Raw genomic sequence first — 144,179 nt, 5'->3', positions numbered from 1 at the left:
ATGTACGGAATATAAGGAACCATTTCATTGATTACGAGAAAGCGTTTGATTCAGTCTAATCATCAGCAGTCATGCAGGCATTGCGGAATCAGGGTGTACAAGAACCATGCCTAAAAATAATGAGAGAGAGAGTCTGGATAAGAGACATCCATAGCATCTCCGGAGCGACCGTAATCCTCCATAAAGCTAGCAACACAATCCCAATAAACAGGGGCGTCAGGGAGGGAGATATGATCTCTTCAATGCCATTCATTTGCAGGAGGTATTCAGAGACCACGATTGGGAAGAATTGGGGATAAGACGTAAAGGAGAATACCTTCGTAACTTGCGATTCGCTGATGATATTGCCTTGCTTAGTAACTCAGGGGACCAATTGAAATGCATGCTCACTGACCTGGACAGGCAAAGCAGAAGGATGGGTCTAAAAATTAATCTGCAGAAAACTAATGTTTAACAGTCTCGGAAGAGAAAAGCAGTTTTTGATAGGTAGTGAGGCACTGGAAGTGGTAAGGGAATACATCTACTTAGGACAGGTAGTGACAGCGGATCCGGATCATGAGACTGAAATAATCAGAAAAATTAGAATGGGCTGGGGTATGTTTGGCAGGCATTCTCAGACAATAAACAACATGCTGCCATCATCCCTCAAGAGAAACGTGTATAGCAGCTGTGTCCTACTTGTCCTTACCTATGCAGCGGAAACCTGGAGGCTTACAGAAAGGGTTCTACTTAAATTGAGGAGGACACAACGAGCTATGAAAAGAAGAAAGATGGGTGTAACGTTAAGGGATAAGAAGAGAGCAGATTGGGTAAGGGAACAAACTCGAGTTAATGACATCTTAGTTGAAATGAAGAAAAAAAATCGGCATGAGGTAGGCATGTAATGAGGAGGGAAGATAACCGGTTGTCATTAAGGGGTACGGACTGGATTGCAAGAGAATGGAAGCTTAGCAGGGGGCGGCAGAAAGTTAGGTGGACTGATGAGATTACGAAATTTACAGGTACAACATGGCCACAATTAGCACATGAAGGGGGTAGTTGGGGAAGTATGGGAGAGGCCTTTGTCTTGTAGCAGGCGCAGTCAGGCTGCTGTTGCTGCTGCTGCTGCTGCTGCTGCTGCTGCTGCTGCTGCTGCTGCTGCTGCTGCTGCTGCTGCTGCTGCTGATGATGATGATGATGACGATGATCTTTGTAAAAAGTCGTGATACCTTGGAATGTAACAAGATAGCTGCCTTCGGATTCCAGTTACCCATGGTCTAACTGGGACGCCCTGTATATGAGTGCTCGGGCCACCGTGTTCGCAGCTTCATTCTCTGCTAGGCTGTAGTGGCTCGGAGTCCAGACCAGGCAATGTGGGGTAGGATTCGTTCCGCTAGCGGGGTGACCCAACCAGCTTCACAATTTCGACAAGCCCCGCGCGAGTCGGTTGTGATATATTGAGACCGGAAGTCAGAGGCAGCTAGGGCAATAGTTACTTCTGCATGTGTTGAGCCCGAGGCTTTGAAAGTGAGACCATCTAGTTGTATTTCCTCGGGGATGAACGCTGCCGTATACCGCCCCCGCGGCATCGACCGGCCACATCCACGCAGAAGATTCTGCGTTTGTTTGCATAGTTGCGTTGTAAGGCATCCGCCCTCGCCAGGCGATTACCACTGTGGCCTTCACTGTTCATATTTGTAGGAAGGGGTCGAACTCTGGTGGGGCGTCTCCAGAGTTTGGGCATTCGGACACGCTCGTTAATGGTAAAGCTGTGTTTCAAGTGGAGCCGGTGCAGCAAATGCTGTCCCAACTTTGTCCGAGTTAGACGTGTGTATTGGCTCGTAAGGTGGGCTTCCTTGAACTCCTGAAAAGTGTTTACTACTCCCAAAGCGATAAGGTTCGTGTTTGAAGTTGCGACAGTGAGGTCAAGGGCCCTCTTCATCACTTTGCGGATGATTACCTCGAGATTCGCTTCATCATGCTTCCGCTGACGGAGATAGGGGATGGAATATAAAATTCGACTGGTTGCAAAAGCATAAGCTAGCCGCATGGCGTCCCTGCTTCGTAATCCCCCCCTCTTGTTGCTGACGCGCCGGACCATTCGGCCTACTTGGTCCCCAACATTGCAGAGCTTTTCTAGTGTTGTGTCGCCTCTTCTTTGAATTTGGATAAAGAGTGCGAGAATTCTGAGCTCCTTGGCCTCGTGTATGGGACCACTAGCCAAAGAGCGACGTATTTGTGTAGTGTCCTTAGGTGTCGATCTAAGGTGCATACATTCTGATTTGTTTGGTGGACACTGGAGTCCACAGCGCTCTGCGTAGTGATCCACTACGTGGGCGGCTGCTTGCACGCTTTCCTTCATATGCCCTATGTTTCCCTTTGTGGCCCAAATGGTGATATCGTTGGCGTACAGTGTATACCGCATGCCTTCAGTACCCTTTAGCTGGGCCGGGAGATGCACCTACGCAAGGTTAAATAGCAGTGGGGAGAGCACAGCCGCCTTGTTGGGTACACCTAGTACCCATTTCGTAAGGTCCATATTCAGTGTCTTGTATTCTGACGAGTTCGGCTCGATCCGTGAAGAATTCCTTGATATATGTGAATGTCTTTGGGCCACAGAGGGACTGACTGAGATGTGCTAAGGTAGTGCTGTGTATAATGTTGTCGAATGCTCCTTTTAGGTCTAAGGCCAGGACACATTTTTCGCTGTGAGGGTGCCCCGTTGGCTATAGTATGTCATGATTGAGTTGTAATAATATGTCTTGTGACGATTTGTGTGGTTGTTTTAGCTTGGGCGGACAATATATGTAAAGGACATGTACTTGTGGTTGAGAGCGTCGCAGAGGTAACACTGTGACCATGGTGTACGAATAAGTGTTGTGTAGGTCGAGGTCTACCTCTTGTGCGGTCTACGCTTTGTGTACAAGGAATCAAGTAGATAAATGTCGCTGAAATGCATTGTACCTTGAAATTTTAGCTTAGGCCCCTGGTTTCTGTATTGCCACGATGGCTGCTAGAGGTTGCAATGTTTCTAAATAGAGACGAAAATCGGCGCACTTAGTCAGATCCTTGAAGCCCCTACAATCCCACTGTATGATTGGCAGTGGTACCTCTCTAGATTTAGCTCGCCTTTTTCTAGATTCCTGCGCCACGATTAGCACTAGTAGACTCTGGCTAGCTATCAATACCGTGACGGCACTCTGTACGGTATCCAGTGAGTCAGCAATTCTTCGTGTTCCTCGTCCTCCGTTACGCGGAGAAATTTGCTCGGACGCCCAGTCCCTCTAATGGGACGGATGCGGCGGAAGAATCTTGGGTCAGTTTGGATCCATGTTTTTACATTTTGAGTCACCTGTTGTGTGGGTAATACCCCCGATACGTTTTTTGGCTTCGTTGTCTCTTTACCTTATATGATTATGATTAACAAAAATTGAGCCTCTCAGTTTCACTTCTTCTCTCGTTCATTCAGAGCGAGGGCCACGAATCTGGCAACTTCGATGTCACTAGGTAGCAGACGGTGGTTTTTTGCCATGTGCCTTCTCTCCTAAGTCAACGTGGTATGTGACGCCACGGGGCTGGACAAAACGATGCTCTACGTCCGCCCACCATGGCTCTGATTAGCTCTATCTAACAATTCCTGTGCTCTATCGAATTTACATAAATACCCAAGTTAGTGGATAGATTGGTAGCAGTTGCCGTAGCACTAGTGGTAGTCAAAGGCACCCATTATACGGAGCTTGTGAGTTTGGTTCTCTCCCGTGGCAACTTAACTTTTTATCAAATTTCATTTCCATGTGCTTTGGTATTTTTTTCCTTTTTAATTTCAACGACAGCTAATTTCACCGCTGGTTTCCTAGGATTCATTTCTCTTGGCCATATGTCATCCTGGTTAACAAAATCGAGCACCTCGGTTTCCCTTCTTCACCCCTTTGTACGTTGTGGGAGCGGCGCGGTCCCTCAGCCTACGCCAGAAGGCCCCAGTCCTGGCCGGCCGCAAGCCACAGCACCCAGCCAAGCCTCGAAGCACCGCTCAAGCTCACGTGTCCATTTGTTGACCACTTCTTTGACTGCTGGCTCCGATGCCGGAGTTCCCATACTGCCCCTCCCTCTGCGAAGGCGACGATGGGACTGGCCCACTGCGCCTTGCAGCGACGGCACCACACCCCCGGCGGCGGGCAAACCTTGCAGACTACCGTACCGAACGAGGGTCGGTGGAGAAGGCAGAGTCCCAGTCACCAAGGTCTTGCAGAAACATGCTGGCCCTAAACCTGGCTGACTTCCCGCACTTATGCTTCGCGAAGATGCGAAGTTGTCCAGGCCATACAGGAACAAGATGGCCCTAAACAATTCCCGGGATCACACATGGGGCCCCTAGAACGTAACACTATTCCAATATGTTTTATTCCAATCTCCTGACGTCAAATTTGCGTAACCGCCCACGCAAGCACCGGGCGGTCACCCCCAGGGTTGTCTGAACAGACCAATCAAACGCTCTCCTCCTTCATAGGAGGTCACTTTTGTTTGCTTGAAAAAAGAATAACATTGCCTACACTGAGTGGCTTGTCTTATCTAATTGACTGATGAGAGGCGCGGAGCACGCTCAAGTGGAGAGGGATTTGATAGGGCCGAGCCACTGCACTGAAAGTCGATAACCGGATGAAGAAGGTGGCGCCGGCGTCTGCCATAGGTGCGTGTTCGCTTACTTTCCTTGCAGTGGCTGGTGAAAAATCGCGACGGCATGCAACAGAAGCCTAAGAATGACGCTAAAACGGATCCTCATGAAAGACTAGTTGACAGAATGAGGTCGTAAACTTGCCGAAAGTGCTCGAAAACGTTACACGGCCACGCAAGAAAATTTATTGTATGCCAGTAAACCCGTGCTCTCCGGCAGGTGCGAGTAGCCAGCACCTGAGCGATCGGCGGCAGCCATCTTTTATTCCTTTCGCAATTGAGCAGCCTGCGGCTATTCAGAAGAAAATTCAGTTTTGTTCAGCATATTAATGCATTTTTAATGTGTACACGTCACTTTGACGCAGTGAGCTTTTGCGGTTTTGTGAAGTCGCGTGACAGGCAGGTGAAGTGGATGCAGCCCGAAAACTTTTGACGAATAGCCAGTGGGCAATGGGGAAATGGCATCGAATCAGCGATTACTATTTTTCGTTTTTCGGTCAAATCATGCATAATCAGTGTGTACACGTAATATCAAATGGGGAGCTATTGCGGTTTTCGGGACGTCGTGTGATGGGCAGGTGAGTGGAGGTGGTCCAAAAAGTTTTTCGCCAATCGCAGAGTGCTGATTGCAGAATTGAAATAGAAAAGTTTGGAATAGTTTTACGTTATAGCGCCCCACTGCTCCGGTCTTCCTCCTCTAGCTACCACATTCTACGAGTACACGCAGCAGGTCACCGGAAGTAGCAGCAGCTGCCCGTTCACTAATGTTGTGCCACAGGAGACTACATGGCACCGCACCAAGCAATTAACAGGAGGGGAAAAATAGCAGATAATGATGATGGTCGCTCAAACGGTGCTGCTTCCACTAGTGTTGGCAACTCACATAAAATGCCCATGAGGTACTCGTCATAGCCGTCGTTGAACTCCTTTTCGGAATCCTCGTCACCGCCGCCAGAGTGAGCGGCTTTGCCCTTCTCGGGCTCGGGCGAGGACTATGCGCCGCTCTTGTTCTTGGCATCCCTACCTGACGAGTGGTTCTTCCGGGCCGTTTTTTTCGACAGCTTGCCTTCGCGTGTCTTGGCGGCTCCTATACCGCCAACGGCCCAGTCATCGTCACTTTCCGACGTGTGCGAGTAGCTCGACGGGGCCACGCTGCTGGGTTTGGAGCCAAGCGTGGTCTTTGTGCTTCGACAACTTGTCGCGTTGATGCAGTAACCGCGCCGGCAGGACCCTTCTCTAACGGTGGCGCCGGGAGTTTCAGCACCGCTTAGGAAACCACTCAGCCATCGTGTCCACTGCCAGGCGCGATGATGTTGTCAGCGGAGAAGCCGGCGGAATTCTTCTCAGCGAACGTCAGCGCTGTTGCCCTTACAACGGTGATGGTCACGCACCAGGCCAGGCATGCGTGGCTACTGGCCGTGGAACGGGCGACGCCTATCCCGCGTATCCCACGAGTATGGTCTCTCCCAGTTCGGAGCCGGGACTTAAGTTACGGATGTCCATGTAGGAGCGGCGCAGTCCCAGAGTCCGCCAAGTTCGCCCAGCCGAGCCCTGAACCACCGCTCGCGTTCACGAATCCCCTTGCCTACCAGTTCTTCGACTGCTGGCTCCGATGGCGGAGTGTCGAATATATATATATATATATATATATATATATATATATATATATATATATATATGTATACATATATTCCTTTGTTACGAGAGCGCACTAGAATAGCCAGCACGCAGAAGCCTTCCAGTGGAACTCCAGTTCATACGCATACATTTAGCACCGAATTAGTTCACATTAGGAGTCTCGTGCTGTTTTTTACGCCTTATGTGGAGCACTCTACTCTTAACAAACGCTTCAAGCTTGCATCTTACTATGTTTCATGCGCTTTTATATAATAATACATAAATGATGTCTGGCTGACTACAAATAGGGAAATAATACTGGGCAAGAACATCAAACGCAGAATAAATAATCATTTGCAGCTGCGGCCAGCCTTACTGTTAGTAGCTTCGTTTTTAACTCTCCAGACAAACTAGAATTGTCCAAGAAGTTGGCCAAAAATGCTGCAATAGGACGCAGCATGAGGATTAAAATTTAGCTGCACATATAATATATCATTCAGTGATACGACAACGTATACGCCTGCAGACTTTCAGGTGGCATTATATTATTCAATGGGAAGACGACATGATGTTTACTTACTGCACCAACCAGCCTCCTGCATGCGTGATTTGGCAGTATGACTGTAATAGCGTTACTGTTCTTTTTACAATTTCGTGTTCTTTGCGGGATGCTGTTTTGTTCCGGGTTTGAATATTGGCTTCACACAATATGCTTCACATTGTATGTCTGCTGTGGGGATGCGTGACTCTCGCGCGTCCCCTGATATCTTGTTTAGCCACAAAGCTCCCTTCTCCTGCAGTGCGGCTTCGCCGCGCGGCCTGGGGCCCGCGGCGGTCGGTGTGGTTGAAGCGCAGTACGAGACATGGCGCAAGTGTTGCACTGCTAATGCCGCCTACCGGCGGCGTTACTTGGGCGCTAAAAGTAGAACGCTCTTCCTCTGTGGTTGGGGAACGGCAAGCAGCGCAGACGTGCCGTGCGTGCGCCAATCCATATTTCTGCGAGACCGTCTCCCGTGGCCTCCTTCGAACGCGCCACCGTTCGCGTGACCGCACGCGCGAACGACCAGGCGTTAGGATCCAGCATGGGGCGAACATATTCGCTCGCTATCTGGTCGCGGTGAGTCGGACTTCCTAGATTTGTCGCGCGCCCATTGGCACGTTTTGTGGATAGCAACTCCGCTAGCAGGCCTTGATGTATGGAAGGTGCAATAAATGCCCTTGTGATTGTTTGCACTACTGTGTTGTCGTTCCTTTGTCCCAAGAGTACGGGTGAGAGAATCCCGCACTGCATATGACGATATGCTGGAAAAATAGATTCGCGGCACGCGAATAGATGCGTTTGCATTGCGGGATAGATATGGGCGCACCACTGCGGGTACTTGTATGTCTCTTTCGCATGCGGATCTGCGCGAAGTTTCGTTGCTGCTGGGAGGAGGGGAGGGGGGAGGAGGGCAAGAGCTTCTCCGGGTCCTCCTTTGAATACGTGCCTGGCTTCTTTAAGTAGAGTTCAGATAAATGAATCATGACCTACAAAAAGCATGTTGACAACCTCCAGCCCTTGTCCTGGTTTCTGCCGCTACAACTCTGTACTACATGTACTTAAGACGAAAACACCTATCCCCGTGAAACGACGCGGAGGTGAACTGCTACGCTCATCCCCGCTGCAGACATGCTTTTAAAAAGTATTTATCATTCAAAAATTGACCCGGTGAAACTAAAACACATTTTTTATCGACCTAGGCATGTGAAGTGTGCGTGCTTCATGCTCGATGATGATTTCGGTTAAACACCATAGGTACACCTATTCCTCAGTGGACTCCCGTTGGACAACGAAATTAAAAACGGCGTTATGTGATGACTGCATTTTTCAACTTATGCCAGCAGGGCACTACAAAAATGCAGGACAAGTCTCAGTTATGATTCCACCCACAAAGTTTCCTTTGGCGATCAGCAGGGTTTTGTTCCCGCAGACGGCTGACCTTGTGATGTGGATGACTTCGATTGATTTGGACCTGAACAACGAGACTGCGCTACAGAGCGTCAACCGAAAAGACATGATGGTGCGCTGCTCACTCGATTTCGGAGTCTACGCAATCATTTCCATCAGACTTCTCGGAGTTTCCTTCTTCAAGAATAAGAGGGGACTTGTGGTGAGTCTACTTTGCTCCTATTCTTACAGACTCTCCGGAAATCAGAGCAATATTACGGTGTATGTTTGCATTATACTTCGGGATCATTGTGATAATTTCTCCTCAATGAAATTCACAGTACACATCTCTCCTTTGTGGTAGTGACGGTAGCAATGAAACGCGATATCGGCAAGCATGCGGCTGAGATATAGCAGTTAAGAATGTTTAGCATGCTCTTATCACGCGTTTGTTTTGCACTGTTCTGCGGAACGCTTTCAACAATTACTTGAATTGGGCGTGCAAAACTTCACATGCTATGTGTGGGCGCTGAATAATTTTTCAACGGGTGGATGTGTATGAATGGAATGTCTGGTATATTTAATTATCGTTATATTAAGGCACAAGTTGAATGCAGTGACACTCTTTTTAGTACACAGCAATAAATTTACAGAAGTACACAAGTTAAGCACAAGTACACATGTAATTATATTAGGGCAGTAGTATATTTTGCACTCTGCCGACTGAGAAATCATGCTCAATTCTTCCTGATGCTCCATCAGAACCACACGCTGTTAATAATTGCAGAGAGTGTATTTTCTATCATGAATTTGTAAATTTGCTATGTATGCTGTGTAGACGGACGAGCTTATATGTTCATGGATAATATAAAGATCCATAGTTGTGGACAAAACTGTACCAGCTGCAGGCTTTCATTCCGCAAGAAGCTGCGCAGGAAAAATTATTCCGAGCTTATCGATTGCTCATCAACTTTCACGTTTGCTTTAGGTGTCCACCGCATCCAAATTCTTTCGAAATAAATAATGACAGGAGTAGCTCTCCCTGCTCTATGGTACGTTTCTGTGTTTGCTACTGGTGGGCTATGCCGTGTTGAGCAGTATGCCGTGGTATGATGCCATATATGTACAACGGCTGTTTCACATACTGCTACATTAACGACCAAATTTGATGGAGCGCCACACATCATAGTAAAATTCACCGAAGTATGGTTGTAATTCGTGGCAGCTCTTCTATTTCAGTCGTTCAGATAGCGAAAATCCCTTGCTGCTCCAAGAGTGATCGGTGCTGTTCATCATCCAAAAAAGAAATGCCGTGCGTGTATGCTTTATAAATATATTTTGAACTTGTTAGAAACGCACGCTGCGTCAGCCCAGTAGCTTTGGCGTTGCGCTACTGACCTAGATGTGGCAGGTTCAAATTGGGCCGTGGCAGCTGCATTTTGATAGAAATAAAGTGCAATAAGCCTCTTGTACTTCGATTCAGGCACAAGTTAAACAGCCCCACGTGCTCAACATTTTTCCGGATCCCTCTACAACGTGCATTATAGTCATACTGTAGTTTTGGTGCGTAAATGTTCAATGTTGAATTACCACGAACGATATATAATGATTTCCTAGAGAAACGAAATGTTCTCAGGGACCTTGAGCGTGCAGATGCTGTTATTACCTGTCACAATGTGGGTCTTGTGCAAGCATATAAAGGCCGAAGTTATTTAGGTATAACAATAAAGAGGTCAAAAGAATATAAAGACAAGGCTCTTCGCAGCTTCGATGAATATCACTTCAACGGTTATGTCATTTCATTCGTGACAAAGAAAGTCGCTGTTACATACTGACACGGGTACTTGTTTATCTGTTTCGGGTGACCGCTTTTCATCGTCTCAAAAATGTTATCGCTCAGCGCGGAAAGCGTCCGCATCTATCAAAATTTCCCCAATGTTATCGATGTTTGTTGTCTCTTGCCAGAGAAGCTTCCGTAACCTGACTGAATATGCGACGCGAATTGTGTAGAACTTTTTGGGGACACGGGGGCACCAGCGATTACTCTGGAACCTTCGATGACCTATGTGCAATAACCGACGTGCTAGACCGGCAGAGCAGATTTCGACAATCGCTGTCCGCGTTCAGCGCTATCGCTGTGCTTTGAGCGTAACTTGCTTTCATGGTCACAAGTTCGCCCAATAAAAAGTTAGTTTCGTCATTCACAGTTTTGCCGCTGTATTATTGACCGTCACCACTACGTGACAATACAATGCTTCTGTAACAGCTTGCTAAATAAACAGCAGCAAAGCCACGTCCCCCGTTCCTCATCCGGGGTCCCATTTCATGCAATGGCCTCACGCACGCACGGCCGCGTCCTTCTAGTTTGTTTGCGAGAACGCAATAGCAGCAATCGTAATTGCTAATTCACCGTGCGTCCGACTTCGCGGAACCAATCTGCAGAGCTTTTGCGAAGGCAGCGGCAATCGGAAGGCGGCAGACACTACACAGTCACAGAATATAGATGACATTATGTGAACCACTTATTTAAGTAATTCTGCTGTGATATGGGAGTGCAGCATGGAACTGTTAACACCATGAAGATTCCCTGTTCTCTTGCAGCTGTCTTACAGCGAAAGAGACTCTAAGTGGCAGGCTTCAGTCAGGACTGTTTCGCAAGAGGCGAAGTTGGATAAGTACGTCCGAATTCTCAGCTGGTACGGCTTGCACTTAAATGAAACTGAGAGACTCGCTTCCCTCATCAGGAAACACGAGTCAAAACGTGAGACATCTTCAATTTTTAAAGCACTGCTTACATAAGAACAAAGCAATTTATTCAAATCTGGTTGAGCTCCAAAAGTTTTTCCCAATCGTGAACCATGGAGAGCATGTATTCGCAATGAACTTGGTACGCTAAAGGACTTTCTAAGAATAAACGCAGAATAAACGTTATTTCCATTTTCATATTAGGCGGTGCAGTTGGTCGAATTAAAGACATTGTTACAAAGAAAATCCTGTTTGTGAGTTCCGAGCCAGAAGCTATTTCTTTCCTCAGAAGAGTTACATCTGCCTAATGCTTTGCTATAAAACGCTATTGGTATTTTGAGCAACATATTTAAACGTCTCGTTCGAAGAAGGTGAAATGAGAAGCGAGTGGCGACATATTTGTTTCGGAATTGATTCTGCATGCATTCCTGCAATTATGTTTTCCCTATATTTTTTCGACAAAGATGGAAATTTCGCGCCAATTACCTTTTTATACCGCACAATTCAAGAAAAAATAATTAACAGTTAATCAATACAAAGTTTTTAAACTATGAATTCTTTTTTTCAAATTTTTCTCTCTTGCTCATTTCAGTTGACAACATCGTCGTGAATGAATATGTGTCGCAAGCCAACATCTTGGAAGGCAGTATTCGTTCTATGGGGATGAAGACACGACCATACGTAAAGGGAGGTACGTATATTTTTAATAATTAATTTATTTATTCATTTTAGATCTCATAGCGTGTCCCACGTAACATGAGGCAAACTTGACCACTATGCAAATGCGACGTAGCAGAAAAGAACGAAGCTAATTTTGTTTCCAGTCGCTTCGAGACACTCAGACTGCTCTTTTCGAATACACGTAATTAAAAATTTGAATTGTTAATTCAACTCGTCAAATATTATAATTAGATGACAGGCATCAATCAGAAAATTGCAGAGGAATAATAAAAACACATAAAAAACTTTTTTTCAATGCGTACAACATAAAATCGTTTTTTCAAGCATGCAAATAGCCCGAGAATACACGCAATATTATCGAGCGACTAGCTGCCACAGACACTTTGTGTGCATTGGTGGGCTTTTTGTATACCGTGTATACGCGGATATGGGTCCACTGTCTTACGAAAGAGGACGACGTCGAAGAGCGGCAAACACGAGGACACGCGGAGCGAGTAAAAAGAAAAAATCTGCGGATCCCACACAGTGTGCAAATGGATGTATGCGAAGCTTTCTATGCTCCTTGCTTTGATCGAGAATAATTAGCCGCAACGTTGGCGGCGAATATCTAATTTCTTCAACGCTTAGTGCAGTACGAGTGTGGTGAGTTGAAAGTAAACATAACCTTGAGTGCACCATTGCTTTTTGTCAGCGTAGGGCACAGTACACACAGGGAGGCGCGTTCGCTTGAGCCGTTGTTGTGTGTCATTGTTCATAATCACTGAGAGGGTTGGGCATTATCCTAGCCTCACATAGCACATCGCGTCGTGGCAGAAGTGTTGAGCTTTATCGGAATACGGGAGTGTACGTAATTCAAAAAGGTAATAAAATTGTATGTATACATCGTATACATACATTCGCGGTTGGCACTACGTTTCGCTGCGCAGCGAAGGCGCTCCTGTTCAGCGCGACTCATCTTCAGGACTTGCGTCTTCTCGATGCTGAGTGCACGCTTTGGTGCCATTTTTCTGGCGCGTCTTTGCGTGCTCCTTATGTATACGTGGCCATCCCGCTGTTCAGAGGCCACTTCTAAGCGCACTCTTCAGGCTTGCTTCATTCAGACTCAGGGTATAAGACGGAGTCCTCTCCCCTGACGTTCCTCGCCATCTGGAGCTCGGTCGCAGGCGCTGCTCCACCGACGACTACCTTTCGGAATCGAAGCAGCGCGACTGGTGTATCTTCGGCTACGCCTTGCTGCTTGCTCTTGTTTTCTTGGGAGGGGGGGATGGTAAGGGGCGCTTTCAGTCGTTTCTTACATTGTCTGTACACGATGAAATGGCTTCCGCCACACGCCGCAAGCTTGGTGACCCATTCATGTCTTTGCGTTGGCTCTCAGTGACACGCTTGTGGCACACTATAGCGTTCGGTATTGGGCCCATATCCGTATGATGCCCGGTTTAGTGGCTAATCTTGCACACTTGGCTCCTTGGTTTGAAGCTTGAGCAAATGAAATAAAAGCAATACTGGCGGAACACCACCAGTGATAACGATAATGGCTGTTTTGAATAGACCAAGCATTCTTACACGCTTGATCACCAGCCCAGGTTGCGTACCAGGAGGTTGGCCATGAGTTACTCCGGCGTGGTATTGGGCGCGATCATGTGCATAATAATTTCCCCCCATCGACCCACTCCTGCTGCTTTTGCTAAGTAGCGCCAACCTTTGATGTGCGCCGCTGTTGCCTGATTCCTTCCTCAATACACTTCCGCTTCCTAGGTTTTCGTTTCCGGTGATACCACTTCCGAGATTTCCCGCTCCTGAATTTACCTTGGTGCATGCTCGCATCTCTGATCAGGAGTGATGTTGCCTCCGCTTAAAGCCAGACGCTTCGACTGCGTAAGATCTGCTTGAGGCGAAAAGCTGAGGGGAGGGAGGAGTGAGGGAGGCGCTTGGAAGAGCACGTTTTAAGCACGTAAAAGTCAGTGTATTACTCACCGCTTCGACCCACTTTCCAATACGGCTGCCACATCCTCATGCGAAGGTGTCTCCACACGACGTGAAACGCCAGCTCCAGAAAACGTAACGAACATCTTCCGTCGAAAACTCAAACCCATTATATCCATTGTCCATATGATGCTATGGTTCGGTGGGAGGTCGAGAATATGGGCATTTTAACCGCCTTTCATAACGGTAGCGCTGCTTGTAACCCGGTCTTCCCAATCGTAGCTGCTGCCTACACCGAACACAACCTTCACGCCACGTTCTAGAAATCTAACCGAATAGCGCACGCCAGATGATTGGTTCTATTTCACATGCCCCAGGATTGGACGCATCGCCCACCATTGCCGCCACCGCTGGCCTCCGTCATACTGACACATGCGTTACACTCAGTGGCGCCTGGAACTTGCACTATATGCTCCCTCGTTCCGTCGTGAGGCCTCAAGTGTTGAACGGCTTCCTACTGAAAACCAGACCAGGCGCCTCACCATCGCCCCAGCGCCGTCAGTTCCACTCACCCGAAACTCACCGCTCCCTGTCTCCCTTCGGCTGCATCACGGAAAACTAGCCAGTACAGACCGAAAAGGCCACGCTTTGTATACGACCTTGCTTGAATATCCTGATTTTCCTTCATAGACAATGCCAACCTTTTTGAAGTTCTGGTTGATTACGTTGCAGTTACTTCAGTTGTTGATACCTGCGCACAATACTATGTAATTAGCTCGAACCCGGGCCGCTGACGCCTTGGCTTCACCTACGTTCAGAGTAGCTGACGGGAGTACACCTGCCGTGCTTGGAATGGGCACTGCACACAACGCGATTTCTGGTCACCATACGTCTCATTTTCTTCTTGTGCTAGTACACGGCCCCTTGACCTCATCCTTCGAATGGACTTGCTCTCCAAACATGCGGCCCTGATCAACTTCTCCCTGGGACTTGTCTGCCTAGAAATTCCTTCGTACTCCGACAATCTTCGACAATCTCATTCTCCTGAACATCATGCTTGTTGCTTTTCGCCGTGGTTGCCTTCAGCCTAACTATTTGAAATGTCAATATGAGCACTGCAAAATCTGCATACCCGGCCATCTTGTAGACGCTGCAGGCGTGCGACCAGACTCTCATAAAATTTGCTTGATTAATCAGTTTTCTACGCTATGGTAGGGAAAGGGCGTGCGCAGTTTTCTTGGCCTATGCTCGTACAACTGTCGTTTTATCAAGAAGTTCGCGGATGTAGCCCGCCCTCTCACTGATCAACTCAAGAAGAATGCAATTTTCAATTTGAGTCCTCAAGAAGCGGACAACTTGACATGGCTCGTTGCCATCCTAATGAAAAGTCACCTGTTCTAGCACATGTTTAACCGTCAGCCAGCCCGAGCATGCGTATTGATGCCAGTAGCCAGTGTGTGGTCGCCGTCCTCGCAAAACAGCAGCACGGCATACAGGCGTGGTCGCCTATGCAAACCGCCTTCTGTTGCTGTCGTAGCAAGATTACTCGATCACTGAACGCGAGTACTGAGCTCTCGTCTTAACCATCAAATAATCAGATCGTACGTGTATGGCAGGGACTTCTCAGTAATTCTCAGACCGCCATGCAGTTTGCTGGCTTTCCTGAGCCCAGTGGTCACCTTTGCCGTTGGACACTACACTTGCAAGATTACACATTTTCTGTGTTCTACGAATTTGGACGGCGACATCGAGACGCCGACGGCTTACCGCGTTACGCAGTCGATCGCCCTGATACATTAGAAGATGATTCTGAATCCTTTGTCCTCGTCATTACAGACTTCGCGCACATAGCTCCCGAACAGCGCCCTGACTCATCGTTGTGGCGTATTACAGTCTCAACTCTCCACCCGAATGCGCAAGAAAGGGTCCACCTGGACCCTTTCTTGCGGATGTTTGTCATTCAGAACCACACCTTACACCCCTATAACGCCTGCCCATACGACGCTTAGCGCTTGTTTGTTGTTCCCGCGCACCTGAGCTGTGCTGCTGTGGGCCAAATTCAAGATGCGCATACCACCGTACGCCTAGGTGTATCACGCACGTATGATCACATCCATATGCACCTGTTTCGGCCTGGTCTGTTACGTTCTGTGCGACGGTACGTTGCAGCTTGCGACTGCTGACAGAGACGCAAGATGTGTGCTCTACTGCCTGTTGGCAGCCTTGAGCCCCTTAATATCCTTGAGGTACCACATTTCCGAGTAACACTCATTCTCCCAGGGCCTTTCCCCATGTGAATACCTGCCAATAGACTGCTTGTAGTCGTTACCGACTACTCAGCGCGGTACACTATGACACAAGCACTTGCCGCCAGCTGTTCTGCTAGGGTAGCCCATTTCATTATTTACAACGTCGTCCTGCGCCACAATGCTCCTCGTTCGTTACCGGCCGCTGTTTCGGCTCTTAAAATTGTCCACGACATTCTTCGTTCCTGCTCGATCATCCCAAGATCACCATTGTGCACCATCTACAGACAAATTGCCTTACTGAACTCCCCTATACTTGCTGTGTACGTGTCTGATGACCACCGGGACTAGGAGATCAAGCTGGCTTTTGCGATCTTCGCTTACAACTATTCCCGTCATGCGAAAGATGGCTACTTGCATTTTTACCCACCATTGCCATGTACCCCATGCTCAATTGTAAAGCAGGCGCATCCAGTGCCTATGCTGGTGAGGCTCTTGCCCATGTTCACATCTCCGTGAGTTTGTCCGTGATCGTTTATCAGTTTCAAAGAATAATCAAAACGTGTTTAGGATCGCCGACAAGGGGAGGTGAGTTCCGTACAGCCTGTTCACCTGTTATCTTGGCTCTTAGGGCGTCATACGCAAATCACAAATGTGACCTTTCAGGACGCTCTACTAAATCCTACACCAACATCTGCAACAATGACCAGTCACACAGCCTGTGTGACTCCTTAATTTGTAGTACTAATCACACGAACACTAATTGCACCGGGGCAGTGCTTCTGCCAGCGAATGGAAATTTCATTGGCGGCCACTTGTGGCTTGTGCTTAGACGATGACGATGACGATGGTGTGGTTATTTGTTGTGTACGCGCTAGCCGTACCGCTGCTGCGGCGTCGTGTGATTTGCCTTGTAACTATATCCTTTGAATACAGATTCTTCTCGTACCAATATTAACAGTCAACAGACTCCAAAATTGCTGTTAGCTGCAAAGTGTGACAGTTCTGGCGTAAGTGTGGATAACGTAAAGGGAGCTTGCTGTATACACACTGTTTGCTCAACATGTGAATTCGAATTGCACTTGTGAACCCGCCATAATGAAGTTTTATGCAGGCAAGCGTACTTATGTGCTCGTCACTGCTGTAGCCCTTCATAAATCGGTACGCTGCGGTAAATGTATAGCAAGACGTGATATCGAGAACCCAATTTAGATTTTGTCATTACCTTCGTCATTTTACCACAGGGCTGCGAACCACTCATACTTGGAAGGGACTCGTTTCAGGAATATTGCGCCGTCAGCTGCGAAATGTCACAGTTCTGGCATAAATGTACCTAACGGTAATAAGAGCACGCAATATGCGCACTGGCTGCCCACCATTTGAGACCGAATTACATTTACCAAGCCGAAATGCGAAAGGGCTATGCAGGCCAAATATGTCACGCTTAACTAAATCACTAGGTTGTCAGTGGTGGAACGGGCAGTGCTGTGCGCGAAGCTAGAGCCCCGACCTTTGCTTCGGCCAAACGTGGCTGCACACGCCACCAGTGACGAGTACTATTCTTTATTGAACCAGAAATTAACAGCGCGGTTTTGACGCGACAAGCAGGGAGAAAATCAATTCGTCTCTTGCAAAGAGGGAGTTGTCTACGCCATTCCGTTGTCATATGGCATGCTTTATGTCGGTCAAACGGGAGATGCTTTAATGAACGCCTGAAGCAGTACAACAACAATGTGCATAATACAGTAAAAGGGCATCTGGGCATCCACTGTAGAGTCTGCAACACTACGGCCTGCCAACCTGACCACGCTAGAACACAAATTTTAAGTACACATAGTAACCAACTAATGCGTGAAATCATCGAAGCAGCGCACATCGCCTAGTCAAAAGACGCATGCGTCAGTAGCCCCTTTTTATCCATTACGCCCAAAGAACTAGAATTTTTAGCGGGGGGGATATGATGATTACAGTTATCTCCCCTGTTCAGTGCAGCGTGTATGATAGCTTGAGATGTCTGTTTTTTGTTTTTTCTGTTGGTTTGAGCTGTTATATATTCTTCGTTCCAAGCAATAAACTTCAGTTCCAAGTCAGCGCTCCTCCATGCCGTTTCTCCCTGCTTGTCCCCGTGAAAAATGCGCTGTTCTATTTCAAAATGTCTTACCAACTCGCCCAAACGTCTGTTTTAACGAGTTCTATTCTTTACGTGCACCTGCTACCTACCAAGCAAATGACGGCTGTCTCAAACAATGGCGGCGTGGTTAGCTTGAGGTTAGATTTAAGCGGAGTCATACCTTTAGGGATTCTGAATTGTTGCCTAAAGACGAAAAATTGCAGCCGAAGCATTCTCAAGATGACGGTCAAAGGTATTGCGTTTGCATTGAATCAGTGCAGTCACACAACGTGTCGCCGCCATCGAAACGAGTTAAGGAAAGTTGACAGTCACTATAGCGTAAGCTAAAGAGGACGAAGGGGAAAGCATGTGCACTCACGAGGCGCTCGGTAAATTACATGACATTCACATTCGAATGCGTTGTTACTTCCAATAGCTTGTTTTCTCGCGCCAAAGGTCGCAGTGTCGACTGCCTTCTTTTCAGTGTGTCCTAATCGGTATCCCTTAATTAACTTCGCCTTAACACCGAAGCTTATGGGTCCGACTCCCACCAAAGCTCTTGGGTTCGAGTACCTTATCTCTATCTCAACCGTGCCCTAATGTGCGTTCTACTAGTACAAAAAAAGTTGAATGTCTTAATCTAACTGTCCCTTAATTACCCATGTATTATTCATCCGTTACAGTAGTACGACTCGCATCAATTTCAGTGAAGTTCACTTTTGATGCATAACACCGGACTGCCAATTTTTCAATAAGGCTTCTTCACCTCATTAAATGCCTGTGCTGCAGCCGGAGTTGATCCGATGGTTGGGATCGAACCGTGCAACATCGGCGCAGCGCGATGCGCCAACGCTGACAACCCATGGACCCAGGGAGGCAGGAAAGAGGTTTAGTTACAAACATACAAAGATACCTAAGTAGATAGCCGCCGGAAAATTCCTAGAATGCCCAAAAAATAGTAGGCACGATTTCCACCAATAACCGAAAGTAATGCTGATGCCCCGATCCTAGCTTTGGTGAAACTCGAGCCCAGTCCCTCGGCCAACCTGGGGTACACATGCCACCGGTGCAGAGTGCTATTCCTTCTTTAGCCGCCGCTACTTGCCGAGCCAACGGCGGCTGCTTTATGCACGCGGCCACGGCTCGGCTGAGTGAGTTTAGGTTTAGCGGGGTTATATCTTTACGGGTTTCATCACCCAGTGCTGCGATGCAGTGAACGTCTTGAATGCAACCTTAGTCACTGGGTTTTACAAGGACAATAGTGTACTGGTGTAAAAACGAGTAATAATGTGCACGCTTGATACTCACCGACGTGCTAAAATATGACGCTTAATCGCTATAAAAAAGCACAAACGGAGGCCACAGCTTGGAATAAATTACAAAAATTATTATTCGGGTTAAATTATATTCCAAATACCAGGGTGTGCTTTTTTGCTTTAACTTAGTTGCATTTGTGTCCCACACATTGTTTCCACAAGCTGATGCCGGCTTGCTTTTTTCTCGGGCTGCGAACGTTTTGACATTATGTGTGTCTCGATGTAGCAGAATCAAACATATACCTTCAACTGCTTCTCGATGTTCAGGTAACGCAGCTTAATAAAAGCGGCACCAGCTTAAGCCCTGAAGATTCACTACCTCGTCCTCTTATATTTGCATGGCCATCAGAGGAATGGTCCACGGCTATTTCCAAATACACCAATAACACCTACAAAGGCGATTACCTCATATTGTATAAGATTGACATACTCAACATTGTCGCTGCACTCTTCAAGTCTGTGAAACGGCGGTGGATTAGCTACCTCATCGCTTGGAGCGTCTACAGGCAGCTGCTGCCGTTCACAGATCGGAGGTTTTTAGCGAACACGGAAGAACCAAGCCAAGCCTGCTATTATTTTGTCAAAAAGGTGATGAAGCTGGCAATTGCGGCTCCATACCTGCTCTCCGGTACGTCGGCCCCCTGTAACATTTCTACTATACTATTTGTCACTTTGCTGTTATCGCCTACTCGTTAAACTAAAATGCCAGCAGGAGACGCTAAAAAACAGAAGCCCTCCATTCAGAAAGCATTGAAGAGGTATGCACTACCAAACTGAATTGGTAGCCATGTTTTGCGCATATCTCAACGCGGTAGCGTAAGGACAAGGGCGAATATAACTTACCTTTGTTGGAAAACACCACCTTAGTATGATAATTTTGATTACCACCCACGTTCCATGACATAACCACAGTGAAGGCTACAATATAAACATGTAGTTAGCTAGAGACATCAATCATATCGGACAAATTTGTTCGAAAAAAAAAGGTATTTAAAAGGTATTCACGTGTCACCGTTTCGATAATTAAAAAGTACGCTTTGGCAGCTTATGTGACAGGGCTATTTTGACGTTCCGAGTGTCTTGGTACAAGGGGAGCCCCTGTTTTATTTGCCAATTGCCTTTACATTCGTATTATTTTCAGTGCGCATATTTTTGTTTATTTGCTGAAGCAATACAGTCGTTTTGTCTCATATGTCACAGGCATGTATCATTGACAAAAAGTTCGCACAATTTTGGCTGCAGAACCTCGTGATTTGCCAGTGTCTGACGAATATCAGCCCTACAGAGCAGGTGAACGATTGTTACCATAGACTTTGCAGTAACTGGTTTTGCACTCAAGTAACGATGATTTACCCAGTAGAAGCAACTGTAATATAGTTACTGACACGAGGTAACTAACTCGTTGGAACAAGTATTGCTAAATATTTAGCGACGTAATGCCAGTTACTACAAAGGCAATTTAAATAATAATTTCCGCCAACTTCGATGCTTAACCATCTGATTTGCTAGTAATACTCAGTGCTTGTATTTGACGCAATGTTTCATATGCTAGACAACTAATCAGACATATGTACACGAGACTGGGCATATATCATCCCAGTATGTAATTACAATACGTCAGTACAGCAGCACGCGAGACAGCGACGTTACAGCACTGCGAGATGGTGCGAGATCCACGTATCGCTTATTTCAGCCGTCGCTTCTGGGACACAACCCTTAGCACCGGTTTGCACTCGTCAGTGTCAAGATACATGATGGTACGGTTTTATTGCTCAAACCAATTATTAAAGCGTTGCTTCGGCATAGCTGCAAATGACTGTCAACTCGGCATCACGCAAGAACTTCGACTCCATAGCAAATAATAACAATAAATAAGACCGCTGCAGCATGTAAGTCTTTGCCTACAATCTTAAATTCAAACACTCCTATCTCGCATCAGCAGCCTGCGTCATAGGCTTGCGAATTTCGTAATTTCATTCTATCAGATTTTTTTTTCTAAAATTTCTGACCGTTTCCTGTCCTCTAGAGCCCATCCACTTCTTTTAACCCTAAGCATACTATTTTACGTTCCACTGCCCATTCAGTTGTCCATAGGTAATTTTCAAGCTTCTTCTTACATTCCGTGTTCTAGTCTAATAATGTGCTGCGGATGGAATGGTTGTGCAATGATCGTTTCAAGGACAGCGGTAAGCTCTCGATCATGCAAATGTAATGGGTACTGTATGTTCTCCAATCTTTTGCATTCTTCGGCTGATTTCAATTTGGTGATCCCCATCCACTGAAATCGATTGACCCAGATAAGCACATATTCTAGAAACCAAATTCTCGTTCTCTTACCAGCATAGGTCGGCAAACTCACTAATGAGCCACCTTAGTCAAACTCAGACTCACCTGACCCGTGAGTCTGAAGGAGTCCATCTGAATAGATGTTTGGTGAATCCGGGTTCCACTGAGCAGAGCTAAATTGAATTTTGGTTTGTTTGAGTCTGAGTGAGCCCGTATGAGTATAATTTCGGTGTTTCTGAGTGTGGTGCGAGAGACCCTTGCTAATTAGAATTTTTGTGAGTTATAAGTGAACCGGAGATGCGAGAGTTTTTGCGCTTTTTCTTCTTGCCTTGTTAGAAAAAGGGCAGAAATACCCCTCATGCGATGGCAAAGCACGCATTCTTTTCCCATTAAAGTGATCTGTAAAAAAAAAAAACGGTTTAAAGCCAGCCAACAAATACTTCCGGTAATAAGTTAATGAGATGACTTGGACCAGCTCGCTATGTCATTATATATTACTGTCAGTGATTTCGCTTCTAAATATAGGACACCGCTCTCAAACACAAGACCAGTGCCTGTTGTTTCTGGTATTTTATATTCATGATATTTACCACGAGAACCCGAAACGTGGGCAAGCTAAATTCCGATTTATACCCAGTTTTACTCTTTAGTAAAAACATCCCTACTATTCCCCCCCCCCCCCGAACTTTAAAAATATCAGAACGAAATGCGAAAGCGCCTATGAATATTTCATCGATATCTGCCCAAACTCTGCTTTCTCTGTTTTTGAATTTCAACTCTTGATTGATCAATGTTTTTTTAGATAATCTCACTTGCAATTAGTTAATTCGAAGCGTGCTTTTTTATGTCCATTTATGGCAACCAGTGACCAACCAAAAGTCGCTGAATGAGACAGCATCAATGGTTGACAATATTCGAAGAGCCTTCCGGACAGCCTTCGAGACATCAAGCTGGGTCATAGGTGGTGTACGACAAGTGGCCGTCCAGAAACTCACAAACATGAAGTACTACGTGGGAAGTCCTGGACAGCGGCTAGACCCAGCCGCCATTGAGAAGTATTACGGTCAGAAGGTCTCACAAAATAATTACCCAACACAGCGCGTGACAGAACATCGCAAATATATATTGCCTTACTGTATTAAGTTATTATTTGTTAAGCAGTGCCGAAGTAAGGTGACGCAATGGCTTCTGGTTAGAAAACAATCACGGTAACCTGGTAGTTTAAAGGGGTCCTGAGCCACCCTCGGGCTTGGTCTAAAAACAGAGTTTATGGATAGCATAAGCTGCTGTGAGTGTCTAATTCAAATTTTGCAGACGTGCGTGAGGCATGAAGCTGGCAAGCGAAGTGCGAAATGACCTTTTTCTCAAGCAGTCTCCTCACTTAAAAGATTTCTGACTCTTTCCCGGTGATATATTTCGCCAATTACCTATGTGGCTGGTACTGGCCAATAGCTGACATATATCAAGAAGGGTGTTCAGAGCAGTGCGCTTCTTCATACTGTTACAGCGTGCATGAGCAGGCTGAAGTAAACGAAAATCCGCCTTCGAATTTCGATCATAATTAAGTACTTTGATATTACGTACTTGCGATATCTTGTCTATGCTAGAAGGCATACGTTCATCCCAGGAAACCATACTAAACGAAATGTAATCCATTCGTTCTTAGCTGTGCCAATACGAAAAAACTTTCGACGACGTCGTTTCAAGGTTACAAAAATAGAGGGTGGCTGTTCCGCTATGGTCTCGCTAAAAAGCTAGGTTGAGGATCTTCAGACGCTCACCGAGCGAAACTCCAGTACTATTGAAACATTCGCCGACAGCATTGACAATTCTGAGGACCACGCCCGCCGGTCACACCTTCTATTTTTTTGCTGCGATAATGACGTCAAGGAAACATGGGCACAATCCAAAGAATTAGTACTAAAACTCTGCAACAAAACACTCCAGGTATCCCTTGACTCAAGAAGCGTCGAGGGGGCTCACAGAATAGACCGGTTCCGACCAAGCAAAACGCGTCCAAGCGTCGTGCCTTTCGCGCACTACAATGGCAACTAAATCGTTCTTTTAAATAAAAGGAAGCTGATAGATTCCGAATATAGAATTCGGTAGGACATTGGGTAGGAAACACCCGCCTTGCGGAAAAACGCCTTTTCCAGTTCAGCAAGTCTCAGCACAAAACTTACAAACTCCGTCATGACAAAATTTTGATTGAAAAAAACCACTTACATCTTCGATAACCGTGCACAAAAGGTAGTCCCTTGACCCCCTGTAGCCGCAAGTTCACAAATCTTCTGAAGGAAGCTCAATCTGAAAACCATCATTAATACACACTAATATTCAGAGCCTTCTGCCTAAACGCGAAGATCTTCGTTTCCTCATTGATAACACTGAACAGGCCTAATAGTACTTACAGAAACATGGCTGCAGTCTTCAATTTCCGATGCAGAACTCTTGTATTGCTTCCGACATCAGGATATCTTCCGACTTGACCGCGTGACCAAACAAGGAGGCGGTATTTTAAAAGCAGCTCCCCAGCGACTTCAGTGCAGTCCTCTAAATCTCCTTTCGCACCCTAGAGCTACTATTTATAATGTTCAATCATTCTTCTCCTCGCATAATTACTTGTGCATGTTACCGCCCCCCTGACGCTCATCCTTCATCCATAACAGAATTCCACAGCGCCATAAATCTACTTCCCATATCTAATTCCAGTGCTCGCAAGCTAATACTCGGCGACTTTCATTTCCCAGCGACAACTTGCTCTGACCTCGCCCTAACATCAAAATGTATCGTAGAAAGTAATTTCGTCGACACGTGTTTAACTTTTGGCTTGTCACAACTTGTTTCTGCGCCAACTCGAGAATTCAATAATTCCTCGAACATACTGGACGTTATCCTAACTTCGCATGCGGATAGCGCATCGCCACTTACACATTTACCAGGGATAAGTGATCATGCAATAATCCGCACCACAGTCAATCGCAAGTTATCACATCACAAAAAAAAAGAAAAATATCACGCTCTACGAAAAAGACATTGCGATGCAATCAGTGAAGAACTAACAAAATTCTGCGATTGGTTCCTCATAGACTTTTCGCGGCGCTTTGCTGAGTCCTTCTTGGTCCTTCTTTAAAAACAAAATGGAAGACTTAGTTGCGAAGCGCATTCCCACCATTACTATTCTGCAAAATCGTCGCCTCCCTGGATCAACGCTTCACTCAAACGCCTCAGTAACAAGAACAAAATATTATTCCGGTCAGTGAAAGAGTCAAACAACCCATTCGCACGGGCCAAATATTGTGCTGCAGATAACACGTTCGCAGCGCTATTTTCAAAAACTAAACGTGTTTTCTTTTGAACATTGCCAGATACGTTAACAAATAATCCAAAGCGATTCTGGAAGACCCATAACCTTAGTAATCCTAAATTCTTGTCGTTAACTGATGAACATAACCCCCTGTTGCAGAAGGTGATGTCACCCAAATATTTAACAACTTTTTTTGCTCCGTGATTAACCACTGAACCTGAAAACGAATTACCTGACACCCCATTATTCAACCACGACATCATGCCATCATGCACGTTTCAACCTAATGGAATTTTGAAAGTTATTGAGTCATTGTGACTAACTTCTACATCTGGCATTGATGGAATCAATTGAAAAATAATCAGAAACACAAAACATATCCCAAGCACAATTTTAGCGCCCATTTTTTTTTCAATATACTCTATCTGGAGTGGTGCCGCTGGACTAGAAGATGGGCAGAATAATGCCAGTTGCAAAAACGGGACCTCAAATTACAATCCCAACTACCGTCCAAGTTCTTTACCTTGTGTTTGTTCAAAAGTTTCGGAGCATACCATCGATTCACACGGAGTAAAATTCCGTAGAAGCTAACCAATTCTTTCATTCTAACGCGGCATCCAGAAAGGGCTATCTTGTGACACACAGCTTGCGCTATTCTTGAATGACGTTAGCTCTAGCATATATCTACTAACACACCAGTAGATGCCCTCTTTTTAGATTTCGAAAAAGCATTAGGTAAAGTTCCGCACAAACGCTTGTTTTTAAAACTAGCGTGTCTAAATTTAAGCTACCGATTTTGTATTGGATGTGTGATTTCTTGACTAACCGCAAACAGTTTTTTTTATGCTAACAACGCTTCTTACCGTGTGTAGCCCCTACGTTCTGGCATAGCACAGGGCACTAAACTTGGTCCTTTACTTTCCTTGATCCACGTGAATTACCCTCCTACTTTAATGATCTTCCTCTTCAGTCTAACGTCCAGCTATTCGCCGATGATTGCGTTCTTTTCCACCCTGTGCTTAATGCCTCTGATTCTTCCATTGCTCAGTTAGATCTTAACTGCATTCAAGCATGGTGCGAAAAATTGTTGATTAGCTTGAATAATAAAAAAACCGTCCTATTTTCATTTCATTGGAGAACGGCATACCAAACTTTTAAGTACACTATTTCTGGATCCGAAATTCTCCTTGTAAGCACTTATAAATACCTGGGCATAAAATTAACTTCCGATCTTTCTTGGTCCTCACAGATATTACATGTTACTAACGACGCAGACCGTGCACTTTTCTACTTACCATGAAATTTAAAACTTCCTCCTTCATTACTAAGGATCCTAGCATACTTAACACTAGTTCGGCCTAAGCTGGAATACGCATGTGCGGTGTGGGAGCACTTTCAATCTAACCATCCACATACACTCGAAGCTGTCCAAAACACTGCGATAAGGTTTGTTTATTCGGATTATTCATATTACACCAGCGTATCTACCTTAGATACCGCGCCAATATTAAAACGTTAGCCTGCCGACTCAATATTTCTCTCATTTGCCCTTTTTATAATTTCTATCGCGCATCACCTTCCTCATCTGCTATCGCTCCCGCCGACCAGTCTTCATAACGCACAAGCCATGGAAAGGCAGTTTATCGATCAGTTGCACGTTCTTCGGTCCACATGCATTCATATTTTTGTACAAAGAGCCGAAGACTGGAATACCCTGCCCATTGACTCTATCCACCACTCCGACCCCAGCAAATTCAAGGAATTCATCGATCGCCTTGTCTACTGATGTAACAGCCCACTCATGTAATACCATTCAACGGGAGATTTGAGGTATAATAAACAACTAAATAAATATATAAATAAGCCGACTGTCCACTGCTCTGCTAGGCCGTGGTTGCCCCATAGAAACTAAACTTCAGACAGGCTACTCATTGGTATGCAAATGTGGGGTCTCACTAACTTCGATTAGGTTTCAAGAATCGACAAGCCTTGAGCCACGCCAGACAGGAGTCTTTGAGCGCGAACGCATATCCAAGCCCTGTCTTGCACTAAGCAAATCCTGCGCATACCCACTACAGTTGCATGTAGTTACGATCTGCGATATAACGTAGACACTACGACCGCCGCGGGTTACACGAGGAGTTCGCTCGGTGACCGCACTGAGGCTCGCTGAGAACATCCTTGTTGGTCCGTCGTCGGCGCCAAATTCGGAATTAGTCAAGTCTACGCGAACATCCTGCATCAAATTTGAAACTGCGCGCAATGGTGACGTTTAGTAAGCGGCGCCTTGTGGCTTCGCCCAGCGTCTCCTAAACAGCACAAGGCCTGTGCACTTCATTCAATGACGTCATGCTTACTTGCCCGACTACAATAGAATCCAATGGAGATTCTCCTGAGTAAGCCACGATGATTTTCACGTTACTGCTTTCGTCAAGCCGTGCTTGATAGTGGAAATCTCAGTCCATGTAGCACGACGTCACAAAGCAGAGTGCACGCGCCTTCTTTCCAGGAGGCGCTGGCTCGTCCCGCTGCGCCTCAGGTTTCGCAGTGCAAGGCACTCAAGAACGAGTGGCAGCACCACGAAGGGGATCATAGGCGATAACCCCACTTCTTCTCAATGCATGAAAGTACATTTTGGTAAAGTATTTAGCATGTGTAGCATTTCAACTTTAAATGCATTTCGGGAATTTGATAAACAGTGGCTCAGGCACCTTTAAATGAAGTTGCATGCTTCGAGAATAAATACCATACGCAGGATCAATACCAGTGCCCTTTCGTGTGATAACCATGTCTGTTTTTTTGATGACTACGTTTTTGTTGTACTGTTTCCGGTAACGAGGCTACGCGCAGTTTTCTCATTGAGTCACGCAGTATGGTAGTAAAAATGATACCAGCTTTATGTTCACACCATTATATTTTGGCATGTGAAGAAAATGTAAGCAATGAGAATATTTCTTCGGAGTAACTGCACAAAATTCCAACGCGTAAGCACTGCATAGTTGATTTTGAAGCCTAGAGCAATTTTAAGCTTAATTTGTTGATTCAGAACATGGACACTCTTAGAATTTCATTCGCACCGCGGAACATATAATTCAAATCCTTGTCGTTTTAAACAAGTTGGCGCTTGAATTCGTTCCAATTGTACATGTGAAGGTGTAGCTTGTGGGCTTATTCGGAAAGCTGCAGTACAACTGCAGTTAGGCCGATTTACTCAGTACACACAAATACCACACTTTAGGAAGGAAGCATCCTGTCATCAGTGCTGGCTGGTAACTGAAGTCCTACTAAGAGCATCACTTAGGACACTCGCAGGAACAGCACAGCTAAAAAAAGTGAAATTTTGAAAAAAGATAGGCGCAACTTCCGCATTCCAATGGCACCTGCACGGGGACACGCAACATCCTTCAGATCAAAATGATAGAAGAAGAAAAAAAGGCGATATACAGACTTAAGCGTCGCCGGGGGTCGTTCGCAGGACTTGGGCGTGTTGGGCAGGCCTTAGGCGTCATAGAAGGCATGCGAAATTTGCAGTTGTACACATAATCACGTGGTGCAACACGTGCTTCGTGTATTTCGATTCGTTGTTTGGAAATTTGCGATCTACTCTAATCTCACACCAAGGGGCTAGGTAATGGCCTCGGGCAGTTTGTTCCGTTGCTGGTTAAGCGCTTTGCCGCTGAACCAATTCTAGGTGTAGTGGAGCTCCTACTCCCCCGTCATGACAATATGTCGCTTCACTGCAACGTTTAACCCGCCGTGGTTGCTCAGTGGCTATGGTGTTGGGCTGCTCAGCACGAGGTCGCGGGTTCGTATCCCGGCCACGGCGGTCGCATTTCGATGGAGGCGAATTGCGGAAACGCCCGTGTACTTAGATTTAGGTGCATGTTCAAAAACCCCAGGTGGTGCAAATTTCCGGAGTCCTCCACTACGGCGGGCCTTATAATCAGAAAGTGGTTTTGGCACGTAAAACCCGATAATTTATTTTAACTGCTACGTTCAAGACAACGACAACCAAAGTTCACAAAGGTTTTATTGGGTGTCCACTAATTGCGTGTAAGTTCGTTAACAGGGAGCAATGTGACCAATTAAGCCTACACTGCTTCATCACATGTTAGATTCAGTGCCGGACGTGACTACGGACAAATTTTTCGACGCATGGAGGAAGGCACGATCGGTTTCGTGTCATCACACTTGGGCTGACCAGAAGACCTGGATCTTCGATGAAACTCAAGTGAACGCCTATTATATTACTAATACCAATACTGTGGTTATTCCAACCGCAATTCTCCAGCTCCCCTTCTTTTATACCGGAACTCCTCCTGCTATCAACTATGGCGGCATTGGCATGGTAAGTACATGTAATTTTAAATGCCATTTTATATATTAGGATGGTTTCAGAAACCTGAAATAGGGATTAGTGCAAGTAGAGAGAGAGAGAGAGAAGGGAAGACGGAAAGGCAGGGAGGTTAACCAGACTGAGTCCAGTTTGCTACCCTACGCGTGGGGAGGGGAATGGGGAGTGAAAGAGAAACAGAGAGAACTTAAGTGTAGGTTGTCTATAGTCGGGCACTCAAGTCCGTTGCCTTCAGGTAGCGAGAAAGCGCTCTAACTGCTTTCTGGGCCAATGAGCTGTGAGGCCAGGCTCCCAAGATCTTCGCTTCCGTGAATGGCCTGTCATCCAGTCTATTTAATGCACACTGGAGAGTCTCATGTTGATTATCGAAGCGAGAACAGTGGCACAGAAGGTGACTGATGGTCTCTTCACACTTGCACTTAGCGCACATTGGTGAATCCGCCATTCCAATGCGGTAGCTGTAGGAGTTGGTGAATGCTACTCCTACCCACAGCCGACACAGCAGTGTTGCGTCACGTCGTGGAATGTTCGCTGGTAATGTAAGTTTTAGTGATGGGTGGAGACTGTGTAAACGACACTTAGAGTTCTGTGGTGTATGCCAGCAACCTAACGTGATTGCACGAGCAAGACTGCGAAGCTCTCTTGCAGCGTCGACTCTGGATAAAGGTATAAGGACTGTCGGTGAGCCAGCCTGGGCACGTCGGGCAGCGTCATCGGCGAGGTGATTACCAACGATGCCACAGTGTCCTGGCAGCCACTGAAATATGATGTCATGTCCTCGTTCAGATGCGCAATGGCAGGTTTCGTTGATTTGTGACACCAGCTGTTCATAATTGCCACGTCGTAAGCTTCGCAAGCTCTGGAGGGCTGCTTTCGAGTCACAAAATATTGCCCATTTGTTGGGCGGTTCTTTTTCAATGTATTCGACAGCAGCGCGAAGAGCGGCCAGTTCAGAACCTGTAGATGTCGTTACGTGAGAAGTTTTGAACTTGATGACGACCGATTGAGATGGTAGAACAACGGCGCCCGTAGAATTTTCGGACACGGAACCATCCGTGTAAACATGAATTCGGTTAGCATATGAAAAATGCAGAAGTTCCAATGTGATCTGCTTGAGAGCCGCGGTGGTCAGGCTAGCTTTCTTCACTATTCCTGGAACAGCAAGGTACACAGGAGGCTTCTTCAAGCACCACATAGGGGATGGCGTTCGTGTTGCGGGTGAGTGCCTCAAAGACAAAGAGTGCCGGTTAGCCGCAATCGATCTGGAGAACGCTGCCTTGGGTCTTTTCTCAGGCAAGTGAGCGAGATGGTGGTCAGGGACTCTGGATATATGGCGAACATGCGCCCGGAGTGTGTCGATATCTATATAGGTCCTTATTAGGTTGTCTCTCGCGAGGGCAATTGTTGCCACGGTTGAAGCATTTCGAGGTAGCCCCAGACATGTTCGAAGGGCTTGGCCTTGAATGCTCTGTAGGACATGGATGCTAGTTTTGTTAGCATTGGACAGCACTGGTGTGCTGTATCGCAAGTATCCTAGGAAGAGCGTCCTGTATAGTTGAAGCATAGATGCCACGGATGTGCTCCACGTTTTACCGGCAAGAAACCTTAGTATATGGGAGATAGAAGTAAGCCTCTTCTTCAAGTATGAGATGTGGGGGCTCCATGAAAGGTCTCTGTCTATAATAACGCCTAGGAATCGGTGAGTTTTTGCGTACGAAATTGGTTGGTGGTCAATAGAAATGGGGTACCAGGTCATGGGCTTGTGGGTAAAGGCGACTAAGGCGCACTTCTCGGTCGAAATGCTTAGGCCTTGCGCACGCAGGTACGATGATGTTAGAGTCACTGCTTTTTGGAGCCCTGCACGCACCTGGAGACGTGTAACTGCCGAGGCCCATATGCATACGTCGTCAGCATATATTGAGAGGTTTACTGTATGCGGTAGAACGCCGGCAAGGCCAAGGATTGCAAGGTTGAACAAAGTGGGGCTAAGAACCCCACCCTGAGGGACGCCACGATAAGTGTAATGGTCAGTAGTTCGGCCATCTGCACTGTGCACAAAGAAGGACCTTTTGAATAGATAGCTCCGAATCCACCGAAACATGCGTCCACCAATTCCATTATTTTCCAGGGCATCAAGGATGGCTTCATGCGTTACATTGTCATAGGCGCTTTTCACGTCGAGGAGTAGTGCAACCGGTATACGCTTGTGGTGTTTTTCTTGTTGTACAGACGTGACTAGATCGATGACGTTGTCAATAGAGGAACGGCCTCTTCTAAAACCAGCCATGGCATCGGGGTATACGTTGTGGCGCTCAAGATACCATTCTAGGCGGGTGAGAATCATTCTTTCCATGACCTTCCCAACACAGCTGGACAGCGCAATGGGTCGGTAGGACGCTAGGTCAAGTGGAGACTTTCCAGGCTTCAGGAGTGGTATCAAGCGGCTGGACTTCCACCGCTCAGGAACGACGCCATCAGTCCATGACTGGTTATAACATTCCAGAAGTCTGCTTAGGCCATCTTCACCTAGGTGGCATAAAGCAGCGTAGGTGATGCCGTCTGGTCCTGGCGACGATGAGCGCCTGCATGAGGCCAGGGCAGCGTCCAATTCCTCAAGTGAGAAGGACACATTCAATTCCGGGAAGCGTGTCGCAGGAACCTCACCCAGAATTTCGCCACTGATGGTGACCACACTGCCCGCAGTCTTCACACAGAAGTCTTCGGCTATATCGACCTGTGAGCGGCCTTGATAGAGGGCTAGGGATGAGAATGGGTGTCGTTGCTGTGGAGACGAGCCAAGGCCGCGCACCGTCCTCCATATGATAGACAGTGGCTTGCGGGGGTCAAGTGATTCGCAGAACGTCTTCCACCGTTGTTCCTCCAGCCTGTCCATACGACGTTGGATTTTCTTCTGTATACGTCGAGCGACTCTATGGTCATGAATTGACTTCGTGCGCCTGTATCGCCTCTCGGCTCTTCTGCGAATGGTTCGAAGTCGCTCAAGCTCCATGTCAAAATCCGTACGTTTTTAGCGGATGTAAATGTGTACTTAGAAGATTCCAGTACACTTGTAATAAGATTCTCAATGGTGCCGGTAAATCCTTCTTTGCATGCCTCTTCCACCTTTGTCTTATACGTTGACCACCTTATATATACTTGTCGGGAAGTACAAGAGGAGAAGCTTCCGAATCCAGTGATACTTAAGTAGGTGGGAATATGGTCACTACCATGAGTCTCGATGTCAGAGAACCATCGAACATTTTGATCAAGTTGCCGTGACACCAAGGTCAAGTCTAAGCAACTGCTGTAGTTCGAACCACGCAAGTACGTCGGACTGCCATCGTTCATAATGCTAAGTTCATGGTCGGAAGCAAATTCCACAAGTTTCCGGCCCCTCGAATCTATTCTGGAGCTTCCCCAAGCCAAGTGATGAGCATTAAAGTCTCCCGTGATAATCCAGGGTCCAGTAGTCGCCGTCAGGATGTCTCGCAATCGGTCGCCGTCGAACCGACTATATGGGGATATGTAGGCGCCGATAAGGGTGAAGGCCACTTTATTCTTTGTAAGGCGGAGACACACGTATTGGTTTCCATCATGAGGCTGCACGGAGTGGGGAATGTAAGTCAGTTCTGTACGGATCTAAACAATTACTTTGCTGGATTGCCCGCACGTCGACGCCATAAAGGCTTCGTATCCAGAGAGTCTTAGCGCTTTGGACACGTTCGGTTCACATATTACCACTACAGGAAATTGGTGCGTGAAAACGTATTGGCGGAAACATGAAATCCGTGATTTAAGTCCTCTGGAATTCCACTGGAAAATCGTCGCGCTACGCACTTCATCACGGAATGAAGGCAGTGGAAGAGCCATTGTGCTTATGCAAGATTTGCAAGCACTGGGCTCAGGGCATCCAACACTTGCACTGCGCTTCGAGCTGTTGGCGTATTCGAGTTGCCCACAAGCGTGCGAATCGCATGTATCAAAGACTTGAGTATTGTAACAATTCGGCGGTCATGCTCTGTCAGCTCATCTGGGTGAGGGGTGGAGCATTGTGGCGCCTTTCCTTGTTGGGGTTTTTCCACAGGGCTTATCCTTGGCAGTGGTGGCCATTCCTCATCCACGGCATTCTTTTGAGATGCTCCGTTATCTATACACGGTTTGGAAACATTCTGCACTGAGGTTGGAGCAGATTCAACAGCAAGAGGCTGTGCGGCACGCGTATTCTTTGTGCGGAGAGCAGAATTCCTTGATGAGCGTCTGCGACGAGAACGACGTCGCCTGACGTCAGCAGCTGCTTCACGATGAGTCGACCGATCCCTCACCATTTTCTTCAAGATGGAGAGTTCTCGCTTAACTTTAGGACATTCCTTTGATGAGGCATCGTGGGGCCCTTGACAGTTCGGACACTTAAAAGTTTTTGCCTGGCAGTTGCCTGCAGAGTGTTGCGCTGCACAGCGGGAACATACAGCAGACTTTCCACATACGGCGCTGACGTGACCGAATTTCTGACAGTTTCTACACTGAAGCGGCTTCGGAACAAAGGGCCGGAAAGCATGTCGAAAATGACCTACCTTCACATGCGATGGAAGGCAGTCACCTTTAAAGACAATTTTCACGCATCTGGAAGTTCCGAGACGGGCCACCTGTAGTATCTGGATCCCATGATTGGCAGGCTTTATCAATAGGGGTAAATCCTCGCCTGAGATGGCCGCATCAATGTCATATATGACGCCTGTAGTAGTCTCTTTTCCCATCGGGATGATGGTACGGACGTTCATGCCACCGAGAACAGTGACGGCTCGCAGAGAATCTAACGCCGACGCTTGGGCGACGTCTACCGCGACAATATTCTTCCGAGGGTTGACTCGTACGTCCTCAATGCTATTCGGCAACAGTCTCTCGAGTTCAACCGATGCAACTTGCCTGTTGAGGAACCTCATGTTGTCGGAGGGTAGCACAGGTAAGAAAAGGATGGTGTACTTCGGCGAACTCTGCAGAGTCCTCATAGTTAATGTGTCCACAGAGGCCCTAAGCATCCGCCGCTTTGCTTTCTGGCTCAGGACAGTCACGTAGTCGTCGTCGGAGCTGTCGTCGCTCTCGGTCGAGTCTATCAGGGTAGCCTCGCTGTCGCTCGAGAGGCTGTTCCGCTTCCTTGAGGCTGCCGACGCGGGCGCCGCTACATCAGGTGGGAGTGCGGGTGGCTCCACTTCCATTCCCGTCGGGCAGGGAACAGTGATGCCCGGAAGAAAGCGAGAATTACCACAAATTACTGGTGACGGAGAACAAGCACTCAGCAATAGAATCACTTCTTCTTCTTCTTCCTCTAGTGCAAGTAGTTCATTATTCATGCTGGCATGCTAGTACGCACGTTGTAAACAAAGTTCCAGGCGTCCAAAAAGCATTCACAGCATTTGCTTCCGCCGTTGATGAGTTGTTTTAACAGGCTCCACAGATGATACTGTAGTGTCGCTAAGAAGGTTCGTGCATATTGTTTCTAAATGCGTCACGGAATTTCGCTTACGTTGTAGGCACTGTACATGCTGTATAGTTTACTACTACTTTTGTTGAAAAATTCTGTACTCTTGTTACTATTCCTGCGCTTTTGCAATGCTACTGAAAACTTGCGGCATGGGAAAATAGTCTCTTTGCGTTTTCTTCATTTAGACGGTTAATTTCACAAGCCCCGGAGTGACTGTTCGGCACCAAACAGAGCGAGCACTATGAAAGCAGCGGGCACTGCATTCCCTTGTGCCACCTACATGGGAGCAGCCGGCCTACAGATGACGCGACAATTGTACATGCGGTTACATAAACGAATAGTGAATCTTGTCATTCTATGAAATACTTCAGCGTCGTAGAAAGTGTTCCCAGTGGAATTTAAGGTATATTCGCCTGCATCACATTAAAAACGCATGCCTCCGGTTTAGGCTACATTGCGAAAGTAGCAACCTCAATTACGCAGTGGTTGGGGCAGCACGGCTTGGTGAATTATGATTCACGATAACTTCTTCCGATTAACCATTGCAATCACGCTACGTTTACTATATGGTTAAATGATCTTACTCTAGTATGCACTCTGATCAAACATTATTTTTCTTGGAAATAAGCGGCCAGTATATTTCTTTATGGAGACTACTATTTGTCCATGAAAAAATAATCAAGCACATTTGTTTGCGGCATGACACTTTTGTACACTTTTGGAAAAGAACAAATCTTAGAAGTGAAACTACTGCTGGCATTGGATGGTTTGCTCTGCCATAAATTCGGGCATATTTTAACCGAGTGATCCTTAGGATGTTAGAATCCCTGATGATGTATATTGGTACCAGCGGCCAGTTTGCACATTTATTTAATAATGTTTACGCTCCTGCTTGCAGGGGTAGTATGCACCGGGACAAAGACGGTGGCAATAGGGTCTAAAATGGGGCTTAGTAAGGATCCGTGATAAATAGTGCAAAGACGTGTGTTTTAAATAATACTTAGCAACCTCAAATGCCAAACGCGCCGTTTACAGGCTTAGAGTGTACGAGGAATTCAGAATAGGTTGCTGGGCGTAAGTAAATATCATTCTTATTTTGTCTGCTTTCTGGTACATTATCTTCTTCGACAGTATTTCCCTGATGCCGCTTTATATCGAAGACAGTGGCTTGTCACTGCAATAATTTATTAGAAATGTTGGTGCACAGCCATAAGGTGCCCATTCCAGCGTTAAGCATCAGAGTGTCTTGGCGTCCCTCGTAACCGAACGAACGAGCGCAGCGAAGCATCGGAGCAAAGAGCTGCCCGGTGCTCTTGTGTGTTTTTGGCGCTGTTTAAAATGAACGAAACAGCGAACATGGAGGCCAGCGGGAGATGAAAGACGGCGATAGCGAGGAGAGCGCGAGTATTTAAGCGGATGAGAAAGGCGCAGCGAAACCACGAGGCCGAAATCGGAGGAAGAGAGTATGGCGAAAGCGTGAGAAAAAGAGCGTAAGTTCCGTGCAAGACGGGCACTGCGGCGAGGATGGACACAAGATGGCGCCAGAGTGGCGCGCGTCGGACATATGAAAGCAGAGCGCTGCATGAGCGCATGTCTGTCTGCGGCGACGACTGTGAATCGCGCCCACGCCTCACCCACGCGCTGCGTCTCGCGATATCCCAATTATCGAGGCGGTCGCGCAGCACTTCGCTCCGTTTGCAACATGCTACACGAGACGTATTCTCCGCGCACACCAATATACAGCGAAATGAAAACAAGCATAGAGCTAGGCTCAAGATCCGCATTTCGGAGTATTGTAATGGCCGGTGATCTTTTTCACGACTTAGCGGACGTGAATGGAGCTTAGTAATCATATCTACCAATTAAAACAAATATAGAGCACTGCGTATTCGTAAAGTCTACAGCTACCTGTATTATGCAACAAGAAGCATATTGAAGAACATTTTTGTCCAAGACGTAAAAGTGCCCATGAATTGCAAGCTGCAAGGAAATTACCAGTTATTTCAGGCGATTAACCTTAATTAGGAATACAGGGTAAATAAGAGATTTGGATAACCTACCCTTTGGAATTTTAGTGCGAACTTCAGGCTGTTCATCTATCTATCTATCTATCTATCTATCTATCTATCTATCTATCTATCTATCTATCTATCTATCTATCTATCTATCTATCTATCTATCTATCTATCTATCTATCTATCTATCTATCTATCTATCTATCTATCTATCTATCTATCTACGTATCTATCTATCTATCTATCTATCTATCTATCTATCTATCTATCTATCTATCTATCTATCTATCTATCTATCTATCTATCTATCTATCTATCTATCTATCTATCTATCTATCCACCTACGTCTTGGTTCTCTGAGGATCGCTTCGTTTACTTGGTATCTACCAAAATTGGCATAGTGTGAAAAGAGTGTACGACAAACATTAATGGTTGGTCATGCCACGAATATTGTGATATGTGCGCCATGTACGTCATGAAACAGCCGCCTGGGTCTTGGTGCTCTTACGAAGGTTTCGTTCGTGAGAGGACGAACGAAACTCCAGTGGAGATTCTCCATTCTTTTTTCTTAACTAGTACAAATGTAGTTTGAAGATTTATATGCTCAGACCAATGTGAAGCTTTAGTGAAAATGTAAATGGAAGATCTTTTAAATGTCTAAGGCGTGTTTAGATTTCGTTATATTGCGATGACCTGTTGAACTGCTTTCCTATCGCTGCTGCCTTTTACGAAGAGTATGGCTTTCATAATCATTGGCTCCCTGACGATGACTTGTTTAAGCGGGAGGAAACAGTTTATACGATTGCTCACTTCGAAAGCACTTCACAGTGAGGCCAGTCTGGTGCAGCAGTTATGAGAATTTTCTATCCATATTCAACACCCAGTGTTGTTGCTGAATTATTTCCAGCAAGGAGAAAGTTACTTGTGAATTTCAAGAACTAAGTAAATTGCAATTACCACAAATGCGCGCGAAGACGGTCGCGCATCTCATATACAATAGTGAAATTCACTTTAACGAGAAATCTCTTACACTGTCACGGCAGTGAATACCTTCATGTTCTGTCGAAGTGTTTGATGAAGGAAGCCATCACTAACCTGATTCTAAAGTTTTACAACCGAATCGATAAATAGATAAGTACACTCAGATTAGTGTGTCCCCTTACTACGTTGGTATAGCACCCAGAAAGTGAAAAAAAGACAAGCCAATAAAGCATGTGTTAGCTGGCGGATGAGAAGACTTTAAACAAAAATCCAAGCCGGTGATAAAGTTATCAGGGTAGACAACATTTCTGAAGCATGAAATGGGTCAGTTCGGAATCCCTTCAGGCCAGTGACGATACTAAACTGTCAGAATCGATAATTTTTTTCCATGTGCGCGATCAAATGCAATACAGTGAACTGCTACACAGTCGCTTAAATGCCATTATATCGCTTTTGCCATGTTTATTGTGTGGTCTCTCGGATACCGCAATTAGGTTACTCGATCTTCTGTTGTGTTAAAACGCACGTGTAATTAGCAATTTTCAAATTAATCCCTAGTTTTCAAATCAAACTGCGTGTTATTATTATGCGCGGATTTGGTTCTGCTTTTTTGCTCCATTGCAGGTAGTTGGTCACGAGATTATGCATGGTTACGACGTAAATGGGACCATGTACGACGCTTCCGGGACGCACCGTCCCTGGGCAACGCCTGAGTTCCTAGGGAACTACACAGAGAAGGCTCTCTGCTTGCGAGAATCTCACAAAGCTGCCGTGAGTGCATGCTTTATCACTTTGCTGACAAACTTTGCAGGCCATTGACAGGCGCTCCCGGGAAGCAAGGCATTGCGCATAAACAAGTAATATGTTGAAGTTGTGTACGTTTGGGAGCAGCTATAATAGCGACACAAAAGCCAAGATGCGAAGAGAAATGCTATGCCACAGTGAACAGTAGCCAACAGTTACTCCTGCAGTTCTCCGTGCCGGGAACGAGAGCACTCCGCACGCGAAGACATGCCGCGCGTTCTCCGGTAGAAGCGTGGAAGGAGTAAAGCGTGGAGTTGGCGGCCTTTTCAAGGCAGAGCGCGAGCGTGAAGCTTAGTACTGGCGCAATGTCCGGCGTGTCATCTAGAAAAATAAGGGGTTCCTCTTGAAGGCATCAAATACGGATAAAACACTTCGAGCTCCATGCGGAAAGCTCTCCGCTCACAAATATTCGCGCTAGCCTCCTGATCAGTGCCTTTCAACATATTTCGCAGAAGAAAATGAAAGCCCGGCAGGCTCTGCTTGACGACACACTCGACTCGGAAAACCTCGCTGACTTCGCGGGCACCGCGACTGCTTACGCAGCCTACGCTTCGTTGCCCGCCCTCCAGCGGAATCTGAAGCTTCCGGGCCTCAACTTGAGGGCCGATCATCTCTTCTTCGTTGCCCACTGCGCCAAGTGGTGCGAGAACGTGGACGACGCTTCAGCACGCTATGCCGCTGGCCGCTCGCGCTGCATTGTGCCACTTTCGAACATGGTCGAGTTCTCGGACGCGTTCGGCTGTGCGCCAGGGACTCCCATGAATCCGCCCAAGAAGTGCGTCTTCTGGTTGTGACCGCGGTTCGTGGGCCTTGTGTAGTTTCACGCTCGACCTCCATTGTGCCTTTATTGTCATTGGCATTGGTGCTTAAGTTTTTGGTGAGAACAACCGGAGTAGCGCCACACAAAAGACTTTCCTTGCCCCTGTGTTTTGTCGTATTGAAGCCTAATATATGTGTGCGATCGTAATGTCCGCGGGAATAATTGTCGCGACGTGCATTAGTGAAATTGTTGTTTGAAACAGAACACGCTCAATGCGCTAGGTATAATTCTTGAACAAAACCTTTATTGGCTAACCACTATACAACCTAATTGGTTGAATAAATCCATTTCCCGGCATGTATTTCCCAACATTTCCTGGTCTTCTAAGCCCCTGGCTTTGAAACTGCTTTCATCAGAAAGCTTTGGCTTTATTAATCTTTGCTCGGTATTGTCTCTTTATCAGCTTCTCTTCCAACCTACTAGGCTATCGCACAATACGGCAAGTACGCTTGACTTCATACTAACGAACTATCCTGTTATGGTCTCTGATTTATCGTATCTGCCAGGTATTAGCGATCATTTAACGCTCTGTTTTGAACTAAAATATTGTCAGTCAAAAATCCTGAGAGTCAAAACGTCCCTTCGTAATTACAGTAAAGCCAACTTTGAAGCTATTAATAACGAACTGTCTGCGTTTCTCAACGTCTTCTTAGATGATATTGAAAGCCGTACAACCAAATCTAACTGGAAAATGTTTAGAACAAAAGTACATAAACTAATCGACAAGCACGTACCTATGCGCACTATTTCATTGCATTCAAAAGCACTTTGGTATAACTCGAATTTAAAACGACTCCGTAACAAAAAAAAAGAAAGCCGCTCTATCGCTCTGCCAAGCATTCTCCCTCCGAGCAGTGGTGAGATGCATATGTGAAAGAGAATAATGCTTATGTGTCCGCACTGAGATGTTCTCGTAATAATTTCCTACAAAATACTCTGCCAGCTATGCTCAGTAATGATCCAAAAAGTTTCGCGAACTATTCTCCCTGACCGTAATAGCGAAATCATGTTACCTGACTCTTCTGGCGATGCGATTCAAGTTGCCGACTGCTCTGTGGTATTAAATGGTGCATTTTGCCGCAATTTTCTTACAACCTCATCTACAACACTTCCCAACGTGCAGCCTTTTGATTCTCTAACAATGGATCCAGGAATTATTCAACCCCTTGGCATCGAAAAAATTATCGAATCATTGAAAGTGTCCTCAAGCCCACGAATTGACCTTATCAATGCTAAATTATTAAAAAGTACAAAAATATATTCCAGTATTATGCTATCCAAAATGTTCCAACAATCAATTGATGAATCCACACTGCCATCCGACTGGAAAGTCGGAAAGGTGGTTCCAGTTCATAAACCTGAAAGTAAAAATTCACCCCTACACTACCGCCCGATTTCACTAACTAGTATCCCGTGTAAAATCCTAGAGGATGTTCTTTACACAAACATTGTTAATTTCCTTGATGCCAACTCGTTCTTTTCGAAGGCTCAACATGGTTTCTGCCGATCTCTTTACAGCGAAACTCAGTTGGCTTCCTTTACACACAAGCTACATACAATTCTTGATCGTTGTTCTATAGCTGACTGTGTCTTCCTAGATTTCGCAAAAGCTTTCTAAAATGTTTCCCACAGTTTACTTCTCCTTAAATTAAGCAAATTGAACATTGATAGGAAACTTCTTGCCTGGATCGAATAGTTTCGAAGCGGACGCTCACAATTCGTGTCTACTAAGACTTATAATTCCCCGTTGAGGCCAGTTCATTCTGGCATGCCCCAAGATTCAGTGCTCGGCCCTCTCCTGCTTCTCATTTATATTAATGACTTGCCGCAACGCGTGCCCTCTAACATTCACTTATTCGCCGACTATTGCGTGGTCTTCCGAGAAATTATTCACCAAAATTATGTTACGATCCTTCAAAACGATATCAACTGTATTTCTAACTGGTGTAAAGTCTGGCTGATGTAACTCTACACAACAAAATGTAAGGTAATACACATCTCCCGTGCAGCTTCATGCCCCATTTCCTACTTGCTCGAGAGTTACGCTCTTGATTCCGTAACATCCTATTGCTACTTAGGTGTCCACATAACTTCCTCTCTGTCTTGGGCTCTTCATATTAGCAAAATAATTAGCAATGCAAACCGCTCGTTAGGTTACCTCCGGCGCAATTTTTCATCTGCTCCTGTTTCTTTAAAACTCCTCCTTTACAAATCGTTAGTCCGAAGCAAACTCGAATATGCCTCTTCAATCTGGAACCCCATCACTGCTATATTAACCTCTGCCCCCGAGCTTGTCCAAAATAACTCTGTCCGCTTCATTCTAGGAAACTACAGTCGTACTGCCAGTATCATTTTAATGAAAGAGTCCCTACAGCTTGCGTTACTCGCCTGTCACCGCAAGTTTTCTCGCCTACGTCTCTTCCACAAGATATACTACAGTCCCGCCCTACGCAGTGACCTTATTCTTCCTCCATCATACATTTCCCCTCATTTCGATCATGCACAAAATGTGGGAATAATGTCGTGCTTAACGCAAACATGTCATCAATCATTTGTACCCCGCACCTCACAGGACTGGAACCACCTTCCTGGAGCAGTCACGTCCACTGTTCACTATTCCCAGTTTAATAATGTTCTAAACACAAGTGTATTGCAGTGTAACTAACCAACTATGTAATTATATTTCTTATCGGTCGATTGCGTGAATTTTTGTTGTTTCACGCAAATAACTCACAGTTTTAGCTAACATTGTATTAGCAGAAGAAAAACCTGTATAGTGTCTCTTTTCCCGTATGTTCCACTCTCCTTTGTAATTGTTCTCGCCCTGAGGGTAATACTAATAAATAAATAAATAAATAAATTTCATAGCAGCTAGTTCTTTCTTTGCTTACGCTTTAGCTCCATCGCAGTGTTGATGCATTCAGACTTACCATGGACACTGTATGTTTGTACCCCATCTTTCTTTGTCATTATTACAATCTGTACTATTGAACGTACCCCGTGATGGTCTCACCATTCGGAATACTTTACAGAACATTTCTTCTGGGAACTGCACACTACGGCACTCCAGGAGAATTACTGTAGGATGATGTTCCTACCATAGACTAAGGATACCTATTTGCAGCGGCCTGGCCTGTTACCATCGTTTGGAAGAGAGGTTGAGGGTTAAGCATATCATACCTGGACGTTCATTTCGGTATTAGCAGCAACGCATTGAAAGTAATGCGCCCTAACCACAATGAGGCGGTCATTTTATACCCTGAGCTTAAAGTTATGTTGGAAGAAGCTGTACTTATATGCGCAAGAACCATTCATTTGTTTTTGTTTACGTATGTGCTTTATTGTACAATGTATAATAATGTATAATATTCCAACTCCTGCTGTAGCCCTCTATTGAACTGCAGTATATGCAACAAAATAAAAACAGCGCCGAGAAAATGCACATGCCTTTGATTCTGTTGTGTATTAAAATGCAGATGAAAGGATTGTGCAGGAAAAAGCTACCGTTGTACGGATTATTGCGGTTCTACAACGCCTCAACTACAAGAAAGCACATGGGACAGGACGCGCACTTATTTACTTGCTAATTTATCCTTCAGTATATATTGATCTTTTAGGTTAATTTAGAATACAAAAGTAAGAACTTCAGCTAACGCCCTGTTCATAGAATTCTTTCTTGTTTTTCGTCGCGTGCGAGGAGCAATCTCCCCACGTGATTTACATGCGCAGACTTATGGGCGTGTCCGTGACGTAACGACGTAACGGTTTTCAACCGTCGCCGAATGATAGACTACTCAGTACAGCGACAGCCTACTCATGTGAAGCGACATGAGCCGGTGAAGTACAAGCGCGCACTGTTGGACCATTCTCGTTCGGTCAGTCCGTATTTTGAGTAGTGCTCAAAACCAAACTACAGCTCCTCTACAGTGAAGGAGAGCAGCGCCAGGGCGTCGTCTTCATTCCGGCGCTGTGCTCTGAGAATTCAGGCCAGAGAGCACGGGTTTTCGCATTGGCGCTTCGGAACTTGTCCTAAATAATATTTAGCCCTTTGTTGCATGCTGTGCACTACAGTGGGCAAATTTGGGTCATTCTTAGAGCAAGTATAGTGCTTTCGAGAAGCTATTGTGTGTTCTGCCATCTTCAGTGGACAGCAGAAGTTTTGTACAGCTGCCCTAGAAGGCGCCACACACCACCGATTTTAGCCAACTCTGCTCCAAAGATAGCGTCCTATAGTTGCCGCGGGTAAGTCACGCGCGTCCGCACAGCTTCACTTATAACTCTGGAGACAGTGCGGTTTCGTACATATAAATGCCCAAAAGGAATAGCAGAACCCTTCGGAGGCAAGATCTGCCAAGAGTGGAGGCAATTGTTTTCTGCCAACACATATTCTAAAACGCCCACTCTAGTCCACATCATCCATCACAGGAACCACAAAACGTGTTTGGAAGAACATTCTATGCAGTGTTGTCCTGGCTGCTTTCACTTTCAATTTCGTTGTAGTTATTTCTCTTATGTTTTCAAGTAGTAACACTTTGTGAATTATATTAACCAGCGAGCTATAGGAAGAAACAATTGGGCAAGTTACTTGCAGCTCCTGCCGCAGCAAAATGAAATCCACCTGCCTAAGCAAGTTGCCGTCGCGTGCGTTTATTCCTGCGTCAATCATTATAAATGCATAAGCATTTATACGCCCGCCCAATGAAGAAACCCACCTGTTCTTCCGTCCGTCCGTCACGTAAGGCAATCGCTTTCTAGTTAGGCCGCACAGCAGCGAGAGAATTGACATTCGTGCTGCCTCTCGCTTCGACGCGAGCTAAGCGGCCGCGTCATACGCAGCAGCCACCGCCTGAGTGTGGCTGATTACGGTTGATAATGGTTCACATTGAGAGGAGGCAGCCTCTTCAACCGCGTCTACGTTTGAGGTCTGCCAAACGTGACACTGTTTAATTACGAAACGGATGCATCGGCCAGTGCTCATCTGCTGAGAAGCAGCGGTGGCGTACAAATGCACTTTCATGTAACATGAGTGTTAATTGCGTCTTCTTCGTTGTCTCATCCTGGTCTAGTTAACCTTTCGGCATTGGACAACGCTTCTCCGACTCACACTTATTTTGCGGTGTTTCTCGGGACTGTAGCAAACACATCAACAGATCACGAAACAGCAGGTGATTAGTATCAAATGCTTGCGCTTCAATGAGATAATTCTCACAGGAAGTTCTGCGCCTAAATTTTCCTGTCAAAAATAATTTACCGCACAAATATACAAAATATCGCTGCCCAAGTGCCAAGTGGTATATAATTTCGCGAAATTCAAGGTACGGGCACGTGAACCTCTTTCCTCCTCACACCAGAATTTCTGCGAATCAGGAAGGATACGTGGCCTAGAGCTACTTGTGACAACGCTCTCTGCTCAGTCACACTCCACCCCGTACGAAGTTGGTCCCCCCTGCCCGCAAAATAAATTCCTGGAAACGCCACTGCTAGGTATACTTGCACATTACTGGCAAAAGTGACTGTGCTTTATTTAAGATTCTATAACGTAGAGTAACACGCACCGCATCTAAACTCCTCACATTTTTCAATGCGGTTGGTAAGAACTTTGCCTGTTGGGCCCATAGCAGACTGTCGACGCGCACACTCAGTGGAGGTGGTGTGCCAGTTGTCCACTGTGGACATTCTGTATCTTTTGAAACCAACATTTTTTTTAAGCAAGTATAGAGAAGGAGGTCCCAGAGCATGTGGCTGAAAGGGGACCTCCTGTTGGAAAATATATACACTAGAGGAATTACAAAGCATAAAACAGTAATGCAGTTATCACTAGGAGGAAGATTATACAAAGTAAATGTAGTACAAACTGTAAAGTAATATAAAATCAATAGGTCGTCGTAGAATTAAAACAACAGTTTACGGCATTCGCAACAGAACAAACCAAAATACTTATAAAGGCTATAAATGAGATAATAAGACTAAAGAAAAAGGACAAATGGAAAGGGAATGAGCTTAGAAAGAGCGCTTGGCATCTAGTGGGAGGCTGTTCCAAGTGTATAGTGGTGCGAAATATCCAGATTTTTTTTCCATAATTAGTATGTATTAGGAGCAATAAGAAAATGATGTTAGCTGCAAACCTTATTCGGTTCAAGTTAACCAATGTAGCCGCAGAAAGTATATTTACTGGAGGAGGATTACGTATTACCCTAAAGAACATTACGGCTAATTTATAGTTACCAAGACTTTTTACTGAAAGTATTCTGTGGTTGAGAAGCATATCAGAAGCACTGCCGTAGAATGGTCTGAACGACAATATCCGTATGGCTTGATTCTGCAAATGCTGCAGTGGTGCTATATGAGTTGGATATGTGTTACCCCATGCTGAAATGCAATAATTGAGATGGCTGTGAATAAAGGAACTATACAAGTTAATCAATATTGGTTTGCTAAAATAATATCTAGATTTAGGTAAATATCTCATACCGGGAGAAATTTTTCGCTTCAAATAGGCGATATGCTTCGTAAATTTTAAGTTTGAGTCAAGAATTATTCCAAGAAATGAGCATTCGTTAACCGCACTAATGTTAAGAGAGTTTAGTTTAACAGTGGGAATAAATTCTCGTATCCTATGATTCGACTGAAAAAGTATTAAAGACGTTTTGGTAGGATTTAGGCTTAGCGAGTTAAGGAAGCACCACGTTAATGTATTCTTCACACCAATGTTTAGTTTAGTAGTCAGAATAGCTAGTGAACGATCGGGTGCAAGTAATGTAGTGTCGTCAGCGTAAAGAAAGGCCTCAGTTTCTGTTAAACAACCAGGTAAATCATTTATATAAAGCAGGAATAGTAGTGGGCCAAGTACAGACCCTTCTATTGGTTATTCTGAAAATAGAAAGCGAAATAAAATACGCAGCTTGTTGTCTATCTGTTAGGTAACTTTTTACAAGTGCTAATGCTGGGCCATCGACGCCTACTGCTCGTACTTCAGCAGAAAAGAAAAGAAAATAACAGAAAAAAATTCTTATCTCGACCTGCATGTGCAATTTTTCCTAATGCGAAAAGTAGGGTTAGTGTTACTTTAATATATATATATATATATATATATATATATATATATATATATATATATATAATTTCACAGGATGTTCTTGTAAGTCCGCAGGCCGCTGGACAGCATTCGAGAGCACACTACTAGTTCGTCGTCTTAGTCGTCCACACTTCATCGTGCCAGACCCTATAATCTTCAGTGCAATCACTCCCAGCGCAGAAAGGAGCCATCCTGGCGACTTAGAAAAAAACAGCGTCGGCGGGTCGTAGCATGCTTGAAACCATGCTACGTGAACTATTCCGCACCTTTGCGATGGTGACGAGAAGACGACTCGGGCTGCTCGATATCAGTTTACGGGTGACGTTTGCTGCAGTACGCGGTAGGGGCCATGACAGTTAATAGAAATTTCATTGGTAGGCCGAGAGGAATGACCAGTACCCGATGCCAAACAAGGGCTCCGTGGGAATAGCAGGCAGTAGGAGCGAATACGTCAGGGCGAGATTTTGGCGCCACTGAGCTTGGGCGCTCAACGAGCGAGTGATTTGGCGACATTTTTCAGCATAGCAGCAGCTTCTGAAACAAGTGTCTCTACAGAAGTGCAGGGACGGCAGGGGAGAAAGGTTCTCGTCCTTAGAGAAGAAAGAAAGGAGAAGCCTGTTGTTATGACTGCTACCGGGTAGGTACGGCATCACGCCGGACGCCCCGGAGCATAACGCTACCACAAGAACAGGAACACTGCAACCGTTTATTCAGAGACAGCCCTTTTCCCAGGCATTCTGACGCAGCTGTGAACATGTACACGGCCTACGCGTTGTTTTTTTTTTGTCTTCGCGGTCGCGTTCAATTTGCAGCACTCTTCCCTCCTTAAGGAGGGTACCGCGGTGCGGATTTTCATATACGGGTCGACTTACGAAGCACAGCTGGTGGAGCCTCTTCTGATAGCGTCGGCACACCAGCTGGTTGATGTTGCGTAGGTTGTGCTGGCACAGGTCTGTATCGAGGACGGACTTGATCCAGGTGACGCCGAAGCTCACCTACTGCCGTTTCAACTGCGATGGTTCGGCATCCTCTTGTTTCTTTCACTGTGGCTGGCAGCTACCTTTCTCCCTCTCCGATGTTGCGACCCCAAACAGGAGTTCCCGGGTTCAGCTTGCTTCCTTGATCTGCCTGTGGACAGATCTGAAACGGTACCGGCGGTGGAAGGCACGTGTCTAACCAAGAATGGATCTGATAACCCTAAAGACGTTTAGACGGTGATCGTACATCATTTAGGGGCGTTCTATGGTAGCTAAAGAGAAGATTAGCTAATCGCTCAGCCTAGTCACCTGACCGAACCTTCCTGAGGTCATCCTTGAGCGTCTGCACGGCGCGTTCATCAAGCCCGTTGGATTCGGGGTAACATGATGCCGTACGAAAATGCTTTATTTTCGGTCAGAAACTTCGTGAAAGCCTCTGACGTGAACTGAGTTCCGTTGTCTGTCACAATCGTTCTTTGTATGCCCAGCCTACAGAAGATTTCACGCAAGGATGTAACTGTCGATTGCGCTGTGGTATGACGAATTGGAATTGATTCGACCCATTTCTGATCTATTGCCACTAGGATCATGGTGTTATTCACTGGACCACCATAATCTCCACACGATCGTACGGGCCAATGCCTTCATTGCAGCCTTCATTGCCTTCACTGATACATCTTGTGCGGGAGTTGCAGCATGTCCCCGCGAGTAGCCTCGGGAATCACGCCTTTGTGACCCCAGTAAATGAGACCTTCGTAAACAATTAGCTCACTCTTTCGTGCGATGTAGGTTTCAACCGCGTTTCGGGTGATTTGCGCTCCTTTGGCCAACCATAGGGCACGTAGGACTTGACATTTCCAAGTACTTGATCTTTCTCAGTCAACTGTCTCATTGCTTGCGAAGAAAGGGGCGTGTCATCCAGCTGCTGCAGTGAGTGCATGTACTACTCGTGTAGCTCCTCTGATGTGTCCTCGGTGGTTTCTAGACGAATCCGACTGAGTGCGTCTGCATTCACGTTGTCCGAGCCAGGTTTGTACTCTATCTTGTACTGGTATGCTCCGAGCAGCAAGGACCAATGCCGAATCCTTGTGGCAGCCATGATGGGCGCGGGACGATCTTCGGGAAATGGACCCACCGGCGGCTTGTGATGTGTGTTCAAGGTGAATGTTCTTCCCAGTAGCTAGTCCCGAAACAATGATACCCTGAACAATAGGGCCAACGCTTCCCGCTCAAGTTGTGAATACTTACTTTCCGCTTTGGCAAGTCCTTGAGAGCGAAAACCTATAGGCTTGTCAACATTGCCAATCCGATGGGGCAGTACTGCTCCGATACCGTTCAGGGACACATCGCACTCCAAGCGCCGCGGCAGTGAGGGACCGAAGTGAGTAAGCATTTAGGTTTTTTGACTTCTGAAATGCTTCCCGTGGTTGGGAGCCCCAATACCAGCGACGTTCTTTCGTTAGGAAATCGTCGAGCGGGGATAGCAGACTGGCCATATTGGGAAGGAACTTGCTGTAATACGTGAAAAGACCCAAGTAGTGACACAGTTCACTCATGTTTTGGGGGGTTGGCGCCTTCATGATAGCGCCCATGTTCTTCTCCAGAGGATGCAGCTCTCCCGTACTGATCTTGTGGCCAAGGTACGAAACCTCAGGCATCCTGAAGGTGAACTTGTCCTTCCTTAGCTTGACGGCGTACTCTCGAAAGCGCTGGAGAGCTGCTTTGAGGTTCTTTCCGGCGTCATTCCCCTTCTCGGCACACAGAACGTCGTCCACGTATGGATGGACTACCGGCAACCCGTTTAGGACGATGTCCATTCGCTGAATGATTGCTGTGGCATAAGACACACAAAATGGCTGGTGAATAAAGCAAAATAATCCCCAACGTGTGTTAATTACAGTCAGCTGCTTTAAGTGCTCAACCAGGGGAACCTGGTTGTAGGCGCCTGGAAGGTTGAATGTGCTGTAAACATCACCCTCGTGCAGTGCAGCCAAAAGGTCATTGATTACCGGGAGTCGGTACTGCTCTGTCGCACAGCCGGCATTTGCCGTTGGCTTGTAATCGCCACACAATCGAACTGTTCCGGCTTTCTTCATTACCAGAACTATCGGCGTCGCCCACTTCGAGTGAGCTACCGGGGACAGTACTCCGGATTGAACAAGCCTGCCCGGCTCGTTAGAAACATTTTGTCGCATTGCATATGGAAGGGGCCTGGCTTTGAAGACCTTTGGAACCACATCCTCCTTCATCTATAGAAGAGCGGGCGGAACCTTGAACAGACCCAGTTTAGGTGCAAACACGTCCTCGTACTCATACAGGATCGCTGGCAAGTATAGCTCTTGCTCCTTAATGCTGGACACGCTCAAAACGGCAGCCCCTTCGTTGTTCAGTGCCTGGATGATATCACGGCTGCACAGGCTCGCTCCGGAGACGCGAACAACGGTCAGTGACGCCATAACAGTCGTGCCGCAATATGAAACTGGAAGCGTTAGCTTCCCGGCTGTAGGCAACGGACCCAAGTTGCATGATAACTTCAAGCTAGATTTTTCAAGGCAGGACCACCTTGTGCGATGTTGGCAGTAGATGTCCCAGGGCACCACACACGGGTAAGCCGGTGTCATTTTCCATCACGATTTCGGCTCCGCCGCAGCAAAAATTGCGTCGTAATGGGCTGACGAGTCCGTAGTCTGCGGTTGGTTGCGGCTTTAGTGTTTACTACTGTGCGGAGAGCTCGGCTTTGGCGTTGTTCATTGAGCCGCTGCTCAGCGCCAAGCTCTGCTGCGGTCATTTTAACGCGATAGCGTTAAGGAGCTCGTGTCCCAGAAAAGCCGGTGTCGTCGGCGTCGGTGTCGGCGTCGAGTGTCGGCGTTTTGCGGCGTTGACCGTGAGCGATAAATTACGGCAGGCACTCCATAAATAAAAAGCAACTTCCAAGATGGGCTGGGTGGGAATCGAACCAGGGTCTCCGGAGTGTGAGACGGAGACGCTACCACTCAGCCACGATTTCGATGCTTCCAAAAGGTACAAACGCGCCTCTAGTGAATGCGGTGTTGCCTTCGAAACGAGCCGTGGAAAGTTATACTGTGGTGTATATCGGTAATTATGAACATGTAACTTACAGAAGTCGCAATTACACGAGTAGCGAAGTGCGTTTCGCTGCATTTCTTCTGCGCTTTCCGCACACGGAGAGCCATCTTGCGGCAAACACAGAAGACCCCCTCCTCTCCATGTACGGCGCTGCCCCGACAGATGGCGCGCCACGCGCGCATTGGATAAAGCCCCTCAATTTTCCAAAAGTAGCGCCATTCTTAGATCTTTCCGCCACCCCGCTCACCCAGGCGCTTCCTCCTCCACTCCTCCTGTCGCCCCAGCCTCCTCCGCCCCCCATTGGCCAATCTGTGTCACGTGAAAGCAGGCCCCGCGCTTTTGTATATTTTTTCTTCCCGGCGCAGAGCAGGCGCCGCGCTTTTGTATATCTTTTTTTTCCAGCGCGCTGCGACCCCCATTCTTGGGCCTGCGCGACGAAAATATGGCAGGCGGTTTGAAGGAGCGCGGTAGTTTTATACAATGTGTTAGGGCCGAGTGCTTAATTGCGATGCCGTGCTGCTGCGCCTACGGTTGCCACAACAGACCCAGTGACGGCAAAAAGCTTTTTGCTTTACCATCCGCCGGGCGCAACGCAAAACGAAGAAAAGTGTGGATTCACAAGATCGGGCGGGCTGACTTCGAGCAAGTGGCAAAGAACGCGCGGCTTTGTGAAGTAAGTGCCACGGCTCCTCCAACCTCTTCTTTTGACGCCCGTGTCAAAACGGGCCCGTGTCCAGTGCATTGGGGGCGCGTTAAAGAACCCCAGCTGGAAAAAAATTAATCCGGAGCTCCCATTATGGCGTGCCTTATGAGATCGTGGTGTTGGGATGTAAAACCCAAGAATCAACTTTTTTTCTGTCTTGTGTGCCTTGACTGTTCCAGTTAACGCAACACTGCTTCCTTGTGAAAACTTACAAGGCAAAAGAATACAGACGCACGTAGTATACAGAGATAAAATTAGCACTTCAACAGAAGTGATGCTGGTGCCAATGAGGGGAGGGGGATAATTATTTTCTGAACCTCTTTCCAGTTGTCCCATCAAGTTCCTTCTTTTTTTTCTATCAAATTCTAACCATTTGCACGGTAATAAATAAATAACGATTTCATATGCTGGTACGTTGTTCAAATTATCTATACCGCCTATGCGTGAAAACGTTGCTCATGGCCACCACAACCTGTGCATGAGCTACGTACATCTGTAAAAGGCGCGGAACAGAAACGGCCCTGCTGCCAGGCATTGCTGACCGCAGACAGTCGGAATCTCTCACGCGCCGGCCGAACAAAAGCATCCTGCACGTACGTAAATTAACCTACGAAACCACGTGCACATACTTTCACGCTGTCAAAACCTGAAACTCTGGTAATTACTCGCGTGTCTGAGCACACCGCGTGCTTGTGTCGTGTTTCAGCAACACGAACTTTCAACGTGCGCGCGCTTTACGCCTTAAATACGCCTTGAATAATGGTGCTTTTCTCTATTTCTTCCGCAAATCCGACACGACATTCTTAAGGCCAGTTACCGACTGACAAAGCAAGATCTAGATTGAAAAAACTGCTCCGCAGGACTCGAACGAACTTTTCCGCGGATTTCCTCCCGTAGCGTGTTAGCCGTCGTCTGCTACGGCAGGCCCACCGCCGGCGGCGCCACCGTCGAGGCCGCGCCGAGCGGAGGAGGAGGGAAGTGAATGGCGCTATTTTGGGAGATTGAGGGGCTTTAGCATTGGAGCTGTCGCGGCTCGGACTCTCTCCCCTGACAACGCTTCGCCTTGCTCCCTCTGTAGAATCAAGCGTCCTTCCTTTCTTTAGATCACTATCTCTCTATCTCTCTGCCCATGCCGATCACGGCGTTTGGCTGGCGTGCATCATTTCCCCCTCCGGGATACCGAGTTCTTTGGTTCGCTCCGCTTGCTCAGGCGCACGTTTCGTTGCTGCGCCGAACGCCGCGTTGCTCGACCATATGGCTCGACGCTCACCGCGTCTGATGCGGGGCGCCTCGTAAGTGATGGCTGCCCTGTAGCCCATTATCTTACACCCATTGGCGGGTCGACGGGAACGCTATCGCGTTCCACTCTTGAAGGCGAAGCTTAAGCGTCCTCCAATTTTTCTTTAAATGGACAGACGGTAGCTAGGTGCCACTTTTTACTACAGTAGAAACATTTGGCGTGAATAAAGGCACAATTTTGAAAGGGTGTGTGGTAGCGCGAATAAAAGATGGGACAAAACAAGGCACACAACGCTAATTTCCAACAACATTTATTATCAAAACCAGGCCATACTTATACACTCAGAGAATATGAGTCACAGCCAGGTGAACGGATAAACAATCAGTCTGAGCGAAACATTTTTATAAGTGATACGTTAAGCCATGCGCGAAAATTTCAGCGCTTTTTCAGAGAGAGCCAATGACGGTTTGTTGATACATGAATCCCCTAGGGAATCAATCTGCTCAGCTTCTATTCTAAGTCTAGTGAGTTTGCACTCATTTCTACCAGTAATGGTTGTTGATTCGAAGAGAGGTGAGCACTTACGTTGCTTACAATGAAGTGAGAGAAACCCATCTGATACAACTTTGTCGACTTCATTTTTCTGTACTGTGACTCATGTTGTCTGAGTGTATAAGCATGACCTGGTTTTCAAAAATAAACATTGTTGAAAGTTAGCGCTGTATGTGTCCCTGTGTCTATTGCTTTGACCCGTCTTTTACTCGTGCTAGCGTACACCCCTTCAAGATGCATTACCAACAAGCCCACATTGACACCCTCGTGAACTTTAGAGGCACAAGTCGCCTCACCGTGCTCGCGGCTTCCACACCGGTGACAACCTGTAGAAATTCCACTCGCCAGACTGCATGTTTTTCCTGCCTGTCGCTGCCGTCTATCACCCGCTAGTCTGAGAAGCCCGTGCTCTTTCTTCAGTTCCATCTTCTTCATAAGCTGAATACCATGTCATAAAGCCTCTGCTGCAAGCACCATGTTTTCTGCCTCCTGCAATGTTAGTTTAGAGTTAGAAAGCAGTGCCTTCAGCACGTCAATGCTGTCATTTGCGCACACGATCCTGTCTCGCAGCAGGTGGTTCAACATGGTCCCGAAGTTGCATTTATCAGCCAGGCGTCGCATACCCGCATTCCCTATGAATGCGGGTAAAGAACTTGATGCTTGCGGCTATCTCATTTGGAGTGGGTGCCTAACAGTCTTCGAGAATGGCAACCGCTTTCGCGTAGGCTAACTCGCTCACCTTCCGCGGGGCACAACACCCACTAAAACTTCGATAGGTTTCGAACCCAGCACCGAGATAAGAAGCGCTCTTTTTTAGCGTCGTCGACGATGTCGTGTTACCCTCGAAGTACGACTCCTCTCCGATGTAGTACGACGACCACTTGTCCTTGTCATCGCCGAACTGTGGAACTTGGTACGCCACGGCAGGAGTGTTTGCCGTCATCAAGGTGCTGGTTCGTTGCTTGTCGCCGCTGTTATGACTGCTACCGGGCAGGTAGGGCATCCGGCCGGACGGCCAGAAGCATAATAACGCTCACACAAGAACGGGAACACTGCGCCCGTTTATTAAAAAACAGCCCTTTTCACAGACGTTCCGAAGCAGCTGTGCAGGTGTGCACGGCGAACGCAGTTTTTTTGTCTTCGTTGTTGTTTTCAATTTGCAGCAGCGGTGGTAGTTTGCGGGGCAGATTTATAAGTGTAAGTGACAAAAGAGGGCACCCGGGCGCAATTCGGGTGATCGCAGGACACATACATCGCAAGCATGTCACCGAGCATACAATTCAAACGTTCCATCATGCCTTTAGTTTGAGGATGGTAGGTGGAAGCAGTGCAGTAAACGATGTTGCACTTCTTAAGCAGGGCCTCAATGGCATAGGAGATAAAGACGCAGCCATGGTTAATAAGTAATTCACGTGGTGATCCATGTAGCATAATAACGTAGCGCAGAAGGAAGCAAGCGACGTCTTTCCCGTTGCTGATGTTTCGGTGTGCAATGTGCGGTGGTCTCCGGCAACAATGATCCAATCGTTACCATCAGTAGTGCTTGGAAGGGGGCCGTGAAGACCAATGCGAACAAGGTTGGATGGTCTGGCATGGCAGGGTAAAGGTTGCAGACCACCTGCGGAACTCTGATGAGGCGTCTTGTGGCGTTGACATGTAGTGCATGAACGAACGTACTGGAGAACGAATCTGTACTTGCCTCGCCAGCAGTATCGGAAACGGAGACGGCAGCACGTTTTAACGACCCCGGCGTGGCCGCATTTGAGGTCATCATGAAAAGCTGCGCAGATGTGAGAGCGCAGATGACGGGAAATAGCGTGGAGCCATCAACGGCCATCGGCGAAGTAATTCCGTCGGCACAACTGACCTTCACCCATGGCGAAGTGTAGTGCTTCAGGAGAAACGGTGCGTGAGAGAGACTCAGGTGAGCGGTGAACAGGAAGCTCAGCAGTTAAGTGGTGCAGGGATCCTTACGCTACTCGGCTTTCATGTCATGGAAGAGCTGACAAATTCTGGGTGAGAGTTAGTCAGCAACAGGGTCAGAAGGCTGCGGAGTAAAGTACGCAGGACGCCTCACAGAATGAGTGAGTGAGTGAATAAACTTTTAACAAGTCCATCAAAACGCCGTCAAACGCGCACGCAGTTAATCTCACGACGGGACCGACACGTCTAGCATGCCGGCCCGATTGCGGGCGTGCTGGAGTGCCAGGATTTGGTCTTCAAACACGGGACATCGCAGGAACGCTTCCCAGAAAACAAGTAAAACGGGGCAGTGTCACCTGGACAGCGTTCGATGTAGATGCAGATGTAGATCGTTTTGATCTACTGTCACGTACGCACTCTGAGGGATTGGCTAAGAATGGGGTAAGTCATAGCAAAGTGTAAAATAAGCTAATATTTGTAACAGGTAAGTTATAATCGAAGAGCCTGCATGTAGAGCCTGCATGATTTTATGAGCCTGAAAATTCTACCGTGGCCATAAATTACAAACAATGTAACTTGGATTTTCGTGATAGAAAATTATGCTAAAATTTTGTATTCAGAGTAGCTTACGTTTCGCCTTTAGGAGTGGAACACGGCATCATTTCAGGATCACTGAGTGCTTCTGATGCTTCCCGGCAACTGCAGCGTATACAACCGTAATGTTTGCCAGTAAACGCTTGCCACGAACGCTATGCACGAAGCCGAGCTTTGCGGTGGAACGATGGCATGTTGCGAGGGCCGCAATGCAGCGGAAGCGAGCGCCAGTTAGAGTTATTGCAAAGAACCGGGCGCGCCGCTCCTTAGCCCCCAAGACACCCATCGCACCGGCACGCGCAGAATGGCGGGTGCCGCGGCTGGTCTGTGAACGCTGCGGCCGGCTTGTGTGTGCAAAGCGGTTTTCTTGAGTTTTCGCGCAACAGAATTATTTTTTCTCTTATAGCCAAATTAAAGCCCCTCAATCTCCCAAAGTAGCGCCATTCACTTCCCTCCTCCTCCGCTCGGCGCGGCCTCGACGGTGGCGCCGCTGGTGGTGGGCCTGCCGTAGCAGACGACGGCTAACACGCTACGGGAGGAAATCCGCGGAAAAGTTCGTTCGAGTCCTGCGGAGCAGTTTTTTGAATCTAGATCTTGCTTTGTCAGTCGGTAACTGTCCTTAAGAATGTCGTGTCGGATTTGCGGAAGAAATAGAGAAAAGCACCATTATTCAAGGCGTATTTAAGGCGTAAAGCGCGCGCACGTTGAAAGTTCGTGTTGCTGAAACACGACACAAGCACGCGGTGTGCTCAGACACGCGAGTAATTACCAGAGTTTCAGGTTTTGACAGCGCGAAAGTATGTGCACGTGGTTTCGTAGGTTAATTTACGTACCTGCAGGATGCTTTTGTTCGGCCGGCGCGTGAGAGATTCCGATTGTCTGCGGTCAGCAATGCCTGGCAGCAGGGCCGTTTCTGTTCCGCGCCTTTTACAGATGTACGTAGCTCATGCACAGGTTGTGTTGGCCATGAGCAACGTTTTCACACATAGGCGGTATAGATAATTTTAACAACGTACCAGCATATGAAATCGTTATTTATTTATTACAGTGCAAATGGTTAGAATTTGATAGAAAAGAAAGAAGGAACTTGATGGGACAACTGGAAAGAGGTTCAGAAAATAATTATCCCCCTCCCTCATTGGCACCAGCAACACTTTTGTTGAAGTGCTAATTTTATCTCTGTATACTACGTGCGTCTGTATTCTTTTGCGTTGTAAGTTTTCACAAGGAAGCAGTGTTGCGTTAACTGGAACAGTCAAGGCACACAAGACAGAAGAAAAGTTGATTCTTGGGTTTTACATCCCAACACCACGATCTCATAAGGCACGCCATAATGGGGGCTCTGGATTAATTTTTTTTTTTGCAGCTGGGGTTCTTTAACGCACCCCCAATGCACTGGACACGGGCCCGTTTTGACACGGGCGTCAAAAGAAGAGGTTGGAGGAGCCGTGTCACTTCACAAAGCCGCGCGTTCTTTGCCACTTGCTCGAAGTCAGCCCGCCCGATCTTGTGAATCCACACTTTTCTTCGTTTTGCGTTGCGCCCGGCGGATGGTAAAACAAAAAGCTTTTTGCCGTCACTGGGTCTGTTGTGGCAACCGTAGGCGCAGCAGCACGGCATCGCAATTAAGCACTCGGCCCTAACACATTGTATAAAACTACAGCGCTCCTTCAAACCGCCTGCCGTACTTCGTCGCGCAGGCCCAAGAATGGGGGTCGCAGGCCCAAGATTGGGGGTCGCAGCGTGCTGGAAAGAAAAGATATACAAAAGCGCGGCGCCTGCTCTGCGCCGGAAAGAAAAAATATACAAAAGCGCGGGGCCCGCTTTCACGTGACACAGATTGGCCAATGGGTGAGCGGAGGAGGCTGGGGCGACAGAAGGAGTGGAGGAGGAAGCGCCTGGGTGAGCGGGGTGGCGGAAAGATCTAAGAATGGCGCTACTTTTGGAAAATTGAGGGGCTTTAAGCCAAATTTCTGTCCGCGAGCTATCATGTGTGTAGGTTGTGTGCATGTCGTGGTTTACGATTTTTCTACGTATTTTAGCTTGAGAAATTGAATTATTTGATTCCGTTCCATGCGTCGTATGGAACACCTTTGTATACGTTGTTCCATAATGTTTTTGATGGTGCGATGTCCGACTGTGTGTTTGTTTGTTTATTTGTTTGCCACAGCGTTACAATTGAATAATTGATGCATATCTTCACAAACAACTCGTTGCAGCGAAGGCGCTTCGGCTGGACTCAGACTTTTCTGAAGATAGATTTCATTCTCCGCCTGAATATGCAATAATTATTGGGTTTTACGCACCAAAACCATGATCTCATGTTGAGGCACGCCGAAGTGGGGGACTTCTGAAATTTGGACCACCTGGGGTTCTTTAAAGTGTACCTAAATCTAAGTACACAGGCGTTTTCGGCGTGGCTAGGATTAGATCCCGCTACCTCGTGTTTAACAGCCCAACACCATAGAAAACATCCTCGGCCGGTTTCGTCTAAAATGTTGATGCAGGCATCAGTTACTATTTAAGCGCAGGACGTTTTCAATTGCGGACACACAAAGACACACATATGCATGCATGCATGCATATATATATATATATATATATATATATATATATATATATATATATATATATATATATATATATATATATATATATATATATATATATATATATATATATATATATATATATATATATGTATATATATATATACATAGGGGGGTGTGTGTGTACATGAATTCTACCTACTGTTCTGACGGACGCGTCACCGAACATGCCCCGCAAAAACGCAGAATAGGCTCTTTCACGGTATTTATGCGGGTCTCTATGACGTCGATGTCCGCACAGTGCAGGGGACGTACTGATTTAATCAGTGTGGCTGGAAAACTGAGAAGGCTGTGCACTGTGCACTGCACTGCCTTGCACTGTGCAAAGAAGGCTGTGCACTGTAAACTTCGCTAATAATTTTATCACTGTTATTCATTTGGAGTCTAATAGAAGGGCGGATATGGCGGTACACAGGCGTTTTCGATGCGGCTAGGATTAGATCTCGCTACCTCGCGCTTAACAGCCCAACACCATAGAAAGCATCCACGGCGGGTTCCGTCTAAAAAGTTGGCGCAGGCCTCGGTTGCTATTTAAGTGCAGGACGTTTTCAATTGCGCACACACAAGGACAAACATATGCATGTACGCATATATATATATATATATATATATATATATATATATATATATATATATATATATATATATATATATATATATATATATATAATGAATGCGCCGCTCTGAGGGAGGTCGACCCACGAGCAATAGCTTACGTAAGAGTGGCCTTGTGTTCAGTTACGTGTCTCACCGGACCAGTAGACGTCACTTATACACCCAGCAACGAAATCTTGGGGGGCCGAAGATTGGAAAAACAGCGGAGTGTCTCCGCAACCTCACGACGCAGTCTGGTATTTGCGTTTATGATTGCCACTAGAATATGGTAACAACATTGTTGTGCACATTTGTACTGGCTGCTGCTAAGGCTGCTTGGGAATAATAAGCGCGGAACACTTAGCCGAACAACAACGAGGGGACCCGGAGCTAAAAGCCCTAGTCGAGGATTTGGAAGGGCACACCGACGTAGTCCCTAGGGTATTTAACCGTGGATTATCTTCGTTCTCACCAGTCCGCGCCAACTACCTTCTTCTTGTTCCGTCGGCGCGGCGCCCAGAAATACTGCAAGCCCTACATGACGATACGCCCGCTGGGCACCTCGCATTCTCCCGGATGCTGTCGAGGATACAGGAAAGGTACTACTGGCCTCGTCTGACCGCCGACGTCACCCGTTACGTCAAGACATGCCTAGACTGTCAGCGACGCAAGACACCACCGACAAGGCAAGCAGGATTACTAGAGCCGATCAAGCCCCCTTACCGACCATTTCAGCAAATCGGGATGGACTTGTTAGGACCGTTTCCAACATCAACATCCGGAAATAAGTGGATCGTCGTGGCGACGGACTATCTCACCCGCTTCGCTGAAACTAAAGCTCTACCGAAAGGCAGCGCCGCCGAAGTGGCGAAATTTTTTGTCGAGAACATCCTGCTGGGACATGGTGCTCCAGAAGTCGCCATCACCGACAGAGGAACGGCTTTTACAGCAGAGGTCACGCAAGCCATTCTGCAATACAGCCAGACAAGTCACAGGAGGACAACTGCCTACCATCCGCAGACGAATGGTCTCAATTAGCACCGGAACAAGACCCTCGCCGACATGCTAGCGATGTACGTCGACGTCGAGCACAAGACGCGGGATGCGGTCCTGCCGAACGTAACATTCGCTTACAACACGGCGGTGCGAGAAACAACACAGATCACGTCATTTGAGCTGGTTTACGGCAGGAACCCGACGACGACGCTCGACGCCATGCAGCCGCACGTCACTGACGAGGAGAACCTTGACGTCACTACCTACCTCCAGCGCGCCGAAGAAGCCCAACAGCTCGCCCGCCTGCGAATCAAGAACCAGCAGAGGACCGACAGCCGACACTACAACCTCCGACGACGCTTCGTCGAGTACCAGCCAGGTGACCGTGTTTGGGTTTGGACCCCTATACTCCGACGAGGACTGAGCGAGAAGCTTTTGCGTCGCTATTTCGGGCCGTACAAGGCCATCCGACGTATTGGCGCACTTGACTATGAGGTCGTGCGAGACGGCATTTCGCTACCACGACCTGAAATAGTCCACGTTGTGCGACTCAAGTCGTACTACCAGCATTAATGAACTTTGGGGCTTCGCGTAACTGACCTTTGGACTTTGCTTCTTTTCGTTGTTTTGTTACTTATGTTTAATAAGTGTCCTTTTGTGTTTAGCTCTCTTATATTTGTAGCATCGGGACGATGCTTTTTAAGAGAGGGGTATTGACACGTGTACTTATCTTTATCGGGCAGCCACGTTTCGCCGCCTAACAAATGTAATCGCACAGCATGGGAGTTCCTGCATGTATCCGAAGTTTCTGGAAAGTTATCGATGCTTCATTCCGCTGTCTATTTCGCCGAACCTTATGTTATCTGGTTTCATCACCAGATGCGAATGGTGTAGAACTTTGTGGAAGGCACGCGGGTCCGAACGATAAGTCTGGAACATTCGACGACTGCTCTATAAACGCCGACGCGCTTGACCCGCTGATCAGATTTCCGACGATCGCCGACCGTGTTCGGCGCTGTCGTTGTGGTATAAGTGCAGCCTGTTTTTGTGGGCACAGATTAGCCCAATAGAAGCTAGTTTTGTATTCCACCGTATTGCTGCTTGCTTCACCGCCACTTCCACGTGACAATATTCCTAGGTCCTGTGGTCCGTAAATTTGTGCCGCCTGGTGTGTGTATGGATATATATATATATATATTATATATATATATATATATATATATATATATATATATATATATATATATATATATATATATATGTGTGTGTGTGTGTGGTGTGTGTGTGTGTGTGTGTGTGTGTGTGTGTGTGTGTGTGTGTGTGTGTGTGTGTGTGTGTGTGTGTGTGTGTGTGTGTGTGTGTGTGTGTGCATGAATTCTACCTTACTGTTCTGACGGACGCGTCACCGTACATGCACCACAAGAAAGCAGAATAGGCTCTTGCACGGTATTTATGCGGGTCTCTATGACGTCGATTTCCGCACAGTGCAGGGGACGTACTGATCTAATCAATGTGGTGGGCGTGTTGCACCAGCCACACTGAGAAGTAGAAACACAAGCGTCTTTAAAGAAGTCTGTGCACTGCGAACTTCGCTAATAATTTTATGACTGTTATTCATTTGGAGTCTAATAGAAGAGCGGATATGACTGACCCTTTTGTTCCCATGGCCTGGGGCCCTATAACGTGAACCTTTTCCAACATATTTTTATTCCAATCTCCTGACGTCAAATTTGCGTAACCGCCGACGCAAGCACCGGGCGGTGACCCGCAGGGTTGTCTGAACAGACCAATAAAACGCTGTACTCGTTTATAGGCGGTCACTTTTGTTTGCTTTAAAAATGAATAAGATTGCCTGCATTGAGTGGCTTGTCTTATCAAATAGGCTGACAAAAGGCGAGGAGTACGCTCAAGTGGAGAGGGATTCTATGGGGCCGAGCCAGTGCACTGAAGATAGATAGCAGGATAAAGAGGGTGGTGCCGGCGTCCGCGATTGGTCCACTTTCCCTTACTTAGCTTGTGGTAACTGGTCGAAAATCGCGGCGGCACGCAACGGAAGCTTAAGAATGACGCTAAAACGGACCCTCAGCTAACAAGAGCTGGCACAGCGAGGTCGCAATCATGCGGAATGTGCTTGAAAACTTAACACGGCCGCGCAAGGAGGTTTAGTGTACGCAAATAAACCCGTGCTGTCTGGCAGGTGCCAGTATCTAGTGCATGATCGATCGGCCGTAGCCATGTTTTATTCCTTTCGGAAAAAGGCAGCCTGTGACTATTCAGAAAAAGATTTAGTGTTTTTTTTTTCGGCATATTAATGCATCTCTAACGCGTACACTTCACATTGACGCAGCACGTTTTTGCGGTTTTGTGACGTTGCGTGACAGGCAGGTGAAATGGCTACAGCCCGAATACTTTGGCATATAGGCCCAGGGCTAATGGCTAACAGTCGTCGAATCAGAAACAACAATTTTTTGTTCAGCCCAATGATGCATAATCAGTCTGTACGCGTCCTATCAGATGGGGAGCTATCGTGGTTTTCGTGACGTCGCATGACAGTCAGGCGAAGTGGGAGTGGTTAAAAGTTTTTGACCAATCGCGGAGGGCTGATTGCAGAATTGGAATAGAAAAGTTTGAAATAGTTTTACTTTATAGCGCTACTGGTAGGCGGCCATTAGCAGTAGGTTTTTCGAACTGCATGGAGCCGATGAGGCAAAGTATACACTTGTCCTTCTGATACCTGACATTAAGTGACCGGGTCAAGGGAAAGTTTTTCATCTCAGTGATGATGGCCCTTAAATATGGCAGGCATGGGCAATGGGGACAAGCCAAGAATCTGTCGGTTTTAGGTAGTGCACAAATAACAACGTCAATCAAACCATCAAAATGAATAATTTAAAGCTAATTAACTAATCTAAGCAAGCGAGTTGGCAACTTTCTTGAGCACAAGCAGCAGCTTCTGCACGGCACAGCTTGCAGCGCCGCCATATATTGGGAACGCGCTTAATAGCTCGCAACCACCGCGGCAGGATGACCGCAAATGGTTTCGCAGTGAGAAACAGGATGCACGCAAAAGAAAGCCGTAAAATTATTTCTTTGAGCACCCACTGAGACACTTACAAAAGGTGGAAAAGAGACAGCTACCTCAACCCCACTAAGTAGGAAACTGCATTGTGTAATTATGCTGGAGTGATGATGATAATGATGCCTTACTTAATTGGAAAATTACCCTGCGGGGGATAGGCCACGAACCGGTTGGTAATATAAAAGCACGAAAAATTGTTGAGTAATCAAAGGTCAGAAAAAAGCTGATAACAAATTAAAAAAGTAATGTATCATTAGGGTCTTGCATAGATAGGAATAGTAGTACATAGCTAATAATAAAAATATTCTAAATACACGTTAGACAAAAAATGGCTCGTATAAGCTTTGAATAAAATCATTGCAAAACTTGTACCTACGAATATGTGTTTTTTACTATTAAATTTTCAGAATTCATAATTTATTGAACAAAAACAAATGAATCGTGGAAATTCGGAAATAATGATGAGGCAGTCTTTACGTGTCACAGGGAAAATTATAGACGGCTGGGCTAACGTTGTTGCGGCTGTGTTCTAATACCAATACTCTAAGGAAGAGTAGAACAGTAGTTCGAAGCAGAACAGTAATTTCGAAGCGCAATCCCGATACATCGTTTTCATTGAGTAGAAAACCACCAGCCCGAGAGTAAAAAGTGAGCGACGAATTTCGGTTCATTGAAAAAGTTGAATTAACGGAACGCCACCAGTCCACATCTGCGCAATTGAAAATTAATTGGTAGAATACGACAATGGAGCCTTGTGGATGATACTTTCAACTGTTGGTTAGGACACCATTCTCGTTTCTCAAAAAAACTTAGAAGCATAAATGATGTAGATTTTTCAATGAAAGGCGTTTTGTGTCTTCAGTGAAAAAAAATTGCCTTTATCTACCAGTAGTGATACGTGCAAATACCGGCAGCACAGATATCATAGGACCATCTAAAGGAAGCCGTGCTAGAAAATCGGCTATGTCATTGAGGTGAATGTCCCGGTGGCCAGCCTGATAACCATACTAAGTGAAATAAAGAGGGGTGGAGCTAGTATATAAAACATGTTTAATGCTGTGGAATTTCTACACGCGTTAAGCACGCTGCATACAGAAAACGAATCTGAGACAGTAAACATTCTGGTAGCATGCAGGCGTAAGCTTTACAAAGCAAAACTTTTGTCAGAATTTGGGCTTAACATATTGAATATAATCTGGCATCCGACGTGAAAAATACCGATCGAGGTTTGGTGAGTGACTTTCCCCGACTGCCTCCTCTTCATACCAGAAAGCATAAATCGCTCTTGCATTTATTGGGAAAAGGACCAAGTAGTCTTGAAAAGGCATTCGAATATATACGGGGCAGAAATATAGCGTTATGGGGAAGAATGTCTACAAATTCAATTTTGAGCGCCAACGTGGACCGATCAAACGGAACGATTTCCGTTATGCGGAAATCGTTCCGCTTTCGTTATCTAAAGGTGCTAATTGTGCCCGTACATATATGCAACTATGGTATATGCAACCGCGGGTTATGCAAAAGTGGTCACGTGTTCTGAAAAGATTAATTTGGCTCGCACATAGGTTACATCGTGATTCATAAGTTCTCAAGTAGGGTTGAATCGTAAGCATGCGGGATCTCGCGCAAAGAGAATTAAGGCAGGTGTACTTCCTTGTAAACCAGATTATTAGCGACGAACTAAGGACAACCTAAATATAGTCGAAGAGCTTCTCTCTCTAAAGACTGAAGTGGTATTTTTTTTTGCACGTTAGTAAAACAAAACCACTCAATCCTGGAAGCGCTCGGACATACATGCGGTAAATCATTATTAGCGTGTCACTTCGCATAGCCGAACGCCGCTTTTTGTTTACACGCATTAAACTTACGGCTTGTGTCCCGTTAGTTGCTGTATTTCCAATGTGAGAACACCAGTTCAGCTCTCCTTCGTACGAGATAACCACGTAGTTACTCTACCTGGGCCATCGTTCTATGATCATATATTGATGGCAACTGTATCGGCCTGGAAAGCAGAAAGACGGGGACTTTTGTTTACGCATTGGGACAAATGAAGATTGCGTGTACAAAGATGTGCTTACAAAGACAGGCAAAGTTAAATAATCTCTCTTGCAGCTTCGAAAATGTCTGCATAGGCATACAGATGCCTGTTCTGGCACAGTGTAACTGACCTCACCAACAGCTTATATAATACAGAAGGGAGAACAGCCCCCTGGGGCACCTCTCGAGTCTGCTTCAACTTTTGGTGACCGAAAGCTGTTTTGAAAAGAATGAAATTTTAAGTTTTGTAGAAAGTCCAAAATCTGCGCTACTACATATCTAAAAAAATTGTGAGACTGTAATATGCCGAGCAACTGTTGGCACTGGATGCTCTCATAAGCTTTTGATACGTCAAGAGTCACTAATACAATAAATTCCTTTCTATGCCAAGCTAGCTGAATACTGCTTTCCAAGCCTTCATGCGCGCACCAAATGGTCAGACCACGCCGTAAGCCTATTTAACTTGGACTCAGTAGCGAATATTGGGATATATGGTAAATCATGCGGTCACATAAAGTTATTTCAATAAGCTTTATGGCATCTGACTTAAAAGAAAAGGGTCTAATATTGTGATGCTCTCAGCCACCTTCTTGTTTTTAAGTAGCAGAATCATTTTGTCTATTCTCCATTCTGGAGGAATCCAAGCGTTTTTTTTTTAAATAATGATTCACCGTATTGAGCAGGTCTTCAGGAGACACTGCAAACAACATTTTAAGCGTCGCTTGAGAGAGCCCATCAGGCACTGGGACTGAGGCAGGTGAAGATGAAACGGTACCGGAAAGCTGACACACTGAAAAACACAATGTCGTCTGCGGTGGGAGGCCTTAAGGGCTCATGCGGCAAAATGAATGTTAAGTCTTCTGCTAAGACCTCTCCGATGAATGCGATAGACACACGACGAAATTAAGAAAATTGTTTCTTCTTCCAATGTCAGCATGGACATGGCACTCAGAGGCTGATCCTCTGCTCTCATAGTTTGTTAATATTATTCAATTACTTACATCTATACACCACAAATTTATTCCGATGCCTCCTAATTATTTGATGTTGGAAAGAAGGAATCGTCAACACTATTGCGAGCTTTTCTCTGGTATATTCTAGCTGAATTGTACGCGCACAACGTATACGATCTTGGATGTAGATGACAAAGTCAAGTATACGTGCGGTCGGCCTACTTATTAGGTAATTTATCTCATTTCTCAATCAAATTACAAGCCGCTTCGTGGCCTATCCTCCACAGCCGGTATGGGCCAGTATTTAAAGCTTCTTCTTTTTCTTCCACTCGTATAGTGAGCTCGCCAGTCTTCATCGGCCCCCAAAAGACACTGAAGGTGCCTTTCCACTAGTATCCTATAAATTCCGTCTAAAGGAAGCAACTCCGCAATGTGCCCTTAGGTTCAATAAGGACATTGCCGACTTCACGTCACGTCACAGCCGCCAAAGAGAATATTTATCTGACCTGACGAATGCGACGTCATGGAAACCGATGCCCTCATCTTGAGACCACCGGGATTGTTCTATGAAAGCGGCTTCTTCAGCTTCTTCATGAAGTTCCCGGCGACGAACTGGACGAGTCCACCAAGGATCATCTAACTTACTTCAGACAAGCGTAGATTGCAGTTCAACAAGCACTTTAGCAGTTCTAGACAAGTTTGAGCCGGAGTCCTGGGAACGGGAGGAGGCCCGTTCGACTGGACGCCAGTGTCATCGCTGGCTACAACTCTCCTGTCTGTTCAAGCTACGCCTAGCTTGTACAGCAAGAGACGCTCCACCTGACGGTCTGTGGCCGAGTAGACACGGCTCTCGGGAATGATGCCCAGCGCCAAGCTGTCTTTTGAGAAGTCATATTCGACTCTTTCCTTGAGTATTATAACTACAAGGACGCAGCGCTCCCGAAAGTGCATCTTACAGGCAAGGTCTTCAAAGACGGTGTCAGCAGGACAAGGACAGCCACATAAGAGACGCTCCTAAAAAGACTCCGGAACCTTAAGGAGCCAACCATCACAGGCGTGTGCCGCCGCTGCGGTGCAATGACGGCACTAGTCCGGGCGAGACGGGATCGGAAGGCCAAAATAAAGGAGACCAGCACAAGTGAAATCTAAATTGTTAGCCCAACTAGCTACAATATAAAGCAAAAGTAACTGCGAGAAACAACCATTACTATCTATTGCTTGAGTATTTTTCTCTTAACGGTTTATGCTTGTCAAATGTGCTTTGAGAGACAATTGGTCGTTGCGTAGAGAATTCCTCACAATTTCACACGTCACTATTCTTTTCTCCTTTCGTTCTCTATTGCAGTAATGTTAACGGAAGGAATTCGTTATCACGGTACCCCGCACTATGAAGTGACCGGTAAGACATCGAGGTTATGCAGGTGGTAAGGGGTGCTGAAATATAGGAAAGAGGTGTTTGTAGTTGTATTAGAGACACTCAAGAATCGGGCCCACTGAGGCTGTGTTTATTTGACCCGATTATTTCGTGCCTGTTTGACCTGAATCGTTCAGTTATGTCAAGGCTGGCAAGCCCAACATTAGAGAAATAAAAGCGGACTGGTCGCGACTTCACATCAGTAAAGGTTCCATTCCTGCAGTATAGCAGCCGAGCTCAATGGCGATTAAGCGAAATTGCAAAAGGAGTGCGTTAGGTGGCTTGCCTCGCTCCTGTTTGCATTTTTTTTTTTTGAAGTGAACAAGGCTCCTGGTGGGGGGCACCAAATCGTACATTTTTAAACCACTTTAGTCGGTCTCCGCACCTCTTCCATTTCAGTATGCATCATCAGTACCAGATGGGGTTCTCTCACACTCTCATTTCAACGAAAAATGTACACTCTACAGGCAGAAAAACACCGCTCCCGCTACTGGGACATTGCTGTATATGCTCAATCCCAGGACAAACCTATTTGCCCTGGCATTTATAGGTAGGAAATAAAAGAGTAAGGCCTTATACATCTGAAGTAACTTTTTCTTGCATTTATGCGGGAATTGCGGAAAAAATTGTGTGAAATGCCACAAGATGAACGACGTAGTCTTAATTGAAAGAAACTAAAACTGCTAATGACACAGGAAGCAGATTTAACTGTGCAATAGTTCGCAATCAATATTCTTGGATGGCGGAGAAAACAGTCATATGACTGTACCCGAAAGTTGGAGCTCCAAACCAAGGTAAAAAAACAATTGTGAGATTCAGGCCAATTTTCGGAAAAAGAAATTACCAAGATTCTTTTTCTTGGCATAGAAAACCAGCCGCATCAGAAAAAGAAGTGTTGACTTGTATCCTCCTAGAGGGGGGAGTGCCGCAAGTCAGAACTGTGTAGGTAAAAATCCACAGAGCGAATGCGACAGTGCAATTTGGTGAATCAGAACAAAAGGAAAGGAAAGAAAGCAGGTATGCGCCCAGGGTGCTAATAAACGAAATTTTATTCGCGTAGGTAAATCTCCAACAGATCGCATGGCAACAAAATGCCACCGTGGACCTAGAGTCATCTTCTAGACCTAGATTGTGATAATGAAACGAACAATGTATGCGTACCTTGCATCACAATCGCAGTTTACGGTGGAATAATTGCCTCACGATTTCTGGCTTATCTTTCATTGCAGGTACTTGCCATAGGTAAACAGATATCATCATCATCAATCTAGCAAGCCTGCATTTGACAGCCACGTCAGAGGCTCAACCATCTTCTGGTGCTCCAGACCCGGCGCCGCCGACATTTTTATGTCTTTACCTTCGACTCGGAGGTTTCCTTGACACCCCGGGCCCGTCCAAGGTGATGTTATCCATGACTTTTCTCACTCCTTTTTCTGAGGTCCGCTTCCATTGTGCTAGTCTGGTAATGAATTTAAAGTACTGTTGCATCGATGCTCGTGGCACATCATTTATTATAATATAGTATTAGAAAACTTTAATCTGGTCCTTCGGAACGTGCGGCAGCACGTGGCTGGCCGTTCCCACCTCGGTACAGAAAGTACGAGCGTCTCTGCTACCTCGCGGGCCCGATGGACAGCCCATAGCTGTGTTTCAAGATCGGGGCTGCATAAGGCAGCCTCCCATTTTGCCGACGTGACACCGTCGCCATCGCGTAACGCGGGGCACCGCCAGAGCATACGTTGCAAGTTAGCTACGTCTGAGCATAGCTAGCAATTATTGGTCGGTTGTATCTCTGGATAGATCCTTTGTAACAGTGCGAGGTTAGGGTATGCCCCGACCTGTGGTCTGCCGAGTTTCCTATGTGGCAGGTGATATCGCCTACGTCATATGTAAACATGTTTAGTAAGTTTGTTATATGAGGTGGGAGGGTCCCGATTGTCCTTAACCACAGCGCCGCGCTACCCGGTAGCCACGTGGTCGACGACTCCTCGCGCAGCTCAAAGGGCCGGCTCGTTCAGGCGTAGTGGGGTGCCCTCGATCGGCCCTATATATGCCGGGAACCAAATAAGCGTGTGCAGCTTGATCTCCTTGTCCAGCAGAATACGCAGGACCGGCTCTGGAAAGTTCCCTAGGCGAACGCGCCGACGGCCGTCCTCGGGTCGCTGTAGATCGTGCTCCTTCTGTCTCCCAGTAGGGTCAGAGCTACCGCCACCTGCTCCGCCACATCAGCCGACTTCGTTCAAACCGTCGTAGAGTACGTGACGTTCCCATCGTGATCGATGCCCACGCCAAGAACGCAGTCCCGTCAGGGTACCTGGCAACATCGACAACTCAGAAATCCCGAGCCCGTTTGTGAGCCTCGAGCAGGAGAGCCTTGGCCCTACATTGTCTCGGACACGCGTTGTGTACAGGATGAACGTTGCCTAGAATTGAAGCGACGACAATGCGTTTCCGTTGTTCCTGAGGGAGACCGCAAAAGCATTCTGTCTGATAGAATTGGCGCTATCCCACGTGGTGTTGCGTAGAGATTCCAGTTTCGTAATTTACAAATGCGATGAACCCTATGAGTGCATCCTGATGTTTAAAAATTGAGTGAGTGGTACTGAGGTGCAATCGGGCGTCAGCGGATGTTTGTCAACACGGTAAAAAAGGCTTTACTGTATGAGAACTCTAGCGCACGTCTTCTTCATTATTCGCAGGCGTTTCGCTTCCCGGTGCGTATTTTCCTACAGAAACTTTTGTCGTCTGCGTACGGCAGACCTGACACTGACACACCCGGAGGGACTGAGGAGAGCCTGATGGACCAGGAGGGCCTGATGGACTGGCGCACGCCTTTACGGTTGGTGCAAATAAATATGTATTCATCTTACCGGTGTACTTGTGCGTAGGACTAAGGCGCTGTATGCAGGCTTCACTGATGGGTTGCCTTAATTTGCACTATGTGCGATTAACCATTGCACCTTTACGAAGATGAGAGTTAAGTGCGATGGCATGACGTGGTCTGAAGGAGCAATTCGTATCGGCCAACACAGTCAGATGCGACAACTACAAGGCTGCGACTGATTAGGGATTACTGCAATAAAGTAAAAGGGCGATCAGTAGTGTGCAAGCTGCATCACGGCAATGCACTGAACTAGCCTTGGAACAAGAGCGACCATGCGATTATACAGTGCCTTCCTGGATTTGGCACATGCAGTGGTTAAATGACTGCGCTGGCGCTTGGGGTACATTTGAAAATATCAGTTTACTAAGCGGCCTCTGCCAGATTTTGATAATGTTTTATCTTGCTTTCAGTTTGCTTTATTTGTCGACTGAATAAAGTGCGAAAGGAACAGTTATCTACCTAATTGCACGTGAGCTTAATGTACAGATCTAAGAAGCTTATTCACAAAACCGATGACGAATTTACGTCACTGAAAGGATGGTTCCTTCCTCCAGTAGCTGATATTTTTTATCGATTACCACATGTAGGAGTGTTTTTCGGTAACGTACAAGCTGTTTACTATCAATTCAGAGCGAAGTGATAAGCGTAGCATTTCTACGCCGTTTTCTGCCACAGTACCGGTATCAAGGTAACAGCGAGCGCTAGGCCTTAAATTTGCCGTCTTTGCTGAAAAAGTTCCCATGATGTTTTTTTTATTTTTTGTCCTTTTCACAAATTGGCTATTTTGCAAAACAAATAAAAATGAAAAATACTGTGGCCGCAGTAGCTAAAGCAAGAGCCGGAACAATAGATCAGACTGTTCATACGGCAACCTAGGCCGTATCGGAAAGAACAGGTGAAGCATTCTCGGTATTTATAGTGCACGCTATCGGTGACGTCATGCGCGCGCATACATATCGAGAAAGTAACAACATATGGTTGATCCATGGATATTTAACACCGCACTCCCTCGCTGTATTTTTTAAGCGTTTGTAGCAATCAATATTCTGCCTCACAATCTGCTCGCATCCCTCTCTCTCTCGTCGCATTTTTTTTTGTAGAGGTCCCTTCTTTACAGAATTTCCGAGTCGTTCAGCGTTCCCATTCGATGCCGAGTGACTTCTAGTATTAGGCGCGCCATTGTTCCAATGAAACGCACTGAAAGCAGCCGCCGTGAACAACAGACCATTGTCACTCACAAGTTCCTTGGGAGGCCATACGCTGCAGAAACACTTGGTAGTTTTCATTATTTTTCGCCATCATCATTATTGTCATTACGCTAACTTATAATTTATAACGGGCCTTTATCAACGCAACAAGGCACTGGTTGCCTGGGAAGGGCAAGTCCAGTTGTATTCGCTGCCAGCTGTGGCTCGATTAACTAGAATGTCAGTAAATACACCTTCCCTGAAGCGTCTTTTGAAAACTCACAACTTCTACATCGCTGAACAAGAGGCTGAACTTTTGCCGCGGCCACCAGATATAGGAGCTTGAAATTTACTTGCCAACGATTGGCTGGGCCAAATGACATCACAATTACGGCATGCCGGCATTCATGGCCAATTTTTCCCCCGGTGGCGGACGGCGTAAAAGTGAATTACACGCATACCGGGGGCGGTGACCTCAAGTTTCGCATGTTTCGTTATCCCCGCTCCTTTCTCTAGCAGGCTTTTTTCTGATGGCCTAACATAGCCTTCTCTTCGTCCGATACCACTTCGTCTGCCTCCGTCGTTACTTCACACACCGCTAATTCCGATGGATTCGAAGTTTCCCATCGCAGTATTTTTTAGCGAAAGCGGCAATTATCGCCAAGGACGGCATACGCAACACTCAACAATACCCTGATCCCGCATGAGCAGCTGAGCCGTGCCGCCTTCAGCAATCTCAGAAGAAACAGGTAGAGCTAAAATGTATCCCTGCTGGGTCTAGGGCGCGCTGGTGTGCAAACATGGATTATATTTTTGAACAAGCAGACAGGGACGAAAGGTAGACATACACACCACGAGGGGTATTCTGTTGTCTATCTCTACGTTTATCCCGGTCTCCCTAGGCTATTATCTTATCCGAAAAACTGATAGAGTTTCAAACTGAGAAAATGGGTAGGAAAATCAATTTCGTTGCTTTCACGCAGCAATATTTACTTTATTGTATTATTGCATTAGTTGCAGAAGCATTGCGAATGTAAAGAAAATTTATACGTTGTAGTTTGTGCTTTTGTACCACATAGATTTTGTTTAAGCGGCCGTCCGACTCCAGGGCGGTGCTGAGGTATTCGAAAACGTAACTACTGCTATCGGTGCAAAAGGCACTGCGCGTTCTCGCGTAAGCTTTCGGACTTAATAACACCATTCTCCCACGTGACACATGGCTCATTTATGAGCAGTTAAGGTCATCTAACGAAGTAAGGGGACATTGCAATATGCCACGTGCGTACGCTGTCCGGCGCTTCAGTGTGCAGTGGAGCACTTAAAGAAGTATTCTGTGCGCATTCCCTTATGCATATAATCACCAAATAAAGGCATGTGATGGACAATAGAAAAGTACATAGTCTTAAACATGTATTGGGCTTGGCAACAGCAAGAGCGAGACGGCGCGAGTGATACAAGAAGGGCAGGCTTTTCGCCACGCCTAGTGGTAATCACATACTGCTAACAGATACGCCCTTCACTGTATTCTTTCTGCCGCAATCGCCCGTGCTAGCTTGCAATGCACAGGCATGCTAGCTATAAGCGTGATTAGAATAATTACAAAGGCATGGCCTTATACTTACGTGAATCTTCTTCAGTGGCAAGTTCGACGGCTCCTCACGCGAACAAGGTATTGGACAGCATGTGCAGAATGGATGAAAATGTCGAGAGCTTATCGGTGAAAGTGCTTAACACCATTGTCTGCGCCGTGTACAGGCCACCTTCTGGCTGCGTATCTGAATTCATATCATTTTTTGAAAATTCACTTAGCTCTTTTAGCTCGGCGAATGCGCCGTTTATGATCCTTGGAGATATAAATATTGACACAATATCCGGTAATCTTCATGCTAACACATTTCGAGACGCTGTTCACCAGTACGCGTGCGACAATGTGATAACACTGCCCACTAGGGTGACCGTTGACACGGCCACATCCCTTGACATCTGCGTCACAAACATAGATAGCGATGATCTTTCCGCTGGTGTAATCTTGAATGACATCAGCGATCACCTGCCCGTGTTTTGCCTAACAAATACATCCTACAAGGAACACCATAATGATGAAGGAAACCTCTTGCTCCGCATGGTAAACGAAGCTACGCTAAACATGTTCAGCTGCCTTATCAACCAAGAAAGCTGGCAGGCCGTTTATGATGAGCCTAACCCCAGAACTGCGTACAAGATCTTCTTGGATAAATTTAAACAGTGCTACAATACAGCCTTCCCTCTGCGAAAGCAGAAAAAAAGAAATAAAAAAGTTAGAAAACCATGGATAACTGCGGACTTATACAAACGAATACGTGAAAAAAATAATTTGTACCACAGTTTCATTAGCTCTCGAAATTGTGACATATTGACTGAGTTTAAAAAATTCAGAAATAAATTAAACTTCGATTTGAAAAAGGCAAGGGATGATTATTACGAAAGAAAATTTTACACAATTCAAAACGATCAACGTAGACTGTGGAATACAGTGAACGATATAACCGGACGAGGGCGGAAAACGCATATCGTGAATGAAATTGAAATCGATAATGCCAGTGTAGTTGGGCAACAGCTTGTTGATGAAATGAATCGACACTTTGTTAGCACAGGGGTATATAGTGGACAAGACTTGGAAGCGGATATTTTCATGACTGCAGGGCAGGTTAATTCCATTATGCTTACACCAGCGACTCCTACCGAAATTGAAGCAATTATCATGACCCTAGAAAACAAAGCTGCAGGCGGGGAAGACGAAATAAAGGCCTTACCTGTCAAGTATGTCGCTCATCTTATAAGTCCTGTATTAACCTATATAATAAATGAGATGCTTACACGCGGCGAGTTCCCAGATGAATTAAAAATAGCTAAGGTCACCCCTGTCTACAAGGGTGGCGATGAGAAAAAGCTTACCAACTACAGGCCGATATCTGTTTTGCCGGTGTTTTCCAAGATATTTGAGCGCGTTATTAATGATAGGCTTACGTCTTTTTTTCATAAACACAAAATAATCACGAAGTCGCAGTATGGCTTTCAAAAGGATAAGTCAGCAGAACTAGCTTTAACAAACATAAAGGACAAAATAATTGAAAATATTGAGAACAAACTGCTCACTCTGGGGATTTTCTTGGATTTAAAAAAAGCATTTGACACTGTGCAGCACGATATCCTCTTAAAAAAGCTTGCTGCGTATGGTGTTCGAGGAGTAGCACAGAATTTAATTACATCATATCTCTCAAATCGGTATCAGTATGTATGCGTCGACAATCTGGTATCGCAAAAATTGAAAGTCGAATATGGCGTTCCTCAAGGATCAATCTTAGGACCCCTCTTATTTCTTGTATACATAAATGATATAACGTCGATACCAAACTCCCCTGAAATAATAATGTATGCTGACGACACTAATATCTTCTTTACTGGCACTACAAGAGAGGTCATAGAATCATCAGCTAACATTTACCTCTTACACCTCTCCAGGTGGCTTAAAAGCAACCGGCTGAGTTTAAACACAAGCAAAACCAAATATATAATTTTTAAGCCAGCAAATAAAAGAGACCCCTATTGTGTTCATCTGCACTTTGAGGACACGTTACTGGAACAAGTTACAGAGCAAAAGTTCTTGGGCGTATGGTTTACAGAGGACCTCACTTGGAATACTCATGTTGACAAATTAAAAAGTGAGCTATCTCGAGTTACTGGCTGCATGTATAAAATACAAAATATACTACCCACCTGGTTGAAACAAACATTATATTACTCACTTTTCTATTCAAAACTCAGTTATGGCATTTTAGTCTGGGGAACTACGACAGCTTCAAACTACAACAAACTAAACCTTGTACAAAAGAAAATATTGAGAATGTGTGAAAACTATGTGGGTGACAAACGAGGACTCCGAACAAAACCGCTCTTCATTAAATATAGCATGCTTAAAGCAGATCAAGTTTATTATTTCAAACTACTCCAGTGGATATATAAAAATAGGCTGCACACAATACCTGTCGACAGTTGCGCCTCATACCCAATACGTAAACCACACCATGTAAAGCCCGCCACAAGAACTAATTACGGAAAGCAAACATTGAATTATCAAACGATTAATATATTAAACAGTAATCACTTTAACGTACAATACACACAATCCTTCCACAGCTTCAAAAATGACTGTAAAAACCTATTAGTGGGCAGTGACATTGCATTTTCATTTTGAGTAACTTGTGCTCATCCCTGATAACACATGTAACCTCAGTTATGTTACAGATTTTTTTCAGCGCTTGTAACTCATGTTTGCCATTGTTTCGGCATTTACATTGTGTATCAGTCTAAACCTTCGTTTTTTTTTCTGAAATGTTTCTATGTACTGATCTACTTACTGTATGTGCTATTTATTTTCGAGCAAGTGATTCTATGGTTTTATTTTCTTTGTTGACTTCTGGTGTAAGCCAATATTATTGTTATGTAATACTTATTGCGTATGTATCTTCTGCTTTTTTCGAAATCTATCCCGTTGAATCAAAAGTAATGCTTTGGAGACATGTGTTCTGAATCATTGAATTTTTCGTTGCTGTGTGCTGTAAAAGATATGTTCGACAAATATGTATTTGAATGATATGTCATGCTGCCTTGAACTGTAGGGGCGCAGAGGCTCTGTCAGGCATTTTGCCTTTACCTCTGCCCCCTACACGGAGAGAATCCGTGAAACAAACAATAAAGAAAGAAAGAAAGAAACTGCAATGCGTTGTATATGCATGAAATTGCGTTATTTGGGAAGTCAAGATTGTTCGATTTCAAAATATGGTAATGTATATGAATGTAAGATTTATAGGCGATACGGAACAATTGAAACAAGATAAAAAACAAAATTGATCGATCTGAATTCTAATAAAAATAATAGAGCTCCATAAAAAATCATGAGCCGTTCCACTCTGTAAAGACGGATGACCAGCGAACCTGTTTAGCGCACGACAAAGGGGGCACAAATAATTTTGAACAAAAGTACGAACGTAATTATGGCCCTGATCTGTGGTCATCGTGACGGCATAGGTACACACAACCATAGGCGTATCACCACTGCATTATATGTGTTCGTCAAGTAAAACAATCAATGGCTCATGTCCCTTCAAGCAATGGCTCATTCCCCGCAAATGCGGCCTCCCCATTATGACGACCGAAGCGAAGTGAAATTCTACGCTAGAATGACGAACGGCAACGGACCGGACACTTGCGGGCGAAGCACCGCGTTAACACCTCCAACACACTTCGCCGCTTCTCGTCACCCGTCATGGCAGCGATCGTAGTGAGGTCGTTATCGCACCATAGTTTGTTACAGGCGTTGTAGGTAGAGTCGAATTGATAATCAAGTAATTCTCTTTGGAGCTTCGCACTCTTCAACTCATCCACGTTATTTCCTTGACGCTTAAGGCGCTTCCAGTCATTCTCTGTCTCATGGTACGCTTCGTCGGTTTTCTCTAGTCACATACGTGCCGGCTCGCGGGCATGCTCGTCGGCCGGCGCCCTGGTGCATCTGGTCCCTCCATCGCTCCAAATACGCGCGCTCTTCTGCATTCCTGATGATGCATGTTCTACCCTTTGCACGGGCACAACGAAACTGAGATTAGCTACGTCATTCACCTATAGAGCCGTAAGGTCAGCCGCACTCGTAAGAGTTATTGGTGAGGATGATAGATTTTGCACAAGGGATCCAGCTGTGAAGGAAAATGACGAATGCGCTAGTGGCACGAGTGCGTAATTGCGATTGCATCGAGTGGCGTCAACGAATCAGACGACGTTTAAACCATTGCAGATGATGATAATTTCAGCTCGCACACACCACGAAACCCCGGATCTGAGCCATATACATCTTCGCTGTAAAAATGGATGGGGAAGCCTATCGTAGGGGTTGGCCACCCCAAATTTCAGGGTGGTGCAACTTGAAATTTGAAGTTGGGAAACTTAAATTCGAAGGTGGACGAACATGAAATTTAGAGGCGGGCCAAGTGATTGGTTGGGGTGGGCCAACTTAAATTTGTGGCTGGGCCAATTTGAAGATTTGGCGGTGGACCAAACAAAATTTACGGGTAAGCCAGGCTGAATTTCGTGGTGAGCTAACTTGAAATTTAGGGGTAGGCCAGCGAATATTTGACAGTGAGGCAACTTGAAATTTAGAGGTATTCCAAATTAAATTTGGGTGTGGGCGAACTTAAATTTAAAGGTGAGCCAATTGAAATTGGGGGCTCTGCTTGGTCACGCTTAGACAACTCCAGTGTAGGCTCTGCATACATTTCTTTAAATGGGCGTAGCTCGGCACAATCATGCTCATTGCTCTGAACACGGACGCAATTGACATCTCGTTTTGCAACTTTGTGGAAATGTATGGCAGCGAGAACCATGTGTTGATGTGTGGCAAGCTAGTCCCAATTCTTTCTTTGGATGATGGTACATGTATACATTAGCTTACGTGAGCCACCCCTTGGTTTGCTCGAGCACAATTTCTGGCGCTCTTTAACATTAGAGCCCTTGGTCCTTTTTCAGAGTGCTGCACGATAATTACAGTCATCTTGGGAATGCATATACCATAGCTGTTAATCAAGTCAAGGTACCCTCTCAATGATGCTCCGTTCTTTAGTCCAGGAGGGTGTTTTATAACTTGAACTTTAGAATCACACGGATGTTCCCGATATGAGTCGAAACATTGGCCAATAAGAAAAATACGCTAAAAAGAAGATTCATTTTATTTCTTTATTTAGCACCCGTCTTTCAAAACTCTAGTAGCAAGATCTTTGCGCTCTGGAAACACTCGTAAAATGAGGCTCTAGCAGTCAATACAACGTCCAAGTAGCAAACTACTAGATCTTGACCCTTGAATATATTGTCCATCCCTGCCCGGAACAATTTGTCATCTGTGACTCCTTGGAACGATGAACAACGAGCGCTTGTCACATCAAAGGCTAGCCGCATGTGCATAAAGAGTAGTAGGTATGTATTAACAGCAACAAGTGACTCTGTCTCAGCTCTTGCGCTTCCGCATCTTATATGCAAATGATATTTTCTGTCAATTGCAAGGCACTTGAGTACTGTCTCGTTCTACCACGAGCTTGATGTCACAGGTCTTAAATAAGCCAAGCGCTTGATAGAAATATGAGACAGCGTTCAAGCAGAACTGCCGCGCTATCTTTGCGTATATGATCATTGGTTTTAACAATCACTGATGATAACTTCGCATGCGGACCGTTATGTTAAACTGGAGCCATCAGTTCTTTTTCGTACCTTTGAGCGGAGAACCGCCGTACGTATTCAATTTCAAATGGTAGGCTCCTATATATATACTACACCAGTACCACTTGTGCAGGCTCTCTGGTGCTCTTAACATACAAGCTCCACCGTCTATATACAAGCGAACACTTTTCTAAAGCCCTGATCATTAATCGCACAAGTAAATATAACTACATTTCATTATCACTGTGTTCAGCAATGACATTCACATTGTCTTCAGCCTTAGCTCTCCACATTTTGTCAAACCTCCGTAGCGGTTGGGAAAAGAGCACCGGTGCTTATGGAGCGTGCACGCGGACACCTAGTGAAGAGATCCCAGCCGGAAACAATCCGACGAGTACCACGCGTACAGTTGCGGTTGTGGCAAGCAAGCTTGTTTGTCTAGCTCGGCAAGTTTTCACTGTCCAGTGTTCGGCTAACTGCTTTACTACTGGAATCCGGTTGGACTGAAACTTGTGGCTTTTTGTGGGGTAAATTTTATGATTCACGAAATGCCACGTGTACTTGTGAAGGTTACTACCTTGTTTCCCACGGACAATAAACATAGCGAACGCAACAAGAACTGCTATTTTTAGAGTATTATTGCTCAATGCACCAACCACAAAAAAATGAACAAGCCTACATCTACATTTTATAGAAGTTAGTTAGTATAGAAGCAGTCACGAATGAGAAGGTGAACATATGAAAAAAGGTCTTGATTTCTGGTGTGTCATAGCAGGCTTGTAAATCATCAATGCTGCTGTTATGTTTAGTATGTACGTACAAAGACCACGCATTTTTTTTCTTTTCAAGAAACATTTGCGTGCGCATTGTACATCAACTCAACTAGCGCATGCGTGTGTTATTTGAGCCAGTTTCATCGGCCAGTGGCCAACATTGTCATGCCTCAGAGATAGCTCTACGAGTCGCGCTGCGATACGATACCGCGGTGTTACCTGAGACTGGCACCTCTGGTGAACATGTCGTTAAGGGAACTATGACCGATAAAAGATCAGTACAATGATTGTTCGATTTAGGCATGCTGATTAGCCAGCACATCGAACCAAGTGCAACTGTTTGACTCAAAAGTGAGGACCTCAAACATGTAATGATCAAGAAACTTCACAAACATATTCAAGTGGCTTCCATTTTCTCCAAGCCATCTACTGGCCTGAGAATGCTATGTTCTTTACCGCAGTTTATTTCCCTTTTTTTGCCCCGTGTCATATTTTCTTCTGCTTGTTTTTCTGAGTCGATGTTACCTGCATTTCAGAAATAAAGCGAAATTATGAATGAATTGCCTTGCGGCAGCGGTGTTGCGGTAAGCTTTTAGCCACAATAAAATTTTAACTGAAAAGGTAGAAGCACCACAAAGGAATCTCAAATGATGCTGGTAAAAGAACACTAGTAATGACACTATAGAAGGGGGGGGGGGAGGGTAGGTACTGACACTATAGAGGGCTAGGGCCACGGAAGGCACCCTCCCCACCCCCCAGAAAGCTCCCGTGTAGGCTCGGGCTCCGGAGCCTCCCTTGTAGTCGTTGACTGTTGTTTCGGAAACCATTCACTGTAAAATTGTAGAAAGTCCAGTTATATAGTATTTATACCACACGTAAATTGTGCACAGTATAGCTCGAATTGTTCTGTTCTCATTTACCTACAGCATCAGAAGTGCCTCATTTCATGGGGGGTAAGGAGATTTTATTCTTAAGTTTAGCACCAATTTGTACGCATTAGGAAAATAACTTCATTTCATTCGTGCAATAATCAAGGCACCATCGTTGTTTCCTTCTCGAACCTTTGTATCACTGTCATTCGTTCAGTTTACAGCCATCCTAACAGCGGGGTTGTGTGGCGTGAAAACGCTAACTACTACCACCCTTCACTTCAAAAATATACACAAAATCGAACGTTTCCTACGCATCTTAATTGTTCTCTCAATTGTAACATCAATGCTCTGCATCAATGTAAAACTCTCATGAATAAAACCTGCCTATTTGGTGGAAATCTTGTCGTTTTAATGTACTAGCCAATGAACGAAATGTTTTTCTTTATCAAACCTAGCCCTTTGATAAATATAAGCAGCACCGGATTGGCTGCTTATACAGTAGTTTTTACATCCTGAGGTTCACATCAAACGTATAAAACATAAATAACCCTTTGGATCCACCTAATTATCCAATAACCCATCGATACTTCATTTAAAGTGTTAGAAAGGCGTTTATATGTTACTCATTGTATTGGCAATATTATTACTTTCTCGTGGTATCATGGTATTGGTAACTATTGTTGTGATTATTCGCAGGTTACAGTACTTATGAATTTACTTGGTATTTGCTTTACAACGACCGCAATTATGCGGATGCTCTCACTGCACTCGCACTTTCGGTGCTGGCGCCATTGTTATGTTCCACTCTTAACGGCGCCGCACGGCTGGCGTGCGGGAGGTCAGAGGTACTGCAAAAGACACCGAATGTTTTTGGCTACAGAAACGACCCGGTGCAGTGGACGAATCATCAATTCTACAACAGGCCACTCAAACGACGGGTTGTTGGAGCCAAGAAGAGTGGGACGGGCGTACCCTGCTAGTGTCCACCTTGTGGACTTTTAATTTCGGCTGTTGCTGAAGTGCTTGTATATATGCACCGGGGTCATGCGAGAATGAGGCAGTCGCCCCCAGCTTGGCTCCTCGCTAGCAGAGGTGCAGATAACGAGGGACGGCCGAAGTGAACGGTCCATTGGATGACCTCTTGCAGAATGACCCCCCCCCCCTCCTCCAAGGACAGCATTCTGCAGTTTAATGCTGGGAGGTGCGTTATGCACGCCTGTACAATGAGTACACTAGCGTTTCTGCTGAGCTGCTGTGTGTTAGCAAAGGTCTGAGCAAAATTGACACCAAACGTCACGCTAACGTGACCTATGGTTCCTCTAGGCGCTTTCTAATGCCGAGCGATCCACGTTGGTCTCACCTCGCGGACCATCGAGGTGCGACTCTCCACATCACGCCTGGTAGCTTCCAGGTCGATGTTCCTTGTACCCAGCAGAAGTGACCTTCGGTGCCGTGTCGCAGCCACATGTCGCACCTGCGTATAGTCTGATAACCATTGATGCAATTTAAGCGCGACGCTTAATTTGCCTGTACATGTCAATTATTTGCCCTCAAGCAATGCTGCCACTTTATGACGCAATATTCATCGAGGGTCCCGGTAAAGTCGAGTACTGTGGTAGTTTCGTCCTTATAGTATACGAATGAAAGAATTACGCCTTTTCAAAATACAGACAAGCCTAACTGGTTGCTTCACGACACCCAGGAGCCCAAGATATAACAGTCCAACGGTTGGGGCGCTTTCCGAATATTCTACCGATGTGTGGCCCAGCGAGGAGAGTCAGCCCACCAGTACGCTGACGCTCTTTAGCCTTTTCGGCTTGCTGTTAGCAACCGCGTGCGGCATTCTCCTGATCATCAGCCTCCTCTACAACAGCATGTCCTACGACGTCAGCAGCACGGTAAGAGCAGTGTATGCATTTACCTTTATTTTCGTTTCGTTCCAAAGGTCAGAGCGGTTTCTTGGTCAGTAAGGACGGCAGCCAGCTAAAGTTAACAAATGCTCGCCGCATCACTGATGTCAATCCACAAAATTATATAAAAAGGTAGCGCTTGCACCGGTAATTACTAAACAATTAAGTATACATCATTTCAGGAAGTGGTGATTGCAAGACTACAGAGTAACGCATGGCAGCCACAAAATATATTGAACAACGTCCCTAACATTTCATGATTTTATGCAGAACAATGTTCTGTTCAGATTACCGAGTGAAAATCATTTGGAAACATGTAGCATATGTGGATAGAACATAGGTGAATCGAGAATAAAGGGGCTTGATAACCAGTTTTCGAGCTGCAATGACGCATTGCATACTAAATGAATCGCGTCGAAGGACAAGCTGGAGAAATGTTAGCGCATTTCGTGCAGTAGAAAATTTGTATGCGAAACTCATTGCTGCAGTTGAGCACGCATTCATCTGGCGACAAAGGCTGGTGCTAAAGTCCACCGCACCACCACCCTCTCGGTAATGGTGGTGAATTTCGGTGACAGTGCTCCTATGTATACTGAAAGCTATACTATACTGGTCGCGATGCGGTTTTTTCTTAATATGCGTTTCAGGGGTCAGCACGAGATAGCTTCTGCAGGAATTTTCCGATTTCTGGTACTTTTGTGGTGCGATCAAGTGTAAAAATTGGGGGCACCGTCCAACCACAACGCCCTTGCTGCCTGTTAGGGTGCTAGACTGTGAATAGCGAGGCATCTGGGGTGGTTTCGCTCTGTTTCGCAGCAGTCCACACCGCACTAGCCCCGCATTTTTACACGTCACACACCACATCATGTATTCTCGGTCGCTGTCGATGGGAGATGCTTAAAGGCAAAGGATATAAATTGAAACTTTTAGTTAAAACTACGCTGGAAGCCAAGGTTTTCTTTCGAATTATAGCAACCCTTCTACTGCCAGATACAACGATAAACTGATAGCGGTAAAATGACTGTGGTTATGGACCCTTTAAATGGACAGAAACCCACACTGCTTACGAATTCCTTCGTAAAGCAGTCCCTGTGGCCCTAAGAGCTGGGGACAAAGACAAATAAATTAGCTGTAGCAAGTCGCGTCAAAATACTCGAATATAAAGGCTGGAAGAACAGAAATTTTCAAAGGAGCATAACGTTCAAAAACAGACGAAGGCGTCAATGTGTAGACATCTTAACTATGACATGCATTGCAAGTAAGTATTAGTGCAAATAAATAGTTTAGTGAGGCAGACTTTCAATATTTTTTCAGGGTTACACGTTACTTAGAGGGGTACTGAACGTGATGAACGAGTTAAGGTATCTCAAAGCAATGATGGCGCGAAGATTGCCATGGCTCACCATCGGCTCCTGGATTTTAATGCTTCCCTAGTCCCGTTGTGCTCATTCCACACCCAAGAAGACCAATAGTATTTTGTTAAGGTATCTCAAAGCAATGATGGCGCGAAGATTGCCATGGCTCACCATCGGCTCCTGGATTTTAATGCTTCCCTAGTCCCGTTGTGCTCATTCCACACCCAAGAAGACCAATAGTATTTTGTTAAGTGATCTTTCACTAAATATGATCCACGCGCGAAACGTGAGATGAATGCGTGAAAGTGGTTGATGAAGATTGCTTCTGAAGTACCCGTTCCCGGTGCTGAACATGGGATGCCGTACCATGTTTTACAAGGTAGGCTGTGAGATGCAGTGAACAGAATAATTTGTAAGCAATTATATGGAATGTTGTGTTAGTTGCTATATTGTTCTATTACCAAGGCTAATCAACGTGCTTCTGCAATGCAATATTCAACTGCAGAAATGGAGATGTAGAGGTTCGTTTGCTAGATTGCTTGCTTGTTTGTATCAACATTCTGCTGCCCCGAAGGTCTATTGCAGGAGTGGGAAGCATGAGTTACAATGCAAAAATCGTGACTGACAATAAATGAAAAGAATTCAGGTGATAATGATCGGACATAATCAAGTAAGAGGTTCTAGCGTTCCTACATGAGCACACCTACTTCATATAAGCATGTAAGTGCTGCAGTGGAAAGGTTATGTTCTCAACACATATCTCATGCAGATGTAGATTTAGCGGGTGTGAGATAGTTGCCGGCTGCAGGTAGTCGTGGAGGTATTTCTTATAATAAATAATTTTGCTGTCGCGTAACAGGAACTAACGGTGTAATTTTCTTATCTCTTCTCGCCAGGTTGAGGAGGAAACAATCCGCCATTTCTCTTTTCCGTCGGTTTCCTATCCGAAAAGTAGCTCGCGGTTGGCTACCAGCCCCCAAGCAAATCAACCTGTCCAGAAAGGTTTAACGACCACTGCCGTTTCGACGCAGCCTGGCAGCAGTGAAAGCAGCGGCAGCAGTGCAGTTGGTGGTACTGAAAGCAGCGTCAGCAGTACAGTTGGTGGTAGTACACACGGGAGTGAAACTCTCGTGTGTAATACTACCAACTGCAGCATCATTGCGCAGACACTGCAGTCTAAGCTGGACAATAGCGTGGACCCATGCCAAGACTTCTACCGCTATGTGTGCGGCACGTACAGTGAAAACAACCAGGTTGCTCAGGTAAGAAACTATAGAATCTCCCTTTACCTCTCTGTGTCAAGACATACGTACTCGCTCAACAAGACAACGTAGTCAAACATCTCGCAAAAGCCAAAATAGGCACTGTAATGGTCGTACAGTGTTTGGACTTGCGCACCCTTAATATTCAAGAGCTGCAAGCATTTTACTTGCGCTTGAAATCATTCAAACATGACCTACATTAATGTTTTGGGGTAGTCGACAGACGGGTGGCAAGAAAAATTGCGTGGGAGTCTTCGTGTGGCGGGCCACTTTGCTGGTCTGGCAAGCGAGGCACGTGCGAGCCAACTGGCGAAGATATGTTTTATAGCTCGGCCAGCCGCACCGCTGTTTAACGGGGCGCTGCGCAGTTCGCATGCTGGGATGATGTCATGAAGTTGTAAAACCGCACGACGAAAGGCAGCCGGCATGAAAGGGCGACGTCCAGCCGCTGACACATCGCGCTGATGGTCTGAGCCAAGTGCAATTTGGTAAAGAACGGGTAAAGAACGCCGCGTATGCGACTCACTGTCTTCCGTGTGCGCCCGAGCTAGACGTTCTCAGCACATGTACAAGTCCCGAGGGAAGTAGTGCATGAAAATGCGTCAGCTGCCCCATCGTCGGTGCCTTTGATGAGTCGGATATCCGTTGTGAAAGCCGATATACATGCGTTGTGATAGCCGAAACTTTGCAAATGACACCTAGCTTACAAAACCAAGATAATGTTGTTTGTCGTTGCTTGCAGATACACGCATAACTTTTTCGCATTCATTCTTGTTACACAATCAGTTTTCAATATTCTTGAAGTTTTCAAATATTAGAATTAGATGAAGAGTCTCAATGAGGAAATTATAGAGCTCCAGGACAAGCACCCGATACAAGCTTTCTGTTGCTCAATACGTGCTACAGAAAGGTGTTTTTCCGAGCGTGAAAGAAGTCCGCAAAATGGCCGCGCGACTGGCCGATCGAAGCCCGTCGCTGTGTACACGAGCGTACATTGCCACTTATGTGGAACCGCCTTCCCCAACGGTCTGTTCGACATGAGGTAATTTCTCTTTTTTCATGATGCATTCGCCACGTAGTAAAGTGAATTTCCGGGCTCGTGAAATCACATTGACTGATAGTATTATCTGTACACTGCCAAATTATTATTCATTGAACGTTATACTCGTGAATTTGTGTGCTTTGTTTGTCTTCTTAGGTCTGTGATGTTGTGTGCAACCTCCCATTATAAATGCTTCCAAAGGTGTTGACATAATTAAAAGTTCTATGATACATAAATAGTAAATTCAAATTTTGCCTTTAACAACAGATTCCTAGCTGCTCCAGCAGCTATACTACACAATACTAAAATGCCAACTGTGAGAACCTTAGAAGTAGACTTGGAACTTATGAGAATGGTTGCCAAACCATTCAACTCTAGCGCATTCTGTTTTCTTCTTGCGCAGCTTTCGCTCAAGATTACACAGGCCACCTTGCAACATCTCAACATTACTACAGTCCCATCCACTGGTCAGACTTCGTGGGAGAAAGTAGCTGGGCTCTTCAGGGCCTGCCTGTCTCTGGCACATAACAACCGCAGTCAGGTACACGGAAATTATATCCTATCACTAAGCCGAAAATTCATGGCAGCTGATATTTGACCTATTTCTGTGTTTACAAAAATATTCTACGAAACGGTCACTGGAATCAGCATGCCCAGGAAAAATCTTTATCAAAGACAACGAATCGTAGTTAGTAAAATCATGAGCACGTGTTCTCCTTTACTTTTAAGCAGCACTGTTTGTGTTGGCGATAATGTATAGATGTAACTTGTTAAAAGAGTGTTCATATCGAAATTCTTGTTGACTGATATTTTGCGCAGTGTTTACTCATTCGTTACTAGCGACGATGCAACCAACGCTGTAAGCTACAAGATTGAAATTTATTTTCAACTCTCGTTTGTTTCTAGGTAGTCTGTGATAATTAGATGTTACATTTTACAAGTTTAAGCAAATTACAGGGCAGTTCGGTTTGAGACACATTTATGCAAATGGTCTATCTATACTTAGGCGATACAATTGGTCAGCTGCGGTAACTCTTACCTAGCTGAAGAAAACGGTTAGAGGCTTTTCGGTCTTGATAGAGTTGGTAGATTCATTCAAAGAGTTGGTAGGTTCATTTCTAGAGGATTCATAAACTGTACGAAATATATGCGCTGGACATTTGCTACGCATGGTGATGCATTTATTCTAAAGTATAAAATATACTGACACTGCTGCAAAGTTATTCATCGAAGCACCTGGTACGAGCCCGTATGTCGCTTCCACTGCTAACGGAAATTAAATTATGGGGTTTTACGGGCCAAAACCACTTTCTGATTATGAGGCACGCTGTAGAAAAGAAATGTAGAAATTTCGACCACCTGGGGTTCTTTACCGTGCACGGAAATCTGAGTACATGGGTGTTTTCGCATTTCGACCCCATCGAAATGCAGCCGCCGTGGCCGGGATTCAATCCCGCGACCTCGTGCTCAGCAGCCCAACACCATAGCCACTGAGCAACCACGGCAGCTCCTTCTACTGCTGCGTAGAAAATTCTTAGGTGTAAAAATAATTTACTGACTAAAGTGGGTCAATGAACGGCGTTTCATCCGTTGCCCACATGTGTCCGAATAACATATTTTAACAGTATCGAAGCAAAAGCCAATGCGCTGCAAATAATATTGGCCTTATTTGTAGCTGCTTGCGTCTTCTCCCCCCCCCCCCCAAAAAAGGAAATTGCACTATCACCCGAAACGAAATGCCCTGAGTACGACGGAATGGTATTAGGCATTTGGGCTAAGTAAGGCTATGGGTTTCACAGGCAGTATATATTGAACTAAACACTGTGTAACTAATAAAATGGGTGCAGTGCTATGGTGGCCAAGACGAACGCCTGCAGATTTCGCTGGATCACCGTGAGCACACTTGGTTGTGACACCGGTGTGAAAAGGTGTCCTGGCAGCAAGAAAAGAGCGCGGTTGTCTTCTGTGCAAACGCGGTGTGCTCGTTCTGCCTTCCTCATTTCAACGGTTTCGCGCCTCTAAATCTCGGCTGTGCACGTGACCTGAACGCTGTCTCGGGTGCGTGGGAAGACACCGAGCAGGAAGTCAACAAGCTTATCGGCCCAATCGTTAATCGTGACACGTATCAATTATTATTGAAGCTACAGCGCACGTGGTTTGCACGTGCTCATCACAGCGCGTGCACATCGCCGCGGGAAGGGCTGCGAGGGCCCCGCTTACGGCGCCGCACCTGGTACGCACTGCGCCAGCGCCTCTCGCTTGAACGCACCTCGAGTGTCCGTATAATTTCCATCGCTATCAGATGTATCGAAATCCTTGAAAAGGGGGTGATTAAATTGCCACATTGACATCATTTGTGCTTGACTAGCGCTCAGCAATCTATAAGCGGGGCCTCTTCAGAAGGTCCGCTGAAGAGACAGTGGGATCATGTGCAAAGTGCGACACAACGGCATTCGCTTTCATCACGTAGCACGTTTCATAAGGCCGGTGCCCACAGCGCGCCTCTCCCCCGTCCTTGGGAAAAAGAAATCAAAACGCAGGAAACTATGCGCGTCGCTTATTGAGTTTGAACCGCTGAACATAGTACATTGGTGCGTGCTTGACGATTTCCAGTCATCGCAACTGAAACCTTACAACGGAACTAAAATGAATGATAACTAGCCGCACTATAACTTATTTTTTTCCTTCATGACCCATTTAGTATGAAAACACATTTCATTTTCCTCTTCCTGTCATGTCACTAACTAGGCACCTGAGTAATAAGATGACTGTGTCTAAATGTGTCTAAAAACTCGAAAGGGGCAGAATTAATTTTTCTCTGTTATTTATTGCCCGGTGTTAAAAAAATAACCTGCCGCTCCCTTAACACTAGATTCAAATTATATAAGCGTTATGCTATCTTCCAATGTCGAGCGGCAACATGGGGCAAAGATGAAAAGTTTTTTCCCCAGCTATTCTGAGCTTGACAATATGCATAGCTGAGCTTTCACGTTTGCAATATCACATCCCTCATCTGCCTGCTACCTAGTGCATCAAGGTAATATTGGGCACTCTGCTCTGTTTCTTGAGAACAATATATAATTGCCAGTCCAGCGCTTCCCGTTGGCAATAGATCCCTTCAAACCATCACTGCAGTGTTGTTTCTTTCGTGGAAAAGGTAAAAACTAACCCAGGTTACATTATTGCGACAGAAGTGCCTGATGTCACCTCTTAAAAACAGTACAAGTGTACTAGCGCCTAATGGTAATACCATTCTGTATCGTGTCACACCGCTCTCTCTGTGCGAAATCAGCTGGAGCTTGATTCCAGCTGGTGCGTTTCGCATTCAGGGCAGGAGAGCACATGCTGGCTAAAGGCCTCACTTTTCTTGTTCCCCTTGATCCGATGAGCCGTAATTTTCGGGCTTTGAATGGTTCGGATTAGTCTCGACCTACCTTCTGCTGCTTTAATGCGATGCGCTATCATAGCGCATTGCCGCGGTTTACTATTGGATACGGTGTTCGAGAAGTGGTTTGTGGGGCGCTAGTGTAGGGTGCGTGTGAACGCGGCTGCATTGTGGACAAGAACATGCGTGAAAGATTTCGTCACTTGAATAGCAAACGAACAGACATGGCTTTTCCTGACTCTCCTTCAGTTTAATAACATTGACGTAACTCAAAAGGGAAGCCGGTTACCGCGGACATTAGCCGACATAAGCAATAGAGAAAAATTTAGTTTTGGAGGGATGTTTCAAAGATGTGGAAGGACAGTGCATCCATCTAGCCGGTCGTCTCTGGCGGTGATGTTTTGTAACGCGATATGAATAAAGCAGATTGCTTGAACCAGTATTTTGGTTTTGTTTACACTTCAGCGATAGCAGCCTGCAAACATGAGAAGCGCACATCTTAGGAATGGATAATACGAAAAAAATATCTTTATCAGCACACACGGTCTTCAGATGCTGCTAAAGAGGCTAGGTAACTAGAAGAGGGGTGGTCTCGAGGGCGTAACATGTTTTTGACGATATCCGCATCAGAAGAGTCATGGTATCAAAAAGCTATTTGTGATTAATCTCTGTCTAAGGCATGTATTTCACCACAGTAGAGAAAGGCAATAGCAGTACCCATCCGTCCATGAAGGCCTCAGTGCAAATTGTCTAACTACCAACCAATATGTCTTACTTGAGTCGCATCCGAAATTCTGGAAAATTTATTATACATCGGCACTCTACAGCGCATGAATCAATAATCAATGATCACGCCTCGTCAGCATCTCCTTCTCGAAGGCTGATGCTGGACCATGCAAGTGACCGAATATACGCACGATATATTGTCTGCATAAGACAATAGAAATTACGTTGATAACACATTCTTAGACTTCAAGAAGGCAAGCGACACGGTAATGCTTGCCTTAGTTCTTAAAAAAAATGACACCATATCATATTAACTTTCAAGTAATATCGTAAGTAGATGATTATTTAGCATCACGTCGCTACTTGGATATTGGTAATGGTGTCCAGTCCAGTTGAACAGAAGCAACTTCAGGCGTCCCGCAAGGCAAGGTTCCACGACTGTTGTTGTCTTTACTATACAATAATGATATACCTGAGGCTATCGAATCAAAATTGAGCTTATTGCAGAATATTTTGTAATGTGTGAGAAAATCACTAATGCCCACGAAAAAATTTGGTTGCAAAAAGCTATTAACAAAATTACTCAATTGGGCACGCGATATTCTAATACATATAAATAACTTTCATAAAGTTCACTCGATAAAAGCAAGCTTCTAATGCTAATTACCGCATTCATGATACTGCAATAACTAACGTTTCAGAATTTGTATGTCTAGCATTTCAAGCGTAAGTTAAGTTGCTAGCGTCCTGTTGACGACGTATTAGGCAAGGAGCTAAGACACTATATTTCTTTGCTAAAATGCCAGCACATTGGCTTAGACTTACCATAAGTTACTTCATAAGACATACTTGAGATACGTCAATGACTGCGCGCGCTAGGACACCGTTCATTTAGAGAGGGCGCAGAAAATAGAACATCGCTTCGTCTCTACAATTTGACAGAAATGTCAGTGCTACCTCCAGAAAATAGGCTCAAAGTGGAAGCCTTAGACAATTGTCTTCTTCTACTTCGCATGAATTTTTCCACAATATTTCGTATGATACTGTTAACATTCAGGAGGTAACTACTTGAGGGAACCATACAACTCTGAGCTGCTTGGCTACATGTTTCAAGTAAGCGAATACTCCTGTAAAACAGCATGGTTTCGTATGTCCTTCTTTCCAAAACTGATTCTGATGAAACTGATGATGAGAATGGGTTGCATCCTTCTTTTTATTGATTTTTCTGATGCTGATTTCTGCTCTCAGGTAAAATAACTGATTCGATAATCCGTATTTTCTGTTTGCTATTTATTTGCTATTCTGTTTGCTAATTTGTTATACATAGATGTAAATGCTTTGGATAATTCTTGGCTAACATTTTTCTGAGTTTATTATGGGTTTCTTGTTCTTTGTGTGCAATTCTGTTGTGTCGCGTTGTCTGCTAATGTAATGTCCTCGGTCACCCTGTACTGGAAGATATATATGAAGTGAAATGCTCTTCCAGCTGGAATGCCTTTTTTCTCTGTGGGTACAGCTTACCAAAAATATAAATGGAATGCAGCATACGACAATTCACCTCAACAAGAGTTCGTGTGATGAGAAGTGTGGTGGGTTTTATAAAAAATCATGTCGAAAGATATGTTTGACAGCAACGGGTGTTTTCGTTTCTAATACCACACCACAAACTGGGCTTTCTTTTGAGGTATCCTCATTTTTTATATTTAGTCAATACCTAAAAGAAAATTTAATCAAAACGCCTTTTGAATTGCTTTAAATGATGCCAGAAACCGTAGGTTTGTATGTATCATAGTTTCTTTTCATCTTGAAATGAGGAATGTTTATTATGGACACCCTGCATATTCCGGTTCCTTCTGGAGGTTATAATGATTGGTTTTAATGATTATATAATTATAATAATATAATGAGAGGAGTGTGCGCTCGAGTACTATTCTGGATGAAGCGTCACCTCATCCGCAGCTTGCGAATTCACGTCTTGCAGACCTCAGACCTGGTGGAGTGGATGATTTCTCTGAACCTGGACCTGAAAAATGAGGCAAAGCTGGAAAGGGTAGACGCTGTTGACATGATGATGCGCTGCAGCCTTGACTTTGGAATCCAGGCCGTCTTGTCGATTACATTCCATAGTGCCTGGTTCATCAAAAATAAACGAGCTATGCAGGTACGTGCAAGTCATAGCTATTTCGATCATTTCTTTGCCTACACAGAAACTGCTCCGTCATCTGAATGTTATTAGGCTGGCGGAGAGTTAGTCCTCTTAGCTTCGCTTTCGTATTGTTCACTAATTCTATTTTGAAATAAAACACACTGCCAATTTCCGCCTGCGTTTTATACGGCTTCGTTGCATCATCATGTGCTTGCTTGATAGTCTGCACTCGTTTTGGCGACCCTTGCGATGTATGTTCCTGAAAGCGAGAAAAGACGCACCCATTGCTTCTTGTAGTTACTAAGCCAGCCGTACTGCAGCAGCAGTGTGGTAAGTAATTCGGCTATAGGCTGCGCACTCTGTAAATGAATCGGTTATTGTTGTTCAAGGCCCTGAATACTCTCGCACTCTCTTCTGGGCCTATTCAATATCAGTCAGCCTGCCCGAAAAAGCAACGCAACCAAGGTTACTGAGGCTAATGCAGGGTGATGTTCCGTGAGGCCTGTAAGTTTTAGGCGCAGATCTTTTTACTCACTCGTCAATAAAGGTAGCGCATAAGCCGCAAATGTGGTCCATTAATTTTTTAAATCTCTCTCTCATCTCTCTGTATTGCATTCAGCTTTTTAGCATCAGCAAGAAGAACTGTTGAGAACAATCACTCGGAGGCGAACACCATATAAGAGGCATGTTCTCGTGCAGTTAGACAAAAAGGACTTGCCTAATGCGCTTCGCAGAACGAACACATTCACTTCACAAGTGAATACTTGTTGTGCTGAAGGAAGTCTTCTATGATCTTGCAACAGTATTCGCTAGTCCCCCCGTGGATCTGGAAATAGCTACCTGTAAAGAAAAGCCACAGCCATGTATATATATATATATATATATATATATATATATATATATATATATATATATATATATATATATATATATATATATATATATATATATATATATATATATGTATATATATATAGAGAGAGAGAGAGAGAGAGAGAGAGAGTACAGTAGTGCATGAACAACACCTACACAGCTTTAAAGGCACCGTATCAAGAGCAGAGGGCGCGGTAGCTGCACTGACTAGAAAATACACTGCGAATCATAAATCATTATCATTGCGCGTTATAAATGATTATCAATGACACGCATGTCGACAAGCAAATGTGTTCAGAATACAATATTTACAAACATGACTCTCAGGTAAGTGCCAGCGGTTACCATGATTATGTGTAGTGACGACAACATGACGTACACAGGCATATACAGAGGCGTGACGTTTAGCGCATGGCATCTCTAAGCGCAACCTTGAATTATCTCAAAATTGACGTGTTAAGCGTACAACATCGAGCCACAGCGACGTACATCAAAAAAGCCACATGTAAAAAAAAAAGAGAGAAAAACATCGAAATCATATATGTACACTGCATGGGAAGTGTATATTTGTGCTCAATCTAAAGTTATACTGGATAGTTTTCCTTTGTATTATTCATTCCGGACCAGACACATTAAATTTGTGAATCAGTTAGGATTCGCGAAGCTCGCAGTCATGGCTGGTGAGGAATCCAGATTCGAGTATTGCTAGTTTGAGATTGTTATTTGAGTGGCCAAGCATGTTAACATGTTTCGGGAGTGGTAGATTTGGTTGGTATTTGGCATGCGACCTATGGTTGTTAAAACGGATCCTGAAAGGTGTTTCAGTCGGGCCTATGTATTGCATGTAGCAAGTGCTGCACTGGAGCAAGTACGCTACATTTGATGAATGACAGTTGAAGCTGAATTTAATAGTGAACATGAATTGTCTGTCTATGCTGGTGGCAGCCACCTTAGGCGTTATATGAGCGCGGGCTTAGCAACGTGGTTTATTACGGCGGCTGCAACAGGTCGGGTTAGAAGTGGCGATTTTTGACGACGCTAGTATGCCGATCGTCGCCAAGCTCGCGCAAACACTCTACAGACAAAATAAGGCAGTCTCCCCACCACACTATACACAGATGCCGCGCAGTACCCCCAAAAAGCAGCCATGACGGCCAGCGTTGTCGACTATAACCTACAAGAGGTGGTCTCGATGACGGTCCGCACTGCCAGCGCCCTCGTAGCGGAGGAGACAGCCATCGCCTTGGCCATCCCCTCTAGTGCAACCAACGAGTACGTCACAATTATTACTGACTCCCAGGCAGCTTGCCGTAGCTACGCTAGAGGCAGAATATCTTCAGTCGCCCACCGACTCCTCAAACAAGCCTCCCAATTCCCGGACGTTGAAATCCAGGACACGAGTCCCTCCGTGGAAATCAGCGTGCGCACGCTGTAGCCCGAGCTCATGCCTCCAGGGCGCCACAAGAGAGGGATATGGCCGCATCCATGGAGCCCGTACCTTTACAATACAATGCCATACTACAGCACCACAGATTGAACAGACGACAATACCCGCCTCCCCACAAGACCCTCTCACGTGAAGATGCCGTAACATGGCGACAACTACAAACCAATACATACCCCATTTAAGCAGACTACACGCAATACACCCTACACTATATTCATACAACTGTCCCCTTTATAATGAATACGCCTCCCTATAACACACCACATGGGCGTGCCCAAACCTGAAGGCGGCCCCGCAAATACCCAACCCCACACACGAGCAGTGGGAGGCCGTGCTGACTAGTTCGGACCCTCGTAACCAGCAGCAACTGGCGCGGCGGGCCCGGGAGACAGCAAGAGCCGCAGGAGCCCTGGACTAAGGGCGCCTCCCGCACAAGCAGAAAGACACCTGCTTGTCCTTTCTTTTTAATAAATGTTGCTCCTCCTAGTATGTCATCTATATGTTTTTCGAACGTCTATACACGACACGAGGTGGCTCAGGAAAAACGGCTTTTAACCTGTCGCTTCTGGTGAGAATGTTGCAGTGTTTGCGGGATATGCCTAAGACCTTAGGGTTAGATGGGGAGTGTATGAGTATCAAATCAGCCGACTGGGAGCCACTGGGCTTGTTTGTGCCTTTAAGAAAGTCCATCCGGTCATGTCCTGCCGCTCGGTGTATCGCGTCATCGATCATCTTTTCTTGATATTTACGGTTGAGAAGCTTCTTTTTCAGTTCCTGGCAACAAGAATTAAAATCGCCTTCCTTCGTCGGAACATATGCGCTTAAAGAGCTGTGCCTGGCTATATGAAATCGCATGCTGCGCACGCACACACAAACACACACACACACACGCACACATATATATATATATATATATATATATATATATATATATATATATATATATATATATATATATATATATATATATATATATATATATGTATGGGTAGCGTGGTGTCAACTACTCCAAGCGAGGGCACTACAGCATCGATCAGTTTATTGAGTGCTTTCACAGCCTCCGAGTGGGCATTTGAAATCCATAATCGAGGAAATCAACGAAGGTCCGGTCGTTTCTTCGCGCAACCTTCGTGCCCGTTAATTTTCGCGCCCCAGTGTACCACAATCATCAGCATAATTTACGTGTCAATAAAATTTAACAGCGTAAAATATACGGAAGTGCAGCATGAATTTGTTACAATATAGATGTAGTTCTTAAATTTTCAGTGAAACGAGAAGCGATCGGTGGTAATTTTAGCCCACGAGTGGGCATAAATCGCACAGAAGGCGCACTCAACAGGCTCCGATGGCCTGCTTCGCTCCCGGTGATAAATTTCGTCCAGACACCGTATGGCAGGCTCACGTGAAGCCGCACAAGACTGAATTTCGAATAGCCTAGAAATCATTCAATTTATACCTAGATCAGGAAGTCCGCATAACTCACGTGAGTGCGAGCACAGTTTGTCCCCACCTTTTTTTCCAAGAACAAGCACTATTTTAGCAGAGAAATGCGCGGGCTACACCAGCCTCAGTGGTGTGCGACCTTTCATTGTCCATTTAGGCAATCAAAGTGTCAGAAACCTTTTCACTAGCTATTTGAGATACAGTATCCGTTGCAATAGTGAAACCGAAAGTCGAAAGTAAAAAACTAATGGTAATTGAGCCAGAATCATGACGCTAGCTCCAATTCCTTGTTACATGTAGGGCAAACATGTTCCTTGATAATTCGATGAATTACACAGGAATGTTTCTGTCAAGGTTCAGCTGCAATACTGCACGTGCGATAAAACTTTAGGGAACAACCACATATTTACAGCACAGTTCGCAGGATGATATCGCAGTAACTTCCCTATTTATGCTTAATAGGTAATTGCCCAGATTTAGCACAAAACTATATTTGGGGGACCAACTCCAACTTCTTTGCTTAGGTACAAGTAAGGCACATGAATGGTTCTGTCAGAGAAGCTGTGCAACAATGTCAACAAATGTTGTTGCCTTTTAAAATGGAATGATAATTTCTAGCAAATGACGAAACCAGAATTTCGATTCAGAAGATTCACTCACAAAAAATGGCCGAAACTTGGTAGATGTTAATAAACTGATGCGCAAGGTTCACAGACTCGTATTTGTGCATTAAAAATACACATTGTAGTTCTGTCAACTGCAACATTTAAAGCATTAAAATGCTTAAGATTTGACATATAAAAATTCAGCTCGCGTGAAGCTGTTGCATGGTTTAGTACGGTTGCCCTATTGTCCCGCTCTAAATTTACTGGAGTACATTAAATTAGTGTGACGTAAATTTAATTTTTCCGCTTGATGTCTAATATTCAGCGTGATTTACAGAATTGCAATGTCGTTTTTATTACAGAGTCCAACAATTGTAAACTTAGTTGTTGTGATCCCTTAATTTTCGTAATTTAGGAAACATTTCTAAGAAAATTGAAGGCCCATAAAAAGTTGATTGCCTTCTGTCGTCAGATTTAACCTATTCTCGTCAGCATCGATGCAGTCGTTGGCGATTAAAATAATTTCTCCATTACCAAGTGTTTCAATAGAAGCCATCTTCTCTTATAGCAGCTATTGGAACGTTGACGCTCATGTTAGTCATGAAGGAGGCAATAAGTGGAACGTGTAACGGAGCTAACCTAACCCGCGCAAGTTAAAATTGTACTATTGCCCACCTCTTGAAGTTTCTCACCTGAAAGCCAAGAATAGCCCTACTCGCCATCTTTAGCTTGTTTTTTGTTTGTTTTATTTTGTTCGGAGTAACTAAAATTCGAGGTGCGAAAGGGATCTATATTTATCGCCATCAGCCTGCATCAAGAAATGTACGCCGGACACGAAACGCTTCATGCAGATTATGATGCAAATCCTTATCACAAAGGACCGAACTTTGCCCGCCGTGTTTGCTTATCAGCTATGGTGTTGGACTGCTAAGCACGAGGTCGCGGAATCGAATCCCGGACACGGCGACCGCATTTCGGTGGGGGCTAAATGTGAAAACACCCGTGTCCGTAAATTTAGGTGCATGTTAAAGAACTCCAGGGGCTCCAAATTTCAGCACTCCCCTACTACGGTGCGCCTCATAATCAGATGGTAGTTTTCGCATGTAAAACCTCTCAATTTTTTAAAGTACCAAACCTTGCTTTTTTTGTAAACTGGCGGATTTCAGCCGCAGCGAAACTGTGTCGTGGAAGATGAATTGAAATCGGGTTTACTTGGCGTTTATTTATCGTGGTTGCTTAGCCACCAAATTGAACATTTGGAAGTCCACTCTCGCCATCCTGTTCTGCTAGGCGCCTAAGACACAACGATGAACTGCGTTGATATGTTGTGCGGAACGTATGCTAGCAAGGCCATTTTCAATGTGCGGTAAGAATACGAGAAAACGAGGCGTTTATTTTTGTCTGTTACAGCCACATGCCACCAGAGTGGGGGAAAGAATGCATAATATCGTTATGTTAAATGTAAATGTATATATATACATTAAAACGCAATGTGCCAGCATGGCGTGAAATACCTAAGAGGTTCTCGTCGCCCAATCCCTATGCAGCTCGGGTTCAGCGAAGAGGACGCCGCGTGGATTTTCTCGCGCTACAGTGTACCCAAGAAGAAGAAATTGGACGACTACATCGAGCTACTCGGCCTCTATGGCTTAACCAGTCCTGGCGATGAACTACTTGCAGCCAAGATCATGGAATACGAAAAGCAACGTGAGCAACGCATGTTCCCGCGCCGTAGTTACGGAAAAAATTACCAGGCGAAAGACTTGGACACTGCGGAAAGCATTGCGTCAGCACCTTATCTCTAAACATACTCGGCTTTTTTCCTGAAATGTACAACAAAAGATTATGTTTCAATGGTACTGCAGTGTGGTTCAGCGGCGCAACTTGCTGATCATTTTTTTTCACTATGCATAGCAGTGAAGTGCAAGCTTAGTGTAAAGATTTGGATTTCAATTCTTTTAAATACTCTTTTGCAGCGCAACTACACACACAAAAGATAGAAGATAGCACAGGCAAAACATTGAGCTCTATGTCGGACAGAATGTATAAAACCACATATCCTCTGCTATGCCCGTTACTGCCCGTACAAATGAATAAATAGTATTGGTAAATTCGCGGCTTTCAGCGCCATTGTATATATAAGCGAATTTACTGTATCCGGCCTGCACCAACTCATATCATTCTTGTTTTGTGCTTTGATGCCACCGAAGTGAAATTTTCTTTCTCTCGTTAGGATCCTCAACGCCAATTGTAGCTTGGTTTTTAAAGTGATCTGTTTGCTCTGCTGATTGAGATTTTGACGCATATTTCTGCTGCGTATTGACAGACACTTTGGTCTCTTTTTGGTTGTCGTATGTTTTGCTTTTCATCTTCTCTGTTGCTGGATCTGTTCAACGCTGCATTTGGCGACGTTATTGAGAATAGCCCTGTGCCCATTTCGCTGTGGCGCTTCCCATTCCAGACTGCTGCCGCGTTGATGTCCGATAAAATTCAAAAATTGTCGCTTGTTCCTTTAGCGCTGTCAGATCGCGCAAGAATATCTTCACATAACCTTTATCTCTCGAATGTTTGTGCGGCAGCCAACGCCTAGTTGAACCTTTCGTTTTTATTTTTTGACGAAATTTTTCAACACAAATTGAAATTATCATTACTGCTTTAATGTAGACGCTACTTCCACAACACATATTTGAAACATTTTGCGTTATTTGTGCTCCCTGAAAAGTGAATGGCTGCGCTGCCACGGCGCTTCAGTGGTCATGGGGGCCGACATTCGGCAGCACGTGCCCATTGGTCTCAGAGGCCATAGTACGCGTAGGGCTGTTTTTAATGCTCAGTATTGCGAATTATGTGCTATCAGCACCTACTCGATTTCACTGGAAGGAATGGGAGTTTCTTAAGAAACTCCGCGCTTTGTGAAGCACGAAGGACCATCACTGAAGCGCGATGCCTCACTCAGAGGGCAGTTGGCGCAGTGTTCTGGTTGATGGAGTTGATAAGAGCAGCTTCAAGTCGAAGCTGTTTCAGAAAGTGGCGTAATACTCAAATCCATAATTTTCGTATGCACTCCCAAGCGCAAGCATTTTCTGTGTGAATACTTTGGTAAGGTCACATAATCTATTCAATCCAATATTAAAGTTTCAAGTTCATTTCAAGAAAGTTAACACAGATTGTGTGCAAACACTGCATGGAATTGTGTCGAATTGAATTGATAACTCGTTATCGTTAAACTTCATGCTGCTTGCGCCCTCTCAGAAGTATGAAAATGTAATGGTGGACTAGAAAGAAATTTGAACCCTAGGACATGCAGCTTGAGAGCAATGTCGCATTTTGTACCATGAGCAAATATTCGCGGTTATTCATTCGGTTATCTAATACTAGGATCCAGCCACAGGAAGCCTTACCTCTCGGGTCCGGCTGCGACAGAGCGCGCAAATTCCGGAATGGCGAATGCTCCGAGTACAGAATTTCTTTTTTTATTTCTCCTGTAAGGCTTTACACAGCAGCCTCTATGTAGCTTTTAAAGTAGCCGGTATTAAAAATTCTGTACAAAATTCTGTGCGGCATCTGTGCATTTCATCTGTTTGTTTCGCTTTCCATCTTACTTTTTATGCACTATAATATATTCATATTTGAATGTAATTTAGGTTTCGCATATGTGGCCAAAGCTGTTCTGCGTTTCTTCCAGTTTTGCTCATTTCGTGTGCTCGCTCACCCTTGTATAATGACTTCTAGCTAGCTCTTAGTTTGTGAAAATAATTTAATTGATAGAAGGTAGCACTAGCTCCAGTCTAAATAGAATGTTATTGCATGTCATGGCTACTGTTCTTATAAATAACAATAGAGATTTGCTCCTGGTACAAACTTCATGATATTACTAGGACTCTCAGTAATCAAGTACCTAATAAAAAATCGTGATCGCTGTTTCAAAAGGTTTGACGGTATTTATTTGTGAATAAGCTGGTTATCTTAAACATCCTTTGTAGCAATTTTCAAGACATACGTGCTAATCATCAGTGCTTTTGTCATGGGAATCTGATAGTGGTCAGCTGCATCAATTCACCTTTGCAGCGTTGTGTAAAGCTTGCGACGCTCCTCCATTCCAGCCTGCATGACACAGCGACTGGACTAATTATAGGCACTTTCTTTGATTCCTTCTGCAGTAGAAAGAACCACCCTAAAGTCAACTCCCCGTGAAGCCTCTATTCTGCGCGTAACCATCAGTAGCATGGGTGAAATGACGAAGCCATACGTGACAGCAGGTATGTAGCCCATATTTTCGCTTTTCGCCACTCTCATCAAGCACACTCCCCTGTCAAACACGTGCATCCGTATAAGACTAGGCCATTAATTAAATTGTTTAACATGCGGAGGTGTATGTCCGAATTCTTCGACAAACGGCCTTGCCAAATCGTCAGCCAAGACACCGGAGAAAAGTGACTGCGCCACCGCCAACCAATCCACAATTCCTCACCTTGATACAAAATTAATCTGGGGCCTCCACAAGGCTTTCGTGGGAAAACATGTGCCCTTAACACCACATATTTGTTGAACCTCCAAGATTCCGCTTGCTTACTAGGAGCAACATCTCAGATTTTTGATGGCCTTGCCATGCTGACAGACGAGTTGTTGACGCGCACGCTATTACATACATAACCAACTGCTTTGTACTAGCTCTACAAGTGTGGCGGCGGCCGCATTTTCCTCCACAGATTTAGGCACTGTAGCAATAAGCGGTAGCTAAATATTCTCAAAACAACAAATACACGCCTTCAAGCAAATCATTCCTGTATAAAAGGAAAGCTTTCGTTTCTTCTTTGCCGGTCTTTTGGTGTGTCTGCATGATAGGCTTGCCATCAAGCAAGAGCGCATTCACGCAGCTTTCATCCGCCTCACCCCTCCACCGTCAAACTACCGGTTTTTGTTTGAAGAAAAGGTCTTCTCTGCTTCTCTTAGAAAACGAGATGCCAACAAAATTAATCGATGCCCTATGTCTCCGCTAAAAACCTATGAATTAAAAAATGAAGAAATCGTCGCTAAATGTTCCGATTCTTCAAAGCAGGAGCTGGCAACCGCCAAGGCTAGCAGGAGTGCTGCGCCATTATTGGATAATTTCAGGCTTGTTCAGAACGAATATAGAATGAGGTACCCAACGCTGTACAAAAGTATACTGCAAAAGGCGTTAGCCATAAACAGCTTTGTAGCAAGAATTTAACTTTTTCAGTAGAGATTCGCTTTACATAGGTTTAAAATGTGCGTTGTTTCTCAATAATTTATGCTTTCCTCTACATTAAATGCTCCTTTATTTGGGTGGTGTACGAGATCTATGGAATCTGGCCCGGAGCTGTGCGTTCTCATTCTTGCCGTGATTACACTGCCGATTTGATGATACGAAGGAGGCTGCGTTGATGGCTGTTCGTTGACGGATACTTGACATCAACCACGACTCCAGCGGCGTTAATCCCCACTACAGAAAAGTCACCATGAATCTACCCCTAGCAGATTTGCCGTAAAACACATAAAGGGGGCAATAGCTCTTTTGCGGCGTGCACATACAGTTACATACTACCAAGAAACAAAAAAAAGATTGCGCTGCATGCAGAATTATGCAGTAACATTAAGATATGGGGCGGTGTTATGAAGTAGCAATCTCGACAGAAATCTCGAATCGAAGAGCGGTGAGAGTAACTTATCGCTATCTGTTATCTTTACTTAAGCATTGGATGGCACTTGCGGCGCGCTCTTTAAAGAAAGGCTGAGGCAGTGTGAAGAAAACGCCAAAGGTATATTAAAGGGGCCTTGTAACACCTTTCCAGCAATAATGCAATGGCCTCACAATTAAGACGCCTCGCAAGCATCATGCCACAGAAATTTTCGGAATACTTCAAGTATCAGTCAACTTATCGCAGAAATGGCCGGCTTTCTCTTGTCTCCACTGGCGTATTAGCAGGTACAGAGCGCAGAAGACGAGAGGGAAAATCCCCGCCAAATGTTGAGTGTCTCGGCGGCGAAAGGACTCGCTGCCATACGCTGTGGTGGCTGGGGTGGACGATGCCACGCACCATGACACAGCTATAACGGAGGACTCGTGCAGCCGACGCATCCACGTGAAAGTATCACGCGCACACTGGCAGTGCAACGACGAGTGGTTTTTCGATCTTTTGGAGATCAGAGAAATATATATCTTTCATTTATTTTACTCCAAATTCACAGTTCCATGTTAGCGAGATTCTTCTCACGTTAACAGAATCAGTCATTAGTGGCTGATGGTTTCAGCTGCTTGCGTTCACGCTGCATGACGACACTGCGGAGAGAGAGCAAGTTATTTATTTTTCTCTTCTCTGCGTGACATTGCAAATACGCTAATGCATGCACTGCAATAATTATTAGCCGATAACTTCCAAGGTGCCCTTTGTACAGACAATCAACCCTTCTTTTACGATCTATTAAATGCATTTTTGGACCTTTCAAGAAGTCATAATTTAGTCGCGCGTTTAGGGTATTTCAGTTGCAATGCTTAGGTTGTCGTACATGACGCATCAATCACGAAAACCGAGATATTGGAACCAGTGCTGTCTTTTCGGTGACCGCTCAAACGTAAGCATGGCGTGACTGGCGCTTTCATCAAGAGCGTTGTTGTATATAGGCAACTGGCGTAGTGGAGGAGTCATAACAGAACAAAAGAACACTTTTGTTATGTTTTATGTTTATTAAGTAGCTGTTTGTGTAAACATTAGCTTGCTTCAAATTGAACTGGAGCTAGACATAAGTTTCTGGGATCACCCAGTTCTGCTAGGGTCGACCTGAGGAAGTCATAGGTATACACTTGTACACATATGAAAGAGGGCAAGTATGGCTTCCAAGATACCATACAGGCGAAGCATACATGAGAAATGGGCTACAAGAAAGGTACTACTTACCAGTTACCATGCAATAATGGAATGCACATATCCTTCAAACGAAATTCGTTAGTTTTAGTCAGATTGGTGACGAGTGCAAATTCTTTGGCTCGAGCACGCTCTATACAGCTATCGCCCACACTGAGATCTGAACTCGCCAACACTTTACCGCTTTTTGTCCGCACACATGTAGTGAGACTGCTATCAACATTTTGATGAGCACAGTGTTCATGTAAGCATCTTATGCTCTTAGTGATGTCAACTCAATCACAGTGAGCTAGACGCAAGGCCATCAGAGCAATGAAAGCGCAAAGATGCACTCAGCGGTTAATTTACTCCTAGCACAGACAATGGGGCCAAAACAATGCTTTATCAGAACGCGAACGCATACATGTAAATGACGGCCTAAAGCGAGCAAACACACGCACATGCAATTTATAGGTGAACTTTTCAGTTGCGCCTCTGTGGATCCTTAAAGAGCTACATTGTATGGCGAGTGATGGCGGCGTACGCGCCCCCTTTTATAGCGGGTGCTGAATAAACGGTATTGATTGTTAATGATACCGAAAATGAGCGTTGTGTTTTTCTTATCTTGCTATGCGTTTATAACATTGATTTGGAAGTTTATGTATGCTGAACGAAACCAAGCTGTGTCTCGTTTTAATCAAGAAGTGCTTTCTTCTTTTCTTTCATCACAGTTGTTCCCTTCTCACATAGCCGCGCTTCAGTCGCTGATCTAATAACAGCCCTTGCTAATGTCAGTGAAAATTGGTTCTGGATCGTTTTTCGCGCACTTCCTCGCGATCCATTTGGATCGACCTTGGCAGAGTTCCCTTCATCAATCACATAACGGAAGACGCTTGTCAGTGACACGCCGCTTTGCCATTTTCTTGATATCATATGCTTCCAGGGCCTCTCGTTCCGCTGCTTCTTCACTTTTGCCGAGAATTCTAACATTCCTAAATCGTGTCTAGCGCCAACAATTATTTACATGTGTGTCCAAGTGCATACCATCCCAGCTTCTCACATTATGCGCATGCTCTCTCATGTGATCATTGTAGCAGCGCGATCGATTTCACCGAAGCCCACCTTGCTGGAAGACAGCGCTATCTCGTGCACTACTTCCATGGAACATTTTACAAAGAGTTCGCCGTGCTCCTTGCCACATTCTTTTTTGACATTGCTTACGTTGCAGGTACAGCGAAACAAGTCTGAAGGCTTTACTGGGGCACAAAATACAACGGGAACACCATGCCCGCCCGTCAGCTAGATTTAATTGTGGCTTTCCATGTGCAAATAGGGCACCACTTCAGGGCCACTCTAATGTAAATCTATTCCCAACTTTTCGTTTCCGTTTCTGCAATGAGCCCAACACAACTGATCAACATTCTTCCGAACCTTCCCCAATTTCTTTGTTTGTTCCGCGACGACAGGAAAACTGAAAACCCCCCTGTAATACGTGCATAGACTAATTGTGGATTATTAGACCGAAAAAATAACAATAATCTCGGACTCTACGCGTCTTCACCATCAGCCCTCCGCAACCGATCAAAAGCTTTCGGTCAGCGCCCACTTCGCCTGTCTCTCACGCAACGTCACAAAACCGCAAGAACTGCGTCAAAGTGACGAGTACGTGTTAATTATGCGTTTATGCGCCGAACAAAACTGAACTTCTTTCGGAATTGCTGCGGACCACCCCTATCCAAATTGAGTATAAGATGGCTGCCCACCTATCACTCTGGCCATGGATACTCGTAGTTGCCGAAGAAAATGCATTGATTTGTGTCTTTAAAAATTTCCCTTGCGAGTTTAACACTGTTGAGCCCTTTCAGCACGTACACTCCATCACTCTGCCAAATTTTCTCCGCTGGCGAGCCTTTATAGTTGCATCTTTACCTTTAGGTGGCAAGCCCCCGCTATTTCCTACCAGATACAAAAAGCTAAGGAAGAAGAAGCGATTCGGTCTAAGATACGGGCATCACCCTCCTTATCAGGTTATCTACTTTCACCGCACTAGCCAAGTCCAACCGAAATACTCTGCACTTCTGTTTGCTCCTCGCCTCTGGTCGGGCAATTAGATCAGAAAAACATGTTAAGTAAGGCAGTGCTTTTTCTTTGAAAATAAACAGGAATGACCTATAAACGAAAAAAGCGTTTGATTGGTCTGTCCAAAGAACGCTGTCACTCACCACCCGATGCTTGCCTGGTGGCTACGTAAATTTGACGTCAGGAGGTTGGATTAAAAACAGATTGGAATAGTTTTAAGTCATGAGGCCCCTGTTCTCAATTTCGTAGACTGAGTGCTCTCCATCGCTACACGTTGACATTTGTAGGTGTGTTTCTCCAAGTGCGAAGAGGACCGTATGAGGGAAGCCAGCTGAAAAAAGCCTACTAAACTCAATGTTACAAGGAGAAACCGCCTAATGCGGCTGCGGTTTGCAAAACGCGGACTCAAGGCAAAGTGAAGCTGTCCCATTTTTACTGTTGTTGAATGCGCTAAATTTTAAAGCAGCAGATCTTTTTTTTTTCTTGCGCTTTACCTCCAACGCACATGTCGCTTCAAGAACTCGAAGTTTACAACTAAAAACTGAATGCGCCTCTCGGTGAGAATTTCATGTCTGAAGAGTAGGCACTGGCTGTGGTCACGAAGAGCAGCTAAAACCACGTCAGCCGTAGCCGTTTTGGTCAAATTGCACACTTTAAAGAGTATCTAAAAATCGTCCATATGTCTAAAAGCCATTAAAATGGGCACCGCGCAGAAGCCAACCTTCATGCCGCAGGTAAATGCTCTGCTCACTGCAAAGAGGAAAGAAAAGGGGCTGCATAGTTACTAATAAGCGATGCACTCATCAGTCATGAGCAATATTGTCACGTGGTCGTGACGTTGAATAACACAGTAGCAGTACTGTGAACGACAAAACTAACTTTTATTGGGCGAACCTGTGCCCACAAAACAGGCTACACTTATAGCGCAACGATAGTGGCGAACACGCTCGGCGATCGTCGAAAATCTGATCAGGGGGTCAAGCGCGTCGGCTTTTATACAGCAATCATCGAATGTTCCAGTTTGAACGTTGGGACCCGCATGCCTTCTAAAATGTTCTACACCATTCGTGTCAAGCGATGAAATCAGATAACACAACGTTCGGCGACAACAGACAGCGGATAGAAGCATCGATAACTTTCCAGAAACTTCGGACACATGCAGGCGCGTCCCGTGCTGTGCGATAACATTTGTTAGGCGACAATACTTGTCGCCCGATAAAGACAAGTACACGTGTCAATACCCCCCTCTTAAAAAGCATCGACCCGATGCTGCAAACAAACGAAAGTAGTAAGTAAGCACTCATAGCAAAGAAAAAAAACAAAATAAGGAAAGTTCGTTAGCGTCCGTAAAATGGTTTAAGACGCACCACGTGGACCACTTCAGGTCGTGCGCGACGTCGCTGTGAATGCGAAATGCCGTCTGGCACGACCTCATAGTCCAGAGCGCCAATACGTCGGATGACCTTGTAGGGTCCGAAATAGCGTCGGAGTAGTTTCTCACTGAGTCCTCGTCGGCGTATCGGTGTCCAAACCGAAACACGGTCGCCGGGCTGGTACTCAACAAAGCGTCGTCGGAGGTTGTAGTGTCGGCTGTCGGTCCTCTGTTGGTACTTGATCCGTAGGCGGGCGAGCTGTCGGGCTTCTTCGGCGCGCTGGAGATAGCTAGCGACGTCAACATTCTCTTCGTCAGTGACGTGGGGCAGCATGGCGTCGAGCGTCGTCGTCGGGTTCCTGCCGTAAACCAACTTGAACGGCGTGATCTGTGTTGTTTCTTGCACCGCCGTGTTGTAAGCGAATGTTACGTACGGCAGGACGGCATCCACGGTCTTGTGTTCGACGTCGACGTACATCGCTAGCATGTCGGCGAGGGTCTTATTCAGCCGCTCCGTAAGACCATTCGTCTGCGGGTGGTAGGCCGTGGTCCTCCTGTGCGTTGTCTGACTGTATTTCAGAATGGCTTGGGTGAGCTCTGCTGTAAAGGCCGTTCCTCTGTCGGTGATGAGGACTTCTGGGGCGCCGTGTCGAAGCAGGATGTTTTCGACAAAGAATTTTGCCACTTCGGCTGCGCTACCTTTCGGCAGTGCTTTAGTTTCAGCGAAGCGGGTAAGGTAGTCTGTCGCCACGACGATCCACTTATTTCCGGTTGTTGACGTCGGAAAGGGTCCCAGCAAGTCCATCCCGATCTGCTGGAATGGTCGGCAAGGAGGCTCGATTGGCTGTAGTAATCCGGCTGGCCTTGTTGGCGGTGTCTTGCGTCCCTGACAGTCTCGGCATGTTCTGACATAACGGGCGACGTCGGTGGTCAGGCGCGGCCAATAATACTTTTCTTGTATCCTCGATAGTGTCCGGGAAAAACCGAGGTGTCCAGCGGTCGGATCGTCATGTAGGGCGTGCAATACTTCTGGACGAAGTCCTGACGGCACAACAAGGAGGTAGTTGGCGCGGACTGGTGAAAAGTTCTTCTTCACGAGGAGATTGTTTTGAAGCGTGAAGGAAGATAATCCGCGCTTAAATGCCCTGGGGACAACGTCGGTGTGCCCTTCCAAATATTCCACCAGGCCTTTTAGCTCCGGGTCTGCCCGCTGCTGTTCAGCGAAGTCTTCCGCGCTTATCATGCCAAGGAAGGCGTCGTCATCTTCGTCATCTTGCGGCGGCGGGTCAAAGGGGGCGCGTGATAGGCAATCGGCATCGGAGTGTTTTCGTCCGGACTTGTAGGTTACAGTGATGTCGTATTCTTGTAGTCTGAGGCTCCACCGCGCCAGTCGTCCTGAAGGATCCTTTATACTCGCTAGCCAACACAACGTGTGATGGTCACTGACGACTTTGAATGGCCTGCCTTAAGATAAGGGCGAAATTTAGCTGTAGCCCAAACGATGGCGAGGCATTCCTTTTCGGTCGTAGAATAGTTGCCTTCCGCTTTTGACAGCGACCGGCTAGCGTAAGCTATCACCTGTTCGACTCCGTTTCTCCTCTGGACTAGAACGGCACCGAGGCCTAGGCTACTGGCGTCAGTATGGATTTCTGTATCGGCGTACTCGTCGAAGTGCGCAAGTACAGGCGGCGACTGCATGCGTCGTTTGAGTTCTTCAAATGCGTCGGCCTGCGGCGTTTCCCACTTGAACTCAACATCACATTTAGTTAGACGTGTCAACGGCTCGGCGATGCGTGAAAAGTCCTTGACAAAGCGCCTGTAGTAGGCACACATGCCAAGGAATCTACGCACTGCCTTCTTGTCGGTGGGCTGCGGGAACTTTGCGATGGCAGCTGTTTTCTGGGGGTCGGGGCGTACTCCGGATTTACTGATGACGTGGCCTAGGAACAGAAGCTCGTCGTAAGCGAAGCGGCATTTTTCTGGCTTCAGACTGAGCCCTGATGACTTGATGGCCTCTAGTACTGTCGTAAGCCGCCTAAGGTGATCGTCGAAATTTTCGGCGAAGACGACGACGTCATCCAAGTAAACAAGGCAGGTCTGCCACTTCAATCCTGCTAACACGGTGTCCATGACGCGCTGGAAAGTTGCAGGTGCCGAGCAGAGTCCGAATGGCATGACCTTGAACTCGTAGAGGCCGTCTGGCGTGATGAAGGCGGTCTTTTCGCGATCTCTCTCGTCGACTTCTATTTGCCAGTAGCCAGACTTAAGATCCATCGACGAGAAGTACTTAGCGTTGCAGAACCGATCCAATGCGTCGTCTATCCGTGGAAGGGGGTATACGTCCTTCTTCGTGATCTTGTTCAGACGACGATAATCGACGCAGAAACGTAGGGTTCCGTCCTTTTTCTTCACCAGGACAACAGGGGATGCCCACGGGCTTTTCGACGGCTGGATGATGTCGTCGCCCAGCATTTTGTCGACTTGTTCTCTTATAGCTTCGCGTTCTCGCAGCGAAACTCGGTAAGGGCTTTGGCGGAGTGGTCGAGCGTACTCCTCGGTGATTATGCGATGCTTGGCGACTGGTGTTTGTCGAATCCTCGATGTCGTCGAAAAGCAGCCTTTGTATCGTCGGAGCAGACTTCTGAGCTGCTGTTGCTTAATCACTGGGAGACTTGGATTAATGTCGTAGTCTGGTTCGGGAACCATGGTCGTCGGGGTAGATGCGGCGGAATCCGAGAGGACAAACGCATTACCGGTTTCCACAATTTCCTCGATGTACGCGATCGTCGTGCCCTTGTTGATGTGCTTGAAGTCCTGGCTGAAGTTTGTCAGCAACACTTCAGTTTTCCCTCCATGCAGTCGAGCGATCCCTCTTGCGACGCAAATTTCACGGTCTAGCAGGAGACGTTGGTCGCCTTCGATGACACCTTCTACGTCAGCGGGTATTTCGGTGCCGACCGAAATAACAATGCTGGAGCGGGGCGGGATGCTCACTTGGTCTTCGAGCACACTCAAGGCGTGTTGACTACGAGGGCTCTCCGGCGGTATCGCTTTATCTTCCGACAGCGTTATTGACTTCGACTTCAGGTCGATGACTGCGCCGTGTTGGTTCAGGAAGTCCATACCGAGAATGACGTCTCGTGAACACTGTTGGAGGATAACGAAGGTGGCAGGGTAAGTCCGGTCATGAACGGTAATTCTTGCCGTGCAGACTCCAGACGGCGTGATGAGGTGTCCTCCAGCGGTTCGAATTTGAGGGCCTTCCCACGTAGTCTTAACTTTCTTCAACTGGGCAGCGATGTGTCCACTCATGACGGAGTAATCAGCCCCTGTGTCGACTAAGGCAGTGACTGCGTGGCCGTCGAGAAGCACGTCGAGGTCGGTGGTTCTTTGTCTGGCGTTGCAGTTAGGTCGTGGCGTCGGATCACGGCTGCGTCGTGTTGAACTGAAGTTGGAACGTCGCGTCGTCAAGTCGTCGTTCGTCGGTGTAGTCTTGCCTTCCTGACTTCGTCGGGACGGCGGCGTGTCGTTGTTATGTCGTCGAGATCGTTTCGTCGTCGTCTTCGTCGGCGGCGGAGGATCTTCGTCAGTTCGACGAACAGCAACCGCACCTCCATCGGTTGCTCCTTTTAGTTTTCCGGATATGGGCTCGCTGACCGGCCCCGGGCTGGGCCAGTGTATGGTCGGCGCTGCGGCGACAGGTAGCGTCCTGGTGACGGCGAACGGGATGGCCGTCGAGGGCTCCACTGAGTAGCGGCGAGGTAATCGGCGATGTCACGTGGGCGCTCTCCAAGCTGTGGACGCGGCGCGTTGACGGCGAAACCTCGCAGTCCCATCTCCCGGTACAGACATCGTCGGTAGATGTGACCCGCTTCTCCGCAGTGGTAGCAGAGCGGGCGGTGGTCAGGAGCACGCCAAATGTCCGTCTTCCTCGCGTAGGTGCGCCGGGCGACGGGTGGTCGTGCTGGCGGTGGCGGCGGCGGACGACGAAATTGCGGCGTTACAGGGCCCTGGCGCGGTCGCTGAGGAGGGCCTTGACGGCGTACAACGGCGGCGTAGGTCATCGCTTCGGGTTGGGGTTGCGGTAATTGAGGTTGCACCTCCGGGACTCCAAGCGACCGCTGAACCTCATCTTTGACGATGTCAGCGATCGAGGCCACTTGAGGCTGCGACGACGGGAAGATCTTCTGAAGCTCCTCTCGTACGACTGCCCTGATAGCCTCGCGCAGGTCTTCGGAGGCCAGTGATTGAACTCCGGCATAGTTTGTAGCGTTGGTGCGGCGGTCGAATTGCCGGTTTCGCATCTCGAGTGTCTTCTCGATGCTAGTGGCCTCGCGAAGAAACTCGTCGACAGTCTTCGGTGGGTTTCGTACCATACCGGCGAAAAGTTCCTCCTTAACACCACGCATTAGTAGCCGGACTTTCTTTTCCTCGGACATTTCCGGGTCGGCGTGGCGGAATAGGCGGCTCATTTCTTCTGTAAAAATCGCGGTGGTCTCGTTGGGCAGCTGCACTCGGGTTTACAGTAGTGCTTGGGCTCGTTCTCGGCGTACGACGCTTGTGAATGTCTTCAGGAAGCCGCTTCGGAACAGCTCCCAGGTAGTCAAGGTGGCTTCTCGGTTCCCGAACCACGTCCTGGCAGCGTCTTCCAATGCGAAGAAGACATGTCGCAGTTTGTCTTCGCTGTCCCCGTTGTTAAAAGCAGCGACCCTCTCGTATGTCTCAAGCCAGCTTTCTGCGTCCTCGAACGTTGAACCGCGGAACGTCGGAGGCTCCCTGGGCTGCTGCAGCACGACGGGGGATGCTGGGGCTGCCATTGGGGTGGACTTGGTGGCGATCTTCCTGCACGTCTCAGGTAGGAGTCCGTGCTCTGGGGGCAGTCCTTGCAGCCGGCGGCTAGCTCGCTGGTCTTGGGCGACGTTGGTTTTGTCCTCGGGCTTCGGGCTTGGATCGCGGCTTTGCGGGGGCGTTCGGTACATGAACGCACAAGCACCTCCACCAAATGTCACGTGGTCGTGACGTTGAATAACACAGTAGCAGTACTGTGAACGACAAAACTAACTTTTATTGGGCGAACCTGTGCCCACAAAACAGGCTACACTTATAGCGCAACGATAGCGGCGAACACGCTCGGCGATCGTCGAAAATCTGATCAGGGGGTCAAGTGCGTCGGCTTTTATACAGCAATTATCGAATGTTCCAGTTTAAACGTTGGGACCCGCATGCCTTCTAAAATGTTCTACACCATTCGTGTCAAGCGATGAAATCAGATAACACAACGTTCTGCGACAACAGACAGCGGATAGAAGCATCGATAACTTTCCAGAAACTTCGGACACATGCAGGCGCGTCCCGTGCTGTGCGATAACATTTGTTAGGCGACAATACTTGTCGCCCGATAAAGACAAGTACACGTGTCAATATCATCATCATTATCATCATGATTTTTATTTTCACCACTGGATACAAGGTGAAAAACGGAGAGCCGGCAAAAAAAAAAACGAATTTCTTCGGCTTGACAAAGCTCCGGTCTCCAAGAAAGGCGGAGTAGCGGCTGGTGTAGCAATACACTCACGCATAAAGTGTGGATATAACAGTATTTTCATCACAAGTACATGTAGATACTGTCATGTTATAGAAAATAGTTATAGTACAGTTGTGTAAAATAACTGCCAGTATACAATTGTAACTTGTTATCTTCCATATTATTAACACAGACTCAATCTCATGTATCACAAGAATGCCAAAGCAATAGACATACATACATGAATACATGCATGCATGGATACATACATACATACATACATACATACACACACACATACATACATACATATATATATATATATATATATATATATATATATATATATATATATATATATATATATATATTTATTTATACACACCTAAATATAACAAATTTTATAGAAGTGTGCAAGAAACACAAGTTACCACCAGGAAACGTTGTTTTCTTTAGATATTATTTTACATTTTTGGAAATACATATGAGCATCTACGTTAAAAAAATGGAAAAACAAAATCTGCATATAGGCTGCTGCTTTCCCGACAGACATGCCGGCAACGTAGCCCAGGGCGTCATCACACCCTCGAATTTTAAAAAGGCGAAGACGCCGTTTGCAGCATTCAGTTTACAACGCAAGCACTGTCACGAGGTCCAGGCACAATTACTGCGGCGGCAACCTGGATTCTAGGAACAATTGTTACAAGTGTGAACGTATAGACAAAACGAGAGTACATGATAAGTTCTGCCGAACTGTTAGAGCAGTTAACAATACACATCTGTAAGAATATATCCAATATTTTAGTTTTCTTTAAAGATAACAAATAAACATTCTGCTGGTTGAAATAGTTAAGTAGGTAGGGTAGTGTATGTTTAAGGGGTTGACAGCCATAATTAGCACGTGAGAATCCTGTACTTGAAAAAAAAAAGAATTTTTTATGTTTTGTGGTAAGTATTCCATGTTTTTTTTCTTTTATTAGCATGTGGCCAGAACTGCAAACATAGTAAACACAAAAAAAATCGTAAGAAGTTTTGAACGGTCAGTACGAAACCACGACAAGCATACAGCACTACCTGGTTTACTGTTAAATGGAGAGATATCCTCTGTGAAGAGTAAAAACGATGGTGCAATAAAATAAATAATCTAGGTGAGGTAAACACAGGCAGGATATGTTTTTGTTTTTTTCACCAAATTATGCGGTCACAAAGGCAGTGCTCTGAAAAGATGGAATCTCCGCAATAAACTGAAGTAAATATTGTGCGTGTTTCTTTAGCTACATAGTTTACCATATGCCAAAGTTTCGCGGACACCAGCTCGACGATGTCTCTGTCCTTTAATCTCCAGAGAAATGGTCTACCGTCTTTGCTACGTACACCAACCAAATCTACGGCGGCAACGATACTATTGTCTACCAGGAAGACGTCTTGCCCGTTCTCGTAAGGCTCATCAAGTCGAAAGCTGTGGGGTTCACAGGGCTTCGCTACCTGATCGCCTGGAGCCTGTTCCGGCAGATGGTGCAATACACGGAACCGAGGTACTTCGCGCCCACAAAGTCCATAAGCGACACCTGCTACGATCGTGTCCTCAAGGTCATGAAGCTGGCGGCCGTGAACCCTTACCTCCGAGCAAGTACGCCTGACTACTTGCATTCCACGCCAACACATTCATTTTGATGTGCATTTTAATTGAACTATCTACAGGGGAAATTCGCCAGAAATTTACAAACCTATCTTCATCTGATATTGTTAAAACAAAATGTGACGTGACGAGGTTTACGCATATGCGTGTAATACGTGGAGCGAAGCGGAGCGAAAGAAAAAACAGAACAAATGGGTGAAATATCAAGCGCCTCGAGAGAGTGGTCTTGCGTGAGACAGGCGTCATGTATGACATTTCATTTTCATGTGGAGGATGCTACGTTGGACAGATTATTATTTTGATGTCGCATAATATTCTAGATAAATTTATTTAGTTTATTTGGTCTTATTTTATTTAGGCATCCGGAATGTGCAACTTTTCGGTCAATCCTTCAAAATGGGTATATGCCACTGTGACGCAAATATTTAGGTTTTAAATGTAATTGTACGTCTGTAGTGCTGCCGTGTGCATATTTCTGTCATCACCAATCTACCCTTACCAAGCAACAAACATGTCTTACCTACTCACGCCCTTGCTCTCTAGACATGTCGCACGGTGCATCAGAATGAACTAGGGTGGTTGCTTGGGCTAGTTGGTAATTCATGATCAAAAATAATGTACAGCGCAAAGGACAAGGACAGTGAAAGCACAGCACAGCAGCGCTGTGTATGTCGTCTTTCACTGTCCTTGTCCTTTGCGCTGTACATTATTTTTGAGCATCAGAATGATTTTTTTTTTCTTGAAATTAGGCGCGCCTCCTACGCGGTCTAGGGCATAAATATAACGGGGGTGCGACTCCTTCGCCAATTGCGTTCGCATTCCACACAATGCGCGACGGCGCCTCCGGCATACCTTGTTATTTTCGCGCTTGTAACAAAGGACTTTTCGGCGTTTCCAGCAAGCGGCTGGCGTGGCGCGGTCACTCCCAGCTGTCGTCGCTGCTGTCGGAACAGCCAGGGCAGCTGTAGTTAGACAATTTAGAGGGCACGAAAATGCAGCTGAGAGAGTCCAGTGGTGCTGTGTTTCCCAGCTGAAGCGCAAAATAACAAAAATTAGACTGAGGGCGCTGCAAGCGAACTAAATATGGGGACGCGCGCACTGCAGCTGGTTCAGCGGAAGGGCGTCTCTGTCCCTGGGCCTGTAGAGCGTAAAGCTCTTCCAGTCTGTTGGTATGTCCTTATGGGCAAGGCCTACGTCATTTTGACCTATCACGAAGGGTAACGGCCTATTTGGAATAAAACAGATTGGAATAGTTTTACATGATACCAGGAAGGTAAGACGCCTTTTGCATCGCCCTGGTCTATTAGGCAGAAAGGGCTTTAAACAAAGTCACACTTTCGACTGAAACACAAAGCATCGATTGTGACAGCAAACTAGTAGACAGCTATACGAAGCAAGGATAATAGATTTACCGGCTTTATAAACTTGCAAACATTCCCTTACAAAATTAACAAACATGGTGACACGCGCGCACAAACAAACGTGAACAAATCTCACTCGATCACCGGGCGCACTCATTCTCAAAACGCTGGAGTGAGGAAGTGCGGCAGCAGCAACGAGCGAAATGGCCTACTTGCTGCCTCTCGCTTCGACGCGAACTGAGCGACGAAAACACAGCGCCCATGAAGCTATCATCATTCGCCACGTGCGCTGTCTCCATCGCAGATCGCTTTAAAAAAAATGCCTGCGCGGTCGTGCCAGACGAAGCAGCCGCCGGAGCAGTAGGCACCGCCCACCCCCATTCTCCTCCCCCTGGTGCTTTGCACGCGACGGAACACAGCGCGCATTCTTCCCGCGTTTTTCTCTCGCGCGCGCGAGATTAAGCCGCCATCTTCGGCTCATCGTCGCACGACACAGCGCACGGCGCGGGGCAATGATGTTATCATCCTTGGGCTTTATAAAGAACACCACGGCGATTTCGACGACCACGACATGCATGGGCCTGGTGTGCCTATATAATTGTGAACCACAGTAGTTGATAATTCTCGCTTGTCCGTACAGTCTCCTGGTGAAGCGCATTTCCAGGCAATTCACCTACACTGCCGAGACATAAGGAAAAACCGTATTTATAAAAAAAAAAACGTCTCGGGCTACTTTTCGAAATTTCGGGCACACTAAGACTGAATTCATGTTTTTGTGATCACTACAACAAATTAAAGATCTACAGCCACTACTGCCATAATTCGCATGCACTAGACGGTTAAAGTATCGGCGTAATCTGCTTTCAAATTCAGCTTAAAACGTTGCATAAGGCAGCTGTAGAATTGTGCTTATGCTGTTTTATTCTGGGTCGTCGTGGCCTTGAAGTGCGCTGCTTCGAGGCCACGAACTTCAGACTGAGCGAACTTCCGACTGACCTGTTACAAATTACTCCTAACTGCAACGTTTACTGTTCCAAGCTGCTCCAAAATACTATTTTGTCCGCTCCAAATTGCTGTAAAATGCAATTTTGCTTGCTTCGAAAATTGCTCTAAAATGGCTTTGGGCAGTCCCACCCCTGTAATGTAGAAGTTCACGTGAGAGCAACACAATTAAAAAGATGCCGCAAGCTGTATAGCACATGAAGAACCACTTCACTCGAGATTTGTTTCAAATATAGATCAACATATCAGTTAAAAACTTCAGTTATTTTTTTGCACAGTATCTTGCAGGATACGCAGCCGCAAACGTTCTTTGATAAACACTGCTGTTTACAATAAAAACTTATTTATCGCAAGTTGCACTACCTCATTTCCCTGTGACATTGACTGTAGAATTTATGGCCTCCAAATTGAATAATATCCTGCCGGGACTTTCAAAACAGCTCATCTGGACTGAAAACTAGATGATAGCGTTCAAAATGCTCCAAAATGCAATATAGTATCATATTTTGCAGTGTATTGTTACGTGATATATCATACAAATAAAAGAATTTATTGCGGCACAATATTTCTTTAGCATTCAATTTTGCTGCTCACAAGGAATTGACAGAGTGGTCTCCCTAACAAGGTTTCTTTCTTTTCTTATAATTATCGAGAAAATTTGAATGGGGTTTTGAAGCAGTATTTCAGGTTTGTAATTCGTAGGGCACCTACTTTAATTTTCTTTATTATTGTGCAAGAAACCTCTCCTCCACACTCGCCCCAAGCGGCACGTAGATAAGAATTAGGAGACCGTAACTGCTTGATTTATTTTTAGTTTCCTACAGGCAAGAAGAACCAAAGAAAGTATGAAAGGTGATGGCTGGCTGGCGCTGAGTCACAGTGTACACGCATTTAATAATAATAATAATAATAATAATAATAATAATAATAATAATAATAATAATAATAATAATAATAATAATAATAATAATAATAATAAACTTTATTACATCCAGTCATGTCAAGGTTACAGATCCAGCCCGCATAAGCAACATTGCTTGTGTGCGAGGCTGGGCAGTCAGCTGGTAGTACTGATATGTGTACAAATAAATTAATAAAAAGAATATAGGAAAAAAATGATATTGCAAAAGTGAACAAAAGATATTATTTGAACAAAAGATAACATTGCATCAACAGGGAACAAAAAAAAATACACATTGACATTCGAGATGAGTTTGCAATTAGGTTCGCATGCTGGAAATCCCGAAGAAAACTTCAAAGAATGTGGGCATTACTTATCACCCATGACCTTAAATGTGATTTTATTTGTTTAAATCTTCCCGCGATATCCTTCTCATTCAATTTATTGAAATTAGCGGGCATGTAGAAAGAACGAGTTCTCTTGCCGTAGTTTGTGTACACACGAGGTACCACATATTTTTCTGTCTGACTTAAGCTGCGAGATTTCACGTTCAAGTTTTTGAATTTAGTAGAAAAATAACTTTTACACATGGCGTCGAACAAAACTTGTTGCTCGACAAACAACATGCCTGACTGGTACATGCTCAGCAACAGATCTTCCCCGTGACCAAGTGTGCCATACGGGAGGCTATAGGCAATTTTTTTAGGATGCGGTTAATTATCTTAAGTCTACTTGAAGAAGCAAAGCCATAAATTGTTATTCCGTACTTTATGATCGATTCTCCAAGTGCCTTGTAAACCATTTTACGAATATTTAGATGACAGAAAGATTTTAGGGCATGTGGATATTAGGGCATGTGGATTTTAGGGCAATGTGGATATTCCATGACAATGTGTCGTCGAAGTGTAGTCCCAGGTATTTTGTGCTATTTACCAGAGCTACCGGAGGACATGAGCATGCAAGGCAGTCACTGGTGTGGAGATAAACAGGGGAAATATCCGCTACTGCTTTATATGGGCTGTGAAAACATATCATATTAGTCTTCGATTTATTAATGAACATTTTGTTATTAATGAACCAACCAAGTAGTTTACAGACATCATACTGTAACACTCTAGCGGCTTCGTTTGAAAATTTATTTGACACAACCAAAGCCGTGTCATCAGCGTATAAATAAATTTTTGATTTAAGTGGTAAGCAAGCAAGATCATTCATGTAAATGTTAAACAAAAGCGGTCCCAACACGGACCCTTGCGGTACCCCTGATTTAACATGCAACAAACAACTATATGACTCCGCCACACGGACACACTGTTGTCTGCCTGTTAAATAATTTTTGAAAAATGAGTAATACGGGCCTCTGAAACCACACCTGCTTAGTTTTGATAGTAACTGTTCATGATCTAATGTGTCAAATGCTCGTTGTAAATCAACGAAAAGAGTCAAAACAACTCCTCACGACCTTACTCCTTACTCCCTACTCCTCCTTACTCCTTACTCCTCACGACCAGCTGTCACCCCGGAAATGCTCCTTGAGGCTGAAGAAATGCTGCTCGCAATCCTCACCGCCTTCCGAACGCTCCTGGTGTCATCGACGTGGCTCAAGAGCACGGCGCGAGTGGCTGCAATGCGAAAGCTGTTCTACTTGCAGTACCACATTGGGGGCCCGAGCAGCCGACGGCATGACGCCGCCCACGTAGAAGAGCTTTACGGTGAGTGGTCCTCTCTCTTTTTTTTTTTTGTTTTAGAGAGAGACAGGGGCGATGGAGACGTTTCCTAAGGAGCCAGTTTGCGCGAAGTTCAGGAGCTGTTGAGCATGCTGTCTTCCAATTCATTAATGAATAATGGTACCAGACTTGAAACACAGCAGACACAACAGGTTCGATGCTCACCGCTAAAGCTCATCAATTATATATCATTAGATATTTCCTTCACTTCTCTATTGAGCGTCAGATATAAGAAAATATTAGGACACATAGTAAAGCATGTGACTGTTTTCACATATGCACAACCGATGTCCATGTGCTCGTCCTGACACTAATTGTGTGGCCATTTGAATTTTAGCCAAAGCTTCCACTTTTTTTAGCAGACATGATACACAATGGTGGGTTTATATGTAAGGATCGAGCGCGAACGTACAAACAACGCATCACGAAGAAGATAGAATTTATTGACAGGAAATAGAGCGAAGTCGACCTGAGCTAGTGTGCTCTAGCCTGCTACTCTGCCCTGGGGAGGAGGGAAGGGGAGTGAAAGTATTGGGATGGGCGGTGATGATAGGAGAGTTGGTGAGTGCTTATGTATGTTCGACAGTGGCCTTACTAGAGCCACTCGTCTAGCTTGATGTCCTGCTGAAACATCAACAGTGCTTTAGTTGCCCCCATTGAAGCTGCAATGTCAGGCCATGGGACGAGGACAGCGTGCTCCATCAGCCATTGCCTGCGATAACTTGCTAGGAAACTTTCTAACGTGCTTCACTCCAGAATTATGGACAATGGCAGACAGTTCGCCTTGTGCCTGTCGGAGCAATGGATATTGCTGCTGATATTGTGAGTTGCTGCTTCAGCGAGAAAGAGCCATTTTGTTAACAGCAAGATGGTTTTATCAGCGCGAGGTGCTTATCGAATTCCGTTGCAATGCGTGGCTGGTGCTGACAAACCGCAAAGCTAAAGCGATGTCAAAACGCGAGACGCATGTTCTATTTTTTTTTGGGGGGGGAGCTTCCCAGCTCATGCATTTTAATAACTCGGCATTGCACAGCGTCACTATTGGTGATTTTGCCGCTCTTTTCGCAGTCCTTGTTGCATTTATTTTAACACAGAATCTGAGTTGTACACTTAGAATTTCAGGCGCCTTACCTCAGGATGGATATGCTACAAACAGTATCCAAATGATCATACTCTACAAATCTTGGTATTCGCTTCAGTCACATATACATGAATCACCGGTTGACATCAAGAAACCAGATTACCGGAAGAAGCCTTAATCGCGCAGTATACAAAGACAAGTTGTTGGCAAATATAATGATTACGACGGTGGCGATCAGTGAAAGAAAGAGAGCAAAGCAACCATTTTCCTTCATTATTAAGATTGTGACACTATTAATCTGTTAAAATAGTTACACTTGCCTTTTCTTTCTGTCTTCCTTGTACTCGTCTCACATAGGCTATATTTTTAGAACCTTTGCCTAGGCGATACACGCCTTCACTTTCTTTGTTCATGGATGAAACGACGGTTGTAGTGTTAGCGAAACAACTGACAAGCGCTACTATACATAAGCAATTATCCGTCGGCCGTCTAGGGAATCTTCAAGGTGCAGTTCTCGCTTGGAAAAGAAGACATCTCTTCGTCATATTTTTTCCTACGAAAAGCAAGACTTATCCAAACGCTAACACTGGCCTGAGGCCTCAACTCCAGTCTCCCGGACGGCATAATAAATTTTGCTATCGTAAAAAATGCGCTTCAGTTATATGCAAACAAATGAAGTTAACGAAGCTGCCATTTGAAAGACAGAGAGCACAATAGTAGCATAAATTTACTTGCATGAAATTTTGAACTATGATTTATTCTAGTACTCATAAATAAGCGATTACCTTCAGAGTTAAAACGAAATTTATATAAAATACGGTTTCTGTTATTTAAAAAATGTATTGTCGCAGAACAACGCGGACAGTAGACAGGGAGAGGTTCAAGGGCCGCAGGACAACTTGTTCAAGTACAAAACAGGCCAGAGAGACGTCTTCTTCGTCCTTGTCGTATCTCACTGACCCACTAGATGAAGTCCGTTAATGTGCCTATCTTCGTTGTTGTCTGCATAGAAGAATAGACTCATCATTGGTACCTCCATAAAAGAGCATCGTCCGGATGCTAGACAAGAAATATCACTTGCGGAAGTAAGGGTCTCTCGCATAGGTATTCGCTCACATATGGCTTCATGCGGGCAACGTGCACAAGTTCAGGACGGGGCGTGCTACGCCGCGTACAATTCGGACTATCGGGGACGACCTCGTACGTGACGTCACTGAGTCGGCGCAATACTCGATATGGTCCGAAGTATCGCCTTACCCGCTTCTCGGAGAGGCCTCGTTACCGTATGGGTGTCCAAACCCACACTCTGTCGCCGACGTCATAGATTACTATTCTACGGTGAAGATCATAGCGCCCTGCGTCGTAGTCTTGCTGCTGGCAGATCCGCAAGCGCGAGTTGCCCAGCCTCTTCTGCGCATTGCGTATACACAGCGGCGTCCGTATCAGCGTTGTCAAAGTCATTAGGAAGCATCGCATCCAACATCGTTTGTACAGCCCGCCCGTGAACAAGGGTGAACGGAGTCATGCGCGTCGTCTCTTGTTTCGCCGTGTTACATGCAAAGGTGATATACGTTAGGATTTTGTCCCAATTTTTGTGTTCAACATCCACGTACATGGAGAGCATGTCTTCAATTGTCCTGTTTAGGCGTTCTGTTAATCCGTTGGTTTGTGGATGGTAGGCGGTTGATTTGCGATGCGCCGTTGCACTTACCAGCAAGACGTGATCTAAAAGCGCAGCAGTGAATGTGCTTCCTCGGTCTGTTATTGAGCACACTGTGTTGAGCACACTCTGTTGCGCCGTGTCGCAACGCACTGTGCTCAACGAGAAAGCGTGCCACTTAGGCCGCTATGCTTCTGTGGATTGCCTTTGTATCAGCGTAACGTGCGAGATATTCGGTTGCAACGATAACAAAGCAATTCCCTGCAATAGAAGTAGTAAGCGGACCCAATATATCCATTCCGATTTGGTCAAGTGGTCTTCGAGGAACCTGGACGGGTTGAAGGAGGCCGGCTGGTTTCGACGGAGGCAACTTGCGCCTCTGGCCGTCGAGGCATGTGCGGACGTGATGTTTCACGGTGGTGTTAAGTCTCGGACAGTAGTACCTCTGCTGCGCTCTGGCCAACGTTCTCGTGTAGCCTAAGTGACCAGACGTCACCTCGTTGTGACAGGCTTGAAGTAGTTCCGTACTAAGAGCTGCAAGAATGACGAGATAGGATAACAAGGTCGAAGAAAAGTTTCTTTTGCAGAAGACTTTGGCCCGCAAACAAAATGACTGCAGGCCTCTTGCGAAAGCTCTAGGCGGTTTCGCAGATCTGCCCTCTGAGTAAATAAGGAGTTGAAGCAACTCAGGGTCGTTCCGTTGTTGTTGAGAGGTGGTGGATGTGTCCAGAACGCAAAGAAATGCCGAGTCTTCTTCGGGTGGAGCAGACAACTCTATCGGCGATCGAGACAAGCAGTCAGCATCCGTATGGCGTTTCCCAGACCTGTACTTGACAGTCATGTCAAACTCTTGCAGCCGTAGGCTCCAACGCGCCAGTCCCCCCGAAGGGACTGCAAGGTTTGTCAACCAACATGAGGCGTTGGTTGACAACCATGAGACGTTGGAATGTAGCAGGGGCAGAGCACAAGCCGGAAGGCAAGTCTTTAAATTCGTATAGGCCGTCTGGCGTCACAAAAGTACCTTTTTCGCGGTCTCTCGGATCTACCTCGATCTGCCAATATCCTGCTATTTAAGTCCATTGAAGAGAAGTAACGCGCGTGAGGAAGCCGGTCGAGTGAATCATCTATACGGGGAAGCGGGTACACGTCTTTCTTTCTCGCTTGATTTAGTTTTCGGTAGTCCACGCAGAAACGCAAGCTGCCGTCTTTTTTCTTAACTAGAACGACAGGAGATGGCCAGGGACTCGTTGATGGTTGAATCTCGTCGTTTTCCAGCATTTTTGTCACTTGTTTCTGTATGGCTTCACGTTCTCTGGGAGCCACGCGATAAGGATTTTGGTGAATTGGTCTTGCCTTATCCTCTCTAATCATCCGATGCTTCGTTAGAGGCATCCGTTCGTCGCTGGTCGTCAACGCAAAGCAGTAATTGAACTTCTACAATAGCTTGAGAAGTCGCTCTCGTTCGTGCTGCGACAAAGCAGTGCTGACGTCAAGTGCAGAATCTGGGTCTTGCGTAGGTGCTTCTTCGAGTAGCGAACAACAGTCGGGAACATCCGCAACACCAACAAAATAAGCCACAGCCGTGCCCTTTGGAAGGCACCGTCGCTCTGTGCTAAAATTGATTAGTAACAAGTTAGTGAGCCTGTCGGTGAAATTTACGATTCCTCGTGCGACCGAATACCGTGAGTAAGCAACAACGTGGTTATTTCGTCGGCAACTCCCTCGCAATGAAACGGTGCGTCACATGCTACCAAAAGAAGGATACATGATCGAGGTGGGATGACGACGTCGTCTTCTGCTAGACGAAAGGAGTTGCGTTGCGGCGATAAGCAATGGACTAAACCAGGGCTCTTATAGAACGTAACAATGCGGTCCGGAATGTTAATTACTGTGCCATATTCTTTCAGAAAATCCATTCCAGTTATCGAATCTTTACAGCACACACGGAGAACGATGAAAGCGGCCACGAAAGAAGAATCGCGGATGATCATTCTAGCAGTACGTCTTCCAATAGGCATCAGTAATTGCCCGCCAGTCGTCCTTTTGTGTGGTCCTGTCCATGGCGTCTTTGCTTTCTTTAGGCGGAGGACGAGTTCCTGACTCATTATAGAGAAGTCGGCACCAGTGTCGACTAACGCTGTCACCGGCTGTCCATCCAAAAAAGCATCAATGTCGGCGCTCACAATTTCTTCGGTGTCGGAGTTTATCGGCTTCACGTCGCTCTGCGGCGAGAGTGTGGGGGCTTTTTATTGTCTTGCGGTGGGCCTGCAACATCACCCCCAGAGGTCGCCGCCTTCAGTTTCCCCAGCGTGGGCTGGGCGACCTTCGACCTCGGAGGTCAGTAAACGTACGTTCAGTAGGGGAAGACATCTGACGTGGAGGGGTTGGAGAGCGCGAACGACGGCCGAAATCGGACTGAACATGCGGCGCAGATTCGTCATTCGGGTGCGCTATTGGAGGTCGCTGAAAAGCAGTTTCGTCGCGGCGGAGCACGGAGTCGTCATTCACACGTCGACCATAGGATCACGGACGAAAAGCTCGAAATGATGTGTCGCGATGCCAGCAATGACGCGAAATGTGTCTAGCGCCTCCGCAGTGAAAACAGAGTGGGCGCCTATCGACGGTGCGCCATGCGTCGGTTCTCCGAAATTGCGGCCATCCCGTAGTGTCGTTTTGCGGCCTTGACCAAGCCTGTAACTGCGTAACTGTAACTGCGTAACTGCGTAAATGACTGTAACTGCGTAACGGGTGCGCGCCTCGAAGCCTGCTCTTGCGACGGCGACCAAACCGTCGGAGGATGGTGGTACGGCGGTGTGGTTGTAACGGGTCCCGGACATCGGACAGCAGCTGCGTAGGTCATGGGACGCAGGGGATCTTGAAGATTGGCTGCCGGTAATGGCTGCCTGGATTCGTCACGCACTGATCCGGCGATTGACGCTACGGGTCTATCGACTGTCGGTGTCAGAATTATTTGAATTTCTTCTCTGACGACTTCTCTGATCAATTCCTGCAAGGGGTTCTGATACTCAGCAGTCACTGCGGCGGCATTGATTGTGCTGCTGGTGGACAGTCGATCATGCTGTCTGCATTTCTGATGAAGGGCCCGCTCAATAGCCGTAGCCTCTTTGATAAAATCAGCAACGGTGACTGGTGGATTCCGCGCAATTCCCGCGAACAAATGCTCTTTTACACCTCGCATGAGGTAGCGCAACTTTCTTTCTTCGGTCGTGTTCGTGTTGGCTCTACCAAAGAGGCGGGCCATGTCCTCGGCGAACATTGTGACAGACTTATTAGCTTGTTGTACCCGTAGCTCCATCGTCTGCTGGGCACGGTCGCGTCGGTCGGCACTTGCAAAAGTATCCGTGATTTTCTGACGAAAGTCATTCCATGTCGTTAGGCTAGTTTCACGGTTTTTGTACCAAGTACGGCCACTGTCGTCAAGGGCGAAATAGACGTGGGAGAGCTTTTGCTGTTCAGTCCACTGATTAATCTGTGCGACGCCTTCATATTTGTCAAGCCAGTCTTCAATGTCTTCGAAGAGTGCTCCGCGATAGAGATCGGGAACCAGAGGATGCAGAACGGTTAATTGCTGTGGACTGGAATACCGGCTGCTTTGAGGTGCTTTTGCTAGGTTGGTTTCGGCCATTCCGAGATGTGTGGAGCTCCTGGGAGAGGTGGCTGAAGGGGGGAGAACTACGGGGCAAGGCCTAGCAGTCGACGACTAAAGCGATGCACGGGTGTCGTAAATGGTGATAACGCATCCAAGCTAGAAGAACGACTCCCAGAAGGACTACCGAGCATCAGGCGCGGTCAGTACACAACAATATTTAAAACGGGACACTCAGTATTTATGTTTTATTGTGACAGAGTTTACATGGACACGCAAGGGGAATTTCCGCCGTCGGAGTCAGCGGCGCACTGGCATTCCTTACGAAATACAAATGCGATAAGTTCACGGCCACGCGCCATGTGCTCTAGGCGCGAGGGAAAGCATGCGAGCGTCAAGATAGTAACATGGCAAATTGATGCGGCTGCAATTTCTCGTGGACATTACAGGAAGGCAGGAATAGTTGGCGCCAACATGTAGCGTGATAAAAGGGGACAGGCAGAGCAGCGCGCTTATCCTCTAAAAAACTAGATTATGGGGTTTTACGTGCCAAACCACTTTCTGATTATGAGGCACACCGCAGTGGAGGACTCCGGAAATTTCGACCACCTGGGGTTCTTTAACGGGCACCTAAATCTAAGTACACGGTTGTTTTCGCATTTCGCCCTTATCGAAATGCGGCCACCTTGGCCGGGATTCGATCCCGCGACCTCGTGCTCAGCAGCCTAACACCATAGCCACTGAGCAACCGCGGCGGGTACGCTGTTCCTCTTGTACTCCGGTCATGGCTGCGCATGGAATGGCTGAGCGCGGCCGCGTGTCTTGTGTCATGGATGCGGTCGGCGGTGTGCTCGATGGTTAGCCGAAGCGAGATAGCTGATGGCTCCGTGTGCGCTGGGCTCAAGGGCGCCTGGTTTGTGTCGAAGCAAGAGGCAGCACGAAGGGCAACGCGCTCAGCCCTCCTGCCGCTCGTCATGGCACCAGTGTTCTGATAGCGCATTCCGCAGTCATCGAGTCAGAAGTGTTCTTGTTTTTTGCCAGTGCGCACGTGAGGTCGTTCTTCTTAATTTGGTTCGTAAGTAAGTGTTCACAGTAGGCTGTCGGAAAGTTACGAACCTTACTGACTATACCTGTCCAATAAATTGCCATACCCTATCATTCTTTCGCATTTCATGCATACTAGCGGCTTTTTATGTATGAGCATATCGCGGTTTATTCAAAGAACAAGCAGGTGTATTATATTTATGGGAAGTTGTAACGAGTCTGAACGCAGGTAGAGAATGCACTAGTAGCTTAGACAAAGGGAATATGACACTTCTGAAAATAATATCGTTTCAATAAAAGAGCGTAGCATTGGTTAGGCATATCAAAATCTAGTCCAACTTGCACCGCACAAGCAATATGTTGTTTATCGCTAAATACTATATACTTTCATTGGAATAACTGAAATTGTTTATACGGCAGAAATACACAGAGAGGCACCTATAACCCAAGATTATTCCAAATCTTTTATATTTCTGCCATCAACCATTCACGATTGGTCGAAACTCTCGGGATTACCCCAGCTTCGCCACTCTGTCAAGCTACGTCAAGAAAACCGTGTATCAGATGGGCAATCTGATATGACCTGGGCACACCAATTATACGTTAGCCCGAACTAAAAAAGAATAATCATTTCTGATTCCACAGCTTCTCAATGGCCGTAATTTGGTCAATGACCATTGAATGGCCGCAATATGAAAAGAACGAGGTCGAATCAAGCCACACAAAAAATTTCAATAATGAATTTGCCGAATTCGTTCAATCTGAACCGAAGAAATTTTAGCGTAGGATAGGATAGGGATAACTTCAATAAAATGCCAGCAAACGACGGTTTAACACGTCGTGACACTGGCAAAGCGTCGACCCGGGGTTATACCATACTCTGCACTAGCCCTGTTCGGCCCGTTTTTAGTGGTTCATGTGGCTTGTGCTTTTCGAGCGCACCCCGGGCCTGCTGGACGGCCCATAGTTGTGAGTCCTTCTCTGCAGACTGCAGTGCACCTTGAAGTTCGGGCGGGTAAGTCTTGGAGGTAGCTGCCGTCGGGTACCTGGCACAGTCTCACATGATGTGTCATTGGTCCGCTGGACCCACTGCACAAACACCGCACAGCCCACTCGGATAGAGCTCTGGGTGAAGCACGTGCATCATTGCGGGGCGAGAAGTGACGCGGTCTGTATTTGCCTTCGGATTACGGCCTCCTCCCGACTGAGTGTCGGGCGGAGAGGCGGCATTGGCAGTAGAGCTAAGCGGTAACACTTGGTTACTTCGGCGTAACTGGTCAATCTGTCCGTGGTTTCGAACCATCACACGGAACGGTCACTCTCGGTGGCGCTGAAAGTAAGCGCTCGCGCCGCCGAATGGGCCATCTCGTTGTGGTTCGGTGAAGATGTACACTCGCCGGCGTGCGCCGGGAACCACTTGATACGGATGATGCTGCCGCGGTCTTAAAGTTGGAGCTTGCCGATGATGGCAGCCGCCGGCGCGCATATTCGCCCCTTGGCAAAGTTGCGCTCGGCATTCCTCGAGTCGCTGAGCATGGTGCGCACTCGGCCTCGGTGATCGCCACAGCGCTGGAAAACTCCTCAGCGTCTGTGGCGTTCGTGCACCGCACGTTCGCTGCCGTTGTCTTGTTACCGGTAGCCGCAGCAACGACCACTGCCGCAGAGCCTTCCCGCTTGCATTCCGCTGCGTCCACGTACCGGGCGTGCGGGTCTTGGGCGTGTTGTTCGGTGAGGGCCTAGGCCCGCGCCTGTCACCCCTTCTTGGTTGTACGCTGGGTGCATGTACTTCGGGATGGGGTCCACGTAAATGTGGCCCGCGCATCATCTGTGATCTCGCATGGTTGCCGGCTGGGAGCTTGGGGGTTGTAACCCAGGGACGTCAGTATGCAGCGGCCCGTCTTGGTGGTAGAGAGGCAGGCGCACGATTTATGCGGTGAGCTGCGCCTCGGCTATTTCTTCTAGGGTTTTATGGACGCCGAGTTGCAGGAGCCGAGCCGTACTCGTGCTCTCCATTAAGCCCAGCGCGGTCTTGTAGGCCCGTCTGATCAGCGTGTTGATGTTGGTTTTGTCAGTGACGTGCCAGTTGAGGTACGCGATGTGACTGATCACGAACGACTGGACAAGGCGTACGAGACTGTCTTCACGCATGCGCGCCTGTCAAGTAAAGACTCGGTGTGTGAGCCGGTAGGCGTCCATTGCCTTGGTGGTAAGCTTGTTGATGGTCTCGTCGTTGCGGCCGCTCTTGTTGAGCAGCAGGCCCAGGACCCTTATTTTGGGAACCTCGGGGATGCGCTGCCCCGATGCAGTCACAATCTTGATGTGGTCACACTTATTTAATTGAAAGGAATGAAAGGACAGACAAAATAAAGACAATCATGATCTCATAAAAGAACCCGGGGTTATCTCTGATACGTTAATAATCATTTTCAGTGGGTTTTCCTTGAGACCGATAACAATGGGCCTACTGAGCGCTTTTCTGACTCAGAGTGTAATTTAATAATAAAACGCGAGGGCGTATCGATCATGTTGCTTAATTTGAGAGATAAGAAAGCTATGGGGCCAGATGGAATTCCCAATGCCATTCTTAGACGTTACGCTGAACAGCTATCACAGCCAGTAGCTGACCTCTTTAGTCAGTCTATCTCGACTGGTGAGGTTTGGGCTGATTGGCATAAAGCTAGGGTTGTTCCTATACGTAAAAAAGAAGGTGGGTTACTGGTTTCGAACTACAGGCCAGTTTCTATCACCTGTTCCCGCTTTAAATTGCTCGAATATGGGGTCGCTAAATATATATACACATTTTTAACACATAAGAAAGTTCTGACATGCCATCAGCATGGTTTTTGTAAAGGAATATTCACAATTACTCAGGTAACTACAATTCTACATGATTTTTCGAGTGTTTTGGATTTGGCAGGACAGGTTGACGTACTGATTTTAGATTTCTGGAAGGCATTCGATAAAGTGCCTCATAGAAAAATGTTGTAAAAACTGCAGCAAATAGGGCTTACAGGGTATGCTGTCCAGTGTATCCATTGTATCCACTGCTTACATCTGTAATAGTGTAAAGTTTGTTCCGAGAAAAAAATCTGAGTCCACAGTGCTGCATGTCAGTTCTGGTGTTCCCCAGAGCAGTGTCCTTGGTCCGCTTTTATTTATAATCTATGTGAATTACTTGGTCAATGTTGTTCTCCAGGATGTATGCATACGAATATTTGCGGATGATTGTATTTTGTTGAAAAAATACCCTCTAGAGCCGATCAACATGTGTTACAGACAGCCCTTATGTCCACTGATGATTGGTGTAGTAAGTGCAATATGGTTTTGAATTCTGAGAAAGCTGTTCTCTTACGCATTAGGAGAAAGAAACATTCCGTCACTTCCACCTACGTTCTTCGTGATAATCAAGTGGCGCAAGCACGTTGGTATAAATATTTAGGCATTACTCTCCGTAGCAACCTTAGTTGGACACCACGCATAACAGTTATTTGCACTAATGCGCTTCTCAAATTGTGGTTTTTATGGAGAAAGCTTAAAGATGCTCCCCCTAGCATTACACTTTTGGCTTACAAAACTTTCATCCTGTCTAAACTTCAGTATGCTGCACTCATATGGGAACATTTAAAAAAAAAAGATACTATGCTTCTTGAAAAAGTACAACGTAAGGCAATCACATTTATTTTTAACAAGTATCCATGAATCGACCACTCAGGCAATAACATCACATTCCTTTGTTAAAAAAGAAAAGAAAGGTCACTTGTATAACGTTTTTGACAAAAATCATCTCGGGAAAAATTGCACTATGTGTATCATGTTGTGTCCAACCAGTCACTGCTAAGATAAACCATCGTAAACATAATGAATTAGTTATGTCAACAGTTATCAGTTAATTACCAGTTATTTTACCATAGCGGTTAAAGACTGCAACTCCTTGTTGTGCTTCCACCAAAGCAAAAAGCGGTGGCTTCTACTCGCATAGATATTCGACGGTGTCAACGACGGTTGTAATGGGGGAGTTTTTCCAATAAAATATTTGCTCTGAAAGCGTGCAGGTTGTGCTGTTGTAAATATTATAGCAGTGGTTCAGGCGACATCGTTCGTGAACAATGCCTATATCTTCTTGTAAAAGCAGTTCGCACCTCGGAATCTCTCAAAACGTGATCACTTTGCTCACGCGGCGAGCTACAGCTGCCTCTCCACTTAATTACCTTAATAGAATATAATAGACACCAGCCTATCCTCAATGCACACTGCACCCCTTCTTGTTCTTGCCAATATCATAATCATTCTCTGTACACTTGTAATTGTAATATTCTGGTTTGTCAGGTTTCCTTACTATCCTCTTACAGTCGGCCCTTATTGGCGGAGGTAAACTACAGAATAGGCAGTAAAGCACTCATGCCCGAAGTCCACGATGTTTTACAGCGTTTTACGATGTGCGTGCCATACAGCTTTAATTCGAATATAAAATGCCAATGCCGAACTCATGGTCAAACTACAGTTGCGGAGCATTTAAACCAGGACATTTAACAGGTTTACGCTTTGTTTTTACAGCCAGAATATGAATGAGTGGTTGGGTTTCACATTCGAAAGAAACCATGAGCTACCAGAGATGCCCTAGTAGAAATTTCTAAAATATTTGGTCAGTTGGGGGACTTAGAACGCTACCAATTGTTTACTATTCATTTCCTTTACATGGGAACTTGAGATGAAATGAACATCCTACGTCGTGCTCAGTAGCAGTTACAACGTGCCGTGAGAAACACTGAGGTGCATTTTACCTAAAAAGTGGAGCATAGCACTTCCAATAACATTTTTTTATTGTGATTAGCGGCGGCGCACAAACTACATTTTAACATAAAGGGATAATAGGGTCAAAATGGGCATCAGAACAGTGACAACTACGAGAAAGTCGAGCCTTCCGGCCATACACTTTAACACATTTCAGGCACCTACAGATAGTATCATGATATATGTGCAAACAATGTCATAATTTAATGCGTGTGTTGCATTTATTTATCGCGTTGCACAGCTCCGCTACCCGACGTGGACCCCAACCGGTTCTTCACGTCATGGAGGAAAGCTCTGTCCTTATCACGCCACCAAATCTGGGCAGATCAAACGTCGTGGCAGTTCGACGAGGCTGAGGTGAACGCCCACTACAAAAATAATTTGAACATCCTGATCATACCGACGGCGATACTGCAGCAGCCTCTCTTTTTTTTCGAAAGTCCACCCGCCCTGAATTACGGCGGAATTGCGACGGTAAGCAGCATGGAGTGTTTACCCATCACATGATTAAATCACTAGTCCTAGCTTGGCTATGAATATGTTCACGCAGAATCCAGGATTCTTGGGGATAGATAGATAGATAAACTTTATAAAAAGAATAATCAGAAAACCGCTAACGGTCGGGGCCCTTAGTCCAGGGCTCCGCTGGCTCTTGCCATCTTCTCCGCTCTCTTTATCAGCTTGAGCTGGTCGTCGAGGGCCGAGCTGGACAGCAGTGCCTCCCATTGCTCCCTCGTGGTGTTCGTGTCTAGGTGTTCTATGTTTTGTAGTGTGCACTCCCACGTAATGTGGTATAGGGTTGGCGTGGCCCCACACCATGGGCATTCGTCTGTGTAGGCTGTGGGGTGTATCCGATGTAATATGTGTAGGTTCGTGTAAGTGCCTGTCTGGAGCCTACGCCAGGCAGCGGCATCTTCTGTCTTTAGATTTCGATGGGGTGGTGGATATCGCAAGCGACGCCCTCTGTGGTAGTTAACGATGGCTGAATACTCGAGGTCGACAGGGTCCGGGTCTTCTGCAGCCGGCGTGATGAGTGCTCGGTTATGTACGAATCCTCGAGCTGCTCTGTCGGCCTGCAGGTTGCCCGTGATGCCAGTGTGGCCCGGTATCCAGATGATGGTTTGGGTGGTGAAGTCCTCAGGGTCCTCCTTAAGTATTCGTGCTAGGATTTGTGCTGCAGGTCTTCCAATTCTTCCCTGTAGGAAGTTGCGGCAGGCCTGCTGGGAATCCGTAAGGATCGTCAGTGGTTGGTTTGCGCGTAGGCCCTCGCGGATGGCTAACGCGATGGCCATCTCTTCGGCTTCCGTGATCGTGCAGGGGCGGGTCGATGCAGCGGAGGTAACGTTGCCTCGGTGGTCGCATGCCACTGCCACTGCACCCTTGTTGTTCGTCCCATACATGGCGGCGTCCGTAAAACGGGCCGTGGTATTGAACCTGAACGCTTTCTCCATGTACTGGGCCCTTGCTCTCCTCCTGCCGGAGTGTAGGTTAGGGTCCATGTTGCGTGGTATCGGGGCAACGTGAAACCTGTCCTGGACGTGACGAGGTATTAAGCAGGTTTCTTGGGTTCGTGTTGTTATTGCTGGGAACCCCAAGGTTTGTAGGACCTGCCGGCCCGTGTGAGTCCGCGCTAGTCTCTGTTGTTGCGAGACGTAATGGGCTTCTGTCAGTTCGCTGAGGGTGTTGTGCAACCCTAGCGCCAATAATTTTTCAGTCGATGTACTCATCGGCAGGCGGAGAGCGGTCTTGAATGCCATCCTCAAAAGTGTGTCGGCCTGCTTCGTCTCGGACTGTGTGAGGTGGTAGTAAGGCAGGCTGTATGTCATTCTGCTCACCACCAGACTACTGACCAGTCGGAGGGTGTCCCTTTCCTTCATTCCTCTGTTCTTGGATGTTACGCGGGAGATCATGCGTGATATCGCCTTGACACTGGTTTTGAGGAGTGTAAGGGTGTGTGTAGCGCGCTGGTTGGACTGCAACCACATGCCCAGCACCCTCAGCAATGGCTTCTCTGGTATGAGGCCCCCGTTTAGGCGTACCTCGAGTCTTCTTGTTGGGTCTGTGGGGACTGCGTGGTTACCCCGGCCTCGCCAGACTCGTAGGAGCTCAGATTTTTCGGGCGAGCATTGTAGTCCCCGCTGGCTGACGTATTCTTGGATTAGATTTGCTGCAGTTTGCAGGCGTTCTTCTTTTTCAGCGAGGGACCCTGTTGTGGTCCAGAGTGTTATATCGTCTGCGTAGATTGCGTGCCGCAGACCCGCTACGTCCTGCAGTTTGCTTGCGAGGCCGATCATGGCGACGTTGAACAGCGTGGGAGAGATGACAGCACCTTGTGGTGTTCCCTTGTTGGGAGGGTGGTACACTGGGGTCTGGATCTCTCCCATCTTCAGCTCCGCCGTGCGGTGGCTCAGGAAGCTCTGAACATACTTGTACGTTCGCACGCCGCAGTTGGTGTTGGCCAGCCCTTCTAGGATTCCTTGGTGGCTGACGTTGTCGAAAGCCCCTTTGATGTCGATTGCTAGGAGGACGTGTTCGCCGCAGCGGGAAACGTTGCTGAGGACTTCTTCCTTGATTTGGAGTAGCACATCTTGTGTGGACAGGCCTGCGCGGAAACCGAACATGGTGTCCGGCAGGTGTTTGTTATCTTCCAAGTGTCTCTGTAGTCTCGTGTTTATAATTTTTTCGTACACCTTGCCGAGGCAGGAGGTGAGCGATATGGGTCTGAGGTTGTCAATTGCCAATTTCTTGCCCGGTTTGGGGATCATAATTATTCGTGCGTGTTTCCACATCGCCGGTACCGTACCTTGTTCCCAGTGTTTGTTGAGATAGGCTGTGAGCGCGGAGATAGACTTGTCGCTCAGGTTTCTGATCATCGAATTTGTGATCTGGTCCGTACCCGCCGCTGTGTTACGGGTGGTGGCTGCGATAACCGCTCTCATTTCATTTTCGGTGATAGGTTCGTCCATTAGCGGGTTGGGTTGTCCTGTGTAGGGTGTTCTACATGGTTGTGTGGGAGTGGGATCTCCATAGCACTTGGTCTTGATGGCATCGATGAGGTCTTGTTGGCTGCCTGGGTAGGTGTGTAGTAACCGTTCCAGAGCCCTGTGTCCTTCTCCTTTGGTTTTGGTGGGGTCCAGGATTGCTTTGAGGATGTGCCACGTCTTCGCCGTGTCCAGCGTGCCACCGAAGGAGTCACAGAATCTATACCAGTTCGCGGAAGCGAGTTGCATGGCATATTCCTCTGCTTCCGCTGTTATTTGTGCTATGCGCGTCTTCAATTTCCTGTTATGTTTCTGTTTTTTCCAGCGGCGGGTAAGGCCCCGTTTCGCATCCCACAGGTGTAGTAAGTGGGGATCCACCTCTGGGGTCTCTTCCGTTCTGGCGATTTCCTTTGTGTGGCGTTGTTTATGTCGACGGAGGTTGTCGCACCAATCTTCCAGATTCGTGATTGTGTCGGCGTCCTGTTCTTGGGCTTCCCTGATTTTTCGCCAGTCAGTGAGTTTAGCTGTGCCGATCTGCCTGCGTAGGCGTCCAGTCTGTAGTGTTATGTTTAATATGAAGTGATCGCTGCCTAGGTTTTCGAGTGTGTTGAGCCATTCGGCTCGAGTGGTTTGAGTGATGAAGGCGAGGTCGGGAGTGGTGTCGCGTGTTACGCTGTTCCCTTCCCTCGTCGGTATGTTCGGGTCTGTGATGAGTGTAAGGTGACACTGTTCAATTAGTGTTTGTAGCTGGAGACCCTTCCAATCCTGCCTCTGGTACCCCCACAGGGTGTTCTGAGCGTTGAAGTCGCCCATGATTACCAGGGGACTGTCTTTAGCGAGGCGGAGGGTGTCCCCAAAGAGTTTTCCTATGTTTGCCCGCCTTTGGCTAGGGGGGCAATAAATGTTGAGTACGAAGGCGCTCTGTTTCTGGTTGCCTTTGTATATTATTTCGAGAAGTACATGTAGTACGTCCACGTCGTCTATGGGTTTGTGTTGTATGGTTGTGATGTTTCTGTCTACTAGTGTGGCTACCTTCCACTTGTCGTCTTGACTTGTGTGATATTCTTCGTAGCCATCTAGTGTTGGTCGGGTACCGGGCTCTTGTAGGGCTATGACCCCTGGTGGTTTTGAGGAATGAGCGATCAATTGTGCCAGCAGCCCTTTCTTTCTGCGGTACCCACGGCAGTTCCATTGCCAAATTTCTAAGTTTTCTTTGACTTGCCTGTATGGTCTAGGCATTGTTGGACGTTGTGGTCGGTGATGTTACGATTTGGTTTGGTGCTGCTACAGGTGTGACCTTGTAAAGGTTCTGTCGTAGTGTCTTTCGTAGTTTTACGGAGTGAAGCTGGCTCTTAAGCTTGCTGTCTACAGTGGCTTCCATATGTTTTATTGCTGCATCTGTCCGTTGTATTGCAGTCTGTGTTATTTGCTCCAACTGGGCGCGTGTAGCGTCCATAAAGGCTTGCATCTGGGTGCGGATGGCATCGACATGGGTTTGGAGGTCAATGATGTCCTTGTGTGGAGGCGCCTCTTGTGGTATTTGTGTGAGCTGTGTCACTTGTTGTTTGAGTTGTCTGTTTTCTTGTGTGAGTGTCTGTATCTGTGCGCGCATGGTGGCGAGTTCCTGTTCCAATTTCACCGATGGTGGCGTCTGTGGTTTTTTATACGAGGGGGAGGCTACTGCTGCCCAGCTTACCTCGTGTTCTTTACTGGTATTCCTCTTGACTGAGGCTTCCTTGGTCTTTCGGTGGTGTTGCTGGGGCCCCTTGTCTTTGAGTACCGCGATGGCTGGTGCTGCCTGCTGTCCTTGCTTGGGCGTCGACCGAGATCGCCGTCTGGGCGACCGAAAGTGAGACCGTGGGCGAGAACAGGAGCGGGACCTGGACCTGGACCTCGGGTTGGAACCGGACCGAGATCCGTAGATGCTCGGAGACTCCGAGTAGTCGAAGTCGGAGCCTTCCCGCTCGGAGCTGAACCATCGCGGGCGAAGGTCAGCCGCCTTGGTCGAGTGAGTGACCGGGCGGGGCTGTCGTTGGGTTTTGGGTGTGGTGGTGGAGGCAGGCTTCCATCTGGGTGGAATGCGTTTGAGCTTGTTGTTGCACTCTGTTGCGGCGGTGAGATGGGCCCCTCCGCACAGGGCGCACTTCGGAACACAAGTGTGTCCGGCGTCTGGGTTAATGTAGTTGCAAACGTTGCACGCACGAACCGTTGGGTTGGGGCAGACGTCTGGTCGGTGTCCGGTGATTCTACAGATGGAGCAGAACTGCCTTGTCGGCTGGTAGTCTCGGCAGGGCATCTCCCCTCCATAGTAGTACACAAATCTAGGCACCTGTGGTCCCTCGAAGTGGAGTAGGGCTGTCTGGGATTTTCCGAGCATACGGGCCCGCACGATGCGGACTCCATGTGTGCGGACCCGAAGATTCGCCATAAGCTCTTCTTCGCCGGTGCCTGCGTCGATGCCGTGTACGACACCTTTAAGCAGGCCCTCGGGTGTTGAAAGATACACCTTCACAGGGTGTGATCGTCCGTGAAAGGTGAGGCTTATAATTTGCATGAGGGTGGCCGCCGTGGCCTCGTGAGGTGTGCTCACGATGATGATGTTCGAGCCGTGTCGCAGGCGGACGATGAAGTCGTCCCCCTTGCAGGTCGGCGCACCTCCGGTGGCTTGGACGATCGCCTTGGCCACTTGGTGGGTCTGTAGTTTTCGAACGATGAGGCCCGGGGTCGGTCGGATAATGACTTTCATGTCAGTGCGCGGGAGTGGAGGCGCGCGTCGGCGAGGCCTGCTCGTTGCAGCCGCGTCTTCAGAAATAGGTGTTCCGGCTCCGCGCTCTTCGCAGGTAGCTTGCGACGTGGCTTTCGCGGCGGCGGCTGGCGCCTGGGTTAGAGCTAGCCCTAACGGTGTGGTTTTCGATGGCGGGGTTTGCCCGACTGGGTCTTGCTCACCAGTGGATTGTTGTTTTTGCAGGCGGCGTTTCCGATGAAGGGAAACGACCGTTTGCCACTGGGATTCTTGTTTGTGGAGCTGCTCCGAGAGGACGGGAGACGGCCCGGGCAAGGCCTCGTCAGGCAGGGGTCTCGGGTGACTCTCGGGTACAACTTCCATGGTTTCGGTGTCGGTGGGTTGGTGGGCAATGGTGCCTGGGTTCCCCGCGATCGTAGCGTTCCGGGCTGGATCGTCCCCACAGCTCACCGTAGACACGGTGGCTGCTTGCGGGTCTCCGAGCTCCCGCGCGCCAGCGTTCGGCGTTAGGGCTAACCCTACCGTCGGCGTGGCCGAACGAATAGGGCTCTCGTTGGTCTTAAAACTGCGGCTCACCGAAGTTCGGCTCCGTTGAATCCCCTTGATGTTGGCAAATATTCCGCTGATACCGGTGGTACCAGGAGATTTTGGGCGCTTGGGAAATTTGAAATCACGGAGCCGATGCAAAGCACGTCTGCACGCTTCGAGCTTCTTCTTCTTCTTTCGATTCTTGGGGACATTTTTTCGCTAGACAGTGAACTACTTCCTTAATGGAGGGAGTCATGTACAAATACGTATCAGAGATATTATGCATATCGTAGATTTTCGGGCAACTATTGCACTTGCTCTGTGGCACTATGTTTCTGCAGAGAAATTCCATGCAGTTACGATGTTTTGACACAGAAAGACTACGCTTACTTGCGCTGTGGTTGCCTACGTCTCAAGCCACGCGTCTCCTCACCTTGTCCGAGGAAAAGTGCTGCCAGGTTGTTTAGACGATGCTGAATTATGGCAACAACCAAAACTCCTTGCGATGGCATAGTTTCGCCTGAAACACTCCTAGACTCGCCAGAAATCTTTATCTTCATTCACGGGGAGGGTAGTATTTTCCTGAAGGAAACATGTGATGACTACACTTCAAAGCGTTGAAGCGATGGGAGGGAGCTATAAGACGAAATGCTATACCCAATAATTTAAATATATAGTTTATATATGCCGATATTCTATACGAGATATCAAACTATTCAGAATATTACTACGTTTGAATTTCTTCCAGCCTTTCATGCACGTGTCAAGCGGAAAATTTTCAAAACCCCTTTGTACTGCCTTACATGGCGGAGATTGAAGTTGTAGAAATCTGACAACACCCTGAACAACGCGGGGACCGAAGCACTCGGAAGCACACTGCCTACCTTGTTCCAGTTATGATCCCTCGTCTGAGCACGATCAGGCAACTGCCACTCCCTGGGAACACTCTCTTCACGTCATTACGCAGAACAACTTCGAGCGGATTCTCAAGTACAATGTTTTGTCGAGTATTCGAGGGACAGCACCTATTTCGTACCCATGAGCGTTAGGCGTGTGCTGTATTTTATATGCCCGAACAACAACCGTCCTCTTAAAGAAGAGTCGCAGTTTTACCAGAAAGGCGAAGCATGTATTCCGATAGCAAATTATCACACAGCTATACGAAATAAGGATAGTAGTAAGGATAGCCCCATGCACAGCCTCCGCCGCAGTAAAATACACGCCCTGCTCCTTTCGCGGGAATGAAGACGGTGAGATTTCTCTTCACCTTCCTCCATTGCACGCGCGAGATTGATCCACCAGTATATGCTCATCTTCACAGGCTTTTAATACGGCGCGCGGCCACGATGTTATCACACGTGGACTTCATTCGGAAGATGACGCGGACGCATGAAATGTGTCTGGAGTGTCGATACATTTCATTCGTTATACAATACAAAACGTAGTCTCACCAATGGTTGCTAACGACCTTCTCGTTGCGCTTTCACCATGGCAGATAGCGGTCCTACAAGCCCTTCGTAAAGATGCTATTACCAGATGCCTCGGGTTTCTCGCGTACATTCACTGCGATATGTGAGAGATATTACTGAGGGCTACTTTTCGCTGACGTCACCCATGCCCTAAATATTGTTTTTATTATTAAGTCCTTCCATCGGCCTTCTTTTCTAGAAAAACCAGTTTCAAAGCCATTACCAGGAAACGCATACTTCATTAACAGTAGTGAATGAAATGCGCATTGTATTTTGCGTATGGGTCCTGCGAGGAAATTGCGGATTGTTCGTGTAGCGCTGTGCCAGACTGCTTGCCTAAGGCAACAGTACCTTGAGCATGCTCTGTAATTGTACTTTATTCGCCCCGCATAGGTCACCCACAATGTTTGCGTATTCCTAGAATATTTCACAAGAATACATTAATATAAGCCTGCAGTAACAATTTGTGCCCACTGGTGAGGGAAAATTTAATGATAGATGGGGAGGTCACCCGAGCAACAGATTTGGAATGTTACTACAGGCCTTATATGAAATAAGAAATTAAAATCGGCAGAAACACACTCGCCGAAAAAGAACTTGCACTCATATCCTATCATAAAGAAACACTGAAAAGTGCAGCACTGAGCATCGCGTAATGAGAAATTCAATAATTGCTGGCGTTTTATGGCCCAAACAACCGTAAGATTATGATGTATGATGTAATGGGAGACTCCGAAATAGTTTTGACCAACTGGGGTTCATTACCGTACACGAGATGCACGAAAGATTGAGATATTTGCATTGCGGCCTCACCAAAATGCGGCCATGTATCTGGGCAGGATGAGGGCCAGGATTTCATCTCGTGCCCTCGGACTTAGCAGCGCAACCCCAGAGCCACTACGCCCACACGGCGGGCGATCGGGCAATGAAAATGTGGAAAGTTGAACTTGATGGCACCGGCATTGAGCAACATGTTATTTACTTGCACCCGAAAGGACACGAGTCGGTAGCAATTTGATTATTGATGGTGCCAGGAAGCCCCCCTTTACTCCTTCGGTTCTACTAGAATGGTCTATCAGAACAAAATAGACTGAACACATTCAGCATCATTGTGGCATGATTTTCTCATCATCAAGGCATTTATCGCATGTAGATTCAGATCAACAATATTCACGCAGTCCTTATGTGCTCCAAACAAACATCAAAGATAAAGCACTGGAAAAAACTACCTGTTGTGACCATGTTATGCATAATTTATTTCTCCATAATATAACCCGTATATAGCACTCACGCTTTAATGAATATATGAAGAATTTATTCCTTTCCATGCCTTGCAGTTTATCAAGGTATCCGCAGACTTCATCGCACGGGCCATAACCACCTCTCGACGCCTGCACATACACACTGCTTGCATATGTTTCACAAACATTGAGAACCATTTTTCTTGGTCCATCTTTTTGCTAAGATGCATATTTTCAAACGCAAAGATAGAGTTTGCCTAACCAGGGGCCCTATAACGTAAAACTATTCCAATATGTTTTCATTACAATCTCCTGACGTCGAATTTGCGTAGACACTGACGCATGCACCGGGCGGTCACCCGCAGAGTTTTCTGAACAGACCAATCAAACGCTCTCCTCGTTCCTAGGAGGTCATTTTTGTTTGCTTGAAAAACGAATAACATTGCCTACACTGAGCGGCTTGTCGTATCTAATTAGGTGGCAAGAGGCGAGAAGAATGCTCAAGTGGACAGGGATTCGATGGGGCAGACCCAGTGCACTGAAAAGCGATAACAAGATAAAGAGGGTGGTGCCGGCGTCTGCGATTGGTCCGCTTTCCTTACTTAGCTTGTGGTGGCTGGTCGAAAATTGCGGTGGCATGCAACGGAAACTTAACAATGACCCTAAAACGGATCCTCAGCAGGGAAGAGTTGGCCGAATGAGATCGTAAACGTACCGAAAGTTCTCGAAAACGTTACGCGGCCACGCAAGAAGTTTTATTATACGCAAATAAACCCATGCTCTCCGGCAGGTGCAAGTAGCCAGCGCCTGAGCTATCGGTGGCAGCCATCTTTTATTTCTTTCGGAACGAGGCAGCCTGCGGCTATTCAGAAGAAAATTCAGTTTTTTTCGGCATATTAATACATCTTTAATGCGTACACGTCACTTCGACATGGTGAGTTTTCGCGTTTTTGGGACGTCGCGTGACAGGCAGGTGATGTGGGTGCAGCCCCTAAATTTCTGACCCATATCCGGGGGCTAATAGCGAAAAGGCGTCGAACTGTTTTTCTTTTTTCGCTCAAATCATTCATAATCAGTGTATACACATCATATCAGAAAGGGAGGTATCGCGGTTTTCTTGACGTCGCGTGACAGACAGGTGAAGTGGGGGTGGTCTAAAAAAGTTTTTGACCAATTACGGAGCGCTGATAGCAGAAATGGAATAGAAAAATTTGGAATAGTTTTACGTTATAGCGCCCCAGATTTCCACAATGTACCCCTTCGTTAAAGTCGCGTCTAAGCTTTGTTCATTTCCTAACTGAACTTCACAAGTATCTTGCTTCCAATGCTAAACAAATGTGTCTTACATATTGCTTGGTTTTGCCAGTAAGCGGTGAATAGCCGCAGCGCCACCACTTCGCAAACGTCCATAGGGAGAGGAGGTGGCATCAAACAGATGTCAATGACTTTGACAGCACATTAGTACGTTCCGCTTCCGGAATTTATGAAAAATAAAGAGATTAACTTGTGTCAGGCTCAATGAAAATAGTTTTTCCATCTCCTAAAAGTTCTGATGTCGAATACGACAGTCTACGGTAAATGGACGCACTTATGAACTGATGCTACTGTCATTACTCATATGATTTTTTTTCTTTTGTATGTGTTTCTGTAGGAATATGTGCGTCTTTTTTAAAGGGCTTACTTCTAGAACAACAAGCCCATTTGACAGCCGTGCACAACAAAGCGGGGTGCATGTCTCAATGGGCGCAGTTAACAAAACTGCGATCTCGTTGGTACTGCATATTACGGAGTAGTTATCTTAACATTTTAAGATTCATCAACTTCGCGATTTTAAACACTGTCCGCTGCAACTTTAAACCAAGAGAGATAATGCGTACACGTCGTTTATCTTCACTAAGCACCGATGAGCCCTGTCCCCATATTGACCAATTGGAATATTGCGTGTTACCTGTAGACCTCCGTAGTTCATAGCTTGTGCTTGGTCAAGTTGGTGATGATGTATCTCCCTGTGCAAAGCACACGAGGTTGCGAATTTCGTAACTTCTGATTTCATTTTTGATTGCTCTTGTCATGATTTGAACGGATTCCCAGGGACAAAGGCTGTGCGACGGAATGACACAGCATCCGAGCCATCGTCTATGACTAAATGAAATAAGACAGAGAATGGAACTTCGTAAAATATGTCCTCAGAATTCTTTATTTTGCGAAACCTCGAGCAACATCTGCTTTACAGAAGAGAAGTAGCAGAGTTGGTTTATAAAGCAAAGTGACACGGCTAAAACATGAAAACCGGAAGTGGCTCACGTCAAAGCCTTTGCAAGTTCTGCGCTCTCTTGTTCATTGTCGACTCTATCACTCTCCTTTTGTTAACACAATAATTAATTCCTTCCCCTTGCAGATAATGGCCCACGAAATAATGCATGGATACGATTCTGGTGGGACAGGTTATGACAGAAAGGGAAATTTTAATCCCTGGGCAACGAGGGAGTTCGGCAAAGCATACAAAAGAAAAACAGACTGCATACGACGCTCACATGAATATGTTGTGAGTAGATGCATTTCCATTTTTTAAATACCACATGATTTTCCTACACTCTCCTCAATACGTGCCTATATCAATCGAATTTATGCTGCACAAGGAGCCAATAGCTTGTTCTGCAAGAGCCCTAATGTTACCATAGAAATTACGGCGATACCCACACTTGGTGGTGACTGCATGAAGCATCTCTCTACCAATAAACATTATGGGTCCTGGTCAGTGCTCGCGTTTGTCACCTGTATTTGTGTTGATCTGAACTTACTTTGCTTTATCCATGTTTTTCAAGTGTCTTGCATACAATATTTTCTCTGCCCGAAATCTAAAAATCCCGTCACAAATGTCCTGATCTCATGCAATATTTTATTGCCTTCCTTGCCCTGGAGTGGCAAGAATACTAACTCGTTACTCAACGGAATAAAAGAAAACACCTACATGCGACCCTTTTGGGAATCGGAGAGGCTATTGAAAACATCGGTTTCAATTCTGCAGTTACACTACGCGCAGCGCCGCCTTCTCACGACGACTATAGACCAGGTGTACTCGAGAATCCCTTCAGAAGCAAAGATGCTTAGCTCAGCGCCATTTTAGGCAATGACCAAAAATAAATTAGAGTGTCACTGTAGCTCCTCAAGTCAACAAGTCTCGGCAGCAGATCTTAGGCACGTTTAGTATATTCGTGTGTATGTGCGCAAATTGCTGTTTGTCTGGCTTGCCTTTTCTCTTTTCGTGTCTTTATACCTTCACCCCTACAAAGCCTAGCAAACCATACGTGGACCAGAATAACCTGACTTAATTACACTCTTCTCTCTGTCCATCCAACTATGGTGTCTCTCAAAGGCCGCGAAAGCCGTTAGTACGCTGAGCCCCAGTCTTTCTTTTTTTAAACCTAAACGACAAAAGAAGCCGAGCTGGTAAACTTACTCGCACATCGACAATTTTTTCAACATTACTTGCAGGCAAACATGATGCACCCGCAGGAGAAACTAGTCGACACGTCGACGTTGGAGAACTTGGCCGACTTTGTGGGCACCATGACTGCGTACAAGGCTTACTATTTGTTGCCAGATCACAAGCGGAAGATGCGGCTGTCTGGCCTCAACATGACGGCCGAGCATCTCTTTTTTATCAACAGCTGCGTCAAATTGTGCGGTAAAAATCCCATGGCAGCGGGGCGGTACGCTTCATCCGCTTCCCGCTGCATCGTGCCGCTGATGAACATGCCCGAATTCGCGGCCGCGTTCGGCTGCGCAATTGGGACCCCCATGAACCGCCAAATGAAGTGCACCTTCTGGTAGCGAAAAGCGCACACGGCAGCCACGTGGAGCATTTCGCGCCTAGTTCTGACTATTTTTGTTGTTTACCCTGAGCCTACCATAAACCCTACTGTCGCAAAGTACAGCAAAAACCGCGCAGCTCTAAGTTTTTTTTTTTTTGTCCTGTGCTACAACCGTCGCAAACTGGGAACAAAGAATAAATTTCGCTTTCTATGAGCTAATGCGCTTTGTGAACCGAGAAGTGACCTAATCCGTTCTTTGTGAAAACTTGCCCATATTGGACAACTGACACAGAACGCGACGATGACATGGTACGCACGTGAGCCCGTGCTCATGTAAGCGTACCACATCACACCCATATCTCACTTCACATTTCATGCACAATCTTATCGTTAAGAACTAGCGGGTCTACGCATTACTAGGAAGCCAATCGTGTACACGCGAATTATGATAAAATACTTAAGGATATTCATGAGCCGGCCTCCGGTTTTGGCCCTGGCACTCACTTTG

General features: G+C 46.2%; 2 protein-coding genes and 1 long non-coding RNA gene across 5 annotated transcripts; all 3 read left to right on the top strand.

Annotated features, from left to right (window-relative positions):
* The first annotated feature begins 8,306 nt into the window (after positions 1-8,306).
* Positions 8,307-11,630, top strand: LOC135902750 (uncharacterized). Its single transcript, XR_010564583.1, has 3 exons — positions 8,307-8,417; positions 10,796-10,955; positions 11,532-11,630. It is a non-coding gene; the product is annotated as an uncharacterized lncRNA (long non-coding RNA).
* An 8,010-nt stretch (positions 11,631-19,640) lies between these two features.
* LOC135902751 (neprilysin-2-like) lies at positions 19,641-39,408 on the top strand. 3 transcript variants are annotated; one of them, XM_070533742.1, is made up of 5 exons: positions 19,641-19,843; positions 22,367-22,556; positions 28,974-29,156; positions 38,262-38,408; positions 38,894-39,408. In XM_070533742.1, the coding sequence occupies exons 3-5, from the start codon at positions 29,154-29,156 to the stop codon at positions 39,233-39,235; spliced, it is 492 nt and encodes a 163-aa protein (XP_070389843.1). In that variant the 5' UTR covers positions 19,641-19,843; positions 22,367-22,556; positions 28,974-29,153; the 3' UTR covers positions 39,236-39,408. The 3 variants fall into 3 exon arrangements, with proteins under 3 accessions (XP_070389843.1, XP_070389842.1, XP_065289042.1); XM_070533741.1 differs by having other exon boundaries at positions 28,924-29,156; XM_065432970.1 differs by lacking the exons at positions 19,641-19,843; positions 22,367-22,556 and having other exon boundaries at positions 28,866-29,156.
* Positions 39,409-68,368: 28,960 nt separating this feature from the next.
* On the top strand, positions 68,369-143,890 carry LOC135902752 (neprilysin-1-like). Its single transcript, XM_065432971.1, has 13 exons — positions 68,369-68,493; positions 69,794-69,933; positions 81,752-81,947; positions 84,211-84,576; positions 86,022-86,159; positions 91,711-91,890; positions 97,791-97,950; positions 100,404-100,502; positions 113,427-113,711; positions 118,496-118,696; positions 131,136-131,368; positions 142,255-142,401; positions 143,352-143,890. The coding sequence occupies exons 2-13, from the start codon at positions 69,893-69,895 to the stop codon at positions 143,688-143,690; spliced, it is 2,385 nt and encodes a 794-aa protein (XP_065289043.1). The 5' UTR covers positions 68,369-68,493; positions 69,794-69,892; the 3' UTR covers positions 143,691-143,890.
* The last annotated feature ends 289 nt before the right edge of the window (positions 143,891-144,179 follow it).

The sequence above is a fragment of the Dermacentor albipictus genome, chromosome 2 (genome assembly GCF_038994185.2).
Source record: "Dermacentor albipictus isolate Rhodes 1998 colony chromosome 2, USDA_Dalb.pri_finalv2, whole genome shotgun sequence".
Lineage (NCBI taxonomy): Eukaryota > Metazoa > Arthropoda > Arachnida > Ixodida > Ixodidae > Dermacentor > Dermacentor albipictus.
This window is presented reverse-complemented; position numbering and strand designations above follow the sequence as displayed.

Bases quoted from the DNA above. Each gene is read 5' to 3' on its own strand.
- LOC135902751 (XM_065432970.1), top strand. From the start codon at position 28,917: ATGTTAGATTCAGTGCCGGACGTGACTACGGACAAATTTTTCGACGCA. The intron at 29,157-38,261 runs GTAAGTACATGT...GCTCCATTGCAG, and splicing joins ACTATGGCGGCATTGGCATG to GTAGTTGGTCACGAGATTAT. The intron at 38,409-38,893 runs GTGAGTGCATGC...CATATTTCGCAG, and splicing joins GAGAATCTCACAAAGCTGCC to AAGAAAATGAAAGCCCGGCA.
- LOC135902752 (XM_065432971.1), top strand. From the start codon at position 69,893: ATGGACCAGGAGGGCCTGATGGACTGGCGCACGCCTTTACG. The intron at 81,948-84,210 runs GTAAGAGCAGTG...TCTTCTCGCCAG, and splicing joins CCTACGACGTCAGCAGCACG to GTTGAGGAGGAAACAATCCG. The intron at 131,369-142,254 runs GTAAGCAGCATG...TTCCCCTTGCAG, and splicing joins ATTACGGCGGAATTGCGACG to ATAATGGCCCACGAAATAAT.